General features: G+C 39.9%; 10 protein-coding genes across 15 annotated transcripts; 3 read left to right on the plus strand and 7 right to left on the minus strand.

The window, feature by feature from the left end:
* Nucleotides 1-5,872: 5,872 nt before the first annotated feature.
* LOC115781579 (troponin I, slow skeletal muscle-like) lies at nt 5,873-9,045 on the minus strand. 2 transcript variants are annotated; one of them, XM_030731316.1, is made up of 8 exons: nt 8,905-9,045; nt 8,238-8,279; nt 8,109-8,115; nt 7,836-7,880; nt 7,593-7,724; nt 6,961-7,050; nt 6,645-6,818; nt 5,873-6,363 (listed from the first exon to the last, which is right to left on the minus strand). In XM_030731316.1, exons 2-8 carry the CDS (start codon nt 8,246-8,248, stop codon nt 6,277-6,279), a joined length of 546 nt encoding a protein of 181 aa, XP_030587176.1. In that variant the 5' UTR covers nt 8,249-8,279; nt 8,905-9,045; the 3' UTR covers nt 5,873-6,276. The 2 variants fall into 2 exon arrangements, with proteins under 2 accessions (XP_030587176.1, XP_030587175.1); XM_030731315.1 differs by lacking the exons at nt 8,109-8,115; nt 8,238-8,279; nt 8,905-9,045 and having other exon boundaries at nt 7,836-7,910.
* Nucleotides 9,046-13,700: 4,655 nt separating this feature from the next.
* On the minus strand, nt 13,701-15,870 carry LOC115781580 (troponin I, slow skeletal muscle-like). The gene is made up of 8 exons (XM_030731317.1): nt 15,825-15,870; nt 15,218-15,241; nt 15,094-15,097; nt 14,949-14,990; nt 14,683-14,814; nt 14,336-14,425; nt 13,930-14,103; nt 13,701-13,820 (listed from the first exon to the last, which is right to left on the minus strand). The coding sequence occupies exons 2-8, from the start codon at nt 15,226-15,228 to the stop codon at nt 13,734-13,736; spliced, it is 540 nt and encodes a 179-aa protein (XP_030587177.1). The 5' UTR covers nt 15,229-15,241; nt 15,825-15,870; the 3' UTR covers nt 13,701-13,733.
* A 1,534-nt stretch (nt 15,871-17,404) lies between these two features.
* On the minus strand, nt 17,405-21,043 carry LOC115781581 (troponin I, slow skeletal muscle-like). Its single transcript, XM_030731318.1, has 8 exons — nt 20,907-21,043; nt 18,880-18,908; nt 18,719-18,722; nt 18,540-18,581; nt 18,311-18,442; nt 18,141-18,230; nt 17,777-17,947; nt 17,405-17,686 (listed from the first exon to the last, which is right to left on the minus strand). The coding sequence occupies exons 2-8, from the start codon at nt 18,888-18,890 to the stop codon at nt 17,600-17,602; spliced, it is 537 nt and encodes a 178-aa protein (XP_030587178.1). The 5' UTR covers nt 18,891-18,908; nt 20,907-21,043; the 3' UTR covers nt 17,405-17,599.
* Nucleotides 21,044-22,659: 1,616 nt separating this feature from the next.
* On the plus strand, nt 22,660-28,709 carry LOC115781407 (interleukin-17 receptor A). The gene is made up of 11 exons (XM_030731049.1): nt 22,660-22,752; nt 23,834-23,855; nt 24,188-24,325; nt 24,469-24,596; nt 24,703-24,823; nt 26,152-26,199; nt 26,313-26,470; nt 26,968-27,042; nt 27,141-27,210; nt 27,581-27,676; nt 27,799-28,709. The coding sequence occupies exons 1-11, from the start codon at nt 22,660-22,662 to the stop codon at nt 28,707-28,709; spliced, it is 1,860 nt and encodes a 619-aa protein (XP_030586909.1).
* A 574-nt stretch (nt 28,710-29,283) lies between these two features.
* LOC115781985 (pseudouridine-metabolizing bifunctional protein C1861.05) lies at nt 29,284-37,849 on the plus strand. 2 transcript variants are annotated; one of them, XM_030731950.1, is made up of 19 exons: nt 29,284-29,299; nt 30,881-30,974; nt 31,075-31,189; nt 31,264-31,438; nt 31,569-31,680; nt 32,031-32,137; nt 32,330-32,456; nt 32,627-32,747; nt 32,932-33,017; nt 33,223-33,362; nt 33,487-33,546; nt 33,626-33,689; nt 33,788-33,882; nt 33,973-34,101; nt 36,390-36,504; nt 36,598-36,735; nt 36,909-37,075; nt 37,166-37,248; nt 37,449-37,849. In XM_030731950.1, the coding sequence occupies exons 2-19, from the start codon at nt 30,896-30,898 to the stop codon at nt 37,642-37,644; spliced, it is 2,109 nt and encodes a 702-aa protein (XP_030587810.1). In that variant the 5' UTR covers nt 29,284-29,299; nt 30,881-30,895; the 3' UTR covers nt 37,645-37,849. The 2 variants fall into 2 exon arrangements, with proteins under 2 accessions (XP_030587810.1, XP_030587809.1); XM_030731949.1 differs by lacking the exon at nt 29,284-29,299 and adding an exon at nt 29,506-29,784.
* Nucleotides 37,850-38,578: 729 nt separating this feature from the next.
* On the plus strand, nt 38,579-47,599 carry cnot4a (CCR4-NOT transcription complex, subunit 4a). 4 transcript variants are annotated; one of them, XM_030731834.1, is made up of 13 exons: nt 38,579-38,834; nt 40,898-41,120; nt 41,367-41,564; nt 41,882-41,968; nt 42,175-42,276; nt 43,070-43,195; nt 43,278-43,402; nt 43,496-43,702; nt 43,816-43,873; nt 44,008-44,263; nt 44,543-45,046; nt 45,308-45,541; nt 47,127-47,599. In XM_030731834.1, exons 2-13 carry the CDS (start codon nt 40,947-40,949, stop codon nt 47,450-47,452), a joined length of 2,397 nt encoding a protein of 798 aa, XP_030587694.1. In that variant the 5' UTR covers nt 38,579-38,834; nt 40,898-40,946; the 3' UTR covers nt 47,453-47,599. The 4 variants fall into 4 exon arrangements, with proteins under 4 accessions (XP_030587694.1, XP_030587696.1, XP_030587695.1 ...); XM_030731836.1 differs by having other exon boundaries at nt 40,946-41,120; XM_030731835.1 differs by lacking the exon at nt 38,579-38,834 and adding an exon at nt 39,333-39,481.
* Nucleotides 47,600-67,761: 20,162 nt separating this feature from the next.
* On the minus strand, nt 67,762-70,179 carry LOC115781774 (potassium voltage-gated channel subfamily A member 1-like). The gene is made up of 2 exons (XM_030731626.1): nt 70,103-70,179; nt 67,762-69,485 (listed from the first exon to the last, which is right to left on the minus strand). The coding sequence occupies exon 2, from the start codon at nt 69,235-69,237 to the stop codon at nt 67,762-67,764; it is 1,476 nt and encodes a 491-aa protein (XP_030587486.1). The 5' UTR covers nt 69,238-69,485; nt 70,103-70,179.
* Nucleotides 70,180-72,161: 1,982 nt separating this feature from the next.
* On the minus strand, nt 72,162-75,049 carry LOC115781759 (shaker-related potassium channel tsha2-like). Its single transcript, XM_030731604.1, has 2 exons — nt 73,606-75,049; nt 72,162-72,403 (listed from the first exon to the last, which is right to left on the minus strand). The coding sequence occupies exon 1, from the start codon at nt 75,047-75,049 to the stop codon at nt 73,631-73,633; it is 1,419 nt and encodes a 472-aa protein (XP_030587464.1). The 3' UTR covers nt 72,162-72,403; nt 73,606-73,630.
* A 14,546-nt stretch (nt 75,050-89,595) lies between these two features.
* LOC115781210 (galanin receptor type 2) lies at nt 89,596-90,519 on the minus strand. Its single transcript, XM_030730732.1, has one exon. The coding sequence runs from the start codon at nt 90,517-90,519 to the stop codon at nt 89,596-89,598; it is 924 nt and encodes a 307-aa protein (XP_030586592.1).
* Nucleotides 90,520-96,602: 6,083 nt separating this feature from the next.
* Nucleotides 96,603-97,569, minus strand: LOC115781409 (parathyroid hormone-related protein-like). The gene is made up of 2 exons (XM_030731050.1): nt 97,451-97,569; nt 96,603-96,984 (listed from the first exon to the last, which is right to left on the minus strand). Exons 1-2 carry the CDS (start codon nt 97,567-97,569, stop codon nt 96,603-96,605), a joined length of 501 nt encoding a protein of 166 aa, XP_030586910.1.
* Between the last annotated feature and the right edge of the window lie 33,679 nt (nt 97,570-131,248).

Here is a 131,248-nt window from a genome sequence, read left to right on the forward strand (position 1 = left end):
TATAAAATCAACAAACAATATTAACCTTAATACTACTAATAATAATAACACTATATACAATGTACATGATGTGCCTGTGTGTTGAACCTTAACAGGCCGGACTATTTACAGTATATTATATATTATCCTACATTGTGTAGGCTATTGTGGTTTTTGTTGGGAGCAGTGATGGTTATAAAGTCTTACAGCTGCTGGGAGGAAGGATCTGCGGTAACGCTCCTTTGTGCATTTAGGATGCAGCAGTCTGTCAATAAACCTTCTGTTGCTTGGTTTAAGACATGACAAAATTTCTGTGGAAAAACAAACCACCACGAATAAGTTTAAAAACTTTACAAAAGCCAAAACGCAGTGGTGGTCTAGAGCTACCAAATTTTTATCAGTACTTCTTAGCCAGTAGGTTGCAATATGTTTCAAAATGGATCAAACCAAGTTCACTAGACAGCCCATGGTTGGACCTAGAACAAGCACTTTGTGGAAAAATAAAAATCTCTGATCTACCTTTCATTAGCTCCTGTATCAAGCAAGATAATTGCTTTAAAAGCCTTAACATAAACATCTCTCTGACAGCCTGGTGGGAATTTTTAAAAATAACTAAGTCTTCACTTATCCCAAGTAAACTGACACCCATTTGAAACAATCCAGATATGCCAGAAAAAGAAAGTAATGAATTTTCTGTCATGGCATGAAAGGGGTATAAATAACCTAGAGCATATTATTCAAAATGGAAACTTTATTCGATTTCAAGAACTTATATCAAAATATGAAATCAGCAGCAGTAGATTTCTGGAATATCAGCAACCGAGGTCCATCATACAGGCAAGATTTAATTTAAATGATCTGAACTTGGAAATGCCTGTATGGGTAACAGAATTTCTAAATCTCTGTACTCCTAAATTGCTATCAAAAATATACAAGCTATTGTTTAAAATTAATGATTCAGTTTCCCTCCCAACTAAAAAATGGGAGCGGGCTCTTTCCATCAACCCAGATGAAAACTTCTGGACACATATATGTTTAAACATCTTCAAAATGTCTAAAAGTCCAAATTTACAACTTATACAATACAAAACTCTGCATAGAATACACTATACAGGACAACGAATGTTCCAAATGGGCCTCAGACACTCAAATATATGCACCCACTGTTCAGGCGACCACGCTGAGTATTATATGCATGCTATATGGTCTTGCACGCCTGTTCAAAGATTCTGGCAGAAGATATGTGAAGACCTATCCACATGGTTTAATTGTGGTATCCCAGCCTCACCCAAACTGTGCATCTTAGGTGATGTAAGTGAATTAGATATAGAAGCAAATATGTCACATTTAGTTCTTACTGCCTTATGCATCGCTAAGAAAACTATCGTCATGAATTGGAAATCAAAAACTGATTTATGTATTACTCACCATAGGAATTTACTTTTTGATCACATTAGTATAGTGAGAATGTCTGACAACTCAAAAACCCAATTGGACAAATTTGATTATCTCTGGTCCCCACTGATCAATTCCATCATTTAGTGGGGGTGATTGACTGTAGTCTCGTCTTTTCGGGGGCCTGGTGGGTGGCTGGGGGCGGGCCGGGGGACCCGGGGGACCCGGGTGTCTGATGGCTCTTGGACTGGAGGACTGTGGCTACTGTTTTGTGGTGTCTGTGTGCGGGTCCTGGTTGGTGGGGAGGCTTGGATGGATGTTCTTATGGTCTTTGGGTTGGGGGCTGGGGTGCTTGTGGTGGTGAGGGCTGGCCCTGGGCCGGGTGGCCGGTCCCCCCTGTGCAGGGGTTGGGGTGTGGGTCTGGGGCCCTGGAGCCCGGGGTCACCCGTTTCCCGGCTGGGCCCCTTCCTGTGCTGGAGGGGTCTGCGCCCCCTTGGGCGTACCGCCATGTGGGGTGGGTTGGCCCACGTCGGGATGTCTGGCCGGCATTCCGGGATGCTAGGGTGCCCACATGTCCTCTGGGGGGTGGGGCGCTCAGTTGTGGGGGCAGCGGTTCTCACAGGGGACTGGTTGGTCCTGGACTCGGGACCACTGTGTTTGTGTATGTGTGTGGGTAGGATGTTTACTGTTGTCTTTTGGGTGTGGGTGTGATGTTTGTTATCGTCTTTGTGTGTGTGTGTGGGTGTGTTGGTGTGTGTGTGTGTGTGTGTGTATGTAGGTGTGTGTGTGTGGAGGTGTGCATGTTTGTGTCTGTTTGCGGTGTGGGTGGTGGGTGCTGGCCTTGGGCACGGTGGTGCCCTGGGAGTGTGGCCACTTCAAGCCCTGGACCTGCCTTCCCTGCCCTGTGGTTGGGTGTAGGAAACTCCCAACCACAGGGGCACCTGCGGCGAGTGGGGCCACTCCCCTGACTCTGCTCGCTGCGCTGCATGATGTCCCACCCCTCCTTTTTAATTACACAATACAGCTCACAACACGTCATAGTACACATAGGGCCTTGGGGGGCAGGTGTGTCACACAGTGGCTAGATGGGCACTGTTGTTCAGTGCGCATGTCACATCTGTCCCCCCCGATTTTAATAGCACTGTAGCTTTCATACAGTCATACACATTCCTCCCACTACATACACCCACACACACCTAAAACATCACCCCAACCATTTTGAGTGGGAGGAGGGGGTGGGCAGGTCTTCCCACACCTGGGTTTTTGTGCACCCTGCCAGGGGTGGGACTGGCTGGTAGTTCGGGGCTGGGTTGGCTGCTTCTCTGGGGTGCCGCTGGCTCGGTGCTGGTGCCCGCTTGCCCACACTTAATGTCCATGTATGGTCCGTGTATATGAACATGGGTGTGTGACTGGCATGTATGTGTGTGTATAAATATATGACGTGTGCGTGTGTGCGTGTGGACAGCTGGGCCTGGGTCTGTGGCTTGTTGAGCCTTGGCCCCTGTGGGACACGGTTGCGGAGGGTAGAAGTTACCCCTGCCTACCGCTCCTCGCTGCTCCCCACTGATTGTCACTGCCGCCCCTGGGATGTGGGTGCCTGGGGGTCCTGGGGTGTCTTGGCGTGGCTTCTGGCCCGCTCCTGTGGCGGCTGTGGCCTGGGGGTGGCTCGGGCCTCTTTGGCGTCGGGGGGGGGGGGTGTATATATATATATATATATACAATTTGCTATATGTATGTAGCAAATTGTATATATATGTGAATGTGTATGTATGTGTAGCTTTTATCTTCTATTTTTTTCCTGCCCCCCCCTCTTTCTCTTTTTTCTTTCTGCTCTCCATCTCTCTTCTTCTTTCCCTGCCTGTCAGATCTGGCAAGAATAAATAAAATAACTTCTTGTAAAAGCAAATATGTTTGGTACAATAATGCCTTCGGATTATCATTCCATTTGCAAAAACTGCCAGACATGACAGGTCAAAAAGAAAAAAAAAAAAGTTTCTGAAAATCAAAAGCTGTCATTTAACCACAAGTTGCTTTCTTGTTCTTTAAACTGTGTTTCTTTTGTGTATTTACCTATGTACTGCATCTTTTAGGTGTTTTCCATTAACTGGCATCCCTTTGGGATCATACATCTCTGTATACGTTTTTGTCACATTTTAATCATTTTGGAACTGTTTGTTGTGATTTTGTGACCCTGTGTCATTGGTTATTTTGTCTCTACTCATTTGTGTCATGGTTTTGTGGTAGTTTTATGATTATTTTGTTGTATATATTATCATTTTGTGTCATGTTTTCATGCCTTTGTCATAATTTGTGGTCCAGTGTTTCTTTATATCTTAACTTGTTTTGTGTTACTTTTTCTGTTATTTTGCATCTTTTTGTTGCTCTTTTGTCATGTAACATCTCATTCCTGTCTTTTCAGCATCTCATTTTGGTCATTTTATATCTGTTTCTTTGATTTGGGCATCGATTTGAGTTCTAGGGCTAGACCAGTGGCACAGGTTTCTTTGACTGGGCCGGTGGATGCGTTGGCGTTAGGGATGGGCTCCGGGGGCTCAGCCCGATCCAAAAAAGTCACAACAAGCTGAATTCTACTGACAAACCTTTAAAACTATAAGTAAAATTAAATCATATAGTTTGGTAATGAAAATGTGAAATACCCACATGGTATTCTAGTAACAACCAACCATATGTTAATTATTTGGTTAATAGTAGCTTAGAGCGTCTGCACCAAAGATAATGGCGTGACTGAGAAGGACACTGATTTTGGAGCACATGTGCATATGCAAGGAAGACCCTGGGAAGTCAGCTACTACTCATACGTGTCTCTTTGGAACTAAATGAGGTCTTCATCAGCTCGTGAGGCTCATGTGAAACTTGCAAAGCAAATTTGCTATGTACGTACTGTATGTTTATTGCTATTATGCATATAGGTTACTGATGTGGTTTCAGATAAGTTGTTTATTTCTGTTCTGTTCAATTAAATTTAACCAAACCCCAAGCTTAGCCAAAACTCAACTCTCAACCTCCAAAATGTAATGGTTTAGCTTATGAGAACAGCTTTCTGGGACCAAATGATTAATGTCTCTAAACAGATTCCCCCCATAAAAGGGGACAATATGCACAAAATCTTATCATACTGTACGTCAGCCAATTACATGGCAGCAACTCAGTGTATGTAGACATGTTCAAGATGACCTACTGAAGTTCAAACCGAGCATCATAAATGGGGAAGAAAGCTGATTTAAGTGACTTTGAGCATGGCATGCTCTGTAAACTACCACAGTGGATTCTCATATAAACAATAAAGATGCGATTAAAGTTCAAAGTCTTAGGTTGAGAGCAAGTAACTGACTTGGCCATCGAAGAATATCCCATTTCATTGGACCAGGAAAACTCTTGGGTTGTTTTTGCTGTATGCTTTGAGTCATTATCCATTTGCACGTGCCGTCCAGAGTTTAGCAACATTTGGCTGAACCTGAGCAGAGAGTTCAGTATAGCCCTGTACACTTCAGAATTCAGTCACATCATCAATAAACGCTAGTATGGGACATGGAGGACCAGGTGAAAATTTAACTATGTTGAACAAATGATGATGATTAGGAACTATGGAAGTAAATTAACATTTTTTTCCTTAAATTTGGAATGCTTACATCCTATATTTTTATATTGATGTCCAGGACATTCATTGTCTCTGATAAAAAAAAAAAAACTAAAAGAAAGTCTTTAGCCACCCGTCAGTTTTTTGCATTTTGATTCCAAGGAGTCAGACTGCCTTGCACTTTTTTAATGTGTTATTGAGCGATAGTTCTCCAGGCTTTCTGAAGGTCTTTCAAAGCTTTTCTTTGGACATTGGCTGCATTTTCACTCATTTTTATTCCAGTCCTTGTACCTGACCATTTTCAGAGGAATGTTTTTTGTTATTGTTGTTAAGACACTTAGTACTGATCTATGAATCATTCAAGCATAAAAAGGCACCTAACTCAAGTGATGAACCAGTGTTGTGTCTACACACAGCAAAGAACAAATTTTAAACTGTATCTTTAGCCACTTTGCTACTAACAGCCTGTATCAATCACATCATTTGTTCCTATGTCTTTAGCTGACCTGACACAGGAACTGAAAGATGCACCTGTATGGAGGAGGTGTGTGTCTACAGCCATCTGTAAAACACAGTGGAGACTCTGTCATGGTTTGGGGCTACATTTCAGCCAGTGGTGTTGGGGATCTTCCATAAAAGACACTGGAAAGTGTCTGATTGGCATGACAGTGATCCCAAACACAATTCCAATGCAGTAATACAGTAATACCTGGATAGAAACAATGGACAAACAAAGAACAATAGAACACTATCACCATTGAGCTGGAGAACAGGGACCGAAGCTTGATTTGCAATATTTGGTCTAATACACCTGAAATATGAAGGTATAGCAAATTTATGTTGATAAACTATCAGATAACATTCTTAAACAGTGCTGAAAGGAGAGCAATGACATTCTGATTTATGTTAAAGAGATTTTATTATTCGATTGATTATAACACTGCTTTGCTCATTAGTTTAATAGCACATTCATTAAGGACTTCACAACAGTTGACCCAACATTAGCTGCCCCTGGAATGTGTATTCACTGTCTTCAGTTCAGTGTAACAAAAGAGCATAAGCTTTTTAATGCAATATGGGCAAACAGGACACATGAAAGATTTGTTGTCACGTGCCCATCTGCTTTTTCTGTCAATATTGGTGATTTTTTTTTTTTGCATATATTATACAAGCACTGACAACATGAGGTATGCCAGAATTTGCAGTTAAACTGGTCTTCATTTAGACTCCCATAAAGTGAACAAGAGTCACTAATTGCACCTGTTTTGGTAATCAACATCTTCACCAAGATATTCACTTTAAATCTACTGTCCAGCATTAAACAGCTTCTTTCTGCCCTCCATACCAGACATGGCATCCACGTTCTTTCGCCAGTCAGTCACTTCCTCTTTCTGCAGGGTGATAGTACAGTTAGTGCAGTCTAATGCAGGGGAAGTTGGGGATACATGCTTTTTAAGATCAGATACTGCAGGCATAACAGTAAAGTCACTGCACTAAATATTAGTGCCTCACACACTCATTTTATAGCACTTCTCCAGTACAAGTTTCAAAGACAGAATCTGGAAGTACTTTAATAATTCTGCTGGCAGTCTATTTACTTTGTTGTACACATATTCAGGACTCCTAAGCAAATAGTGCAAATTAACACATAAATTGCACTTGCTCCACTTACCTTTTCCTCCTCGTTCTTCACAGTCTTGAGGTTGGCCTTGAAGTCCACAGATTCTTTGACCTTAGAGCCCAGCAGAGCTCCCAGCATGGCGTCAGCAGACACCCGCACCCTCCTCAGATTGGGTCTCTTCATCTTGCCCTTCAACTCAAAGATCTTTTGAGACAGGTCCTGTATCTTTTTCCAACACAGATCATAAACCCATCCTCAACATCACCTAATAGCACTTTTGATCCCCATTGACTACTGAATGTATGGATGCTTAATTTATTGTGAAATAGCGCGCAACTCAAAATAGCTATTTCCAAATTATACTTACCTCCTTGTCATTTTTTGTCACTTTAAGAGCAATATCATACCGCTCTTCATCAACAACATCAATTTTCTGGTGTAGCTTCTTGCAAAGATTCTGTGAAGAGAAGATTTTAGTGTCAGACCTAATGTGGGAATTTGTTTTAATCCTAGTGGGTTGGATAATTTCATGGGAAAAGTGGCAAAAAAACAATACAGAGACAGTGGAACATATGTATGTACAATGTTTTGATCATAATAATAATTTTTAAAAAAATACACATTACATGAATCTATAGAAATTTGTTTGATGCACAGATTAAAGCGTCTGTGTGGATAGTTTTTATTGCAAATATTTTCAGATGGTAAACTGTTGACACTGAGGTCTGTGGATTCTTCTGATAAAGTGAGACATTGTGTTTTTGTTTTTTTTTCCAATGCTTTCAGTACCACAAACTAAGTTATAATCACTCTAACTGAATTTGAGTAGCAGCAAAATTCTCAGTGATTGATATCTCTTGAACTTAGCAAATAAATTCAAATAAATTGTTTGTGACCAGATATCACACAAAGCAATCTGGTGCAACTGACTTTATTAGACAATTTCATGATTTTATGCTCATTTTCTTTATGGCACAATCACTTTAATAATAAATGTACCTGCAGCTCCTGCAAAGACAGACCAGACATTTGGAGGTCTGGCACTCTCTCAGCAAGGATCCTCTCTCGTTCATCTTTTTTAAATTGTTTTTCCTTCTCCAGCATAGTCATGGCCTTCTTTAGCAGTTTGGTCTGGTGCACATACAGGATGACACCTCAGTCAAACATACAGTATATGGTTTATTTTACAGCACTTGAAGAATATAAATTCCTACAATTAACACACAGTTACACACAAGATACCTTCAAGAACAACCTGCGAGATGCAGAAATTTTTGGCTTTGGTTTCTGAAAAAGACAACAGTTTGTTTTATTCATTCATGCTTGAATGCATTGAATCAGTTGTTCTGTTTTGTAGATTCTGTGGTTATTTGGATTAGAAAATTCACTCATTAATGTCAATGATCAAGAGAGGGTTAAAGTGTTGAAGACAGCTGCTGGGATGCCTAGTTTTAATCAAAGTGATTAATCTCACGCATCGACAATCAACACAACTGACAACTGAAACCAACTCACCGAAGGCCTGTACAGTTTGGAGCAAGGCGTCCATTATGCAAGAAGATGGAGAGAAGGTGCTTTTGTTAGATTGTTGGAATCTCACACAGTAAATGTTAAAGTGTAAATAAACTAAATGGTTATACATACGCTTCTGACATGGTTGCGGTCTTGAGTTTCTCCTTGTTTAATCTATAAATATAAGAAAAGAAAAGTGAGAAGAGTGTTTGTATTTTCTTTACAGAAGGATCTCAGCCCATTTGTTGTTTTCATTTAGGAGCCTCATATAGTGTAGCTACTGTGGGTTGTGTATACACAGAAGGGGACATAAACAGTGTATGACATTGTCTAAAGGTCAAACCTGTGACCAAAAAAAATCCTCACTCAAACAAATCCAAAAATGGTTATAATAACCTGGCAGGTTATTAGTAAAAAAATATATACACAAGGACTAAAGAGGAGAAGATCTGTAAAAGTAAAACACATAAATCAAATGGACATTGTTGTTGGTTAGTTATGACTTCAGCTTGGACATCTGTTAGACATCAGAGGAAGCCAGAGATCTTAGATTTAAAAAAAAAAATCTCCTTGACTCACATGTAAAGAGATGTTGCATTATTCATTAAAAATATGATACCTGGTTTTAGTAAATGATAACTGCCATGATATAAACACTGTTTTAGAGGAAATTTTTATCTATACTTTAAAAAAATTAATAAATTTGTGGCAACAAAATGTTGAGCATATTGTAAAACATTTTTTATTTGTTTGTTTCATCATCTCTTGACTCCCTTGTATTTCAAAATAAAATCCTTACCTTGTACTGTAGCTGAGAAATACTCACAGGCGTCTTTTTCTGAGACTAGAAGGAAAGAAAGAGGGCAGATATATAGATTCCAGTGCTCATGTGAGTGGCTCACTAAAATAGACCCTCGGTCCTCACCATTCTTGCACTGCGTCTGTCATGTACCATATGTAAGAGGTGTGAAAGTTCTTGCAGGGATTGTCCGTCTGTGATCTCCTTAGTGGCTACATAAGGAGGAGAGTGAAGTTTGAAGGAGCATTAGTCTACTAAAGTTGATCTAATTTGCAATCCAAGGTGAATATTCAGTTATACAGTGTAAAATAACAATGCCAGAATTGTTATCTTGTTGTGTAGCCAATAAACCAAATATGCAACTTTACACCCTCTGCAAAAAAAATTGAACAAACACAGCAATGATAATTTTGTAGTTTTGTTGTTGTTGTTGTCTTTTTTTTAAAAATCTTTACCTCCCAATGCAATTTGATCATCTAAGATATGGCATAACAACCGCTAACTCACTAGAATTTGGTCATCTCTGAGGGACAAACAACTCCAGAATCTGCAAGCTATACTGAAGCTCAGGGCATTGCTGTGATTTCAAAGAATTATGCTGCCATCACAAGGCTGCAGAGGAGAACTGCTGCAAATATTCACCTGCATCATTAATACAGTTTTTCTGAAATTAGTGAAAGATATTAAAATCAGCATTATGTTAGCATACACTACTACACTAAAGCAATAAGCCTGAACATCAAAACCACTGAGAGGTAAAGAGAATAACTCCCTTAGTGTTCTGCTGCAAACCTTGGGTCCTGGCATTCATATGGTTGTTCCTTTGACCTCTGCTATCCAGCTTAATGTGGTGTAGCATTCTTTTACTGCAGGACAATGCATCCCAACACATGGCAAAAATAAGTGTAGAAACACAAAGAATCCCAGGCACTGAGTATAGCCTCCACACGCTCCTAAACCAAATGAACATCTACAAGATCCACCAGAGCACACTTTATCATCAATGGCCCCATCCCACAACCCACAGGATCCAAAGGAGCCACTACAGATGTCCTGGCCCCAGACATCACATTACATTCTAGAGGTACTGTGTCCATGCCAGACAGGTCAGAGCTGTTTTGGTAGCATGAGAACGACCTACACATCATTAGCTAGGTGGCATTAATGTTGTAGCTGATTGATATTTAATACCATACATTATTCATATTTTTTTCCAATTGAAGAAAAATTTTAAGTTAAAAAGTCTCAAATCAGCAAGTGTTGCTTTCCCAAGAGTCAGTTAGTTTTAGAGGTCTTTGTCCTACTTGCAGTTCATAAAACAATACAATAAAAAAGTAGTGTAAAAATATAACTGTTTGCTAGTTGCCACTTGGAGGTTTATGTGTAATCTAAAGGGTAATCTAAGCTTCTCTTTCTTCTTCCTTTTTGATATTTCTGAGTTTAGCCTTGAAACTGAACCACAGCAAAATATTTAGCATGCCTACAACTGAGGTCTTCACCTTCTTGAACTTTAAATGTCCATCCATCTATCCATCCAGCCAGCTATAATTTAATGACAGGATTGCTCGGCAGATGGAGATGAGTCAGTTCATTTCTGTTCAAAGTTCTGGAAATTAGTGAGTGGATCTTGAGTTCAAGAGTTGAACCTGAAGTTTTTTGTTGAAGAGTCTTTTTTCCTAACTGTTATTTGTTTAGAGTTGTTTAAATTCTGTAGTGTTACAGGACAGTGTACTTTTCTCATGTTTCTAAACGCCCCTAAAGGCAGCACATGCTTTAATGACTACTGCTGCATAAATAAAATATGCAGAGAAAACTATTTTAATTGTTAGTTTAACAGATTAATTTGTGGTTAGGAAGTAATATCTCTTTTACTGGCAGTGAACCTCATGATTGCACAGCACCCCATTTTTTGGTATTTATCCAATTTGTTATTGCTCTAACTCTAATTTAGAGTCTATGTGTAAATGTCTGTTATTTTGTGTGTCATTATATCAGAATAATAGCTGTTTGGCTCCAAACTAATTAGCTATCCATAATTTACTGCTGTGTTGTATCTTGGTTTAAACCCGTCGAACAATCCAACCTTTGAGTCACATATATTCCCACGGGTCACAGAGGAACAGGCCGTGTTCTCACAGCCAAATCATTTCCAGTTCACGTCCAACTTTCTGTTGATGTTGTACAACACAAACTTGAACTGTATTGAAACCAAAATAATTGGAGACACCGTTATGGAGCTATTACAAAGTCAAAGAGTAAATGGTTTGAACAGCAATGATATTTTATGTCACACATGAAAACATGAAGGTTTTCTCAGGGTTATGAGTCTACAGAGTACTTAGCCACTCCCATCTTCACAGAATCATTTTGGTTCAGGCTCACCTTTTTCAAAGCACTCATGAGTAAGCCACACTGAAGACTTAAAACAGAGTTTAAGGAAAGTGAACATAGGGAATATCGCTTTATATTAACTCATGCTGGCACCTAAGAAGCCAGGAACAAGTTTAAAAAAGGGCTTTATGTTATTATAGCCATGCTGCCACTTGGAGGTGGTATTTATTAATGTTGCCGCCATAGTAAAGTCATTGGATAATAACATTTCCAAAAACATTTTTCTTGCTATTCGCTTTCTTGTTGTTTTTTTTCAGAAGTTTTGAGGTTAATGTTGTACTGCATCTCGTTAGTCTTCTGGTGCAAGTCTTTTCATAGGTCCTGCGGAATATATTAAAAGAGTTTTTATAAGAGGAACGGAAAGGAAGTAAAATACCTGCAGTTCCTGCGAAGACAGATTTAGAGGAGAGGAAAATTCTTTCTGTCAGAGCAGCTTTTCTCTCTTTCATCATTTGATCAGTTCCCCCCGACAAGAGTGTAATCAGAGGGGGTAAGATTCAGGAGAAAAAAAGTATTAAGATATTTTTCTTGTTTGAAATACTGAGTATAATGTTTTAATGTAATTCACAATATTAATTTCTCACACTATAGGATAATATACAAACCACATTATGGTGTACAGTATACTAACTACCTGACTGCGAATACAGTTATAGTTACAAGTTACACTTGTCATAAACGCCTCAGAAATCTTTACCTGCTTAAAGCCAGACAGCTCTCTTAGATGCACCTCAAAGCTGCAAATAAGTCAGCTTAAGAGAGGTGGGCACTAATGACTATTTGATAGACAATGGAAGAAAATCAATCAATTTTATAGTGTTGTTATTCTAGTGTCTAAAATCACATCCTAGCTGTACTGCTGCTACTGTTTGTCCTCTAAGAGTGGTGTTTACTTTTGTGAAATGCTTTGCCACAATTTTTGAATTGAAAAGAAGACATTAAAACTTTATTTATAGGCTTGGACATTAGTGGATGTGACAGGAAGCATTCAAAAGAGCAGTTGAACTGTTGTTGGGTCAGTCACATTCACATTATACCAGAGTCAACTTCTCAAAGTTTGGATCCACTTGATAAGGAGTCAAACAGATGGGAGACATCAAATAAGAGTGGCATTAATTACTTGATCTACACCTTTATTTATCAAACTGACATGTCCATCTATAGCTAAACACTCAGAGAGAGTCTTACATTCCTGTGGCTTGGTTTCTAGTGGCCACAGCTGTTAGTGTTCCACATCAACATTGCTTTGTTAAGGTTTTAAAATCTCATTGCAAAAAGTCATAAATAGTTTGTTTAGTGCACATCATCTGTGTATTGTTGGCTAATAACACATTACAGGAACAGCCTGGAGTTAGAACAAAGCCAAAGGTTAGTCCAGCTTTTTTTAGGGGAGCAGAGAAACAAGGACAGGTGCTCGTCGGGGCACGAAGGTAAACTGAGCCAGCGTACAGTTCAGTTTGCGTCAGTGTTGTAACAGGGAGTTGTGTTCAATCAAAAGGCAACCACTCACATCCTCACACAAGGACTGACAGACAGCAAACAATTCTTTTAGATTCTTTATATTTGCTTTGAAGTAGTACCACACTGATTTAGTGGTAGACTAAAGTGGAGCAATGGTTCAAACTGGCCTGTAGTACAGAAAAAGCTCCAAAATCCTGGATCCTGTCCTCCATATACTGTCATCAGTAGAATATTTTCCTTAAACTCTCTCTGCCTAGTCGACCAACATAAAACATAAAAGATTTACATCTACATTTGAATCTCCTTTACTTCCACTTTCTAATGATGTAAAAGTTGGGCTCAAGTGTAGGATGTCAGAGTTTTAAGCACTTGGACAGAGTTTGTGTCCTATCACCAAGAGACTGTTGGTCTTATAAAAAGTAACTACAATCATTCCCCTTTGCTTTATTTGCCATAATTACAATCTTTCCTTGTCCTCATCTTAGTTTCTAAAAGCAGTAATTATAGTGAGTGAGTGAGAATTAAATAACTCTTGATAATAATAATCCTCCCACTGCCTGGTTATCTGATCTTTATGCATCTTAAGAAGTTGTTTTTAATTCTGCTATCCCCTTTTGCAAATCTAAAATTTTACATAATTCTCAAGGTGCCAAAGCTAGAATCACATGTTGTTCTAATCATTACTGTAACTCTACTGTTGCTGCTATGTGGTAAAGATATGTGCTGGAACTATTTCTACCATGTGGCTGCTGTTTTTTTTATATATATTAATTCTAGTCGGTGTGAAGGAGCACCTCGGGTGTAAAAGGAAAAGTACAGTACAGTGGCAGTTTTCTGTATTAGAAGTTTTTATTGTTATGGTATTTTCCAGACATTTAAAGATAAAGAAACAAAACAAATTCGTCTTTATTCTCTCTGTGGTTAAAGTACAACCCAAATAAAAGGTCAACAAAGTCGTAGTTTACAGAAATAGGAATCTACTGTCCAGCATCAAACAGCTTCTTTCTGCCTTCCATACCAGACATGGCCTCCACATTCTTACGCCAGTCAGTCACCTCCTCTTTCTGTTCATAGGAAGAAAATAATTCTTAGTGAAAAATTTCAGATTTAACACTTTAAGTCAAGGGGTCAAGCTGCCTGACATGATCTTTAAAAGCTAAGTGCAGCACCTACCTTCTCCTCCTCTTTCTTCACCGTCTTCAGGTTTGCCTTAAAGTCCACAGACTCTTTGACCCTGGCTCCCAGCAGAGCTCCCAGCATGGCATCAGCTGAGATCTTTACCCTCTTAAGAGCAGGTCGCTTCATCTTACCCTTTAACTCAAAGATCTTTTGAGAAAGATTTTCAATCTGAAGGAAACAGTTAAATATGAGTACAAATTATGCAGCTGTGAACCACTTGTTTCAAAATAATAAAAAATAATATTTGAAAGATCATGTGAAACAGGCAATAAAGATCAGTAAAGATGTTGAGTACAAAATGAAAAAAAAGAAAGAAAAATGCCTTTTCTTCTGATGCTGCTGCTACTTTTTAATGTCATAAAGAATGAAATACTTTAGAAACCCAACAATAAATACACACCTCCTTGTTGTTTTTGGCCACTTTCACTTCGGTGTCATACCGTTCTTCGTCTACCACATCAAGCTTTTGGTGCAGTTCTCTGCATAGAGCCTACAGACGGAGAATAACACCACATCCATTTAACAAAAGAGCACGAGGAAAACAAAGGATCCAGTTCATTTCAGTGTCATAAATGACAAAAATAAGGAGAAAACAACACACTTCTCCTCTAACGCACCTACAGTACTACCCATGAAAATAATGTATATGCGCAGCATCTCTATAGTAGAAGTTATGCATTAGAGGTCTTGTGTGGAGCATGTCCACTCCGTTGTTTCATTGATGTTTATGCATTGGCCTGCACATACCTGAAGGTCCTGCAGAGACAAACCAGACAGCTGCAGTGGAGGGACTCTCTCCCTCAGAGTTGATTCTCTCATCAGCTTCTTTTGCTCCTTTTCCTCCTCAAACATCACAGTTGCCACTTTCAGCAACTTGGTCTGGTTAGTTACAGAATTTACAGAAAAAAAGTAAGAATGGTGCAGTTACTGATGCAAATCACTGATGATGTGGACTTCTGAATGAACAATTTTGCAGATTTTATCAGTTGTAGTGAAAACAAAGAAGAAAATACCTTAAGAGCCAGTCTGCGAGATGCAGAGATCTTTGATTTTCTCTACAAATAAAAAGTAGACAAAAAAAAAAAAAAATCTATTTTACAAAACAATAATACAAATGTATTATTTCTTTAAATAAGTTAAGAACTTAGAGGAACTTACTGGTCTGTGGCAGAAACAGCAGAGCGGAAAAGGAAAAGAACAAACATAAGAGTTTGTGTCGACATTTTAAAAAAATTTTAAACACTATGACTAGAAATTTATGTAGTTAAAAAAAATCCCTTACGCTTCAGCCATGGTTGACTTTTGTCTGTAAAATAATGCTGAAGTCAGAAAATGTATGCTTTGAAAACAGGTGGTAACAGTAACATTAACAGCATTTGAACTGTTTAACAGGCTTTGAGGCTGTTGTAATCTTTAAGCTCTTCACATGCTGTCCATTCTTTTTGACTGAGACAACTCAGAGTAATCCAGACCTTGGTATTCAAAATTAAGCTTTTAAATTAGCAGCACTGCATGCTTAAAAGTCACAGATGCTTTGAATGATATTCCTTTTTTTTTAATCCCAACTGGATTCAGTCCAGTTTGAAGGAGTTCAGATCAGAATCAAAATCAGTTTCATTTAAAAAAGATATATCTTCAAAGATTGATCTTTGTAGAACTATAATTTATATAGACTTATATTTATATAATTTAAAAGACACATTAACATCTAAATTACCTGAGTCAGTTTAAATACAGAAAAAAACATTTATATGACATAAGGGTATATATAAATGTGGCCATTATTCCTATAAATATCAAACTGTTATGAAATATTACATTTATTATACTTTTTTCCCTTATAGCTTTGTGTTTGTGATAATCTAATAAGACGCATAAGCTCAACATACCTTTTTTAATCTCTGCAGAACACCCAGTTGGTGTGATCAGTCTCTGTCTTTAAATGACTCAAAGAAAACTCAAGTCAAATTTAATGACTGCTATTGCCTTCTCTGAGTGGCCACCTAAAATAGCCTCCACTTTCCTGACAGCCAGTATATTGCATATCACTAGACTTCTATTCCCCAGTAGTATACTCAGAAATATGTTTAACATCATCATTGGTGAACATTAGTGAGCTTTTCTTTCGACATTGGCTGCTTTTTCATTCATTTTCAGCCCAATCCTTTAACATGACCATTTTTAGAGGAAGGCTTCATTTGTTTGTTAAGCTAGTTAGTACTAACCTATAAATCATTCAGGTATAACAAAGGCACTTAATGCAAGGGATGTACCTGTGTTGTATCGACATAGAACAGCCAATTAGCAAAGAAAACATTTAAAACTGTATCTTTAGGCACTTTGATACTAGAAGACCGTTGCAAAAAAATCCAAAACAAAACATAATTTGTATTCTTCAGTTTAATCTACAAAAATGCAAAAGATAACACAGTTTGACAGATATGAAATAGTATTTTTGCGCCAACAAGGTGATTCCCAAAGAGCTGTTAGCTGAAAACTCATTAAACCTCAGCATGATGTGCCAGTGGAGGACAAAAGGAGGAGTGTCAGGTCTAAAAAACTAGAGCAAATTAACAGTATCTGAAAGTGATGTCCTTAAGAAGTAGAAAAAATCCTGTCAGGTCCTGACACAGGATCTCTCAGGCTCTGTGTCTGATGCATCTGATGCATCTGGCCCTTGAGTTGATCCTCATCAGAAATGGTCTCGGTGGAAGGGTGGCTGTCAAGGAGCCATTCTTGAGGTATGCACAAGAACTGAACTGAAAATCAGTTTAAATCAGTGTAAAACATGGCAGAGGCTCTGTCGTGGTTTGGGGCTGGATTTCAGTCAGGGATGTTGGGGACTGTGGCAAAACTGATGGAATTGTGAACACAGAAAAGGACCATCAGATTTTGATCCACCATGCAATACTATCTGGAAAGCATCTGATGGGCAACAGCTTCAGTTTTCATTATGACAATGATCCCAAACACACTATCAATGCAGTAAAAGTTCAACACAACAGTACTGAAGCATTACTGTGTGAGAACAGAACAAAAGACAGCCAACATCCAGAGAGTTCAGGCACTGTGTTGAAGAATAAAAGTGCTCATATATTGACAGTAGAATGATGCAAAGCCTTTCAACATATGTCTGCACAGGTTTCAATAAGTCACTGCACCTATTTCCCGTTTTCCAGACAAAATATTATAAAATCAGGTTGGCTCCAGACTTTTGCACACCATCATGATCATCAGTGTTACAAGAAACAATATTAAATATTAAGTCTGACATTCTATTTAAAAAAGACAACAAATCACTTATATGGGCAAAATGTTTAATTAGCATCACACATATTACAGATAGTGAAACAGCAATAAACAGTTGCAAAACTGAATGGAAAAAATCATTAAGCTAATCTTGATTTTGCAAAGAGTATAGTTTATTATAGAACATATTACTGCATTCATAGCATGCAGGGGTGTGTTTTCTTAGAGGTCTACATTAAGTTGTGATGAAAAGTTTAAATTTGCTCAAAAACTGAAAACTTTCTTGAATTTGACAAAAATTCAGAAATATGGATAAAAGGGATTCAATAATTTAACAAAAACCTTCAACTCAACCATTGCAAACATTGTTTACTTTATAAGGATAATGTGTTGCTATTCTAGCTTCCCCCCCCCCTTATTGTCCAGCATTAAACATCTTCTTTCTGCCCTCCATGCCAGACATGGCTTCCACGTTCTTCCGCCAGTCCGTCACTTCTTCCCTCTGTTTAAAAAAGAAGGGGGGGAAAGATGCACAGATTGTAGATCGCTTTTTAATTGGTTTTTTATTTGTGGGCATTCTTAAAGTTTTTACCTTTTCATCTTCTTTCTTTACTGTCTTAAGGTTGGCCTTGAAATCAGCCTTCATTAGTCTGGAGTTGTCAGTGTACGCTCCCAGCATATCGTCTGTTGTTTTCTTGACCCTTTTCAAGTTGGGCCTCTTTATCCCCTTTAGCTCAATGATCTTCTGACTGAGTGACAGAATCTATGCAGCAAACATCATAGTATAAGGACAAATAGGACATGGATATAATGTTTCCATTTTGGCATTCAAAGTACTTTCTGCTCTGTAGAATTTAATTAAACCCTTCACCACCAAGCGCAGCATTTTAACCACCATTTTTATACACAGGAGTATAAAATAAATACCTTTAATCCCAGATTTAGAAAGTCTGTACCTCTTTCTCATTTTTGCCTACTTTAACCTCCATATCATAACGTGCTTCATCTGCAACATCAATTTTATTGTGTAATTCTTTGCAAAGTTCCTGTAAAGAAGAAAAAGAAAGCTGTCAAAATGATGTAAAAATAATTATATGCTAATAAGCAAAATTTGTTGTGTCAGTACCTGGAGATCCTGGACTGACAGACCTGACAGCTGCAGCGGAGGGTAGGACTCATTCACAACCCTTTCTTTCTCTCTTTTTTTCTCTTCGCCTTCTGCCACCAGCATAGCAGCTGCCTTTTTCAGCAGTTTGGACTGAAATATAGTAAGGCTTTTAATAAGGCTCTGATGAATACTAAAACAGTTTTCAAGCACACTTTTATAACTTTAGGTTTAGGTTTACGAGACCTACTTTCAAAAGCAGCCGGCGGGTAGCAGCAAATTTTCTCTTTCTCTGTGACAAAGAATAAGGGAGATACACAAAATGCAGCAATCGAAGTAACTAATAAATATGACATGAAATTTATCAAATTTGGAGTCTGTATACATGATAAGTTAATATTTGTGAATACTGAGAAGCTTTTCACTTACGGGTCTTCATCATCAACATGATGGCATGAAAAAAAAAAAACACCACAAAGAATTTTTTAAAAATATGGGACAAGGTGGAAAACAGTTTCTGAAACTGGTAAATGATGTTACACATTCAAAAAAAAAAACAAAAAAACAAAACGTAAACATATAATACTCACCCCTCTGACATTGCTGCAGCTTATTATGCCTTTAAAACAGAAATGATTTTTAGATGAATATTTTTTTGTATTTCAACACATTTAGTGTCACACACAGTTTTACAAACTGCACTTAGTATAAATGAATATTCAAGCAAGCAAAATCTAAATACTTTAAATGTGATGCTGTGATACTTTTCTTTGCTGTATCTTTGTGTAAAGTGAATAATCCAGATGATGTCACTGATTTGTGGACTCTTGTGTTAAAGCCTCTGTCCCACAATCTTGTTTTTTTTTAACTGCATACATACATAAAACACAGTAATCAGTGTAGTAATAGTGAAGGGTAGCTCTGACTCAAAAGCACAGCACATGCTCGTACAAATGTGACTATAATTTACACAATGAACAGAATTTTGTATTTAATAAAAAAAAAATATATTTAATAAGAATTCAAACTACTGAGTGACCACAAACTTCTTAGATAAGTATTTACTGAGGTTATGATTCAAGCGGGCAGTAGCATTATTTGGCCTAGACTACAAAACAGCTGGACTTCTTTTTGAAACCTCCTGTCAGAGTTGCCCCCTGCTGGCCATTAAAAAGAATGCATGTTTAATGTTTTGGGGACCTGTAGGCCATCTTTTGGATACAGTACTGGAGTTTGGACAAAAACAAATCTTCCAACTGAGAAGTGGTTTTTTTGGTTGTTTGTTTGTTTGTTTGTTTTTACTATTTGACAAAGCAATCAATGAAGTGAGAAAATAATACACAAACTAATAGATAATAAAAAAAAAACTGACAAAAAAACATTATTTGTATTCCGAGTAGTCTCTGTTGATAATACGATTAGGGAACTGCTAAACAGATTTATTTAGTCTAATGGCTCTCAGGGGATTTCAGACAGATTTCAGCTTTCTTCCCAGGACTTGCCTGTTGCACAGCTATATTTGGCCACATTGCACTGTGTCCCATCAGCTGCTGTGGCCTTGATAATGTGAGAGACAGCCAAGCTACAAAAAGGTTGGCAGCAGAGAAAGTGGAACAACACATACCGACAGATACTGTGAAAGTTAATTTAAAATTTCATCTAGATTCATATCGTTGCACATTTTCTATCTTACAAGGTTGTTGATTTAGTTTATCTGACACCCACACATAAATCATGCTGGCTAAGACTAAATTGAGTAGAGTTTGAATAAACTGTCTATATTATATATGTCTTTATATTACGCAGCCTTTTCTTCATCCATAATATTTTTTTATTGCCTGTGTAGCTTTACTTTTAAAACTACATTACTACACGTATGAAAATGAATTTAATCATGATAAACAGTTGAAAGTCTAAAAATAAAAGCATATCAGAGCACCTCACTTGACAAAATTATCCAGTTTAATATAAGCCAGTCTAAGAGAAGGTCAAGGTGAAGGTCAACAAGCAAACCCACAGACAGTTTAAGGAAGCCTTCAGCCGTAGCCAGAAGGTTGCTTGTTCATATGAGCAAACCATCATCATTTAACACATCAACTTTTAACTGCAGGGTCAAGCATGCTGTTACCAGAGCCAAAACGTAGTCTGGCAGTTTAAGCCTCAGATTACATTTCCTCACTCAGAGGATTAAGACGTCGTCAAGAAGCTTGAGGTGTTGTGGACGTAAAAGCTGGCGTGCCAAGTTAAAAAAGTTACTTTAAGACCTTGACAAAAGAGGCCACATAGCTGGGATCCCGTCACATAAATACTGGCCGCAGTATCGCTGTCAGGGGCATGCAGATTTGGAGTATTCCTCTATCACTGTGTTAAAGCAAGACTCAGCTCAATTCAGACAGCTATAGGGCTTTAAAGACAGGTGCTTTAATAATTAAGAAAATAGATCTTTATTGTTGTTGTTTAAAAAAACAATGAAAAACCATAATATTACTAACTGTACCTGAGCTATGGTCCACTGACTCATCTCTTAATGATCCAACTCTTAATATTGCAGTGCTCGGTTAAAAGTCGAATTTAATATCTGCATTATGTTTTTTCTCTACTATTTTATGAAACTTACCTTGGCGTTGAAGGGAAATCAGACAGGGCAGCGATGTGTCGAGAAAAGGAAAAGCACTTTATGGCTATTACTGAAAGATTTACGTGTTCAGAGTATCATGTGAATGGCTTGTTAAAATAGACCCCCCTGTCCACCTGACAATTGCTGCACCGCACTGCACAATCCATTTTTGATTTGCCCTCAACCCATGACCCATTTACTTTCATGTGATTGCATTGCACAAGGCACACCTCACACCTCTCTCACCTAGCTGACAGCTGAGCTATCCTCTGCAGACGCCAGGCACTAAAAGCATGCCTGCTTTTTAAAAAGAATGTGCCGGGGTGTGCCCTCATTGTTTACTGGCAGAGGGCTACATCAAAGAGCAATTATTTCAAAGGTGCATTTTAATGTCAGCTTTTAAAAATTGAAGTCTGGTAAAAGTTTTCAGCCGAACCTATTTTAATATGTATTTAGAGGCACTATAAATACAAATTAAAACATGGTTTCTAGCCTTATAACAGACTGCAGAGACGTTTTAAGCAAGTGTTTGGTTGAAAACAGCACTTCATATCACAGTCTGTGGCTGCTGTACTGAATAAAAGAGTATTTTTATATTTGGATCAAGATGCCACCCTTATGAATCATTGCCATGACTGCACTCTCACACAGAGGTCAGATCAAACACAATATCTACAGTCTATTCTGGTCAGATTTCAGTGGCACAGGACTGTCTGTCTCTGTGTCTGTCTTAGTGTTATGTAAACTGATACAGCCAAGCTTAATATCCAGTAGGAGGCACAGTAACTCAGACAACGCAACAGGAATTGTCACATAGTCACGTAGTATGATATAGCTGGCGACCAAGCAGTGCACTGCTTCTGAGTTTGCTGCCCCAAAATTCTGGACAGTCTGCTGGCTTTATGTGTTGACCCTCTGAATTCACACTTTCTCTTATAAGTAACATGGTAATATTGCAAAGGGAGGTCACAGTGGATGTGAAAACATGATTTAAGAGGTGTTTTGGTTGCCCAGGAGAGGTGTAAGGTGCTGGTTTTGTAATCACATCATCCCACTTCAGGTCTTGATGGGAGACCTTCGCTGCACGTCTCTCTGTTTCAGCTTTCTATAGTTGGCTGAGATCTGATAAATTCAACAGTGTCCAAGAAAAAAAAAAAAGCAGTTTTAAAGATTTAAACAGAAAGCATTTTTGTTCCTGTGGTTGCCTGCATTATCCTTTTAATAACTGGATGAACTGTCTTTTTACTTTTAACTCTACAGTGGTTTCCAACCACCAAACTGCAACTCTTTAAAGGGGTTATTTCCTTAAACTTGGCCACTGCTGCCTCCTAGTGACTGTTTGATGTTTTGATCAATTTGTTTCTTTTTTAAGTCTACAGCATTGAAAATCCCTGCTGTTTTTGTGTTATACTCCCTGTGACCCCTAGACCTTGCAGATAAGGGGCTGTAACGCCTGCACTAAGTAGAAACCTATGAGAAAATTGCAGTGTGCATGCAGAAAATTGCCTTGCTTTCAGTGTTGTGCAATGTTGTACATTAGAATTGAAACTACCTCCTACCGCCTTCCTGTGTATTCAGATGGTAGTACCTGATAAAACCGAAGAAAATCACATTTGCTGAACACACACCAGAGATAGCCTTCTCTGTGCTTGTTATTTTTCCAAGTAGAGTTATTATTTTAGTTATTTATCTAACTTGTTTCCTCTATTATTTTTGAAGTTTTTCCACATTGAGCTACACGATATATACCAGCATGTTCCAGTTTCTGCTTTTCTGTTTCACTGCTGGACTCACAGACTTGTCTGCTCTTAAGATGCTGGACGGACCTCTGACCTGCAACCAGCCGGTGAGAATGAAGTACTGCATAAAACCTTATATGTTGAAGTGGGAATTGGAGGCTAATATTATAATAGCAGATGAAGATTGGGAAGAAACATTCAGCTCTGGACACAAATTAACTAATAGCCCGACGTGGAGGGAATTTGACTGGAAAGTTAAGATGCGTTACTTTAAACCTCCAATTACCACATCTAAATATGGTAAAACATCTCGGCTTTGTTGGAGAAATTGTGGAAAGGTGGGGGACCTTACTCACATATTTTGGGATTGTCCGAAGGTGGTCGAGTTTTGGAAAAATGTGCAAACAGATATAAAAAGTATGTTAGGTATTTATTTAGATCTGGATACATCTGTATATATATTAGGAATAATACCCTCGGACATGATCGACAAAGACAATAAATACTTGATCAGAGTGCTGCTTTTGATTGCGAAGAAGTGTATAACATATGCTTGGTTAAGGCCACAACCTCCCAGTATTACACAGTGGAGAGAGAGGATTAAAAAAGTCTATATTATGGAAAAAACAACATCAAGACTACAACTTAAGATGGAGACTTTTGAAACAAAGTGGAGACCTATAACTAAATTCATACTGTAGCCTTGACACCTCTATCTATTTATTTAGTTATTTGTTTGTGTACCTTCCGAATTTATTTTGTACTATTATTATTCTGTAATTTTATTACCTTAATCTGTATTTCCACTATGTCTACTGTAGTCCCTGTCACTGAAATTATTGTGATGTATATATCCATGGATGTAGTTAATGAATATAGATCTCTCTTAATGGGACTAACATATATTTGAAGGAAATGTATCTCTGTTGGATCTGTCTCCTCCATCATTAATCCCTGGATAACTTTTGACAGAGCCGGAATTTAAATAGCCTGTTTGGTTGGTGTAGGTGAAATGTTCAAAACGGTCTGCGTAAATAAGATGTTAAGATGTGAAATGTGAGATGGGACAAAGGTGGACATGTATATGTTGATAAAATTGTTATTGAAAATAAAAAGTTCTAAAAAAAAAACCTTATATGATATACTTTTCATGAACTCACTCTGTATGTTTTTACCTTATCTTTGCAGGGCCTTGCCAACTGCAGAATTAGTAAGTATCATGTCTGTTAAATCAGTTAAATAAAGTTCACATGATACTGTTTATATGGGGAGGAGTTCAACCAGTATGCTGAACTTTTTTAAAACTTTTTTTAAAAATTCATAACATTATCAAAATGCGTTTTTATTGTAAGCAAGTTGAATGACTGGTGTATGAGAGCATAATTTGACATTTATATGATGCAAAAACAAATGTGGCCAAAGTGCTAAAAGCATTATATTACTGGTTTGTGATTATGGGATGCAGTAACATGCATGCCGCTATAATGCTGCAAAGGTGGCTAATTTTGCTGAACAGTGAAGAAACCATTCCCTATCTGTCAGATAACTGCTCAGATGAACATATTGTCGTACCCAAAATGAGTGCTCCTACTGGCCCAGATTCGTTGAACGTGGAATTCTGGATGGGAAAACGCAGGCTTGCTCCTGTTTTGAATGTGACATGGAAAATAAAGCCTGATTGTAAGTAAAGCTGAAATCTACCCTTCAGATTAAATTTTTGAAATTTATTAAGTAAAAACTGTTAACCAGCCAGTGCTTCTTCAAAGGTGAATAGAAAATAAGATCTTAGCAATGGCAATAAACCCTTTTTTTTTTTTCCACAGCATCCATGAAGGCACTTGATGGATCCCAAATTAAGATTATAGATCAGCATACAAATCAAAGTCTTTTTGTACACTTTAATTACAAACTTAAACACGACAACAGATTGCTGTACCGAGACGGCTCAAAGGTAAGATCGAAGCATTTGAAGATAGAACTTTTGCTATTGTGATGCTAACAAATTCCTTTTTTTTTTTGAAAAGATTAAACATCTATGAGTTTGTTCTTTTTATTAGTGGACATTTTCCTTGGATGAAGTTGAGGCAGAGTTTTTCCACACATACATGGTGACCGTTTTTAATTTGCCAGAACCTGAGATTGGAGATTATAGGAAGAGTAAACCAATTACCGTCCCAGGTACGTTACCTCCAGATCTAGATCAATAGGAGAAGAAGACATTTAATTGACTGTTTTACTTAAAGCCCCCCAAAATTGTAATTTGGCTCTATCATGGGAGATGCTGTAACCTCTAGATCCACAACACACAATGCCTGTCCACTCCAGTCACTTTTCCATAATGCTGGTATTTTCTAAGTTGTTTGATAATTGGAACAACTTAAAGGATGTTGCTGTGCTGTTTGTGGACAGGAAGTGCTTCTTCAGTTCACTGAGGTTTGCCTGCATTTGTGTATGCACAGCTCTCATGACATCCCACCACAGTATTTCAATCATGTTGAGGTCTAGCCTTCGACTGGGATATTGCAGCTCCTTGAGTATTTTCTTTTTCAGCCATACTGTTGTAGAGTTGCTGCTGTGCTTGGGATCACTGTCCTGTTTCCCGACCCACTTTGGGCCATTATTTGGCATACAGAAAAGTTCATGTTTAGCTGCAAGGTGCCCAGGTCCTGTGCCTGCAAAACAAACACTGTGCTTTACAGTTGGTATGAAGTGTTTGTGCTGATATGCTGTGCAAACATGACACTGTGCATTATGGCCAACACATCTCCACTTTGACCTCAACTGTCCAAAGGACATTGTTCCAAAAGTCTTGTGGGTTTTTTTTTCAAATGCAACTTTGCAAACCTAAGCTGTGTTGCCATTTATTTTTTGAGAGAAGAAGCTTTCACCCGGCAGCCCTTCCAAACAAGCCATACTAGTTCAGTCTTTTTTCTACATGTACCATCGTGAACATTTAACATGCTGAATGAGGCCTGTGGGGACTAAGATGTAACTCTTGAGGATTTTTTTTTTTTTTTTGTGGTTTCCCTGAGTGCTGCATGGTCTGCTTTGGGGTGAATTTGCTGGAGCATCAACTCCTGGGGAGATTGTGTCATCGTGTTAACGCACACCTGAATGATCAAAACTGGATACTTTTCACATGACCGTAGCTCATTTTATCCCTGATATAAGCCTAAAGTGAGCTACTGTGGAAGTTACAGCAACAAAACATTGTAATAATATAGTATAAAGATAAAATATTAGACATACAAAAAGACGAATAAAGAAAACATATGAAAAGGTAGAAAATATTAAAAACAAAGAAACAAAAGCAATCAGCCATTAAAAAAATGAATTAGATGTTTGAATCTATGCTATGAAATGGTAAGAAGAATTGGATTAGATGACAAAGTTATCATAATAATCAATAATAAGTAATTAACACGGTCGCTGCTGATTCATCTTCTGTAGATGGAATAATTTTTGCATCTGTAATTTTCATGTTTGACTTTAATTCTGTTCACAAGGCTGTGGTGACGAAAGACTCCAGCAGGTCCAGATGTGTCTGGAAAACGGTAAGTTTCACATTCTTTGCTTCTTCTGAATTTTAAATATTTTTGTACTCACTTAGATCCAGAACACTGAACTGGTGGACTTTTGTTTGTTTGTTTGTTCGTTGTCATTTCAGGTAGCCTGTGGGATCATCGCATGTCTACTAATGTGCTGACTAATAATAATATCAGAATGTTGTCCATAGTTGTGACGTTTGAGGCTCCGCAGTATTCAGAGAAATACAGAGTTTCCATCCTGAACAGCGGTATTCTTTATTCAAAGAATGTCTCAAAGGTAGTTGTGATACATTTTTTCACAATTTATTGTCATCACAACACTGAGCGGCCAACTTTCAACTTTCTGAAAAGGACAACTCGAGAACGATGTCACCTAGGATTTTCAAATTGATGCTAAAAATTTCAGATGAGAGCATAATGCCAATCACAGAAAGTGACAGCATTCTCATTGGTTTATATTTATTATTATTTTAGCATTTCTTATTCCTGGTTCTTACTCAGCCATTTGCGTTTGAATTGATATGGTGAATAATGTCACTGAGACTTATATGCATGCCATTATGATCTAAGATTAAGATCTGGTAATTATGTATACAAGAACTTGTGCTTCCAGGGCATTTGTACCACCTAAAGATTCTGCTGCCAGGAGGCTGACAGGGTAGCTCTGGCAGCCAGTAGGATTTTATGTCAGTGATGATGGGGGTGACTATGAGTTGACTGCTGATTTTTGAGTGCACACCTTAAATGTATTTTGTCTTTCCTGTAAATATAAAGGAAAATGCAACATCACTGAATGTGACATTTGAGTTTGAGCTGTGGCAGCTCAAGAAATGTGAAATATCAATAATGGTGAGTTAATTTAATGTACCAACCTTAACACTTAATGAAGTAATCTTCCATGTAGAGATGTAATGTCGAGAGCTCATTCTGCTCTGCTTGTCTCGAAGATCCAACCATTTTTTAGGCAATGCCAAAATAACTGTTGGGGCCCCACTAAAACAATTGATTACTGCTCATGTAAGTCCAATTTCTGTACATTTTCACTGATCATATTCTTTGCTGTTTGCCGTCTCTCTATGCTGTTCTCCCAGAGATTTCTTGCTGTTGATGGGAAGCACTTGCTTAAAGGAAACCCTGGCTTTCTCTCTAAAATCTATTGAATGCTTTGGGATGAAGCATTGCGATGAATGTTGTGAGCTGACGCAATATAAATCAAAACTGAATTCGACTGAATTAACTGTTGTTGAAAAAAACAAGTTAGTGATACAAAGTCTTGCTCATTTGTGTAAATGTAGGTGTCAGAAGTAATACTTCAGTTCATTTTGTGTATATGTAGTATATGTAGTTAATTATGTATGTTTTTTACTTTCTGGCATTTCCTTTTTAGATTATCCAACACGGACTTGTCTTATAAAGGTCACTGTTGGGCTGCTTCTAATTGGTGGCTGTGTTGCTTGTTTACTGTGGAGAGCATCTCATAAAGGTTTGTCTCTTATATATATATATATATATATATATATATATATATATATATATATATATATGCACTGCATTCAACAGAAGCATGATTAGATATACTAACTAGTGACTTCCTTTACTTCTCAGATCCCTTGAACACATCTTTAGCTACTGCTAGAGAACAACCACAAGTATTTCAAGTCAGAGAGAAAAAGCGTGTCCTCATCATTTACTCCCTTGACCACCCTTTATACAAAAATATTGTTCTCAAGCTTTGTGCTTTCCTGATGAACAAATGTGGTACAGAGGTAGTCCTGGATCTGCTGGATTCTAGTAGACTGGGAGTGCTGGGAAAGATCCAGTGGTTGGACTGTCACAAAGAGCAAATTGAGAAATCCTCTGCTAAGATATTAATCCTGTGCTCACGAGGAGTACAAGCCAAGTGGAGAGCCATGTGTGGTGATAGACAGGTTTTTCTGAGAGAAGACGCCCGTTCAACTGCAGGTGACATGCTCACACCATCCCTCAGCCTCTTGCTTCCCCATTTCATCCAGTCCACATCGTTCAAAAAGTACATTGTGGCTTATTTTGATGGTGTTTCTTCTGAAGAAGACATTCCTTCACCTTTTAACATTACAGTACGATACAAGCTAATGAAACACTTTGAGGACGTCTTTTTCAGAATCCTGGACGTAGAAAAACATGAACCAGGCAGAGTGAAGAAAGTAGAAGGGCTTTCAGAAGACACATACTATCTGTGCCCCTCAGGCAGAGCCCTGCATGATGCTATTGAGGCTTTCCGTGCATACCAGCTGGAGCATCCAAGGTGGTTTGAAGAGGAATTACTGGAAAGCTTAGAACTGGAGTTTGAGGAGACTTCATATAAAATCTCTAAATACCCTGCAACATTCACAAACCAAATAACACACTGTGTTCTTGACCCTAATCAAATTATCAGTCATCACGTGCAGACAAATGAAAGCGATTTCACCACAGATGAAACAAAGCTTTATCTGTCGGAAAGTCTTCAAACATTCCCCTCAATGGAGAACATGTGACCGTCCTTCTGGGGCTGGAGACTATCCCAGCAGACACTGGGGGAAAGACAGGGCCACACACGCATCAGCACCTGTGGCCTAAGTTAGCATCACCAGTTAACCTGACAAGAACGCATTTGAACTGTGGGACAAAGCCAGAGCACCCAGAAGACACAGCGAGAACAGTGCAAGCTCCACACAAAAGGGCCAACCTGCTGAATCTTCTTGCTGTGAGCTGACAGTGCTAACTACTGTACCACCATGCTGTCCATTTAACAAGCTACATAATGGCATTAGGACCTACAGATGATTGTGATGATCATGTCTTTTTATGTACAGTACCAGAAACTATCATCTCACTGTAAACCACAAAAACAGTATGTTTACGCCTTTATTTGATTATATGCTTATATACTGTATATTGTACCATACTGTACATTGTAAGCTTGCTCTTTGTTCTGTGTGTTTTTGCATTAATATGTTTTGCCAGGAGACACTAACAGAGAGGTTTAAACCAGAAATGTGTGATTGTTGCTTGTGGGCTGTGTAAACAGTGGTCAAAGTTTAACCTTCTGAGCAAAGTTTGTAGCATTTTTGTTGCAGTGGGGAAGGTAAGCACCAAACTCTTTGTGAAAGTAGGCAATTCTTTATGACTGTTTTTGGTCAAGATCGTTCTATAGATTTTTCAGTTTTAAGTGTTATAATGTGTGTGTGTGTGTGTGTGTGTGTGTGTGTGTGGGGGGGGGGGGGGGGGGGGGGGTACGCATATACTGATTTTGTACTTGTTTGTACTTTTAGACTGAAGGCAGTGTTACATTGGTTCCAACATTACGATACTGGAAGTAACGAATTTATTGGTTTAACTAATGTGTGGCTTTTTGGCGACTTGTTTTGGCAAATGCTTTACTCACACTGTGAAAGAGTCAGTGTGGCCCCAAAAAGGGGGGCAGAGTGCTGGGAATTTGTCCCAGCTTTCTGGAGCAAAGAAAATCTTCACAATGGCTGTGAGTCCTTGTGCACCGCCTTGGGCAGAAAACACCCTGCAGGTTAGGATAAAATTTGGGAGGCTTAACAATTTTTCCTTCAAAGACACGAGGTAAAGTTTATTATTTTCATTCTGATAGATGCAGAAGATTAGAGTTGGATGTTTTCTGTAGTCTCTTTTTAGCATTAATGTTTGCATATTTTTTGAAGAACCATGAAACTTAAGCTAAGTGAATGCTGTGTGTAACCATTGATTAAACAGCAAGAAAGAATCTGTCTCAACTTTGAATCAGCTTTCTCTTGTAACCTCTTTCTTGTTTTGATGAGTCAGCATTTAATATTTCCAGTACAAAAGTACAAAAGTCTTTCTGCTTTTTTGTTCCATTTGTCACGATCCTGGGGTTTCACCCATCTTTTGGGGTTTGGTATTAGCCTTCTTCAGCTTGTTTCTTAGGTTGTTCATAGTTTTGTCTCTCACCGGCTACAAATGTATATAATATTTTGATATCTTTATATAGTGTTTTGACGTGTGTGTATATGTGTGTATATGTAAATGTGGGTATTGACACTGATATATATATTTATGTATATAGTGCTTATGTATATGTGTATAGTTTTTTGCTATTTTATTTTATTCTATTGAATTTTAGTTTTTAGTTTAGTTATTTGTTCTTACTCATCCTTTTCATTTTTTCTCTGTATTGAGCTGCTGTAATGCACAAATTTCCCCGTCGTGGGATTATTAAAGTTTTATCTTATCTTATCTTTGTATTTGTTAAGTTCTTGCTTGTGGTACGTTTAGTCTTTTTCTTGTTTAATTTTGGCAATCCCATGTTCTGTGTTTATTCTGTGCTTCACCACCCTGCCACTGAGGCCATTTCTCATGAGGCTTTTGCAAACAGTAGATGGATTAAATGAAGGGCCAGATACATCTCAGGACCTGTATCAGGTCTTTGTCTTTATTCAGGCTTGCCACTTCTTCTTTTGTCCTTCACTAAGTCCAGTTTCATTAAATATTTTAAGGACACAGATCATTGCCAAGATATGACAAGTTTTTGGTAACAATTCTTTCAAAATCACCTTCTTAAGACATAAGACCTAACATGAGACGCTTGAATGATTAATAAGTCAGTGTTCACAGTGTTCACAAAGCCTGGAAAACTACTGCTATGTGCTTTTTTTGTCACTAAAATTATTCATGCTATCAGGTTCACATAAACAAAATGAGGATACTGAAGAGAGCCTCTGCCCTTATTCTGAGAAGAGAAATAACAACCTACCAGAGGATAATGTGCAAAATGGGTAAATCATCAACTCACCATATCGCTAACATTAAAAACTGAAATGTTCACACAATTTACAACCAATTCATGTTAATAATGATGATCACCTCTTCTCTCAGATAGCCTTTTCAGAGTTCATCCATCTGTGTCGCAGGCAATGGCAGAAAACAAACCAGTGGTTGCACTTGAGAGCACAATTATCACGCATGGCATGCCCTACCCATATAACCTGAGGTAAGAAAAATGACCTTCAAATGGCAACAAACTGGTGCTAGAAGTTAATATTTGTTTTAAATTTTATTGTACAGCACAGCAAAGGAGGTGGAGGCCATTGTGCGAGCTGAAGGAGCCACTCCAGCCACGGTTGGTGTCATCGGAGGGGAGGTCCATGTTGGACTGTCATCAGAGGAGCTTGACCACCTCGCCCAGTCCAAGAGCCCTCTGAAGGTGTCCCGACGTGATCTGCCCTATGTCATTAGTAAAGTGAGCCTTCAACATTGTGATCACACTGTGCATAAACACTGTCAGGGTGTCATCCAGTTTATTTTACCTGAGCCTGTTATTTAATGTGGGGGTTCGCGTGCTGTCCTGCATTTGTATATTGCTTTCTCAGGGACTCTCTGGAGGAACGACAGTGTCGGCCACTATGATAGCAGCACACAGAGCTGGGATCCCGGTTTTTGTCACTGGGGGTATTGGAGGAGTTCACAGAGATGGAGAGAACAGTGAGCTGAGTCCTACATTGTTGGAAAATACCTTTTACACATGTTTTCACAAAGAGCCCTGCTGGGAGTAAACAAATGTATTATCAGGTGGGCAAACTTTATATTTTGGCACAAGAGAAGAAAGCAATGAACAAAGATGGTGCCATGCACACAGTTGGTAAAGAAACAATCCACCTGTGACAGTTGTTTGAGGTCTCGATGTGGAAGGATGCTAAAAATGTCAGGGCAGTAAGGTTTACTCGTGGTATGTAAATGTGAATAAGTTAATTAATTCCTCAAGTCTCTTTATGTGGAAACTGTAGTTAAGTGAAGGCTTAAAGTTTGTTTCCACTGAATTATTAACCTTCCAGGTCTGGACATCAGTGCAGATCTCACAGAGCTTGGTAGGACTCCCATTGCTGTCATCTCTGCTGGGGTCAAGTCCATTCTGGACATCGGTCGCACCCTCGAGTTCCTTGTAAGAAAATTTACATGATTTTTTTTTTCATAACCCCCCTCCAAAAAAAAATACTGTGGCAGATTTGATAAGGTGCTGCATATTGCAGTCTGAACAGTTGAATATGTATTAATAATTTGTGTATCATAATCATTATGATGTATTAATTAAGCTAAAATTCATGTACAATCTATTTATTATGTCTATAAACAGGAGACACAGGGTGTCTGTGTAGCCACTTATGGAGCGTCAAAGAACTTTCCAGCCTTCTTCTCTCCTCAAAGTGGATTCACGTCTGCATACCATGTCTGCAACCCTGAGGAGGCTGCAAAGCTTATTGGTATATCAGCATTTTTATGTCATAAACATTGACAGATTCCTCAAGCAACTCAAAAGTCAAAATTCAGTGCTAATCACCATTTCATCTTACCAAGCTCAAATTGTAGCAAATAAAAAGTTTTACTTGTTATTTTTTTGGTATGATTTTCATTTTTCTCTATTTTTGGTCAGCAAGCTCTTTGTCCCTGGGTCTTCAAAGTGGTGTCCTGTTAGCAGTGCCCATCCCCGAGGAGCACGCAGCATCAGGCCAGCAGATTGAAGATGCCATACAAGTTGCAGTGGCAGAGGCAAGGTACAGAAAATCTCAGTGTTATTGTTTTGTTGTTTTGTTTTGTTTTGTCTTTTTAAATGCTGTTTTCTCAGTAGCCACGTTTGGATTTCAGATACTCAGCGCTCCACTGAGTAAACTCCACTGACATCACTAATTGATATCAGTGAAACATCGTCACTTTCCGTTCTCGTTTTGAACTTCTCAGTGCTAAAGGTGTTACAGGAAGAGATGTGACCCCATTCGTTCTTCAGAAAGTCAGTTTCCTGACTGAAGGAAAGTCCCTTCAGGCCAGTATCCTTTAAAATGTCTGAATCATTGAAATGTTGCACAGCGAACGTGATCGTATCAAACACTTTGGTGAAAAAAATGAGAGAGCACGAAGATGATTGATTGGCATGACAATGATACAGTGTGCTGCACTCCCGGGTCCACTATTGGCGGCTTTTGACCTTCAATATGTTTCAACTAATGTGTCCTTAACGTGTCCTCTTTCAAGACATTGCTCTCATTCACAATAATGCTAAAGTTGGCAGTCAAATAGCCTGTGCTCTGACAAAACAGATGAAAGACAGAGCATTGAAAACCCAAACTCTTGCAAAACCTGCAAATTTCCCACTGAACTCAGAATCCAATATTGTGAGTATAAATGCATATTTTGGGTTTTCTTTTTCTAATTCTAAAGTAGTCCAAGTCAAATATTCATACAAAACTGTGCATGTAATAAAATTTAACAATAAAATGTGTTGAAATTCTGTTGCAGGTCATCATAGGAGGAATAAATGTTGATTTTATTGCCAAGGGAAAAACAAAAACACTTAAGGTAAGTTTCATATTCATCCACAGTACTGCAGAGGAGATGAACCAGACTGACTTCTGATAACATCTGTTGTCTCTTTCAGTTTGGACAGACGAACCTGGGAAGTGTTTCTCAATCATTTGGTGGTGTAGGACGAAACATCGCTGGTTGGTTTGTTTTATCTGATTAGGTTTTCGGTGACACATGTTTTCATGAATGCTTTAAACCTGTCTCTGAGTGATTTTCTTTGAATCTTTCCCCAAAGACTCCCTAAGTAGATTAGGCCATAGACCCCTCTTCATTTCAGCTACTGGAGCTGATTCAAACAGTGATGCAGTGTTCAAGTACTGTAAACATATGGTATGTGAACACCGATATTTAGTTATTGCCATGCCCAGCTAAAATCTTAACTAAAGATTAAAAACCTTTTTTTTTTAATCTTTTTGTAAGAACACAAGTGGTGTGGCCAGACTAGAAGAGCACAGCACTGCAACCTACTGCGCTGTTATCACTGAGAGTGGAGAGCTGAGTCTTGGTTTGGGAGATATGGATATTCATCAGCAAATCACAGAGCGCTATGTAAGTGCAACTCAGAGACTATTCGTGCTAAATCGGACTAGCAAAGTCCTTTTACAACCTATAGATATAAATGGACTGGCATTTTTATAGTGCTTTTCTGGCCTTACCAACTAGTCAGAGCGAGCACTTTGCTATATAAGCCATAGCCACTCATATACTATATTCTATGCACTTTATCTGCCTCACATCTATGGACTACTTTGAATCCCCAGTTAAAGTAATATGCATGTGTTTGGATTGTGGGAGGAAGCTGGAGAATCCAGAGAAAACCTACACAGGGTCAGGGAGCACATGCAAACTCCATACAGCAAGGCATAGCCAGTCAGGAGATTCACACCCAAAACCTTCCTGCTGTAAGGTGTCACACCAGGACACTCTTTGCAAAAGATTTTTAATCTCAAAATTCATATTAAAATGTTAATAAATAAAAGTTAAATCAATTTAAGAAAATAACAACAACAAATTGAAACAGCCTTGAGCCTCAACTGTGTACATGTCTAAGTCCAACAGCACAGCTGTCTCATGTGTTTCCATGCTTGGCTGTTGACTGGAGGCAGCAGTGAAACAATCGCTGCCTTTGCTGTTACATAATCCCTCTATAAAATACTCTATAGAGGATCCTTTGAGTGCCATAGTACTGTATTTGTTTCTAATACCATATTAAGAAGTACAATCAAACCCAAATTTTGACACTAGTTACATAATCAAATTATATAACTTTACACAAGACCGAAAAAGCCGACTGATATTTAACAAAAGCAAAAAGCACATCTTTTTTGTTGGTGCTCATGTGACTTCAGTAGCACAGTCTGTTCTTCTATGACTGATGGCATTTTGAGTTTTACTATAGGACTAGCTTTAAATATATCATTTCCACAATTGCTATTAAATTCCTCCAACCCTTCCTGCATTATATTGCATCCATATTTATTTAAAAAATAATTTTATGTTCTTTCAGTTCTGCAAAATATTTCAGTTTATTTGATGTCAAAATTTTCACCTAGACTACCAACAACACTACCACTGTGTTGATCATTTTAGAGTTAAAACTATTAGTGACCTTATATAAATTATTCATCAATTTAAGTATGTAGACATGGTTGAGCTGACCTTTTGAAGTTCAAACCAAGTATGAAAATGGGGAAGAAAGGACTTTAAGTGACTTTGAATGTTGCTAATTTGAGTATTTCAGAAACTGGTGACCCACTGGGATTTTCCTGCACGACTATCTCTGGGATTTACAGAAATAAGTCCAAAAACGAGAAAACATCCAGTGAGTGGCATTGATGCCAGAGGTCAGAGGAGAATGGCCAGACTGCTTTGATTCGATAGGAAATCAGTAACACAAACAATCAGTCATTACAGCCAAGGTATGCAGAAGAGCATCTCTGAATGCAGAAATGGGCTACAGCAGCAGAAGACCAGTTCTGTCAGCTAAGAACAGGAACGTGAGGCTACGATTCACACACGCTCACCAAAATTGGACAATAGAAAATTGGAAAAACGTTGTCTGGTCTGATGAGACTTGATTTATGCTGCAACATTCAAATGGTAGGGTCAGAATTTGGCAGTTCAGTTCAGGATGGTGGTGTAATGATGTGGGAGATATTTTCTTGGCACACTCTGGGCCCCTTTGTACCAACTGAGCATTGTTTAAATGCTACAGCCTACCTGATTATAGCTGCTGATGATGTCCATTCTTTATGACATCCACTGATGGCTGCTTCCAGCAGGATAACATCACAAAGTTCAAATCATCTCAAACTGGTTTCTTGAACATGACAGTGAGTTGACTGTACTCAAATGGCCTCCACAGCCACCAGATCTCAGTGCAGTAGAGCACTTTTGGGATGTGGTGAAATGGGAGATTCAAATCTTCAGCAAATCTTCATCAACTGTGTGATGCTCTCATGTCAATATGGATCAAAATCTCTGAGGAATGTCAATTAAGAAAGTTCTGAAGGTGAATGGGGTCCAGCCCAGTAGCAAGGGTTACCTAATAAAGTGGCTGGTTTGTGTATTTGAGTATTGGACTTTTGGGGCTGTTTTCACTTTTGTTTGTTTGTATCTTTTTTTTTTTTTTTTTTTTTTTTACTGTTTTCTGACTGATTCATCAATAATGAAAATAATTTTGTTTTGTTTTATCATTATTTGACTGCTTTATGAAATTCGTGTTGTACATTTTAGTATTGTATTTTCTGAGCACCTGTGAAGAACATCTGGTTTTATAAGATGCTAAATAAACTTTGCTTACCATTTCAATTCTGTCCCTGAATTACATTTGGTAGGTGTCACAGTTTGAGAAGCAGCTTTCGCTGGCCACACTCGTGTGTCTTGATGGAAACATTCCCACCTCCACCATCAATTATGTTTGTTCTTTTGCTAAAAAGCACGACATAAATGGTAAGCATCAAGACATGGTGAAATGATAATGAAAAGTTTAAAAAAAATATGCTTTCATTGATTTTAACACTATGATGTCCACATGTGTCACAGTTTGGTATGAACCAACTGACTCAGAAAAGGCTTGTAAGCCTTTTCTTTCAGACGCCTGGAAGTCTCTGTCCTATTCATCACCAAACCTGGCCGAGCTGTGCACCATGAATAAAACACTGGGTGTCAAAACACCTGAAGGTGAACTATGTTACTTCACAAGTATTTCATGTTTTAAACAATAGGCTTATTTCTCTTTCATCAGCAAAAGACATCAACAACCAATTCACAGCCACTGCTGTTATTGTCAAAGTTCTTATGAAAAATGCAAATAGTGTGATGGGAGCTGAGGATGTGGTTTTTTCTTGCGGCAGTGCTGCCATGCACACTCGATGAGACACTCAGCGTTGCTGTGGCTCTCTCACGCCCCCTTCTGGAGCATCTTCACTGTCTGGTGGTGACTCTAGGGGCTAATGGTGTGTTGCTGTGTGGAGAGCATGATGCAGGCACAGTCAACCTGCAGCCAAGAAAACAGAAGAGGGTAAGGACTGTCTTTATAAGAGCTCACAACAATTTGATTTGATAGTGGTGGTGAAAATGTTTTGGGTTTTTTTGCGGCTTCTGTTTGCAGAAGAGGCAGCTGTGTGCTCTGCACTACCCAGCACTTGCTGTGACCTCAGAGGGGATAATGAATGTGTCGGGAGCAGGAGATAGGTGCTAAAAATTTACTTGGCCTACTTCATTGATCTTATTTTTATTTGACTTTCAGGTCCTATGTTTCTTCTGCTACAGTTTTATCCAGATTTCATTTTCCATGACCTCTTTCTCTCCCTCTCCTTGCCATTCTTTCACTGAGTCACAAAAGGATGTTGAAACATTCAAATAAAAGATGCTCTTCTCCCCTTTGTTTGCAGTCTTGCAGGTGCCTTAATGGCAGGGATTCTACAGGGGGAAGACACAGATAGCTGTGTTCGGATGGGGCTCCTGGCTGCAAGGACATCTCTGGCATCACCGCACCCCATCTCTCCATTGCTCACTTTAGATACTGTAGATCCCAACAATGTCTACACTGAGACTTGGCCCAAACCATCCCTTGTGTGGACTGATTAAAACACATAAATACTAGGATGTTTTCAGTATTCTTAGGGAAACTATGTGTGTTGTGATTGAGTAAATTATTAAGAAGATGACATGTTTCAAAAAACACTGAATCCTGATTTTCCTTGATTTTTAATCCTCTGTAATAATGGTATCTTGCCAAATTATGTCAAATAACATTGTTAAACTTTATAGACCACATTGTACCAAATCTCAATAAATGCATTATAATGATTATGAATTCAAGGGCATTTTGTTGCTTTGATTTCTAAAGAATGAGACACTCAATGGGTTGCAATGGAATAATTACTAAGATCATTTTGTGAACGGTACTAAATATAAATAAATATATGAACCTTGAATTCAAAATTGAATTAGGGTCCTACAGAAAGCAAGCCATTGTTTTTATATAAATATTTTTCCTATTTATGTTTTAATTATTTTGATGCAATAACATGTAGAAGCCACATTTCTATATTGTTGGATAGATAAGAGATTCCTTTGTGGTTTCTGTGTCACAGTAACCATAAATTAAACACAACTTCCAACAAAATAACTTAAATAAGTAGAATAAATATAAAGCTTAAAAAATTAAAATACAAAATGGCAAAATATCCCGAGGCAAAAATGACAGTAGTAATTTCCCTTTGGGATCAATAAAGTATTCTGACTGACTGACTGTCTGACCAAAAATAATGTAGAAAATAAAATAATGCTGATAAGAAACTATCATCATTGTAATGCAGTGGAATGCTATGTAAAAGTTGTATATAATACCTAATTCAGTAACAAGAGCTGGATTAAAATATATACATTTTGAATCTACAAAATAATGACGAACTAAATTTTTAAATAAATATGTTGCAGTATAAAATAGAGCGGAAACTGTAAAAACTACATCTCCCAGAAAGCATCCGTTAATCTGCGCAGACTCAGTGACATTGAATACTTGCTCCACTCCCTCCTCCCAACTATAATGCTAGCTAAGATGGTGGTTTGAGCGTAAATTGTCTCCACAATACCAAGAAAAGAAAGGGGCAAAACATCTTTATAGCCTTTTAATTACAACAGAACAACACAACTACTGGAATCTTACGTGACCGTCTATAGATATTTTGACATTTCAGATACATTGGCTCGCAGTCCCCGCCCAATTTGGTGTGACTCCCTTGGAGAGGAATCCTAAGCTAAATACGGACAGGGTAAGTAACGCTAACGTTAGCCAAGCTGTTAGCTGGGCTAGCCAGCTTCCATTCTGCCTCAATAAATGAAGGACAGTTGTGGCTGTAGCAATTTTATTGAGTGACTGTAAAGTTTTTTCATGCTTCTTGAATTTCTGCCCAGCTAATTTTAATGCCGTTTGAGCAGTGACAGTTGTTTATAGTGCTAACAACTTGCTCCCAGTTCAGTGTTAGCTTATGTAAGGCCTCATCGTCTGCTCGGCTCCGAACCCCGTACACTCTGATGAGAAGGTAGCTTGCTAGCTATGGTTTAGCTTTAAGTAAGCTGTCACTTTTTATGTAGGGAGAACCATAACGTTATGTCAAACGTTTTTTTTGTTTTTTTAACTGCGAACGTCATTATTGGGTAAATTTCCATATCCACATGCTTTATATCTGTGATTAATATTGCAGTTGTCACTGAATACTTGGTCTCAATCGGACCGGCGTCTTTTGCCAGTTCGCAGCTAATGTTAGCTTAGCCCGTCGTTAGTCAAATAACATCTGTCATAACGTACGATCCAGGAGACAGAGCAGCTAAAGTTACCAGCTTGGCCAACGCGGTTCGTACACGACTTTAGTGGTGATGTCTGCGAGTGAAGCAGCAAAACGGCGATAGCCGTATACATGTAAGTTTATTTGCGAAAATGTTGCCCGGCACTAGATATCTTTAGTCTTTTAGGTTTTTATCGAGCTCTCCGCTGGGCTCGCCTGCTGGCAGCGGTGTTGTCACGTAGAAAACAGGCTGGTGTTTAAATGCCAACAACAGGCGATTCATTAGTAAATAAACACGTTTTATTGTATTTGTCTTTAACGGTCATCATGACGTGTCAGCCCAAGAAAGATACCACAACATCCGCATTATCACTTTGCGATCATTAGTTCTGTTTTTTAAGGCTTGGTTTGATACGTACATCAATTTGGCTTATTTTAGACACAGCTAGCAAAACCAGTGCCGCCCTATGCAAAGCCCTCAACAAAATGCAACACATCTTTCATCTCTGTGGAGGCCAAAATGACCCATTATTATTCAAGCCTTTTGTGGTCATCTTTAGAGGTGCTACTTATGACAGTTTCTCTTTGCTCGATGTGATACAGTCAGATATATCTAACAGTTATGGATGACTAAAGAAAATGACCACATACATTCATTTATTACTGACTGAAATGGTGTTCAGACACAAATGTCCTGCCATGGTTGTTGACACCCCTTTAATCTTTGAGGTATCACTTAAATTGACAAAATATAAAACAGCTCTGTGTGCAGCACAATGATTTTCACAACTGTATCACTAGGGAAGCACAGAAATTCTTGGCTGACACACTGTTTAAGATAAAAGTTTGGCCCATAGTGGATGCTGATGCTTTTGTGTTATTTATTTATTATTTTTTGGTCATTCCCCTTTTATGCCAGGGATGCAGAACGTCTTGACTAACTGTTTTAAACCTTTCAGGTAGTCAACAAGACTGATACCAATGTTTGGGCACTATATTGGTGCTCCTCTACAGTATGCTAATATTAGATTAAGATACTTAATCATTTTCCATTTGGTAGCAAGGATGGGTAGTTTGTTTGGATTTCAGCTGACTTGTATCACTGTGTATCCTGGGGTATTCAGTCAACATTATTATCAGCATAATTAGCGAGAGAAGCACACCATAAATATGTTGGGTGATGGTAAAATATTTTACAGTCATCAGACTTCCTCATTTTCAGTGTCACAGAAGTGACCAAAAACAGCTGGCACAGTTATGGCACAGCCAATTATGACATTTCTGGGGAGAGGCAGGGACACAGGCTTAAAATGCTAAGTGGTCCTAAATAACTGATACTTGAGTGTAGGGTCCCAAAGTAGCAATCAAGGAAAAATTTGTAATTAAAGTATTCTGGTGGGCTCACTGTTATATTGTCAGCCCTCAAACCCAAAGGACTATACCTTTCTGTTGTCTTGCTGACAATGGGTTCATTTAGTCCAAATATGTTGTTTGTTATATTCAGTCAGGTCTGGGTGAAGCTCTTATACTCTTTATTTATATTTTGGTAGCCCTGTGCTCTGTGATCAGCTTCAGTACTCACCCTTGCTGCGCCATAGGATGTCCCACAGCCCTGAAATGAAGGACGACCCCATGGAGTGCCCTCTGTGCATGGAGCCGCGGGAGATTGATGACGTCAACTTTTTCCCCTGCACCTGTGGCTACCAGATCTGTCGCTTCTGTTGGCACCGCATCCGCACAGATGAGAACGGCCTCTGCCCCGCATGCAGAAAGGTGACATGGATGTAGATACCGTTAAACTCATCTGGACAGGAGGATGATTTGTCTGTGGTTGGCTCAGCAGTCTTGCTGATGTTTTAAAATGCTAATATATGAGGAGATTCATTAGAATTACACAGGTGTAACTGTGTGCAACCACACCTTAAAGGTTTCAGTTCTAAATCAGTTTAAACTAATGAAATTGTTAAAGTGGGGGATATTTCAGTTCAAGTTGTAACTTAGTTTTTTGTTTTTGTGTAGCCTTACCCAGAGGACCCTGCTGTGTACAAGCCTCTGTCACAGGAGGAGATTCAAAGGATAAAGAATGAAAAGAAGCAGAAACAGAACGAGAAGAAGCAGAAGGTGACAGAAAACCGCAAGCATCTGGCCAGTGTCAGAGTGGTCCAGAGAAATCTGGTGTTTGTGGTGGGGCTCTCGCAGCGACTCGCCGACCCGGAGGTGAGTGTAGTGTCAGCACTAACAAGCTCAATGGCTTCAGCTACCTGTGACACTGGAGTGTTGGAACTCATGGTATTCAGTTTGATGTGAATAAGGCAGTGGCTGTGCTAAACTAAAGGCAGTTGCTGTGGATTTGTCCTTGACAAATGCAGTGAAGATTGAATGTACTTTGTTAGAGAATGATATATTTAAATATTTAGCACATTTAAATGTTTCTCCCTGCAGCCTTGTGCTTCCTGATTCTGTTGAATATTGTTTTTGAAAGAACTCCGTATACCCAGAACTTTGTGACGTGTATTGCTCTATTTTACCCACAGGTCTTAAAACGGCCAGAGTATTTTGGGAGGTTTGGGAAAATCCATAAAGTGGTCATCAACAATAGCACATCTTATGCAGGTTCACAGGTGAGAAGGGTGGATTAGGTTAAAAATAAATGTTGTATTTTATGGGTGTGTGTGTGTGGTTTGTTAGTTTTGTTTGTTTTTTAAAATTAGCTTGTTACAGAACATGTATTTAGTAATAATGAAATCATCCCTCGTAGCTATAAAAAGCTCACAAAAGTAATTAAACAACATCATTAGAGTGTTTACGTATGTGTTCTGTGTTTTAGGGGCCTAGTGCCAGCGCTTATGTCACTTACATCCGCTCTGAAGATGCTCTAAGAGCAATACAGTGTGTGAACAATGTGGTTGTTGATGGGAGAACGCTCAAGGTGAGAAGTTGACCGCAAAGTTTTTTGTTCATTTTTACTCATTTAAAGTACTGACCCTTTTTAGGGTACATAAACCTTGTAGTGAATTTATTGTCCACTTTCTTTCAGCTTCTGACTGTTTAACACAAACATTATATGCCTCTTTTCCACTGGTACCTACTCAGCTTGACTGCACTTGGTTTTTAGGGTTTTACATTTCCATTAGGACCTGGTACCAGGTACTTCTTTTAGTACCTACTCACCCGGGGTTCCAAGTGAGCTGAGTTGAGCCAAAAATGTGATGTCAACAGAATTCATGCCACTGATTAGCCAGGGAGTGATGTAACTAGATGAGTCATGAGAGCGACTCCTTCACAAGAGTCAGACCCGCTGTTTTTGAAACCTGGCAACGAGGGAAATGGCTACACACTAACAGATGTTGCAAACATTTTTGTGCTTGGTGGCTGATGACAGAATCCAGAGGTAGCTAGATGGAGCGACTGTGTGTGTTTGTGTCGCACACAAATGATGTCACAGGACTTTCGGGCTGCCTTGCTATAACGACCCCACGTTACTCAGTTGTAATTGAAAACAACCAAAACCGAGTAGAGTCGAGCTGAGCTGAGTAGGTGGTAGTGGAAAAGAGGCTATAATAAACAATCAAACAATCTACACAGACATATAATAAACAACGTAGATTGTGTAGCTGTGTGGATACACTTAGGAGGTCAAAAATTCTTTGTAAAGAATTTGTATGAATTTTTGTACAATTTCTTCTTAGTCATTTTCTCAGAGCTATTTCTTTCTTTTACAGGCTTCTTTAGGCACAACAAAGTACTGCAGTTACTTCCTCAAAAGTATGCAGTGTCCTAAACCTGATTGTATGTACCTGCATGAGTTGGGGGATGAAGCGGCTAGCTTTACTAAAGAGGAGATGCAGGTAAAAGTCTCTTTCTCTTCCTAAAATGAGAACCAATTGTGGTTAAAGGTTCTTGTTGACTCATGTTATGTTGTTTCTTTAGGCGGGGAAACATCAAGAGTATGAGCAGAAACTCCTCCAAGACCTCTATAAAATTAACCCTAGCTTTCTACAACCTCCAGCTTGTGGCACAGAGAAGTCAAAGAGTAAATCCAACTCCACACAGAGGTTGGTTTTTATTTATATTTTTATCTGTTGTATTTTTACAGCTTAATCACAGTGCAGTGCTTGATGGTCAATTTCTCTCCTGCTTTGTAACAGAACCAACAATAGCAATGGTAAAGATGGGTGGCCAACACTGTCAGGGCATAACAAACTGTCCAACGGGCTTTCAGAAGACCGCAAGTCCCCTCCACTGCTAGACTATCTAGACCAAGAAGTTATTACTTCAGATGGGTTAGAAACAGAGCTGGGTCCTGGCCAGCGTACTGCCTTGTCCCCCTTCTCCTCTAACTGTGACAGTAACAGGTAAACAGGCCTTTCTTCAGGAAAAGAGCTTAAGTATTGTTGAAGAAAACACTTGTGTATGTCTTTTGCAATCACTTTTTTTTCTCATCTATATGTAAATTTTCTGCCTGTAGTCCCAGTGACAAACCTCCAGAGTCTATCGGTATGGTAAATGGCGAGACTTTACAACAGGTAAAACAGCATTAACCAACCTCTGTGGTTCTTTTGTTTAAATATAAATCAGACTGAATCAGCAGTAGAAGGACAACTTCACAAACATTTGCTCCTTTCTTGTTTTCTTTTTTCTTCCTTGTTTTTTTTTTTAGATACCCACCAGTGACTCCCCCTCCCCTCCCCCGGGTTTAACTAAGCCCAGTCTGGTAGTGCCCATCAGCATGTCAGATATCACAGCCCGTTCGCCCTTTGAGGGTGCAGCAGCTGAGTCCCAGTCGCTCTTTTCAGACAACAGTAACTTCAGACATCCAAACCCTCTCCCTGCTGGCCTGCCCCCCTTCCCCAGCTCTCCTCGCGGCAGTTCTGACTGGCCTATGACTCCTGAACCACAGAGCCTCTTCGCATCAGGTACCGTAACACCAGGTTAAATCTAGCGGTCAAACATTTCGATTACCGGCACCTGCTGTAATACTGGGCCCTAATAACTAATGCAGTTGATGTAAATGTAACCAGCAAAATGCATAGTCAATAAGTTGCATTTACATTTTAATCTCTAATTAAGCACCAGCTAATAAGAATAAGGAAAAAAGAAATTGAAAAATATTGCAGGTGTAATCTTTATCATCTTAATGCACCAAGTGGTCCAAATCTTGTAGCTCCAATGACTTCTTTTTTCTCTCCTCACAGACACAATACCAGTGTCTTCCTCCACAGACTGGCAGGCGGCCTTTGGCTTTGGCTCTTCCAGCAAACAGCAGGATGATGACCTGGGCTTTGATCCTTTTGACGTAACCCGCAAGGCTTTGGCTGACTTGATAGAGAAGGAGTTGTCAGTACAGGATCAGAGCCCTTCGTCCCCTGGGCCCATCACCCAGGGGAGCAACCATGGTCTCACCTTGCCACCCTCCAACCCTAACCCCAGCGCTTCCCACCACTTCCCCAGTGGCCTGCCACGTGTCCAGCAGTTCCACCACCACAGAACCATCTACAGCTCCTTCAGTTTCCCCAGCACTCACAACAGCCAGGCCAGTCAGCAGCAGCCAGCTACCAGACACCCCTGGTTAGGCGTGCCCACACGGAATAACCTCACACACTTGAACCACTCAGCCAGTGCTGCCTCACACAGTAATTTCCTGGACCTGAATCTGCCCCCTCAGCACAACACAGGGCTGGGAGGGATCCCCATCTCAGGTACCAGACCCGTGGGTCACTTTGGCACCTTTCTATGTGACATAGAATCAGTACGTGTTAAAACAAAGATTAGATCTGCTATTTAATTTCACAGCACATGTATGCTGCCACATAGCATTATGATACTTGTTTCGATTGGCTTGTATTGATTTTTTTTATTTATTTATTTATTTTTTGATGGCAGATGCAGTTCTGTAGTTAACCACTAGTCTGTGATCAAAATACATGAGGAGCTGACATATCTGTTTTCCTCTCCTGCAGAAAACAGCAGCTCTATAGAGGGCTTAAATGTGAAAGAGTGGCAGGACGGTCTCAGAGCTCTCCTGCCTAACATCAATATCAACTTTGGGGGCCTCCCAAACTCCTCGTCCTCCTCCTCCTCTTCATCCTCCAACAGTGTTAACCACATTGGTGGGCCAGGTGGACCAGCAGGCATGTCGCACAGCCTGAGCTGGGATGGCACAGGCAGTTGGATGGACCCTGCTATCATTACAGGTTGGAAATTAGTTCAGAGTCCTTTATCAAGCAAAAGTCCAAAATACTTAGTTTCAGCTTCTGTTTGTTTTGTCTGCTTATTGATTAGCCTTAAAAGGCTGGTCTGTTAAAAATATCAGTAAACAGTAAAGAATCCATAAAAATCTGTACGTTTTCTTCAACGTGCGTTTATGTACAAGATACTATGAAATACTCAGATATTCAGTAAGGATTTTGAGACCCCCAAATGAAAATCACTAGCACTGTTAATGAAATTTATTTAACACAGTAATCACTGACACATTTAAGCTAGTTCAAAGATGTGTGCATAAAAATCATGGATGTTTTATTTTTCTTCACATGACATTAACTCATGGCTAGAGCCTTTAGATTCTCCACAGGTTAACTGTGCAGTTCATTTTACAGAAATCATGAGCACCAAAGTACACATTATTCAGATTTACTGGCACAATGCACTAAATACACAAGTAAACAGTGGTAACTCCCTAGCTCTGAAGTGGTCACGAAGTCTAATTATGTGTCTGTTCCCCAGTCTGTTTTTAACTATTTAGCCTTTTAAATCCAATAAACAAATCCAGTAAAGTTGTTTTTTTTCCCTTAAATATTCCAAATTGTAAATATAACCCATTGTTTGCTGTCTGACTGCATTGTTAGGAAAAACTAATATAATACATTTTCCCACTTACTGGGCACTGTTGAGTACATTTGTTTTAGTTTGTTGGCTACAAAATGAAAGTGTCCCTACTGGTATTCACCCAGTGACAGCCTGTGTAGTACCACAAGTCTTCCCAGTTAGCTTGTTTTGTGTCTGTCGAGGCCATGGAACTCAAGTTGTTGGCTTCTAACAAATCAGTTAATCATAACTGTAGGCAGTCACTTTCCATTTGGTAGCGAGGACGTTTAGTTTGTTTGGATTTCAGCTGATTTGTATCACTGTGTATCCTGGGATATTTGATCATCATTATTAGCAGCATAATTAGCAAGAAAAACACACTGTAAATATTTTTGGATTATGGTAAAATATTTTACAGTCATCAGAGTGCTTCCTTATTTTCAGTGTCACAGAAGTGACCAAAATGAAGAAAGTATGTAGAGATTTCATTGCTTTAGCATAAAGCACATTTACTAGTTATATCTCAGGTATGAATGATGACAGACAAGGACTTGATCAGATTAAAAAAAAAAAAACAAAACATTTTTTGATTGATATATATAAACTGATTTAGTTTGTGTCTGAACCACATGCTCAGGAAAAGCTAAAAGATATACCTTTCAAATAAGTTGCATTTATGCATTTACCCTTTTCCATTTGGGCATGTCATGCAAGTGAAAAATAGAAATGGATGAATTGTATGTAACAGGCTAGACCTTCATTGTTAATTGGGATCTTGTGTACTAATAATAGTAATATATACTTTTTGCTTTATAAAATGTTAAAAAATGACAAAAAATATTCAGCAGTGATACCACTAATCAAAGCAGCTCTTAAAAAGGCTAATATCTTTGTCTTCATGGTAGTTTTGTGTTGTATTTTTGGCATCACTCATCTCTCATTGTCCTCTCTGTCCTGCCCACCTGCCTGCAGGGATCCCAGCTTCAGCAGGCAGCAGTTTAGACTGCCTCCAGGACGATAACCCACCACACTGGCTCAAGTCCCTGCAGGCCCTCACAGAGATGGATGGCCCTGCCAGCTCAGCGGTGCCCACTCCCCAGCCCCTCCACAGCGGCCTCCTCGATGCCCACATCCCGCTTCATCACAGAGCCGGTGGCTGGGCTCCCTACCTCCCCCCTCCCACAGCCAACCCCGCCAGTCAGTTCCACTCCCCTCCCCCAGGCTTCCAGACCGCCTTCAGACCCCCGGGACAGCCCTCCACAGAGCTGCTACAGAGTGCCGCTGTGGACCGCCACTGAACACAGACTACAGCAGACACCCATCCATTGCCCCACTACCACTTTATACCCACTCATCCTGTACCCTCCCCCCTCCCCTCCAAATGTAATACACACCAATCTGCAGAGTATGAAAAATTAACAAAGTAACAAACATGCTTTCTTCTTTTTCTCTTTGTCCTTCCTTTTTGTCCACTCTGAAGGCATTTTTTTTGTTTTTGTTTGTGGCACACAAGTTATCAGTACCTTCTGTCTGCTGCCATCACCACTCCTTAGACCTAGTTCTGGGCGTAACATGGGATTCATTATGTAGCTTACTGTTAACGGAGAGCACAAGAATCAATATAGGATTGAGCACCCAGTGGTGACACGAGAGTTAACTCCACAAACTGGCAAATAAACAAATTAGCTGATGTGAGGTCTTTTTCTTTTAAAAGTAACTAATGATTAAGCATGAACAGCATTTGTGTTTTTGAAAGTCGAAGTCATGATTAGTTTTCGAGGAATGAAGCAAGCTGTGAATCTGCTCTTTGAAGCTTTGCCCCAAAGACCCTCATCCTCCCCAGTATAACAGGAGACTGTGAAACGGTTAACGCTTACAGCTATGTGGAGAATAAGGAGAGATGAGAGAGGGAAGCCCTATTCAGACATGGGATATGTGACATCACTGCTTTCATCAGTCTGTTAAAGTGAGTTGTCTTTTAGACTTAGGCCGCTTTTATATTTGTTAGTTCAGACATACCCATGAGAAGGGAGACAGATAAACGAAGAAGACTTCCTGTATTTGTGGCAATATTATTGTCAGCATCTCTCTTGAGAGGCTGACAATAATAGTGATGGATAAACACTGCTGTCACTAAGAGCTGTGTACCCTGCTTCTTGCACACTGGCATCGTGGCAGAGCTCTCTTTGGGAATAGGCAAATTGTATCAAAGAGGAATGTAGTAATTTTAAATGAGAAAAGGAGTGGATTAGATTAAATAATATGATGTACATGTAATTGCTGTTTAGAGCAGCATCTAGTGAGTCATCATCTTGTGCGTGCCCTTCTGCTAACATGCTTGTATGCATTTAAACTTCAAATTGATTTGTAAATGCTGCCAAGTCCGACCAAATAAGACGGTGATTGAAATATGGAAAAAGTGGCCAAGTAGACATTAAGCTGACACGTGAGCTTAACAACAGAAAGAAGCACATGTCTGAAGGGGGCTGGAGAGAAGAGGGGTTAGGCACTTAGCTTTTTTTTTTTTTTTTTTGAGAGTGGGTTTAAAAAAAAAAAAAACCTTAAAAACAAAAGGAAGCTGATATTTGGATAGTAAAGGTCAAGATGCAGATGACAGGGGAGTTGAGGGCACAGGCTATGCATGGGCTCCCTGTTAGGTAAGGACACAAATGGCCTGCTTAAGAGGCCACTTGGCTCACATTCTCTTTAGTTGGGGAGGGGTTCCCATAGGCCCCATCCTACTGGAGGGAAAATTTTGCTAAACCTCTGTATCAGAGGATAGAGCACCGCCTAACCGCAGGGAGCCAGGGCTTTGGGAGATCGTGGCACACATCCTGAGCACTAGGGTTAGACTCACAGTGCCACTGTGTGGTACCTACAATAGCTAGCCCTAACATGGACAGCCACCACATAGAAAGGACAACGAGTAGATGGATGAGGATATGTTAAATACTAATGAGGGTAATAAAAGGGGTTAACAGGTCCCTTTGTTCGAACCACGAGGGCTTAAACGAGGCCTTAAAATGGACATGAGAGAAAGGAGCTTGAGCAATAGGAAGGGGAGCATCAGTACTGCTGAAAAATATGCAATATTGTACGTGACTTTGACAACTGTATCTGATCATGTGTCACAAAGGAAGGTGCCGCAAGAAAATACCAAGTACTGTAGTAGTTATTTAAGGAGCCTTTAGTATTTGAAATCAATCTCTCCGACCACCGCCTTTTTTCTTTAAGTCTTAATTCTGATCTGTGTTCGCGCGCTCTCTCTCTCTCTCTCTCTTATCCCCATCCTCCCCCTGCTGTTCTCTATTTAACAGTATTCACAAAATGAACAAAGTCATCCAGGAGAAACCAACACAAAGTCATACAATGGGTTTTAACATGATGTTGCAAGGAAAAAAAAAAACAACAAATTTGAGGCGCTTAAAGGAAGTGAACTGTCCTCTGCAGGTCTGGAAAAAATGAACCTTAAATAAAACTAAAAACTTTGAGCTGGTGTTTGTCTGCTGTTGTCTTCTCATCTCCGTCTTTCTGTGTAAAAAAACAAACCTCAGGAAGCCTCACTTTAAATCGCTCCTCTCTTATTCCAATGTCTTCCACTGGGGGGCAGATCACTTTTTGTCAGTGAGGAAGCTCTGCAGTCAAACTTCAGTTGAGCACACAAGGTGACACAGAATGACACTGACCTCAGTTTTTGAGATGCACCACATTTTTCCTATACAGCATTTTCAGTGACTGAATGTAGGCTTGATCAGATTTTTTTGAGTGCCACATATTTTCAGTGTCCTAGCGCTGCCAGGAGCCGAGCATGTGTGCATATTGCCGTGCTTTAGTTTGCAGCTCTGCGCTCTCCCCGGCCAATGCAGCAGTAGATACCTGCTGCAGCGAGTTTTCATTTTTGTCTTGCAGGACTTCTGACGGACACTGGGAGGAGCACAGTTATTACTCCTACAGTGTCTATACTATTTCTGCAGTTAGCTGAATCAGATACCTCCCATATGCTTTGAATATTGTTTCTGTAGGAGACTAAGATCAAATGCATAATTTGAAATGTTTTAGTTTTTTTTTAAGATCTCAATTATGTCTAGAACATTTTTTTTATTAACAATAAATGTAACTTTTTAAAGTTTAACATGATAATCACAATTTGACAATTTAAGTCAGTTTAAGGTGTTACCATTACCTTCAACAGTCATATTTTAAAGTCTTCCAAGCTCTTTGATTTTTCTGTAGCCTGTACAAAAATGTTCAATTAACTGAAATTGAAAGAGCTTATAAAGGGTATATAAATGTGGCAAATGTATCATTTTATATAAGCTTTGCAAATAAGTTGAACTCTGGAGCAGAAATCCTGAAAAAAAAAAAGTCAACTTTTATAAAAGTTTGTTTTCACATTGTAAAATGTCACATAATGAGATTTGTATCAAGATTCAAATGCAATACACACAATTTTATTAGTAGGGGTTAAAAAAAAAACTATAGTGTTGCAAAACAAGCATGCAAAACTTTGTCAATGTAATGCATTTCCATCAAGGCGGAGTCACAATGTGCTGCACAGAGCCTAAGCTAACACAGAAGTTTTACACCTTTATTGAAAATTAAAACTAAGTCAATAGATGTGTGAACTAATAAAGTAATGAAAGACCACAGTCAGAAAAACAAAAAAAAACAACAGAATTGTAAAACTAATTTTATAAAAAAGTAAAATCCTTAATATTCAGGAATCAACATCATAAATAAAGAAAACCAACAACAGACCAGTAAAATTGAAGCAGCAGGAAATCACCGTTCAGATAGTTGATGTTTTTGTTTCTTTTATTCTACTATTCGATGAGTCGACTGGTTCCCTCAGCAGTAGTCCTGGTGGTGGTGGACATGTGGCTAAAAAATGAACAGCTGCGGGGGGGGCTGCTTGGGGCTCGGAGCCCCACTAGTTTCAGGCTGCAGGTGCTGAGGAGGCACCAATAGAGGAAGGTGAGTGTGTAAATAATGCAGGCAGGCAGCAGATTCAGGGGTTGTGACAATGAGTCAGCAGCAACACAGATGGAGGGGGTGGGCTTTGCTGTGAGTGTTCCCGGACCAACAAACACTCATGCAGACTTCACTGCACTGGTGAAGCATAATGGAGGGATCATAGTGATGATGCATGACTGATGTCTTTAGAAATCTGTTTTCTACAGCTATGGAAAATAACTTTGGCATTTGGTGCTGTTTCTGCTCCGGTGGGAAAAGACTGGCCCAGAAAAGGCGTGACGGGCTTACTGATTAGTTTATTGATTTGCTTGCTTTGATGAAACTGCATATTTATGTTGATTATCATAAGGCAAAGGAGGAAGATTTAGGGGTGAGGACGAATGATTAAGCAGTAAAGAGTTAATTTATAGAGATCCATCACTTTGGTAGCACATTGCAAACACCTGGGTCAAAGCAGATGTTATTTAATTTTAAAGGAATTTTGGGGACATTTATGGTATTGAGACAATGCTGTGACTTTAAATTCCAGGTTTCTTATGTCTGATTTCACTATAAAGCCAACTCAGTTTGCACTAAAGTAAATCAGCAAACCACATTACACTCTGGTCAGGTGTTATCTCTGGACAAAGCAGAAAAAGCCCTGATTTTTCACTCTTCCACAGAGCTGTCCTCTGCAGGGGTTCAGTCTGCTAAACTGCTGAAGCCTCTCTTTCCTTGAGGACTGCAGCTACAGTATATGGGGATATGTGCAGAGGGCACAGTAACTGCAGTCACTGTGAAGTATGGCATTGACAAATTATGGATCCAGACCCCTAAACTGAAAGGAACACAGATATACTAAAATATAAAATACAAAATATTATAAGAAACTCTCAAGGAAAACATGATAGATCAGTTGTACTTTCAGAAAGAGCTTGTAGAGAAATCATGGGCTGAAGTGAGGAAAGAAAAAGGTTAGTTTTAACATTTTCCATGGACTCTCCCCTTCACAGAGGTGCAGGAAAATGCCCAGCATTCAATTTGGTTTATTTGATAGGGACTGACATTGGAGGTGAGGGTTAGTAATACACTGACCTTGCCACATCTGTACAGCTATTCTCCTCCATCTTACCTAAAGTGACCGAAGTCTTGAGCATACAAGTCTGTGCCAGACAGGACGACAATCTAAACATACTTTTAGGTTATGCAGTTTTTCATATGACAGCGTTATGATGGTCAGTTATGTACATGTGTAATTTCTTGGCCCTGGGCTGGGAAACCTGCAGGGACTGCTCTCAGCAGAAAGCACTCTCTCCATTTGTCAGCCTCTGACAGGCCCTCTCAGCAGTGGAGCTGCATGCACTGCAAAAAATGACCACTTTCACAATCTGTTTACTCTCAGATTAGATTATTAAAACCAGAGCAGACATCTGAAATTGTGATTTGATGAGCAGAAAACTAGTCCACAATCCTTGTAACAAAGAAGTGATTTGCATGAAAAAAATAAAACAAAGCAAAACTGAAATCGGTGATTAATCAAATAATTTTCCACCTTTAGGGCTTTGGACAAGGCATTTAAAGACCATCTGAATGAGCCTTTGCAGCGGTGACAGCACAATAAGCATGACTGGGCCAGATACAGTGAAGAAAAATATTTTGTTTTACCTTATTTGACAGAAAGTTGTGCATTTTCAATATATTTATGATAAACCCCTAAAAGCCTCTTATGCTTGGCTATATTAAAACCTAAAATAACAAAACTGGTGTTAAACTAGAATAATTTTCCTATAATGCTGCCCATTTTATTTTGGGTTTGGCTCAAACACCTTTAGGGATGAGACACCTGAAGTTCCTCTATAAAAAAAAAACAACAGCAACAACAAAAACATTGCAACAGCATAACGAATATATTTAATTGGTTAATTAAAAACACACAAAGCAATTAATGAATAATAAAAATGATTCATAGTTTCATTTTTTATTAAAAAAATGAAACAACAAGCAAATACTGGGGTGGATTTATGTGACTGAACTAAAATCTCTCATTTTCATAACTGAGTCAGTGAATGTATTTTATTCCAGCCCACTCAAGGGTTGGTAGCTTATTTACATTTTCTAAACACAAGTGGTAATATAATGAAATAGGATAAAAGGCTGACAGTTTAAGACACGTAGTGCACACATTAGAAAACATTTAAAAAACATTTTATTTATCTGAACAGTTTAATAAAGGAAATACTTTTTGCAGTGCGCGCAACTCTAGACTGACCCACACGAGCCTTTACTGTAAATTCCACCAGCAGTCCGGTTAATGTGGCCTGGCCAGGAAAGCTGACATGATCCTCTATCATCACAGTATGTGATGGCTCCTCCATATGGGGGCTGTGTGCAGTGCAACATGCACGGCAGCTTAGATCCAACAGCATCTCTGCATTCTCTCCTTTGAGCTCAGACTGAGGGCACACATGCCCAATTACTTTGAGCCTCCGAAATTCAGGGGCGCTGTATAAAAATGACTGTAATGCCTAAAATAGTTAATACAATACTTTTGGAGCTTTTCTTAAGACATTTGCTGCTTTTTTCACTCATTTTCAGTACAGTCCTTGTACCTGACCATTTATAAATTTATTTGTTTGTTAAGCCACTTAACACTGATCAATAAAAAAGGCACCTAACTCAAGGCATGAACCAGTGTTGTACATTATGTGTTGTGTACACACATGGCATATAAATCTTTAGGCACTTACGAGCAGCAAACTCACATAATTTGTTACCATTTCTTCCACTGAACATACAAAAAAAGGCCATGGTAGGCATGAAATAGTATTTTTGCACCAACAACGTGGTTCCCAAAGAGCTATTAGCTGAAGACTTGGCATATCTATGCATGTGTGTCCTTAAGAAATGTCAAAATGGCCAAGTGGAGCACAAAAGAAGAAGAGGCAGGCCTGAATGGAAACGAACTAATGAGCAGATGAACAGTAGGTGAAAGTCATGTCCTTAAGACATAAAAAAAAAAAAAAATCCAACAATGACCTGATAAAGGAACTGAGAGATGCATCTGGACCTTCAGTTGATACTGTTCACTGAAGCCTTATCAGAAATGGTCTCAGTGGAAAGGTGGCTGTGAAGAAGTCATTCTTAAGGAAGGGAAAAAGGGACAAAGGCTGTGATATGTCACATTACACAAGAACTGAACTGAAAATCACTGGCAGCAGTTCTTATGGAGTGATGAATCCAAATTTGAAATTTTTGGTTCAAATCGTCAACATGTTTGGCTGAGGTCAGGAGAGAGGTACAACAATGAGTGTCTACAGCCATTAGTAAAACACGGTGGAGGCTTCATCATGGTTTGGGGCTGCATTTCAGCCAGTGGTGTTGGAAATCTTGTGAAAAATGTTTTAATTATGAACGCAGAAAAGTACTGTCAGATCTTGATCCACCATGCAATACCATCTGGAAAATGTCTGAATGGCGTAGACTTTGTTTTTCAGCATGACGATTCCAAACACACTGGAAAGAAATGAAATGAGGGGTGGCTCAAGACATTTGCACAGTACTGTGACTAAAATTGAATTGAACTGAACTGACAGTGTTTTCCCAGAGGGAGAGGTGAAGTACTGTAGATGTCATGAGTTCGGCTCTTTTGGGAAAACCATAAGAAAGTCGAACCAAGTGTATCGAGCCAACAAATAATCCAGCACTTGTGTCTGTGTGATTTACCAAACACTATTTCCAGCATTACAGTGACCTTTGTGGGTGGCTCAGACCCAAGTCAGCAAACCCCAAGTGTTGTCAGGTTGTCTGTATCTCAGCAGTGCTTCATGGTGATATCCTTTTGTGGTTTTGTATTTGCCAGCCTCCTTGAGCGCAGTGTGGTGATGTAATTGAAGCAGGAAGGTCACAGCGACAGTTTCGTTGATGTTAAGTTTTGAATTTTCTCCCTCAGACAAGCACGCTGACGCTGCACACCGGGCAGGAGAAGCATGTGAAATGAGATCCATATCACTCAATACCACAAGGACATATTCACACTGGGAGTACTGATAACAGCTTCTACCAGAGTCTGAGAGGATGAAAAGAAAATTTTAATCTGCATGCTGGTCCACCACTTTAGTCCAAACTGAGATGTTACTACAGGTACTGGATTATTGGTCTGTGGTTCCCAGACACTGAATGACTTTGGTGATGCCCTGAATTTTCATTTAGCAGCACAGCAACATTTACTTTTATGGTTTTGAGTGAAATCTCTTAATATGTTGGTTACTGACAGACATGTTCCCGTGAGGGAAATTTGAGGACCTGCAAAACTAATTAAGCCTCAGCTCTAATTTTTGTTTATCTCTAATATTCAAATACTAAGGTGCTGAAAGCATTAAATATTCACTTTTGTTTAAAAATTGAGCATTTTCTGGGCAGAGAGGTGAATTGTGAACAGCAGATGTGCTTTTTTGTCCATGGCATGTTTATGATGTTCATTTTTTTTTTTATCTTATGTTTTTTAGTGTTTGAGTTGTTGTTCCTATTTAACTGACCTGATTCCTCGTGTTTCTGAGGGTTCACCTTTTACCTGTATCTTCATGTTTCCTCGTCTTCATCTACCTCTCCACACCTTGTCAAAACTCGAATCATTTCCTGTTTTATTTCAGTAATTGCTTTTTCTGCTCATGCTTATTATGCCTTTCTGAAGGTCTTTCAGAGCAGAGTTTTCTTTATCTTTGACAGATATTCTAAAATTCTCCTAATTGTGGTTTTCAATCATTTCTATGCAGAATGGAGTTTTGGCATCACAGCTCCACCAGATCTTGATGCCATACTTGGCTGGTTTAGGAGGGATCTACGGCCTGAAAGTGCACCTGTTCGAAAAGCTACCAACTGTTCATCCACACAGAGATCATTACCAGGGAGATAGTTTATGTCTAAATGGAATGCAAACACTGTCTGGCTATCCCTGAAAGCAGCAACTTTATTCACAGTCTGCCTGTCAAGCTGAAGGACGTCTCTAAATCTTGTTCTGGGTCTGTTAGCCATGGTTCACTGCAAAACTTTACAATGTAGTGATTATGAGTTGGTGGGAAATTGCAATAAAATCAAAGCTTATATTACAAGCATGCATATGTTTAACAACTTTGCATTATCCCTGCGCCACCAGTGGGCCAATGTCTGTAAAATACTGTGAACATTTGTTGGAGAAGTAGATTGAATTATTCATAATAGGAAACATTTTTTTGATTAAAATATCACAACACTACATTTAAATATAAATATATCACTGGGGACATAAATTACCCACTTTGGTCATTTGAAGATTGATGGAGAGAAAATTTTGAGTTATGGGTACTCACTGAAATACCTGGAAATTAAAATTTGGAGGATATTGCGAGACTTTTTCTTTTTGCTTTTTTAGTTTTGTGAATTTATTTTTTAAAAAAAACTTTAATTTTTACAATGCAAATCATTTACCACACACACACACACACACACACACACACACACACACACACACACACACACACACACACACACACACACACACACACACACACACACACATATAGATATAGATATGAGCTGTGTGTCCTGTTACCTCCCTGATTGTTTGAGACCTGTGTCTTGTGCCCCAGTCACCCCTGACTGTGTGCATATATAATTCTGTACCTAGCTCTCTTTGTCATGTTGCCTCTTGATTTTCTGGGCTGTTCAGCTCCTGTTCCTGTTTGCGCTCTTGTTGCTTCTTTGTTTCTTTGTTTTATGTTTGTTTGTTTTTGTTTTCTCCCCTGCTGGATTATCCTGCCATCTTCTTGTCTCTACTTTTCATTATATTGTTCTGTAAGTTATTACAAATCATCAGAGCAATTGTGGTTCTTGGCTGGCCACCTCAGTGTCCCACCAGAAGAGCCACCACATTATATGATAATATGATGAGTAACTAATGGAAACTGGGTAAAGTCATAAGATCAGAGGCTGATTTGGGGACTTTCTTTAGGAACTTTCTTCTATACCTGCCACCTGGATCTTCTGTGTCACTACAGAAATGTGGGGCTGTCAGTGGCCTGAAGTGAAGAGATACATTTAACTGCACTGAGTTTTGCAGAGACCATTTGTGGACTTCCACAAGGACGAGGAAATTATGGGCATGCCCTTAATTATTAAAGAAGTGTGTCAGCAGCTTGGCCTGATGGAGGTAATGCAAAGAGGAAGTGGGCCAGAGAGAAGGCCTGGGTGACTGGGGGTGGTGGTGGTAAGAGAGGGTGATGGGCTTGGACTTGGGGGTGGGGTGGTTTTAGGCCCAAGGGCTTTGCCTCAAGCATGGGAGATCCAATAGTGCTGCCACAGCTATTTTACACATTGTTAACATTCAAGAACCTATATGATGCTGTTAGAAGTGAGCTGCTGTGCACAAGTTTCTCACTGATATGGAGCCATAAATTCAACACCAGAGGACACTTGAGATTTGATACAGAGAAATTATATGATACTGTGCATGCACAGCCGATTGGGCCACAGTGAAAAGGCCCTTGAAATACATTTTGGATGACATCGACAGGAATGGCATCGCATTTTTGTCTTCACAGAAATCGATCAGGGAATATCAAGAAGCCTGACTCAGGTAAATGGGCCATCCACTCTGTGTGTGTGTGTGTGTGTGTGTGTGTGTGTGTGTGTGTGTGTGTGTGTGTGTGTGTGTGTGTGTGTGTGTGTGTGTGTGTGTGTGTGTGTGTGTGTGTGTGTGTGTGTGCGCAAGAGAAACAGTGAATAACAGAGGCAGGGAGGTAATGAGGACGTGCAGCCACAGTACAGCTGCGTGCAGGCCCAGCTGTGCGAACTTATTTTTTTTGACAACACATTTGCCCAACAGTTAACTGGTAACTTTTCACTCACTGATATGTGCTCAGGTGGGCGTGGGATACTAGAGCTTCCAGGGAGAAGGAGCTCAGCTGAGGCCTACAGCACCACTGACCGACAACACCTCAATTGGTCCAGCACACTGATCACACTGATTTTTGTGTTGTTTTAAATTCTTATACAAAATTTAGTGGATTGTAGGTGGACTGTATGTACCAATCACGGTGTGCGGTCACACCAGTCATGGTGTGCGGTCTTAGCTCTGGATGTAACAGAAGAATGGAGACCAGGTTATTTTTTTCCTAATTCAGTCACTTTGGTCTTTAAAGTTGAAGTCAGTTTCTTTAAGTTTACATGATCTGTTGGCATGTTGAGCCATTGATTTATTGATAATTTTGTTCTTTCTTTCCAGTTAAGCAAGCTTGTTTATTTTTGGCAATGGCTAAAGCTATTGAGATAAAGGTTGGGAGGTGTTTGGCTCACTGAGGATAAGATGTAAAACAAGGGGGATGGTGGGATGCTGAAGCTGGGGACCCCTGGACAGCTCCCCCAGGACCCTTGACCAGAATGCATGGAAATAATTATCAAAATCTATTGTGCAGATTTAATGAGCAGTGATGTTTATTCTGTGCAAGACTTTGAACTGACTTTGTTGAATTTTTGTGTTTCAGGACATGGAAAAAATAAATAAATGCATATAGATTTACTGTTGATGTCTAATTGCCAACTATTGAGGTCTGATGTTCTTTATCATTTTAATAGATGGTGAATTTTATTTCTGTTGATATTATTATTATTAGTAGTAGTAGTAGTAGTAGTAGTAGTAGTACTTATCTTGTTTATTTCCTTTTTTACTTGTTTTTTTTTAATGTCTTGTGTTAGTTTTACTTCCTGTCTGCATGATTGTCTTGATTATTTTCACCTGTATTGATTATGTGCACTTCTGTTTATCCCTAATCAGAATAGATCAGCATACAGTCCCATCTTCCCAGCATGTGTTTTTGTTTGTTTGTTTGTTTGTTTTTTTGCCAAAATCTCTGTTCTGCTCTCTTTAGTTTTTGCTGGCTCCCATGTTCCTTGGATTATTGCTTTCACTGGACTTGTTGTATTTGGTTTGAGGCTTTTTATCAGGGTTGTTTTTTGTTTAATATTCAGTCCTCTCCACTTCAAACTTCACACCAGTTCTTTTTTTTTTAAGTTATTAAATTTTTGACAGGTATGATAGATAGAATAGAAGAACTAAACAGCTAAAGCTTTCTATATAGTATGACATGAACTGTGGATAATTCATCTTTACTTATTACCAATGACCTGGTTGTAAAGGATATGATTGACAATATTTTTTCTTATTGCACACAAATAACCTGACACACACAAACCACCCCTGAACTCATTCTGTGTTAGCCAGTGCTTGTTATATTCTCACATGTCTGTGCCACAGAGTTGTGGTGTTGTCCAAAGCAAATCACATTTACTGCTATAAATACAGTTGCCTCTCTATACACCTTCCTCCTTCTTTAAATATTCACTAAATCTTAGCTAAAAATAGATCTAGACAAATGCACAATTTATGCTGTTTGTTTTTTGGAGATAAATTATTTATTGGTTTCTTACTCCCTCACCACCCCCCCCCCCCCCCCCCCTTCACAATCCCACCATCCCAACCAAAAATTAACAAAAGCATCAATAATAACTTGAAATGTTTCCCAAAACCTATTGCCAAAGTATATGAAAGTACCAGTGCCTGGACAAAAATTGCAATCTAGACTGACAATTTCATTTCATTTCATGACCTGTGTATCATTTGGTGGCATGGACTTCTAGATGACAGGGATCTGTTTGACCATATATTGTTTTGAGTTGTTGTAACTTAACACTATATAAATAAAACTGAGTTGAATTGAATTGGACTGAAGTATAAGATTTAAAGGGGAAAAAAACTAAGCATGAGAGGTTAAAGGGCCTACACTCACAGCAGCTCAGTGCATTTAGGTATGTGGACATGGTCAAGACGACCTGCTAAAGTTCAACCTGACCATCAGAATGGGGAAGAAAGGTGATCAAAGTGACTTTGAATGTGGCATGGTTGTTGGTGCCAGCCTGGCTGGTCTGAGTTTTTCAGAAACTGCTGATCAACTGGGATTTTCCCACACAACCATCTCTATGAGAGATGGTCCAAATATCAGAAAATATCCAATGAGAGGCAGTTTGCTAGGGGAAAATACCTTGTTGATGCCAGAAGTCAGAGGAGAATAGACAGATTGCTTCGAGCTGATAGGGAGGCAACAATAACTCAAATAACCACTTGTTATGACCAAGGTATGCAGAAGAGCAACTCTGAACACACAGCTACACTGGGTGTCACTCCTGTCAGCTAAGAACAGAAAACTGAGACTGCAGTTCACACAGGCTCCACAAAATTGGACAATAGAAGATTGAAAAAACATATCCTGGTCTGATGAGTCTCGATTTCTGGTGCGACATTTTGATGGTAGGCTCAGAATTTGGTGTTAGCAACATAAAAACATGGATCCATTCTGACTTCTTTCAAAGGTTCCAGCTGCTGTTGGTGGTGTAATGGTGTGGGGAATATTTTCTTAGCACATTCTGGATCCCTTAGTACCAAGTGAGCATCATTAAATGCCACAGCTTACCTGAGTATTGTTGCTGATCATGTCCAACCCTTAACGGCCACAGTGTATCCATCTTCTGATGGCTTCTTCCAGTAGGACAACACGCTATGTCGCTTCTTGAATATGACAGTGAGTTAGTTCACTGGACTCTGATGGCCTCCACAGTCACCAGATCTAAATCCACTGGAGCATTTTTGGGATGTTGTGGAAAATCCCATCATGGATGTGCAGCCGACAAATCTTCATCAACTGTGTGAGGCTATCATGTCAATGTGGACCAAAATCTCAGGAATGTTTTTGGCACCTTGTTGAATCCGTGCTATGAATAATTAAGGCACTTCTGAAGGCAAAAGAGGGTTCAACCCTGTTCTAGTAAGGTGTAACTAATAAAGTGTTTTGTGACCTTTTTTACTGTAACATCTTGAACAGCACACACAGTTTTGTGCCTCTGGTGTGGAAATTTACTCATCTGTTTCTACTTTTTATTGTAAAAACAGAAAAGTTAGGAACATGTTCACCATTTGCTTGGCTAAACTACTTACTGATGACTCATTTTTTAAAAAAGTTTTCTGACTTTAGTAATGGCCAGTGGGCTTGGCACCACAGATAAGCTAAGGAAGTGATAAGTATGAAGAGTCTATTGTAGCAATGCAACAGTCCTTTGAGTTGCATTGCTACTCCTGAAGTAAGAACATATCTAACTAACTAAAAACTTTGAACTGATCATTTCTGTGGTATCCATAGTCATTTTTAATAGCTTTATTAATGCTGAACCCGTGTGCTGTTCCTTAGGATCAGTCTAGGAAGAAACAGAACAATGCCAAAGGAGTATTTATGATTCATGGCCAAAAAGTAAATTACCAAAGTCTTAAAATAAAAATTAAAACCAGATGCTAAATATTTAAAAATGAAACTACATTGTATTACACTACAGTGTAGTTTCATTTTTAAATGAAACTACATTGTATTACATTACAGTGGGCCTCAGCATGACAGCAAAAGATTCTCATTGTGTTACAGTGGAATCCTGGGACCTCTGTGTTTGTTTAAATGCATGTAACAGAGAGAAGAAAACTAACAAAAGTGGTGTGAAATCCTCTGCTGTTGCTGAGCCCCCCTTTTGTATGATGCCTTCTGTTATTCCAGTCCAGTGGGGCTTACCAGCACAGAGAGCGAGAGAGAGGGAGGGAGAAAGCAAGTGAGAGACAAGGAGAGAGTGAGTCTGTGAGCGGGACCGGTGCCAACTCACTCCACCCTTACTGCTGCTGCCTGCAGAGTGAAGAGTGCTGCATTTCCTGAGGGCAATGCAGAGGAAGGGAGAAGAGGCTCACTTCTGCTCAGGTCACCGCATGGCAAACGAAAGCAGAGAAAACGAGAGGGACCGAGTCAGATGGACAGCAGTAGATGAGCTGCAGCATTCAGCAGGATGCCTCTGCTGTGGGTGTTAAACTTCACACCATCAGAGGACAGAAGTGGGAATGAATCATGTTTTTTTACACCCGGAAAAACTGCACCCACTCCTTTCACTTTCTTCGACTGTTCTATGATTGGATGCTTTTTAGGGTGACTGCCCTCAACAGCTGTGCACATTTGTGTTAAAAGGCCCCTTCATTATGAGCTTCTATCCGACAGGCTGACGAAATCACATGCTCAGAAGCAAGATGTTTTGGAGTATGCTGAAAACATTGTAATTTATGGAGAGCAATGCTTAAGGCTACACTCTAGAATCGTGCAAACATTTTTAATAGTAACTTTAGATTTTCAATCACATTTTCAAGTGAAAAATAAAGCAGGAGCTTCAGGAAATTCTGCTGTTTCATAGAGTGAGAAAATTCATAGATAATGAAAAGGAGGCTCAGGTGCTTTTAAGCCTGTGTGAATATGGCACAGGGCAAAGTGAGGAGTGGAGCTCTTCGGGCGTCTGACATGTGTAACAACTTGGAGGGGATGACAGAGAAGCCTCCTCCTGGGACAGGAGGATTAATGTTGAACCATTAGGTTGCCCCGATGAATCACTGTTAATAGCTTCAGTGAGAGGATACAGTATTTAGAGCTATTTAGATGGAGACCTCAACTTCTGCTCTTCGAGTCACACGGTGAGGCAGATTCATTTATGTGTGCATTTGTTCACAGTGCATAAGTACACCCCATTCCCAAGCTGAAATGAGCATACGCCAGCTGATCCTTAAAAATTTATTGAAGTTAATGTAAGATGAAATCAGAAGTGATATAAGAAAAGAAATAAATAAACCTTGCATAGATCACAGACCATGCCTTTGTCATCATCTGACAAACTGAACACATTGTAGCATAACCCTTGGTAAACACAACATGACAATGACGGCTGGATCGGATAACGCAATCGGAGTTTGGGCTCGCTTGTGGACGAAAAGAAGAGGAGAAGAGTTCAACAGTCCTTTAGGCGTTTTGCTCCAAAAAGGTCCAGCTTCCCTACCAGCGGTTAAATATACATTCTTGACAGAAAAGACAAACTCGTAGCCATTCTCACACAAACAAGAACTTCTCCCGATATTGTCACATTTGGCAAGTGAGGTACACAACATCGCAGTATTCAGTCGTGTTCAGTGCCTCCTTAAGCAGGCAAACAAACAAACAAACAAAAGCAGTCCAATATCAAGACTTTCAATAAACAAGAATTCCTTAAAACCAGTGAAGTACAGAGGAGAGTGTGTGGCACAGGCCCTGTTTAGACACGCTGGACATGTTTCCCACAACACTGCATCATTACAGTTTAGACTGAGATCAGAGGGGGCGAAATGTCTTCTGAGAGAGCATTTCAGTCCTACAATAGAGATGAAGTCTAAGAAACTAGCCCTTGACGTCCTTGCTCGCATTCAGAGCCTAGCAAGCCCCAATTTGAACATCACACACAGATGGTGAGAAATGCCATCTCAGTGATGAGGTCAGCGCTAAAGTGCTTTTAAGAAATCCAGCAAAGGACACAACAAGTTCTGAACAGGGCCTTACAGGAAGCCTTGGTGCAGATGAAAGCAAGGTTTTTTTTTGTTTTGTTTTGTTTTTATTTTAATGATGCAACTGTATTATAGTGGATCCACAGTTTGAAAGGCAAAGCTCATGCAGTCTTCTGTCAATCATGCAGTTTTTTGCAATTAGTAGGTTTCTGTAGAGATACATTTTAGCAGTAGAGATTTTTAAAAAATGAGAATGTGGTGTTTGAATGAATCCTGTTTTTTTTTTCTTCTTCCTCTTGAAACCAAGAAGACAAACCTTATTTTATATATAAGGTTTGTATATATATATATATATATATATATATATATATATATATATATATATATATATATATATATATATATATATATATATATATATATCATAGTACATTTCTTGTCCACATCATCTAGTGTAAAGCAAGTGGTCATAATACAGTAGTTTCATAATCATGGCTTACTTGGAGGAACATTTTGTTTTGATATTCCAGTATAAGGCATGTTCTTCCTAAATCATTCATGTTACAGTGCCACGACAAACAAAACAAAAAAAAGAAGAACACACTTTAAAATTGTTTTTCATATATAATTGTAGTATATAGTGGTTACTTTGTCTTACTGTAGCTAAATTGCATTTGTTTTCATGATATTTCATGATTTTTTTTTCTTAATTAGATTTTCTAAAGATCTTCTTACTCATGTTTGTTTGCAGAAGCATAGCATCTGACAGTAAGCTAAACAAATGAACACATGTAAAATAATTTAGGCACCTTCTCTGTAATTCTTTCTAACAGCTGATCGGTCCAGTGCACTGATTCTCTGTCAGTGCATCCTGGGCTCTTCCTTTGGGACTCTGCTATAAGTTTGACAGCGAAACTTCAGTCCGACTAGGTAGCTCAGCGGGAACTGCCACTATTACAAAGTCTATATTTGGATTTCTCTCAGGCTTCTCTCAATAAAATGTCAGCCTCTACGGCTGACCTCTCTAACCTTTACAAAATCTCAGAACAAAAGATAAGAGGTTGGTACATAAGCAGCCCTGTTGTAAGTATCTGTCAAGTGTTTTTCCGACATTCAAAATTGTGTTCCTGTTTTTACAAAAAGCATTTAAGGAACAGGTTAACTCTTATTCTATTGCTGTTAAGAATGCATGTTTCTGTTGGGTATCTGAATGTGTAGCACCATCCACACATGCCCTCAAAGCAAGAGTAGCAACAGTAATGTAAATGTGAGGGTCACCATTTGTATTTTCATCTCCCTCGTGTTGGTCGGTTTCATGCAATCCTTCGAGAATCAGTATTACATGAAACATGTAACCAATGCAAACAATTTCTGGGTAGCTGCATTATGATGGTGATGATATATATATATATATATATATATATACATAGGTATGTATGTGTAGTATACATATGAGAAATCCTACACAAAATGAATGCTATTTTTTTTTTTTTTTTTTTGCTTTTACTGACATTTACCTTGCCTGAGGTGGACACACTTCAGCAGTACAGTACAAAGATCAGTTCCAAATGAAATGACAAATAGTACCGTAAACTAATCGACCAGCCACCAATAACATGACAGAGAGTAAGATAAAGTATTGACAAGAACATCATTTTTTCCAAAATTATTCATGAAGGCTTGCTTCAGCTTCAGGAAACGTGTTAAGGTAACAAAGCAAGAATGGTAGTCATGTACTAGCACCACAAAGACTAGCCAAACAACTCTGACATTCAAGCAGCACTGCAGTGTTTCTTTTTCCAGGATACTGTCAGGAGAGTGCTAAATATAAAAAAAAAAAAAAAAAGAAAAAAAAACATTAGCATAGGTAAAATATAAAATCTATCATTTGGGGAAATTATTCTCAATATTGAGTATAGATTGCTGTACAGTAGCTGGAGAATTTCAAGTGCATTTTGTTCCACTCTATCTACAGTCTGGCTGTACAGAGCAATATGCTGAAAAATGATGCATGACAAATGTGCAAGCACAGAGAAAAAGGAAGAAAAATCTCACGAGTAAAAAAAAAAAACAGATTCAAGCAGCTGAATAAAACAACTGTGCAAAAAAGAAAAAAAGGGCTGCAGTTTGCTGTGCATCATAATGCCCAAAAATTGCGGTATGACAGCTGTTAAAACTCGATTAATTAAACTCCTCTGCTGTATTCCACACAGGTGTGTTTAAACACATTCAGTTATTTCCCTGTGACAGAACGGGAACTTGACATGGCACTGTTTCAAAGCAACTGACACATTAAAAAGTCAACCTCATCCCATTAGGAGAGTCAGGCAATCTCTACAAACTCTCTACAAATGCGTTCTGATTGTGCGTAGCTTTAAGTGAAAAATGAGCAGGATTGTGGTACACTATTTATCCTAAGTGCTTGTGTAAAGGCTATGCTTTGGGACTCTCACATTCAATATTGCATGACTGCAGTTTACGCTTAAGGTTCCATTTTGCATTATAGTAAATGAAACCCTGCATTGAAGCTTGCAGCTCTGCAGTATGTTTGCAATGACCTCACTGAGGTAGAGACCTTGAAAGGATGCATGGTGCACAAAGAAAAGCAAAAGGCATACATAAAACCAATGGACATTCCCTTTTGAAGTGGAATGGTAAACATGCAGAGTACAATACATTGCTGCTCAAGGGTATAAATAAGTGCATGAGAGCATAGAAACTGGTTTGTGCATGACAGCATGGAGCTTTTCTTTTTTTTTTCCTAAATCACCTGCTCACCTTGTTCACCTGGCATAATTAGCATCATAGCAAACACTGTTTCAACACTAAAACAGAAGGTAGACCAGCTCTGCTCAACCACACAAACACCGCTGAACACAGAGGCACTTTCACTGGTCCTGTTGATGAAGGGGGTAAAGGCACTAGCAACTAATGTCAGTATAATTTTCTGATAAATATCCTTCTCACGGGATTCAAAACCAACGTGACCAAAGATTGGAAAATGGAGACAGAAGCATGACTAAAATCTGTTCTGTTGTTAAAAGAAGGTCCATGCACTGCACTACTACTTGGTGCTTATTATGATTATATGCATTTTTGATAATATTTATTCAGTTTCTTTGTCTACTTTAAAATTATTAACTCTGCATCCTCAAGGTAGGTTTGGATATATTTGATCACAATTCAGAAACATCCAGAATTTGATTTCCTTAGTTTTCCTGACAATAGGACACCACAGAGTGCCAGAATTGCAACAAGCTGTATACTCACGTCATGCATTAAATATACCAGGATACAAAAGTACCTTGGTCGATAGACCATAATGCAGGTTACTTTTTTTTCATGCTATGATCTCATTTATGTACTGTTCTCTTAAGGTTTAACATTCAATTTCTATACTTCTAAATGATTAGCATTTCGAATCAAAAACTCATCCAGTGTACTCGGTGTGAAAACAGAATGGAAGGGGGAAATGGAGGCAGATATCCAAAAGAACATCCTTTCGGTGTGTGAGATATGTCTCATGCATGCCAGTATCAAAATGGAAAGTCTCTAATCATGCTCGTGTGAAGCTCACGTTATCATTGTGCTGTGTTGCGTCTAAAGGGCATGGCATCGAATCACTTGGTGATGACACAATTACAGCAACTGCTGGAAAACAGCAGCATTGCAGATGTCTGTGAAGCAAGTAGATCACTGTCTGTTTATATCCAAACAAGAGAGATCAGTCTTCCTCCTATAAGGTGCTTTGCTGAGTAGAAGATCCTTTGCAGAGGGAAAGGGGAATGGAGGGACGGTGGACGGCTGGGGGGGTCTCCTAACATTTTTGGCGCTTACCATTTGGCTGCAGATGCTTGCATGTCTGCAGTCATTTCTGGTGCATTGTGCAACTTGCTGAAATGTTATCTGTACCCCATGCATATAAGATTTTAATTATCACACTGTGGTCTGATAAGACTTTGTGTGCTCTGCATCCTCAAGGGAGCCATGTACATGTGTAATGATCAATGTTTTCTTTTTGATGTAACTATATATTTGTAGTATCAGAATAATTATTCTATCTACCTGTCATAGACTCTAACAGCTTTGTTTTTTTTTTCTGTTTCCTTTCTGTATAGCTGAGCATAATTGTAGGCCTAATGCCACAGAGCGTTTTGGGGAGTTAAATGAAGCATTCCTAACTTATGGTCTACTCCACCTATAACAGTCCCACAGAGAGAGACTAAAATTCCTACCTACTGTCTAAACATCTGTAAGCAGCTTGCTTTTATTTACACAGTTTTGGTTGGCTATAGTGCAATTGCCAGTTCTGAGGTTTGCCTCCCTAAAATTATCGATGCTATTGTTTATGTCTCCATCAATCTCCATGTACTCTGATTTGCTGACGGTAGATGAACTACGGCGGCTGGAATTGGTTTCAGATGGGATGTTGGGAGTGCTGACATTGAGCAGCTGGGCTTGCTCTTCTCCCTCAGTTTCCCTGTGGTAGAAGTAGTTGAAGTTGGATACAATGACAGGCACTGGGAGTGCAATTGTCAACACTCCAGCGATGGCACACAGAGATCCTACAATCTTGCCTCCTATAGTGACCGGGACCATGTCCCCATAGCCCACAGTTGTCATAGACACAACAGCCCACCAAAATGCATCCGGGATGCTTCCAAAGTACGATCCTTGCTCGTCTGCCTCAGCAAAGTAGACCGCACTGGAGAACAAGATGACTCCAATGAACAGAAAGAAGATCAGGAGTCCCAGCTCTCGCATGCTGGCCTTGAGGGTCTGCCCCAAAATCTGGAGTCCTTTAGAGTGTCGTGACAGCTTGAAGATCCTAAACACCCTGACCAGACGGATCACCCTGAGTATGGCCAGAGATGTTGCCTGCTCTCCCACCCCCTCATTATCTGGGTCTTCAGCCAGCTCAGTGCCAAGTGTAATGAAGTAAGGGATGATGGCCACTATGTCAATCGTGTTCATCATGTTCTTGAAGAAGGCCGGTTTGCTTGGGCATGCTAGAAAGCGTACTATCAACTCAAAGGAGAACCAGATTATACAGAGAGTCTCAATGACAAAGAAGGGATCAGTGAGAATATCTGGCTTGTAATAAATTGTTGTGTTCCCCACTCTCTCTTTTCGACCTGCTGGGTCCCCTTTTAGTTGTGGTAAAGTCTCTAAACAAAATATAACTATTGAAATCAGGATCACCATCACGGACACTATAGCAATTCCCCTGGCAGGGCCTGAGCTTTCTGGGTGCTCGAAGAGGAGCCAAATCTGACGCTGGAACTCCTTCTCAGGTAATGGACGCTCTTCCTCCCTGATGAAACCCTCATCCTCACGAAACTTCTCCATTGCCTCTACTCCCAGCTCATAAAATTTTATTTCTTCTGAAAACATATCCAAAGGGACATTCACCGGTCTTCTCAGCCTCCCCCCAGACTGATAGTAATAAAGGATGGCATCGAAGCTGGGGCGGTTTCTGTCGAAGAAGTACTCGTTTCTCAGAGGATCAAAGTACCGCATCCTCTTTTTTGGGTTGCCCAACAATGTTTCTGGAAACTGGGAGAGCGTTTTCAACTGCGTCTCAAATCGAAGACCCGCTATGTTGATAACCACCCTCTCGCAGCACTCATGGTCAATGTGGTCAGGGGGGTAGGTGTCCTGAGGATGGCCAGGGACAGCCGAGGTCTCATCCATATTATCTCCCGCTACTACGGTCATTTTGGGACGAGGAGATGATTAAAGAGGGGAAGGAATTGTGCTGGGACGTTGGTTAGTCTGGCTGAGAAGGCATTCAGGATTGGGAAGTAATTTTCCACTCCTCAGCTTCCCACACCCCTTAAACCATTGGAGGTGTCCCCAGATACTAGGGGGCTGGCTGCTTTGCCTCAGTGCGGCTCCACTGTGGTTCTTGCTGGCTTGACCATTGCTCCTCTCCGGTGCATCTGCAGCTATTGTTGCTGCTGCATCTGTCACCCAGAGAGAGAGGAAGAAAGGGGGAGATAGAGATAGAAAAAGAGAGAGGGAGGGAGGGAGGAAATAATGGGATCAAACAGCACAAGATATTTGCTGTATCAGCATTTTCTGCAGTTCATTTATTTATTTATTTACTTCTCTCAGCCTGCGATTAGTGCAGTTATTTCATATTAAAAGTAAAAATAATGCATAGAGTAAAGAAATTATGTAATATGTCTGTATTTTAAAGCTCTCTTTACAACTTAGTAGTGAGTTTATAGTCATGTTATGATACAACAGTTATTTTCTATACTGGTTTAAAATTCCTATAAATAATTCTTCTGGCATTTTCGCATAGTTGTAAAACATTTCTGTACAAATTTTGACAAAGAAACGCTGAAGCTCTGTGTCTTAAAGGAGAACGACAGTGATTTATCCTATGGTACTCTCAACAGCCTGAATTATGACGCATAACAGCTATTATTATTTCTACATGTATGTAGTCTGCAGCCCAAGTGCTGGCAAAACGTGAAAGTGCATATAATAAAAACACTTCAGTACATTTTAGCCAAAAGAATCTGTCGATGAATAATAGTCTAACCAAAACTGTTATATAAGTTTCGAGGCTTACCGTGGTTTGATCTTGAAACGTCTTGAATGCGTCTTATCCTCGAGTAAAATCATCCAAGAGTAGCGCATCAGTGGGTGTCATGTGGCAACTTTGCATTGTACCAATTTAAAAAAAATAAATAAATAAATAAAAAATCCTAGAGCCTCACTGTGCTCGTCGCCATCCAAAGTGTGTGTCAGTAAGTAGGATGCAAAATGAGATAAAAAACTGAAATCAGATAGTGAGGAAAGCCTGAGATGGAAAAGGAGCGAAAAGAGAAGATCGCAAAGCCGCGGCGTTGGTGGGTGCTCGCGCGGCGGCACAGTGGTGTGAACAGCTCGCAGTATACCGCAGGAGAAAATCTTGCACTGCAATTCGGGGGGGAGATACATTAAGGGGCAATAAGCGAGCCCTTGACATTTCCAGACATCACTGCATCAGCACAAATCTGCTGCTTTTTGCCACTAGACAAGATGACGGGCAGAATGACTTTCAACGCAGCACCAAGAGGCCAGTAGGAAAAAAAAAAACTGGTAGCTGAGAGAGACTCGAGTGTAGCAACGATGTCCAAATGTTTTCTCAACAATGTCAAACATGTTTTGCTGTGCATTTTACATGCAAGTGCAGGGGATGCGATGGAGAAGAGAGGATGGGGAGGGGAGTGGAGTGGAATGGAGTAGAGTGGAGCGGAGCGGAGATGAGAGGAGAGGAGAGGAGAGGTGAGGAGAGGAGAGGGAGGGCAGCTGAAGGAGGAGGAGTTGGAGGGTTTCGACGCAATGCAGACCGGCTCTACTAAAGCACGCCGCCAGAAGTTCTCCATACACCACAAAAACAAGAACGTTTGTGTGCCAGCGCTGGTGCAATCACACTGCAAAGAAAGACAGTTCCTCTGAACACACTCCACGTAACATCTGAGATAATCTAAATCTTAGAAAATGAGGCTATCATCAATTGGTGAGATTAAAACATCAGTTTTTCTTTCATCAGGTTTACTTAATGATTTACGGATTAAACCGGCGTTAGTCGGTGGTGTCAAGGACTGCGCAAGTCTGCATCTGAGCCAGTGTGATATCAGATTCAGTGTAGTGAGTTTGAACATTTTACTAATGAGGAATGAGACAGATTTGCTCACCAACAATCGGTTGGAAGCCCTTAAAGCTTCGAAACATTGCATCCTTTGATGCATCCAGGCTGTGTAGATCTCACGTCTGATCCTTTATAACATACTTAGTGTGAAGTCGCTGTTACACTTGGCCTCAGAAGACAGGCAGGTATACGAATAAGGCGGGGAATTTTCCACTGATGACTTTCAGCACCACGGAGAGCGCAGATGATTGACCGTCGTCTGAAAACTTCGAATTCCCTTCAAAACAATAACACGCACTCGCGTTATGTCAGCAAAATAAGCAAATAATCTGCTGTGTTAATCGCTGACCTGTATGCAGACGCCTGGGGTTAACAGTGACGGGCTGAGCTCACCTTACTGAAAACAAATATGTCCTAACTTTCTAAAACACAGAATAAACACAAAATCGTGTAATCGGATTTCTGTCTCATTTGTTAAAATGTGCTTTGAGCCAACCCCCTCCATTTAACACTATGACATTTTATTAAGTTAATTGGTTTCGTGGCAAGACAATCCAATGTCTGATTCTGTGCCTATTTTCCATGATTCAGCACCAAAAGTGATAAAATGTATTAAACTAATTAGTGGGTATAGATTTTACTTTTTATTTTATTTATTTATTTGAGCAAAGAGCTTGATGTTTTTCGTGTCTGGTCTCCATGGTGAAATAATAAAAAATGACCAGTGCTATGTTTTCTTCTTCATAATTCATTTATAAAATGGATTAAGTTAAGTTCACATACGTGTTTAAATTAGAAAAATAAATATTTTATTACATTTTAAATCCACAATGAATTCAGTGCATGCAGACGTTGCATTGTAATGCTCTGGGCTATGATGTTTACAGTCTGAATGTTTGTATACAGAATAAAGTTACATTTTACAACGTTGCATTATAAGCCTCAAGAGAACATTAAGAATTAGAAAAAAAACCCAATATATATATACACAGTTCCTTTATACAAAGAAAGCATGGTCATTCATAAAGCGTACACAAAAGAATGTTTTGTGCACATAAATATAGAATCCATTACGCAAGACTGAACCTTTCCCATGCGTTTCCACTGTAATGTCTCTGTAGGTTACAACACTGGCTATGCATAGTCCATCCAGTATTTTGGAGAATAAGAGAGTGTCACGCTTGTGTCTTGTTGTGACTCTGAGGGAACAACAAGCTTCACTTACTCGTCTGCTTCCTGCAAGTAAGGAGAAAACAAAACCCACCGTGTTAACATTAGGAGGTGAGAGAAAGCAGTCAAGCATGTGCTGGGCTTAGTTAACCAGCACAAGCATCCGGATACGTACAGTCAGTAAGCAGGATCTCAAGGGCTTATGCCTAAATCAGTCAAGGCCAACTGCAACTGTGCAAAGATACTCGAGCTAAAGTGTTAATATTGCGCACTGTGGAGCCTGAGGCAGGAGTGCTGTCTGTAGGAACATTTATCATCCACACAGCGGCGCTCAGAGCTCATTTGTGCTTACAGATCAGCGTCCCACAGACTCGCAAGTTCCAAAGAAAAATAAAGCCCGTGACAATTTCTCCTGTCTCTCTAATGAAAACTTTGAGTTTCCCAGATTTTGTGAATTTATATTCTTAGAATACGATCTCAAAACTGTGAAACCTGTCATTGGGTTATGAGATGTTTTACTTATAAATATCTGTTACATGTCATGTGATGAAAGAGGGTTGGAGCTAACACACATTCAAAAGGTCATTATATGTCTTTGCACTGGGGCTAATGTAAAATACTAAAGTTACCAAAAATATTTTGTCAAGCAGGTTAAAAGTAATTAAAGTTGGGGACGAGGAAGTCTTTACCACACATCCCGAGAATGATAGAGCACCAAGTAAGCATGTGACTACAGCCAGCTCCCCACAGAGCAGCGCACGAGCTCACCCCAAAAACAGAAATGCACGTAAACGAGCTCTAGCTTTACACAGCTTTGTTATGGGCGCCAAATTTCTTTCACTCAATTAATCAAAGCACCAGAATTAAAAAAAAAAAAAAAAGACAGTTTTCAGCAACAAAAAAGATAATTTGTGATTTGTTGTGATCTGTCTTTGGGCGTAAACAAAGAAAAGACACCCCAGTGTCACAGAGGTTTCGTTTCTTTATTGCAATTTTCCGTTTCAGAGAAAAGATTCTGTTATCATAAACTGTTAACTGATGGTATGAACTTCACAGCTCTGAGCTCGTTGATTTAAAAAGAAATTATACATCACTGACCTATGTATGCAAAATATGTAAATTTAGATCAGTTGGAGGAATGACTGCCTTTTTCATTAAATTCAATTAAATCAAATCGAGCTTCATTTTGATGTAGATTACAGACAAAGGCTCAACACAGCTGCAGCATGCAGAAGCCTAAACTGGATGTTAACTGGAACAAAACTCACCAGAAATGAACACAAAAGGTCTTCTTTATACGTCCGTCAGCTTCCCTGTGTATGTCTCCACTGGAGTCACATGTGTCAGAGTTTCTAAGTCGTCGCTTTCCTGATAGGACTCGGTTTTGGAGAGCGACTGGTTACTTTTGATGGAATCACTTTCGCCAAATGAGGGCTGATGTCCGCAAGTCACGTGCACATACTGGACGTTTTCTTCCTGTTCGTTCTCTCTGTGGTAGAAATAATTGAAATTGGACACGATTACAGGAACAGGTAGTGCTATGGTTAGCACTCCGGCGATTGCGCACAAGGATCCGACGAATTTACCCCCAATAGTGGAGGGATACATATCTCCATAACCAACTGTGGTCATTGTCACCACGGCCCACCAAAACGCATCAGGTATACTTGAAAATCGAGATTCGGAGTCATCTGCTTCAGCAAAATAAACCGAACTGGAGAATAAAATAACTCCAATAAGTAGGAAAAATATAAGCAGTCCCAGCTCTCTGAGGCTCGCATGAAGCGTTTGTCCGAGAATCTGCAGACCCTTTGAGTGTCTGGAAAGTTTAAAAATCCTGAAAACACGGACCAGACGGATGACCCTCAGTATGGCCAGAGACGCGGCCTGCTGACTGCTTCCCTGATGCTCTGCGAGATCAAGGCCCAGGGTGATGAAATATGGAGCTATAGCTATAACATCGATCAGGTTCATTATGTTTTTGAAAAAAGCTGGTTTACTGGGACACGACAGAAACCTCATGGTGAATTCAAAAGAGAACCACACAATGCAAAGTGTTTCCACCACGAAAAACGGGTCTGTGAATGGACTGGGTGCATTGCCGTGCGCAGTTCCATTGGCCTGGATGTCGTTCACTGGGGTGACCTCTCTAAACTCGGGTAAAGTCTCTAAGCAGAATATAACAATAGATATCAAAATAACCATAACAGATACAATGGCAATCATCCGTGCAGGTCCTGAACTCTCTGGATACTCAAACAGGAGCCACAACTGGCGCTGAAACTCGTTGGTAGGCAGTGGTCGATCCTCCTCCCTAGCCAAGCCCTCGTCCTCTTTGAAAAGCTCTACGGTCTCTTGCTCAAGTTCATAAAACTTCATTTCTTCCAGGAAAATATCCACAGGTACACTCACGGGCCTCCGAAGCCTTCCTCCAGACTGGTAATAATAAAGGATAGCATCGAAGCTCGGCCTGTTCCTGTCAAAGAAGTATTCATTTCTCAGCGGATCAAAGAAACGCATCCTTTTCCGTGGATCTCCCAAAAGCGTGGTCGGAAAGCGAGAGAGGGTTTTTAATTGCGTCTCAAAACGCAGACCTGAGATGTTTATGACCACCCTCTCGCTGCACTCCTGGTCTGCTGATTCCAAGTCTGCAGCATCTTGTAACAAAGGAGTAATGGCCACAGTCTCTTCGTGGTTCTCCACCACAGTCATCTTTTTTACCCCTCTGAGGGTAAACCCGTCACTCACCTCCTTGGAGGCTTCCTCTTGCCGTTTTGCTTGTACTCCCTCCCGTCTCTCTTTCTCATCCAGCCCTCAAGTCCCTCCTTTGTCTTTTCTTTTTTCTTTTTTTTTTTTTTTTTTATCTAAACCTATATTATTTGTTGGTATCCAAAATTGTTTGGCTGTTGTTGATTTACACCAGCCTTTTGTCAGGTTAGTGCCTCTGAACTGTCAACTTCCAATGGTGCACAGAGATCTCCACTTGCATAAGCTATACCAAGAGAAGGCTATCATATTCACACCATTTAAAACTCCAAAGCCCTCCCCAAGTTGGAACACCAGATGACACTTGCTGCTGCTGTCCCTCTCATGCTCAGTCACTGCACTGTGGCAGTGCAGTGATTTTCCAAGTAAACATGTAGCCTTGGAATATGTATTTTTGATTTTAATTGGAATGTTTTATGCTATATGCCCCCACTTTAAAGTGCTTAATATTGTTCCTTTCAGAGTTTGGTCTAATACTTTTTTTCAGATCCAGAGTCTATTCAGAAATGGAGTGAGTCACTTTGCAGGTCCTTCATTCATGAAATCATGGGGTTATTCTTGTTCCGGGGGAACCTCCATGACCCTGGCTGTGTCTAATTTGGTATTTTTGAAACCAGATGTACAGATGAACGTGACAAATACATATAGCTTAGTAAATTACGGTGAGGTTCTTTTTCTGCAACTAGAAGTTAGAAGGTGTCTTGAAATGATTAGAAGTGTCTTGAAATGAATTTGATGAAATAACCTGAATGCTTTGAAGCTCTGAGCCTCATTTAACCAGGGGCCCTCGTGGACATAGCCAGTGGAAACTGCTGGCTTGACTGATACTTGAGTAGCCAGAAAGGATGGTGCCTTCAGTAAGCAGCAGCCAAAATAACATTCATGGTTTCTTGTATTTAAAGGGCTCAATTATACAACTTGGAGCAAGGGGAGCCCCAGAAGACAACTGACCTATAGCCTCACAGTTACTGATATTCAGGGGCGTCTAACAACTCACTTGCAATCCTTCAGATCTTGTTAGTTCCCTGTCAGACCCTGCAAAACCCACACAAACAGGATAAAAGTTTGTTTTTCTTTCTTTAACAGCTTTATTTTTCTACTACTAATGAAGGCTAGATAATAATAAAAGATACAGGTTCAATGTGTAGCCTACACATTGAACCTGTATGTGCACTGCAGCATTGTGATCTAATTATAGCTTTTTTCCACTTTCATTGCTTTCATAAAGCTGTGTCAGTTATGTCATACACTGCAGACACAGAAGAACAACAAAAATAACACCGGGGTGCTAATAAGTGTTACTAAAATCAAGCCAGAGGCTTTGCATTATTATGTGGATGCAGGCAGCATTTTGTGGTCAGTATATTCCATTAAGATTTTTCACGTCAAAGGGAGCTCTTTGTTTTTTGTTTTTTTTAGTTTACTGTGATGTTAACAAACAGACGTTTTCAAGAGAACATGATTTTTCACCTGCTGAACAAAGTGCTGGATTTCAGAGTCAAATGACTGCTGCTGGTCAAATGTCAGTTTTAGGACATTGTGCCACCTGCTGCTAAAGTGTTAGTGTATAGCATTCACCAAATGACTGTCTGGGTCAAGCCAAGGTGTCAGGCCTTGACAGTATCCAAGGAAACAATAACAAACAAGCTAAGGAACTTACATATGGCTCACATGTGTCTGTCAGAGTAAAAGAAAAGGCTCAAAGAATTTGACTTTGATTGTTCAGTGAGGATCTAGAGTGGCTTCCTTCATGGCATTCATATAGTCTCATTTGATTCCTTGCTAACAGTATGAAACTGTACTGTGTGCTCTGTTTTGTGTGTGTGTGTGCTTGCAACTGTGCCACCCACAGCAAAACAAAAAAACAAAAAAGTATCCATTTAGATCTGTGGATGGATACACATGTGCGTGCTAATAGGGAGTGCATGCACACATGCCATGCAGCCGGCAGGGTGCATGAATGCTGACAGTAAGGAACCTCCCATCATTATTAATGGCTCAACCTATGAATGTTAGAGAGGACCCCCTTGGCAACAAGTTACTGTGAGTTCACTCTGAGCAAGAGAAAGTCTGTTTTCACCTCATACATTTAAAAAACTTTTTTCTTTTGAGAAAATCAGTTTTCACAAACATTTTTATCATTATTATTTAATAATTGTAAGAGCAAATATACATTATATTGATTTTCAAAATAGAATAATACAAATTACTTAGGAGCTGAGTGTATAACATATAGTCATGTCATAAAATGAACATAATTCTTCTAATAATGAAGCACTCCTGAGATATTAAGTATATTACTTGAAAAGGCGTCGATGTTTATTAGCCTTTTGATTAATCGCACCTGATCCTCTGAAGCTTGTCTTTGTCTAAATATACACAGGATGACTTTCCCTCCTAACCCATTACAGACGTGAGGTAATCACAGTAGCAACTTGTGTCAGTGACTCCCCTTGGCTTTCAGACCCTCCCCAAACCCAGGCCAAGAATTTGCCAAGTGTACGTGTGTATTTCTGTAAGTGTGTATCCGGCATTGGTGCAACTGGTGAATGAACGCATGTGCATATCATGTTTGTGTGTGTGTGTGTGTGTGTGTGTGTGTGTGTGTGTGTGTGTGTGTGTGTGTGTGTGTGTGTGTGTGTGTGTGTGTGTGTGTGTGTGTGTGTGAGGCCGTGTAAATAAATTGAAAGAGGAGTTTTTAGAAGGTCAGCAATGCAAGTCAGCAAGTCATTCGGATCACATCGTTCTAGCGCCAGTGACTCTGCTCAAAATGAAACAGATGGCATTTGAACCAGTCTGACGTATGCTCTGCAGCGCTGGTGATGACAGCTTCTCATACTGGAATGAGTCTATAGAGGTAGAGCTATATCGAGGGAGCTTCAGACTCAGAAAGCCCTACGCTAACTCTAAATACTCATAACAAACCTAAGTACAGACTGAGAATAAACAGGCTGTCAAGAGAATCCAGTTAGGTTGAATTTGTGCTTTTTACCTTATGCCAATTTTTACAGGTCTGATGAACATTAATTAAATTTTTGACAGCACAGTCTTTTTCTACTCAAACATTTTTTTTTAGTCATTTATCGTAAGTGATTTGACCTTAACCGTAGAGAAAGATGCAGTAGCTACAGTAGAAGGCTGCTTTCATTTTCCTCCATTCAAAGTGGAAAGTTTCTGTGAGCTCTCTGAGTTTAAGGCCTGTCACTGAGACCTGGATTTATGACATCACATGTACCAGCATCAGTGGGTGACTGACACAAGTGTAATGTGGCTATATTCCTATTCAGTTAGGGAGGTGGAGCAGATGTCATTTTAATTTAAGTTTTTCTAACAATATACAGCATATTTCACCCATTCTCTTCTGCTTATCCTTTTTATGGTTGCGGGGGTGGCTGGAGCCTAACCCAGCTGTCATAGAGACAGACAACCATTCATACCTATGGGAAATTTACAATCAACAATTAACCTAATCCCACTAACTGCATGTCTTTAGACTGTGGGAGGAAACCGGAGTACCAAGAGAAAACCCACGCAGACACCGGGAGAACATGCAAACTCTACACAGAAAGGCCCGCGCCAAGGTGAATTCAAACCCAGGCCTTTTTGTTGTGAGGCAACAACACTAACCACCCTGCCACCATGCTGCCCAACTATATTGCCAAACATATTCACTCATCTGCCTTCACATGCATATAACTTGATTGACATCCCATTCTTAATTTCTAGGGTTTAATATGATGCTTAACCACCCTTTGCTGCTATAACAGCTTCAACTCTTCTGGGAAGGCTTTCCACAAGGTTTAGGAGTTTATGGGAATTTTTGACCATTCTCCCAGAAGCACACTTGTGAGGTCAGACACTGATCCTGGATGAGAAGGCCTGGCTCACAGTCTCCGCTCTAATTCATTCCAAAGGTGTTCTGTCAGGTTGCGGTCAGGACTCTGTGCAGGCCAGGTCTTTATGGTCCTTGCTTTGTGTACTGGTGCACAGTCATGTTGGAACAGGAAAGGTCCATCCCCAAACTGTTCCCACAAAGCTGGGAGAATGAAATTGTCCAAAATGTCTTGGTATCCTGAAGCATTAAGAGTTCCTATCAATGGAACTAAGGAGCCGAGCCCAACTCCTGAAAAACAACCCCACACCATAATCCCCCCTCCACCAAACTTTACACCTGGCACAATGCAGTCAGACAAGCACCGTTCTCCTGGCAACCACCAAACCCAGACTCATCCATCGGATTGCCAAATGGAGAAGCGTCTCCTCTGCTCTACAGTCCAGTGGCGGTGTGCTTTACACCACTGCATCTGACACTGCATTGCACTCGCTGATGTAAGGCTTGGATGCAGCTGCTCAGCCATGGAAACCCATTCCATGAAGCTCTCTATGCACTGTTCTTGAGCTAATCTGTAGGCCACATGAAGTTTGGAGGTCTATAGCAATAATTGTGCAGAAAGTTTGTGACCTGAGGAGCATAATTTCATCCACTGATCCCATTGTGATTTTATGTGGCCTTCCACTTCATGGCTGTGTTGCTGTGATTCCCAACCACTTCCACTTTGTTATAATACCACTAACAGTTGACTGTTGAATATTTAGCAGTGAAGCACTGGATCTTGTGGACTTCAGCTGAGAAGCATGGAACACATTATGGATTTGCATGCTGCAAGGAAGCTTGAGACAAACAGAAATAATGTTAACTTTATTCTCAACTTCGAACAGACCAACAAAGGTAGGGGAGAGTTTCTTAGATTCTGATCTTAGAGGTATATATATTTTGTGGAGAGCCAAACCTACTGACCAGGCCCGTAATCTGGAGCTGGAGTGCAATGTCAATCAGAAAGTTGTTTGTTCCACTCTTTGGTCCCGAGGAAGGCTGCCTGGGTCGCCCTTCAAAGTTGCCAGCAGCGATGCAGATGATGCTGAATGGATGGAACAGCCAACTCACCTTCTACTGAAGGAAACAAAGGTGATTGGTAGCCCAGGAATGACTCAAAGGGTGACAGGCTGGTTTCTGATGAGGTGAGAGAGTTATGGGTGTACTCTACCCACTAGAGTTGTGAGCTTCGGGTGGTGGGATTGGTAGACACAACGCACCAGAGGGTGGCTTCTCACCATCTGACCATTTGTCTGGGGATGAAAACCAGATAACAGACTAACCTGGCTCCTGAGGCCGTGCAGAACTCCTTCCAGACTCACAAAGTGAATTGTGGTCCTCTGTCAGATACCACATCCAGAGGAATCCCATGCAAACAGAACACGTGGTCCTTCAACAACTGAGCTGTTTCCAGGACTGACGAGGGCTTGGGTAGGGCCACAAAGTGAGCTACTTTTGAGAAATGGTTGACAATGGTTAATATGACTGTGTTACCTGATGAGGGTGGTTGTCCAGTGATGAAGTCCAAGGCAATGTGGGACCAAGGACATCCGGGTGAGGTCTGAGGAGTCCAGCTGGAGGTAAACTGAGTGATTTATTTTGGGGACAAACTGGACAAAAAGACACATAATCATATATCTCCTTGTCCAAGGTTGGCCAAGGTTGGAATGAGTGTGATAGTCCAATAAACTCCAGGGTGACAGGTGATTTTGGCAGAATAAGCCCAGTGGATTACTTTAGAGTGGACACTAGAAGGCACGATGAGATGATCCGGTGGGCCACCGCCAGGATCAGGCTCACTCCTCTGAGCATTTTAAATGGCTGATTCAATCTCCCAGGTGAGGGAGCCAACGACACAGGTAGGGGGCAGAATAGTGGAGGTCTTTGAGGTGGATTCTGATGAGGAGAATTGTCTGAAGAGAACATCTGGTTTGAGATGATGGGAGCTGGGCATGTATGTAGTGACAAAGTTGAAATGAAAGAAGAACAATGCCCACCTGGCTTGGCGTGCATTGAGCCGCTTGGCCTTTCTGAGATATGCAAGGTTTTTATGGTCTGGATGCTTGGCCCCCTCCAGCCAGTGTCTCTATTCCTTTAAGGCCAATTTGACGGCCAAGAGCTCACAATTGCAGATGTCATAGTTCCTCTTTCAGATAGGCGACAAGAAAAGTAGGCACGTGGGTGCATCTTACCCTCTTTTTTTGGGACAAGATGTCACCAACACTGAAGTCTGCCTGGCTTGATTCCCCAGACTCTCTGAGTTTCTCGGGAGACCCTGCTTGGTGCAGAGGCTTCTGGTAGTTGTAGTTTTCAGGCTGCCAGTCCTCTATTCTAATGCACATGGAAATGAGAAAATCAAGAGAGTCAGAGAGATCTTTTGCTGCGAACTCACATTTCATATTGTCACAGAAGCCATGCAGAAAGGCGCCCCTGAGGGCCTTTTCAGTTCACTGAGGGCAGTTCCAATTCATTGTGACTTATAGTTATTTGTTGTAGTTTTTAACCCAGTGAAAAAGAGAAAAAGAGTACAAAATAGAAAAGATTAATGACCTTGTTGGTCAAAATGATAGTAAGTCTTACTAATCATCCTATATTGCAGTTTTAATTTATAGTGTGGAACAGTATGTGTTTGGGTTTTTTTTATGTGTGGATCTCATCCTACAGTATATAAAACCATATGTGTGTGTGTGTGTGTGTGTGTGTGTGTGTGTGTGTGTGTGTGTGTGTGTGTGTGTGTGTGTGTGTGTGTGTGTGTGTGTGTGTGTTAGTATTCAATAGTACTTCATGAAAAATTATTATCGTAAAATTATAAAACGTTTTAACCCAGACAACTACATGTCTCAGGAGTTGAAAATGTCCATGAAATTATTTTGTCTCCATTAGGAGAAAATAATCTTGGATTAGGCAACTACTGCATCAACAGGCACACTTTAGTAAACACACAAGAGGCCTGTTCCATGTCACCTGAAGAGCAGAGTCATTGCTACAGACCCCTACTGAAATTCTGATCAAGTGATAATGGCTATTCTTAGTCAAAAAGTGATACAGTAGGGGTGAGCTACATATGGCTTGCAGCATACATTTTAGTCTTCACTCATCAGCCAGTGTGTATGGCAAAGATGTGAGGAGCGTGTGCAGCTGCATCTAATTAATAGTGTGAAAGTTTTTGCCTAATAGCACCTAAGCTGTGTTTATACCATTCCCATTACACGCTCTGCAAGCGAGGAGAGTACACAGTCCCCTCACTTTGAGGTATCTGTACCCAGGGCTTCCACTTTAGAAAGAGGATACCCCACTCAAGCTGTTTGCCAGTTCCTGCGTTTTGATAGCCACCAATTTTAGCCTGCTGTCATCTGAAGTTGATGTTCCTGTTTTTGCTGATAGGTAATGAAGCATGCAGCAAGACATGAAACTGGACACCTCAGATCCGGAGGGCAGGGTTCTTTGGAATTACCTCTGCATGTCCCATCCCACGCCTACCTCGGATTATCATTTCACTTCTTGATCAAGCCTTTCCCTTTTTTAGTAGATGTTGTCGTCCAAAATCCAGGCTGGGGGGCAACTGCAGGGGGATCAGTTCACAGGAGAACCACACGTGGGGTATTAATCAAAGGTGGCTTCAAAGGTCTCAAAGTAAACTTTTTATTGATAACTTCATGTTTATATCATTCTCCACTCAGACTCTTCTTTCCTGGCATTTGGATGCTCAGCAGCCACCAGACATACTGAGCTCCTGTTAGCCTCTATTAGTATATGTTTGTTTGTACATTCTCATCGTGTTGAGCCCAGTCAGTATATTTGCACACATTGCACAGGTTTTGAATCATCTGCAGCATCTAAAACCAACTGATTATAAACTAATTAGGCGAGTTGCATCCTCATCTAGAAGTCAGTCAACTCATTTTAGAAGTAAATATGTCAAATGGCCTCTGGGTTTACCTTCTCATGTGTTTTATAATAACTATAAATTACATTGTGGGTTTTGGACTGGGTGGAGCAACAGTCTTCACAATTTTCTTATGTTTCATGCTGCTTTACACTTAAAATACATAAAAAATACTTCATGCACCTGCTTCATGAGACAGGCACTCAAGAGGGAAAAAGTGCCAGCACTGCAAACTGACTTACCCACAGTGCCTAGCTTGCAAAAGTGTGTGCAACTTTTTCCTTCTAGACCTTCATCAGGAAAATGGTTCATGACAAAGAGAAGACCTCTTATATAGGAAGCTACATTCATACAGACAATCACATTCTGAGTAAGACTGAACATCTTAATACGGTTAGACTGTGTGCAATAGACTGTTTGCAAGATTACTATAAATTTAGTGAACTAACTAATAGAGCAACATAAAACTAGCTTGCTACTATTCCCTAGGTCACCTTCACGTTTTGAAAACAAGTCTGACTCATCAGGTCATGGGCATGGGACCTTTTGGTGTGTACTTTGGTGTGTGGCACTGGGACATTGGCAGTAGATCATTTGGAGTTTGTAGGCTTAGGGCACTGTATCTCTTGTATCTCTGAATTGGGCTTGTTCCGATGGATCCCACAGAAGCTCGATTAGATTTGGATCTGAATTCTTTGTGGTGTTTCTTGAGCTGTTTCCACAGTGTGGCTGTTCTGCTGGGGGAGGCCAATGTTATTAGAGAGTACTGCAGCCATTGGGAGGTAGACTTGATCTGCAAAGATGTTTAGATTGGTGGTATCTGTCAAACTGGCATATCCCAAAACAACACTGCATTAAGATGAGATGGTCAATATTATTTGCATCACTGGTGGTTTTAATGTTTTGGCTGATTGTGTAACTGAATCAAGCAAATAAAAATCATTAGCTGCTAATATCCATTCTCTCATGCTGCCTTGGTCACAGCTTGATTTCCTATCAAAACCAAAGCATGCATGTGTGATGGGACTTTCATGCATGGACCAGCAAAGATGAGTTAATAAGCACCAGTTTCTACTGACACATCTATGCTGTAGTGTGTTATGATTGCAGTAAATCATGTTCGGTCAGCCGGGGCCTGTGCTGACCATCTGGACACAAGTTGTTGCTACTCTGTCAGTCCACAGCATTAAAATCTTCCAACTTGTGCTGGCTCTATAGTAAATGTAGTTTTACCTCCTTATCTTTATAAACAGGGTTCATTCAGAGCAGAGGGGCTGATTTCCTCTTTTTCAACATTAGTCAGCATACTAAGAAAATAAACAAGCACACTAAGTGAATGTTCAACCTGTTGTCTTGAAACATTTAACATTTCATTTGCAGCCTCCCTTTTGGGGAGACTGCCACCATTGCATGCTTTAACTATTGTAAACACAGCACAATAAACTCTGTAGAGTCATATAAAGAATTCACACTCATGTTTGTGTCTGTATAGATGCTGGATTTTCATCTTTCACCAGAGCTGTAATTGAATCCCGCTCACAGAGCAACCCTCCACAGTGAACCTTAGAGACTCCTATAAATAAACCGGCAACTCTCCTTCAACACTTGCCTATGTGGCATATGGAATGATTAGCTCATGGCAGGAGCCCTCTGATCTTACAGTGTGTAGTCACAACTATTTTCTGTCAGCTATGTGCGTTGCTTAACTTGTGGATTGCATCAAGAATGTGGTCTCTGAGGAATTCACAAAATGTAGCTATCTTGTAGTGTGTGTTGGCCTTGTATTAATTTGTTGATTAATACCAGTGCACAGTATGATATTGCATCAATGGGGTAATTTGTTACAAGAAGCGTGCGTAAAGGGAATTATAAAAATAGGTCAGTATGAATATTTGAAATGTCATTTTGATCATTAATGCTGTTTCTTAAATAGCACCATAAAATCTGCATTGATGGTAGTGGTAAACAAAACAATGGATTTAATCTACTTTGATTTTTGCGCTGTACCATAAAGGCTTTGCTAAAACATGCCATAACACATTTTTAACCCTAATCTTGCAACCTCCACACTAATTAATTCACAGGTAAAGGGTCTTGGAAGAGTTTGTTGGGCAAATGGCATTTTTTTCTCATGTGTTATAGGAAAGGCTCAACCTGTTACTCAAGCAGAGAGCCTTCCTCCAACATATGTCTATTTTCTTCATAACATTTAGTGTTTTGTGTTGTTTTGATGAGGTGAAAACAGCACCTCCCTCAGTTAATGTGCAAACTAGCCAAGTCTACAACCTGAGGTGGCAGACGAGGACGCAGTGATACATTGGCCAACCAAACATATCGTGGCTTTAAATGAATGAAGCCAATGACCTCAACCAGAGGTGTTTTGATCAAACTAGAGAACAGCGTGACACAGTGTGGTCATCTTGAGCCAGCAGCAATAATTTAAAAAATATTAAAGCCGTTGATGGAGAAAAGATTGTCCCAGCTGACCTGCCTCCAGTAGCTTGTGAAAACTTTGTTGTCACAGTGAGTGAGACAGTGGTCACCTTCAGTGATGTAGGTGACATCACTCCCACTCTACTCCATGTTTCCTCTCCAGGTTTCAGGTCTGCATGAAAATAATGTGCAACTTCTGATGCAGTCATGTCAGTTGTGATAGGTAAATGCTCATTCACTGTTGTGGCCCAAAGCTATTATAATTAACCAAATCTAATGTAGGCCTAATAAAGGTCAAAGAGATGCAATGTATGAGCTTCAACTGAAACCACAACTCCCCATTTATTAAGTTAAACTGTATCAAAGGGATGAAAGAACAATAAGACAGCTGGAAGCCAACCACCCACTGCTGGGGCACTTATTCTGTCAGTAAGCAAACTGCACTGCATTACAAAGCAAAACACCACACTGATAAAACATGCACACAAATTATATCACCAGCAAAAGTGAGCAAACTCATGTGACTGGTGGGAAACCACCTATCAGGGTATGGTGTAGAGAATCCAAATACAGGAGGGGAAATAAAAACAGAAAAGCAAGCTTTAGTAGTCGATGAAAAGTTCAAAGGTAACTAAAATGGAAGTCTGAAAACATGGGGAGCCAAAGAAAACAGGAGTACACACTGAGTAAATCTTACAAGGTGGCAGGAACATACACAGACACTTTGCCAAAGGGAAGACAGGACTATATATAAACTGAGGACTAACTGGGGACTGACAAACAGGAGGGGAATGAGATGTAGCTGGAAGAAAGCATGCAAAGGTGAGATAATTGACAAGCAGGAAGTAAAAGATAGAAAATTATCCTTCCACCACCTCTGAATGACTCAAAACCAATCAAATGTGTTGAAGTAAATGGAAAGATAGATAATTGGATAGATAGATAGATAGATAGATAGATAGATAGATAGATAGATAGATAGATAGATAGATAGATAGATAGATAGATAGATAGATAGATAGCTCGCTATCGCTAGATCGATCGCTCATCAGATCGAATCCTCGATCGCCTAGATCGATAGTCAGCTAGCTAGATCGTCGCTCTCTCTCCGATCATCGCCTTCGCTCGCTAGCTCGCTCTCGCTACCTGCTCTCATCGCTCGCTCAGCTCGCTCGCTCGATATCGCTCATATATCTGCGAAGATGAAACGGACCAGAATTGCCGATCTCAGCAGGGTGCAGCGATTTATTTCCATGTTCAAAACAAGTCAAAAAGAATAGTTATGACGATATGATGAATAGTTATGAAGTCATCTTTAAACGTTCTTTAGAGATAGTCACGTAGTTTAAAAAAAATAATAATAAAATTGGCGGGCAATTGGATGAATCATCTATCCACTGCATAGACTGGGTATAAAATATGGATATAGCCACTGTGGTGACAAGCATTAATAAGTGTTCTTATTATGAAGCCATAAGATTAGCAGTTAAAACTTACAGCTAAGAACATAAACTCATCAGGAAAAATGTTTCCTGAGGCTGTTACAACTGGACCCCTGCAACCAGGAGGTGACTCCTCTGTGATTTTAAAGAAGCTTATTAACAAATTTTCACACCTGGAATCAGTAAATTTGCTTATTGAACTCATTTCCTACTGAAATACTCTGTATATGTTCTTTATTGTCCCACAACATCTAACATAGGGATTGGCTACTGCCCTGACTGGTCAGTACAAGTCAGGCCAGCTGCCCATGCTCTACGGTAAAGAGAAGGCCAAAAGTCAGGGGGCGAGCTGACAGAGGGAGGGGCTCGTTGTCTCCTATTACTTGCCACCAGAACCCAGCCAGCCTCATTATAACTTCTCCCTCTGCTTTCTGTTTAACCACAACACCTGATACTCAGCCATCTTCTTACTCCCACTATAAACTTTAAGCCTGCCTGGTCAAAGAGTGTGAACATAAATGTGCGCTTTTATCTGAGGTCTGTGCTCTTCCAGCGAGAAAGAAATGGTATGCTGAAGCTGGAGGTGTTGCTGTGTGGACGATCAACAGCTCCTGAGGGGACTGAGCTCATTTTTAAATGAACTATGCATTACAAATGACAGAACTTGTGTGGCCCCATAGTTCCAGTTTGCATCTATGAATCTTCTTTCTTAGAAATGTGTCTCTGCTGGAGATGTCACTTTTGATGGCTCTATTGAATTGTGTGAAGGTGAAAGGGTGTAGCTTACCCCTGAGGTTTTTTTATTACATGTAATGTAGAGTAATACTACTAGATCATATAGCTCATATTTAATGGCCATTAGATGCCAAGGTAGCAAAAGTTACTGACTGACTCATGGCTGTTTGGAAGAAAAGCTGCTCTGTGAATGGAAACCAGCTAAAGGGTTTAAATACTATTTGTGGCGGGGGAGGGGGATGTGTACACACACATGTACTGTGTGACAGGAAGTGCACCCACTGTCTTAAGTCAATTATTAAATAATTGCATTTAAAGTTTTGCTCCTACAAATATTCTATTTGCTATGATAACAAATGAGTAATAAACTCATTTGCTTTCTAGTGAGTCTCCCACCCTGTCGATCAACTCTGTGTCCACCATCTTGGACTGCAGCCCTTGATGGTATTCTTGCAGCCTTGGTGAGCTAAGCGCACATGAACTAGTCCTACACCTGCTGCAGGTTCTGGTTAGAGTGGCCCTCCACCTCAAATCAGGTCTTCAGAGCAGAACAAGGACCATCAGTGCCAGCTGCTGTCCAAATACTGTAGGTGAGGCTGGAGTAGGAGCTCCTATCTGGTAAAGCAGCAGGATGATGTGGAGGATTTTTTTTTTTTTACTGGAATTAATTCACATAAAAGCTCAAATAAACAAATTTGAACTGAAGTAAACCTGCTGCAGCATGGTGGGTAGTAAATTTTGACTTCTTATGGAGAATAAAGAAAAGAGATGTGTCGAAAAGCAAAATGAAAGAATTTGTGCACCAGAATGCAACAGTGGGGCAGGGGTGCATTGCTTAGCACTGTCACCTCACCTGAAATATTAGAATCCTGGATTTGAAGCCACCAGATGGCTGCGTGGAAGTTGCATGTTCTTCCTGTGCCATTATGGGTTCTTTCTGGGTACTCTGGCTTCCTCCAATCCAGAGACATGTATTAGGTTAACTGGTGATTCTAAATTGCCCATAGGTATGAATGCGAGCATGAATGATTATCTGTCTCTGTGTGTTAGCCTGCAACAGATTGGCGACCTATCAAGGATGTACTGCCTCTCACCCTGTGACAGATGATTTAAGAAGTGATTTAAAAGACAGGAAAGTTGCCACTCTAATTGATATGGGCAGACTCCACAGTTTGGGAGCTCTGACGACAAAGGCCTGCTGACCGTTGTTTACTAGTTAAGACCTTTGAATAAATAAGAAATATGTTTGTAATCATGATGCAGAAATAGAAGAAATCCTGTCACTGAAGCAGTATGCAGGGACCAAATACTACAAAGTGCTCTATGGGGCTTGTTATTATTTTCCTAGAAACAGAAGGGATCATCTGTCGCAGCAAAAAGAGTGCAAATTTTGCAATGTTCTGACCTTTTATTTACTTTTAAAAAAAAAGAAAACTGCACAATTATTGAGGTGATCATCATGTTATTTTATTCTGAATTTTTAGGTTGTTAGTAGTGAAGATAATTACAAAAGTTTGTGTACAAAGTTTCTATAAAAACATCCAAACAGGGATACAAAAAACATTCAAGCTCTGTGTTGTATTACTGCAGATATCTTAAGCATAAAAAATTCTGGCTGTTACTTTTCACATCTGTGTATTTTCACATTTATACCACAAATAATAATGGTTTCTCTCACGATCGTGACTGCGATCTTATGAATCTTGCACAAATCCATCTACTACGTGTTTCTGTTAAAACTTAAATGCTGTCTGATACATTGATATCAGATTTCTTAAAATCCTCAAACATCATATTTCATCATAATGTGGAAAGGCAATTTCAAAATTGCATAATAAGTGACATGTGATCTGATGGGGTATGGGAAATCAAGCAATTTTTTTTAAAAAGTTGTATATTGCTTTTAAAAAAAAGTCATTAAGCTAGTGATACAGAAGCTGATTCCTCCTGCTTTTTAAAGTGAGTAGCAGATCTGTTGTGCCTGAATAGACTTTTCATTGTATGTAAACTGCACATCTTGAATGGCAAACTGAAGTAATGACAAATATATATTTTGTACAAACAGTAACTAGTAAAATGTGTCATCAGCTCATTGCCTGATGCATAAACAAATCACCTGAATTTAAAGGCTGGCTGTGGTAACACTGGTGACCTGTGGCTGCACTCTGTTCCTGGTACAGCTGAAGAGCCAGGCTGCCCTCCTGTGGCGGTAGCGCTTAGACAGCAGCACATAGACCACTGGGTTGATGCAGGGGTGCAGGTACTGGAGCACAGTACAGATGAAGTAGAATATATCCCAAGCCTGTCCGTGGCGATACAGGCCCAGGTACACACACAGCTCCAGCACATAACCAGGCAGCCAGCACACAGAGAAGGTAGCTGCAGCCAAGAACACCATGGCAGAAGCTCTGCGGGTGTTTTTGGCACTGGACACTGACATTACAGGACTCTTGTGGAGAAATAGAGCCAGGCGGACATAGTTGAATGCAATGACTAGCATTGGAACAAAGTAGTAAAGTACAAACTGGCTTAGGACTACTTGGTAGTGGTGCTCATGAATCGTTGGAAGGCAGAAGGAGAAGTTGGTCAGGTTTGGGCCTACACTCGTTTTGGTAGCAAACATTCGCAGAGGCAGGCTAATAAAGAAGCTGAGGGCCCAGACTAGGACAAACATAAGAATAACCAGATCTATGGTGGGAGGCTGATATGGGTTGGTGATGATCATGGCTCGAGTCATGGACACAGCACACAGCGAATAGGTGCTTGCTGCAAGACTGAAGGCTAGCAGGAACTGGTAAATCTTGCAAGAGATGTCACCTAGAGGCCAGGATTGACTTACAGCAGAGTGCAGTGTGAAGGGGATGAGCAGGAGGGTTAGGAAGTCAGCCAGAGCCATGCTGAGCAGAAGGATATCGAGGCGGTTCTTACGCAGTGTGTTGTGTTTGGCAAACAAAGAGAAGACCAGCAGGTTGGCACACAGCCCAGTGCTCAGGATCACACCACAGGTACAGGCAAAGATTAGCCCATAGGTATTGGGAATAGCCATGTTATCATTGGGCTGACATCACCTGTCAGAAAAAATGACATTTGGATCTTGAGATCTGAAAAAAAAGGAATAATAGATTAATTCATTAATAGATTAATATATATGACTCTGCTCAACATTAAAAAACATGCCATGAGTATCAAATGGCAGCTGTAAGGCTTTTGTAGACCTACAAGTGACAGAAAACTATGTTGTCATATTCTTCACCAAAACATATATGATGTAAGGCAGAGAATAAATAAACACAGAGAACTACACTGTTGTTTACTGAGAAGCCAAATCTATTTAGCTCTTTAAAACAAAGCTGGGAGCCACTAAATAGCTACATGTTTACTACATATAATGTTTATATGTTTTAACTCAGAAGTGATAGAACTGTAAACTGGCTTCAGATTGATCTTTTTTATATACTCACCATTGTCCCTCCATTATCTTCCAGCTCATGTCCATGAGTTAACTATCCTCATTATGTAAAATGAAAAGATTTGCTGGTTTGTATCCTTTTAAAAAAGACTGAAGAGAGATGTGAGAGCCTCTCAGGACACATTACAAAGTGTGATTGCTGAATATGAAGGCAAGAAAGGCAAACATTACTTGGGCCAGATTGATTCTGGTTGACTAGGTTTAAAGAGAAATGGACTCTGGTCACTCATGTAGAGAACAGTGATATGATGTACTGCACATTTTGTTATTTCTGTTAAAGGGCATTTGTGTTTCTTTTGTTTTAAGATGTTTGAAACCCTGTAGTCTAGTTGTACACACACAGGTAAAATGGTCCTATTTGGGAACATAAAAGTTCCTGTGTAAGAGGTCAGGCCTGGAGACTAGTCAGCAAAGCTAACGAGATACCTCTGTAAACCTGAGTAGATGATAAACACACTGATAAATATGATTGCCTTATAACACGTGTGGCAACAGCAACAATGATCACTGCAAAAGTAAACAGTAACATTCAGCTTTGTTTTTTTTGTTTTTTTTTACTTCTACCCAAACAAAATAAAAACTAGCTTTACTTCAAGAAACATTTTTTTGTATTTAAAACAGGAAAAAGACAGAGAAAAACGAATAAATTAGACTCACAAGCTGTGATAAAACAAGACCGAACAGGTTGAACAGGACATGGGGAGCCTAATTCCTTCATGGGCACTGCAGTAGGACTTCACAACAACCAATTCAGAGTATTTATATGAAATGTGAAATGTCTGCGGGTCTGTGCACTCTGTGAGCCAAATGCTTACTGTCAGAAGTCAATTTATATCTACAAACGTCTGCCCCTGAACATAAACAGCTGAGTACAAGCGTTACTAAGTTTTGTCAGTTCAAGTCGACAGTGTGCCAGTTTCACTGTGTTTTATGTTTGTGGTTGTCCATCCATCCTTCTTGTGAATGTGTCATATTAGACCTGAAGTTTTTTGGGTTTTTTTCTTATTTGGCAAAAGGATGAACTGATTTAAAAGGTAATTGTTACCTCACAAAACACATTTTAAAAATTCATATGCTAATTCTGATTAAAAAAAAAATTTACACCATTGTCAAATGATTTTCCATTATTACATCCAAAAGGTCAAAGGTCAACTTCACTACCCCCATATTGTTGTGCACTGTGTACACCATAACTAAGAACAGAAGCAAAGATGGAATGGTGCTATCTCCTTTTCATAATTTGGTGCAGCAATAATCTTTCTTTGATAGCAACAAACTAAGATTAGCATTAGCTTAACTACTGCAGTTATTGCTAAAACGGTAAAGCAAACACATTTTGCTTACAATAGGTTGTGCAATTTAATGCACTGAACAGCTGAGATGCATATGTGAAGCTTTGTATGCGGGAGGAGAGATGAGGGAGACAGAGAGAGACACTGTTCAGCTCATATTTACACTTGTTTACATACAGTAATGAATAGATTAACCTACTTTGATCAGTGAACAAATGGATGCACATACTATAAATCCACAGAAAACACAAATCGGTACTTATCTGCTGCATGCACTTATGGATATGTGTGGACAAAAGAGAGGGAAAAAATCTCAAAACTCCCCATCACATGTAACCTGATTGGTGCATATTAGCCATTTTTGCCTATATATATATATACTACATTTACAGAAAGCTTTTTGAAAGAAAAAACTATGAGATGTAAATTTGAAATTATAAATGTTCTTGAATCTCTTAATCACAAACGTATTAACATTTATACAGAAAAATTGTTAAACGTATGTTGAATTTTCTTGCTATTTCTGTGCACATTTGGTCTGTAATTTTTTTTTTACCAAAAATTTTGCAGAAATCAATTATAAATCTTTTTTCTATTTGCAAATGATTCAGTACTTATTTTGAAACTAATTCTCACCATATTATGCCCTTTCCATATATAAACAACCACAACAATAGCGTACTGTGTAACAAAAGTTGATTAATTTTTATACACCAGTTTTAAAGAGGAGCTGCAAACGCAGTTCCTCCTGCAGAGAAATGCCTGTATTTAAATGTGCTTACATCTCTTTACAGCTAGTCTTTGGTGTATTGTAAACAGTTGCTTGCTCTTAGTATATATTTTTTTGGTAGCATAATAATGCTAACTAAAAAGGTCAATTTTAGTGTTGCACATCTTCTGACTTCTCCTGACTTGTTACAGCTGTTACTGCTGTATGGGGATATCATTCATACTGTATAAATTATATTTTAAAAACAAAAACCCTAATTCTGTAAGTTGGAAAAAAAAAAGCCTGGCTCATTGCGTTTGTTCTCTGTTCTTTCCCTTCTTTAGCAATATTAATGTTTCTCTACATTGTTTGATTTCTTCAGCGTGAGCTGCAGGCTTTATCAGGCTTTCTGCAGCTTTTATGACTCATTTTAGCTAATGGCCTATGGTGTACACTGCTGCTCTTTGTTCAGGATATAGCTGACGTAGATGCATCTGCTAACCCCTCCGTTATCAGTGTCTGTGTCTTTCATTTAGTGGCTGGTAAAGTGTCACGTGTTCTCAAGTGGGACATTAACAGCTTCATTGTGTTCTGTTCATGCCGAAAGTCAACAACACTTTTTTTTTTTCACACTGCTGCCTTCAACTGACATTTTAAAAGTCCCTGTTATGACCCAAATGTTATTACTTATTACCCTTTTTTATCTTAATATCAATACAGCATTTAAAAAAAATTTTTTTCAAAGACTTTGAAGGAAAACTTAGTATGAAACAATTTTGCATATTAATCATTTTACAATCAATTAGTGGATAAACAAAAACATTTTCAAAAATTTTGTAATCTTATAAGATAGTTAATGGAATAGGTTTGCATTTTGAAGTACTGGTTACATTTTAAAAAAGCAGCTTTAAGAGGTCACAGTGGGCTCCTAAAAATTGCATTTTCCAATGCAGACCGGTTATTGATGTGTCAAGAAATTAGCAGATTAATGGATTATGAAAATGACGCTCACTGTCAGCTTTAATAAGTACAGTTCGTACACTGCTTGTACTGGGGGTCCGACCCAGTACAAGCAGTGTACTGCTTGTACTGGGTCGGACCCCCTTTTGCTTTCAGAACTGCCTTAATTTTTCAAGTTAAAGATTCAACAAGATGCTTCTTAGGAATTTTGGTCCGTATTGACATGATAATGTCACGCAGTTGCTGCACATCAGTGATGTGAATATCCTGTTCCACCACATTCAAAAGGTGCTCTATTGGACTGAGATCTGATTAAGGTGATTTGAGTTTTAGTACATGGTCCATCATCCTGCTGGAAGCAGCCATCAGAAGATGGGACACTGTGGTCATGAAGGGATGGACATGATCAGCAACAACACTCAGGTAGGCTGTGGCATGATACTAAGGGGCTCAAAGAAAAGAAAAAGAAAATATTCCCCACAACATTAAACTATCACCAGTCTGAACCATTGATATAAGGCAGGAAGGATCCATTACCATCCAAATGCTGCAGCAGAAATTGAGACTCATCAGACCAGGCAACATTTTTCATATATTCTATTGTCCAATTTTGGTGAACCTGTGCAAACTGTAGCCTCAGTTTCCTGTTCTTACTTGACAGGAGTGGCTGGTGTGGTCTTCTACTTCTGTAGGTCATCTGCTTCAAGGTTTGATGTGTCATGTTGTTTATTCATCCATCCATTTTCTTCTGCTTATGCAATTCAGGGTCAGAGGCTATCCCAGCCACCATAGGGTGAGAGGCACAAAAAGATAGACAATCATTCACCCTCACATTCATACCTATGGGCAATTTAGAAACACCAGTTTCCAGTGGTCATTTGTGTTACTGTTGTCTTCATCAGCTTGAAGCAGTCTGGCTATTCTGTGATCTCTGGCATCAACAAATCATCTTCACCCAGAGAACTGCCACTCACTGGATAGTTTCTCATTTCTGGACCATTCTCTGTTTGTGTGGCGAAATCCCAGCAGACCAGCAGTTTCTGAAATACTCAGATCAGCCCATCTGGCACCAACAACCGTGCCACATTCAAAGTCACTTAAATTAGCTTTCTTCCCCATTCTGATGCTCAGTTTGAACTTCAGCAGGTGATCTTGACCATGTCTGCATTTCTACATGAACTGAGTTGCTGCTGCTGTATGTGTACCAAACAAGGTGGTGTAATCTATGAGTGTAATCTCTAGGATTTATAGGTGATACAGACCTACACAGTTCACAGTTCCATTGTGCCATACTGTGATACCCATGTGGAGCTGGCAATGCCTGCTTAAAATGTGCTATTCTGGTGTAAACTGAACTGGAAATATTTTTTTTTCATGATCCAGTCATAATCAAGTGATCAGGCCTGCGGTTAAAATTTTTTTGTTTGTTTGTTTTGTTTTGTTTTAGGGTTTGTTTGGTTTTTTTTTTACATTCATCCCTTTTAAAGAATAAACAAGGTATGAGTGGTTTTGGAGAATTGTTAGTCTCCTGGTAATTTGCCATTCTACACCATTATTGCCATGGATAATTATCTATTAATGTGTCAATTATTTTCTACATTTTTATAATCTGCATTAGAAAATCACAATATACTTAATGCCTTCATAAGCGGCTTTTTTCTCACAGTCAAAAATACAAATATTCTAAATATTAAAAGCATTTTTGCCCAAAATTTTCCTGAAGGAGTAACCATGAATCAAAATATTGGATTGGTTTTCTGTTAACTACTTGACTACATGACACAAATACTCAGCAAATAATCTGGCTCTTTGTTAAAGCCAGATGTTCCATTTGAGCTGCATATATCCTGTGAATAAAGACACCAAAAATCAAAAATCTCTCTAAAGACTATATATTTAATGTTTGAATAACTGGAAAATTATACAGTATGCCCTCAGTGCAAGTGCAGAACATTGTGAGTCTGATAGCCCCTGATTCTGGCTTATTGTAAAAGAAAAATAAACTCTAATGTTAAATGATGGAAGTGGGTTTAATGAAGCATCTGATAAGTTATCAAAGGTGTGAAAGGAAAGCAGGACCATCATTAAAAAAAAAAAATCACTAAATCAAATCTCAACCACAAAAGAACATATGCAGGATATAACTAAAGTGCATTATGGAATTTAGTCAGCAGCACTGAAATACATTCACAAAATAAATATACATTTTAAAGTAAAATAAATTATGAACTGATGTATTCATTGAACAGTTTTGTCACGTGTACGTCTGTAACAGTCAGCACATGTGGAGCCAAACAAAAGCAGATTGCTCAGCGTCTCGTTATTTGGTGAAGTTATTACATATAGGAGATAAATACTTCCTCCCGCGTTTTACTTGTGTACATCTGAAACTACTAAATATTTCACTGCTTTGAAGTAAATCAGGGCTGCAAAGTTGTAAAGATTTTCCAAATAAATATGGACTAAGCAGGTGTTATCATGAAAGTCCAGGAAGTGCGGGATTGTTTTACAGCAAAAAATACAAACAACAATGCAAAATATTATTATACAAGCACAAACCCAGGGTCATAATATGAAGTGATTGAGTCTGGCATAGTTTGAGTCTGTCAGGCCTCGGTCAGCCTGTGTCAGTGTCCTAGTGCAGTACCATTTAAAGGGTACTGGGTTATTTTTATTTTTATTTTTTAGGTAGCCTTCCTTCACAGGCCCTTTGTTATGACAGACCGTGCTCGCCTCCTCTTCTTGTCATTTTCTCTACGCCGGCCCAACCTCACCTTTTTTTTCCTCTTGGTGGCAACTTTTAGAGGCTCCTTATAGGCCAGAGCTTTGTTAGTCTCCTGTGGGAGGTTAGGGCCCAATCTGTCCTCCCTCAACCTGTCAGAGAGGTCTTTGGTGGCCCCTGAGGGCTTCTGATGATTTCCACTGAAGGTTTGGCTCAAGGTTCTGCTTTGCGCAGGTGGTGCACGCTCATCAGCAGTATGCACCTCCTCCAATAGCTCGTGCAGCCACATGCGGCGCGTGTACTCGTGTATGGTGCGGCCCTTGTCGTGCATCAGCTGGGCGTGGCCTACTGACCTCTTCCTTACAGCAAAAAAGTGACAGAGTTAGATTACACTGTATTCAAAACAAAGGTGCTGAAAAAGCCACACGATTGACTATTATAAATCTGTTTTAATTTCTGAGATATCTCCCTTGATTCAATAACTATTTTGTTCTAACTTGGAATTTTATTTGACACCTCAGTGTTGAGTTAATGTGCTGCTTGAGAAGGGGTTGGCTGGTAAAATTTAAGGTCAGGCTTCATGAAACCTCAATACAGTAGGTGGCAGCATAAACAAGTCTGAGAGTTGTCACTAATCTGAGTTTAAGACAGAGAAAAACCTGCTGTGCCTTAGTTTATATGTATATGTCCATATAAGCTGTATGAATTCTCAGATATTTGTAAGTTGCCTGTTTTTAAACTTCAATATGGCATTTAATATTATTTTATTTGTTTATTCATTTATTTATTTATTAGGTTTTTGAAGTTATTATAAAGGTAACTCACGTTCTATTACTAAGTGCATCAGCTGGTCTCCCATCAAGAGTCACCGGGGAGCACAGCAAGAACACAGCCAGACTCCACTGATGAAGCACGACTATAGAGCACATCCTTGAGCCAGACATGTAAAGAACACAATGAATATTATCAGTCTCTTTAAGGAGTTATGCCACACTTTTTTTTATGAATTAATCCTAAACTGTGTGCCTGTTTTTCATCTGAAAATTGACACACATATTAAGGAATTGAGACCTTCCAGCCATTAAGCAATCATCTGAAAATATAGAAATTTAAACTTACTTTTTTCCAGTGAAAATCCAACAAGAAAATAAGCTCTTAAGAGATGGCGTTGTTGCAAAAATTATTTTACAAAAAAAATGAATGAAAATTAATCTGCCAAACACAATCTGACCCATTCAGAACTTGTGACCAGATCCATTGGTATAAATGCAGCCTGGGGAAATCCCCTGCGAGTCGGCTCCATTCATTTGCCTCCCAACAGTGTGTGTTAAGCTATTTATTTCTTCCCAGTGTCCAAATAAAAGAGGGATAAAGATAGAAAGAACAGAAGCCCATCGGCTGCAGAGACACAACTCTGCTCAGTCCCGCAGTAATCTCATGTAGAGTAGCACTGAAGCATTATCTGTGGTGGTCAGAGCTGCAGAGCAGAGCTGAAGGCTCTGTGAGTGAGCCTGTGTGAGTCCGTCTGAGAACAGGCACTGAAAGAAAGTCAAACTCCTCTTTGGGTGAAGATGCATGCAGTACCTCAGCCCCTACCCATTAAGTCCAGTGCTGACACCCTGCCCAACCTCCCAACTCTCACCTCTCTCTGGCCCCCCCCCAACCTTTCACTCACACCTGCTGTGACATGAAGGTGGCACCGATGCAACGTCCAGTCATGCAACAAACAGAACCCTGAAAAAACTAATGATCAATTTCTTTTGGATTTAGCTATGCTTTCAACGTATAGACTACTAATAATTCCTTCATTACGAGCTCAGAAATGACAGGTGTGCACCAGTGTAGGTAATCATAAGTTACCAAGCAGAGAGTGAATGGTATAAGGGGTGGGGCAGGGTTACTCCAAAGTAAATAGCCAGGCCTAACCACTTTCCCAGGGGAGAATGACCATAACCTCAGAAAAAACCCAACCCACAGCCTCTCACTGCAGACCATTCAGTTCACCTCCACTCTGCTTCAGCAAACCAGCTCACCACCGAATGGTTACAGTGGGTTCTGAGGTATCTCTCATATTCACCTAATAATGAGACTACAGAGGTTTGCATTATGTGGCTGTATACAATGCCAGGTTCACAGGTGTTTAACCCAGTCTTAAGTGCCCAGTGATTTAATAAGTGCACATGTTAAAGCTTAGCACTCTCATGTAAGAGTTGCCTCTGTGACTAAAAGTGCATGTATTTTTAGTCTCACATTGACTGACAGTGCACCATGGCCCGAGTGTGGAAACGTATGCAGCAGCAGGAGGAGTGTGTCTTTTTAATATAATGTGTTCTTTTACATTTGAACATGCTTAATTTCAATTATTATAAATATTGAAATAGCTACAATTTATTATAGTTCTTACAACTCCTGTCATTGTTTGTAAAGTTGAAAGAAAGAGGTGAAAATGACAACAATTGATCATTTCTTAGACTTAAGATCAGTGCATGCACAAAGGAGTTTTTGGACTAGTTTCTTAATCTGTTTCTCAATCTTGCACACCTCACAAAACAGATATGCTTACATTTTATCAGACATATCAAGCCACACCGACTCCATGCCAAAGTGGTATATACACCTCAGCTATGGTTGTCAATAATGTTTCTTTTTTTTTTTTCAGCTAAATAAAGCTCTGGTCTTTTCTCAGACTTTTTTTTTTTTTATCTTTAATCCTGCAGGTAGCAAGAAGGGGTGCACTGATCCATTTGACTATTGGTAGTGATTCAGAAAGTGGCAACATTTTGTTGTCACCTCCATTAAAATTATATCACCTGTGTCACCCATGTCTCCTTTGTCTTGTGCTTAGTTTTATTTCCTCCCCTCTCTCATTGTCTTGTCTACAACTGGCTAGTTTGCCCCAGCTGTCTCCACTTCCCTCATCACCTCATGTGTATAAATAGTCCTGTCTTCCCCTTCTCCTTACAATATTTTTAAAATTTTTGTTGATTTGCTTTTTGGGCTTTGTGTTTTAGATTCTTGCTTTCTGTTTTATCACTCTGTCTCCTGTGTTTTGCATCCTTTGAAATACTTTACTATCCAAACAATGCACTGACTATAACATCAACTGTCTGACTGATTGCCATGCAGTTTGTACCTGACTCCAGATTTGGTCTTGTTTTTCTTAAATACCTTTTAGGTTGTTGAGACTGATGAGTTGCTTTATTGCTGAATGTTGTCACTCCTTATATAACTTTATTTTACTGGATTTTCTAAAACCCAGCAGTATGCCTGCAGCTTATTGCATTCAATATTAATCAGTGCTTATTCACACCTTTTAAATTTTTTACTATACAAAAAAAAAAAAATGCAGTGTAATGTACACCATGAACAGACTCTGCAAATGTTAGTCTATTAATATTTACATGTTATTTCTAAGACAGTGAACACAGTTTACTCAAAATCCTAAGTCATTTATGTGGTTACTGTACCATACTGTTTTACTGGATGCAATAACTGGCCTTTCTCCTCATGAATAAGAACCATAAATAATTTCTGTGCAGTGATGATTACTCGAATCACTTCAGGCCAGTCTGGAGACCAGTTGGTGGTAAATTACTTAATAGAAGGTTCTGTATTTTACAAGCAGTCATGATTTAGTTCAGCAAGGTGTCCAGAAAGGGTTTGGGGCTAGGACAAATATATGGCAGACCCCCCTGCTGTCTCCCAAATTCAGCTTTCTTCTCTTTCCAGTGAGTCTGCCCCAAATGTCCAACACTTAAACATTTGGTAGGGAAAAAAATACCTCATCTGATTCCATTCTGCAAAGACTTTACCTACAAAAAATATGAAAAAAATCCCATTTCCTGGCAGACTGTAGCCAGGAAAGCTGCTTTTGATTCATGCACTCTCAACACAGAACACTATTCCTGTTGGTTTTTCATCCTTTTTATGCTGCCCCTCGTTCACATTCACACATAAGGAACATATACACACCCACCCACCCCATTATCAAAGAATGCGGACCCAACCAGGGTATACATGCTCTGCATTCAGAGAAACACCATAATTTCATGCTTAAATTCAGAGTTCAGCGTCTATTTTTAGGTGCGTTGTACCCATTCCCTGCATTGACCCACCCTATTATGTCATAAATCCTGGCTCAAGATGGAGCCAGGATTCCTGCTTTTGTTGTGGAGTTGCGTTCAAAGGAATTAAACCATTTTAGTAGGGGAAAAAAAAGCAGTACAATTTCTTTTAAACATCTGGAGTTTTGTATAAGTTTGTTGACAAACCTAGGCAAAATTTCAGAACAAAAATCTGAAGTTTTAATGTGTATTTGATAATGGCTCCTTTATTATGCAGTCGGGGCTTTGATCGGTTGGCCATTTGTTCACATGAGAACTTCAGGTTTGTTATGCTGGAAAACCTCACTTGAAGAATGACTTTTGCAGAGTTACTTTTCCCTCTTAATGGTTTTTTAACGGCAAGTTTCTGCATGGGCCATTTCAGTTAGTTCATTCGAGGCATGCTTCATAGTGTTGTATTGTGGGAAGTTGGAAGAATTTTCTGCAAATCATTCACACCTACTAATCATACCTGTCATCCAAGGAATGGTCTTTATACCTTTTTACCTTCAGCTATTTTCATTAGCTCCTGAGACAAAATTTAAAACTGATCCACTCTGTTTCCTTTGGTGGTTTATTGATGCTTAAATTAAACCTGAAGACAGTCAGAGTTGATCCAAAAAACCTAAAACAAAAACAGACACAACCAACACTGACAACAGCAATAGGTGAGGTATAACAGTTCAAAACAATTATTAAGTTTAAGCTTAAGTTCACCCGTAAGTTGTTGTCAGCTTCAACGATCATTATTTGTATTTTACCTAGACCCTCAGATATACCATAGGAACCATGGCATGAGATGTCCGTGTCGCTGGGAACCAAGTGAACCTGTATAGACTTCAAATGGGTGGCATTGAGTGAATATTAATGTTGCATTTGGAACTGTATAAACATGCCTGAGTGGTGGAGATTTAAAGCCTTGTCATCTCATTAAAGAATTGAAATGACAGCACTGCTGGTCATGGCAAATATTGAATTAATACTGTTTAAAGCAAGGATGTCAAATACAAACCCAATTAAAAAAAAGGTTTGGGTGCTCTGTAAAATGTAACTAAAAACAGAATGCACAATAGAACATAGAAAACATGCCAAATGTTTAAACTGAGAAAAAACAAACAAGGTGTGGAAGTTAACCTTGCGTGGAAAAACGAACGGGAAACTTCTCACTTTAAGACTCCGTGAGTCGTGTTTATTAACACCGGAAAAAAGCTAGCCAAAAAACACCAACAGCAAAAAAACATCATCGGGACTCTTAAAGAGACCGCGACCATTACATGAATCACAACATTAAAGACGGTGAACAAACAACCTAACCATAACCGGACATGTATACAAAAGTGAATTATGCCATCAGTGTTGAGAGCACTACAAAGGTCAGATTGAATTTGATGGCAACGTGTGTCAGAAATGTTGGGATGGGGGCAACAAGAGGATGGAAAGGGAAGTTGTACTAAAAAGAAAGAGCTGAAGGAACATTTTACAACTAATTAGAATAACTTGCAACAGGTTAGTAGCATGACTGGGTATGAAAAGAACATCTTAGTTTCTCAGAAGTGAGGATGAGCAGAGGTTCACCAATCTGCAAAAAAAAAAAGAAAAATCTACAAATATTCGTCAACATAAAATTGTGAAGTCTTTGAATATCTGATCATCTACAGTACATAATATCAACAAAAGATTCTGAGAATCTGGAGAAATCTCTATGCACAAAGGACAAGGTGGAAAATCATTCTTAGATTCTCCCTCAGCAGGCACTGCATTAAAAACAGGCATGATTCTGTCATGGAAATCCCTGCATGGCCTCAGGAACACTTCCAGAAATGCCTTGCATATTTCAGCAAGGTAATACTAAATCACACACTGCATCTATTACACCAGCATAGCTTCATAGTAGAAGAGTCTGGGTGCTGAACTGGCCTGCCTGCAGTCCAGACATTACACTGACTGAGTATCACAAAACAAAAAATAGAACAAAGAGGAGCCAGGACTGGTGAGCAGCTAGAATCCTATATCGGACAAGAATTCCTTATTAGGAATTGAGGTTCAATTAGGTCCTTGCACCATAACTGGCCTGACAAAGGGTCAAATTTGTCCAGTAATGGCTTTGCCAGATTTAAAACTGAAGAGAACAGGGGCTGTAATTTGGGGTTCATCACTATGTTTTGAACAAGGAATCAAAAACGATTTGGATGATTTTGCAGCATCCTGACAAAAACATTACATAAGGCATGCCATAGTATTTCTTAGAGTAAACTGAAAGTAAAAAGAAAAGAAAAAGGCTGTTTGTTGCTTTCCTAATGAGTGATTCATTAAATGTGGACATTTTAATAATACACTTGTGTTTGTATGAAGTTGTTGGGCTTTATGTGACCCGTGCACTAAAAGTGGTTAGAAGACCAATACCACTGCTTTCCAATCAAAACATTAAGGCACACAAGAAGCTACAAGCTCATTTTGATTCAAACGAGTCACTCTCAGATCTAGAATAACAGCACTGGTCTCTAAGTGCAGCACCAAAAAAAAGATAAATAGATATTTCTATACTCACATACTGTACAGTATTGTTTCACTAAAATCACTTTACACATCAGGGGTACCCTGTTGATTGTTGATCATACTACCATGCTACATAAATGTGTGCTCCTGAATAATTTGGAGCATTTTTTAATTAGTAAAAATTATGAAATAACTCCCTGGTAATGCAATGAACATTTAATATTATTTATTCATAAGCCACTTTTGTCAAATCATTTTTTTTTACAAGATTTCAATGTAGAATAATGAACTTTACAAAATCTGGGGGAAAATGAATGATAATAAATGTAAATGTATCTGAAAGTGCAGTAACCAAATTTAAGGAAGTAATTCAATTAATATGGCAGGGCACCTACATTTGGTTACACTGTACAATATTATTTTGAGTTTTTTCAGTGTTGCACTTTTCAGATGGTCCTTGCACACTTATTTCACAGCCAGCCACACATGGAGATTTGAGCCCAAATGATAACGAATTTCCAAGATCGATACTGATATCTGCTGATATAAAAATCATCCAATATTTTTTTTCTTTCAGACACACAAAACATGAACAGATTTCCCTAACATTTGTTATCTGTAGTTATTTATGAATCATTACTAAGATAATATGACAATGTTTAAAAATAATTGTTTTATCATTGTATTTAAAGTCACCTAACACCCACCCAATATGTTTGTGGCGTTCACAGGGAGTGCCCTCTCATGGACAAACTATGGCACATCAACACTCACAACATCTCTCCTTAATTTTTTAAACTTTCATTTGCTAGCCATTATAAATGCCAATACTTACATATAGCAAAGAGCCAATATCGAGGTCTTAAGGTTGTGCTCTTCTCTTGTTTTATTGAAAACAAGCTTGTAGTTTGCTGTCTGCCTTAATGATATGATTTTAAAGTTGTGTTGTTGGTCTTTGAATAACAATTCTTAAGGGTTCTTGATTCCAGGAGTTCAAATATGAGAATTTTTTTCCAACTTATCTTTGAAAATTGAAGCAATATCGCAATGTGACTTTAAAAAAAAAAAATAAGCTGGGGAGTTTTTTCTTCATAAATTGGAGGAAAATTTTGACCCATACCCTCACCCAGCCCCTGATAGGTGTTTGTTGTTGTTATTGTTGTTTTGGTTGTTTGTTTTGTGGCCCTAATGTACCATTGTAGAAATCTTTTTTTTTTAATGTCTTTTCATAGCCACATTATAGCATAAAGTTTCACAACAAAATGACTTAATTTATGACTCATTCTAATGTGCCACCATGATCAACGTCTCTATTTATTTCACGTTACAGAAAAGTACACTACCTCTATCTTCACTATGATATCTAGTTGTTATACCTGTCGTGACATACTGTAGTTGATCTTGTCATGACTCTCGATTCTGCACCTGTGTCAGTGCAACAACATAATTTGCTTGTTGAGTTCCCAGCTTGGCTGTAATACAAGAGTTCTCTTTGGAGGGAAGGAAAGACTCCTTATGGAAGAGTCACCAAGGGACCTATTTACCCTGCCCGGGATAGGGTTACCGGGGCTCCATCCTGGAGCCAGGCCTGGGGGGAGCTTGAGGGAGAGCGTCTGGTGGCCAAGCATTAGCCCATCGTGCCCAGCCAGGCGCAGCCCAAAGAAAAGGCATGGGCCCACCCTCCTGTAGACCCACCACCCACAGAGGTCCACTCATAGAGGTCGGGTGCAATGTGTGTTGAGCAGTGGCTAAGGACAGTGGCCCTGGTGGAGGCCCTGGTGGACTGATCCCCAACTATCGTCCAGCGTGTTATCGGGACATGGCATGTCACCTCTCTGGTGGGGAAGGAGCCTGAGCTAGTGCGTGAGGTTGAGAGATACCAGCTAGATATATTCCAGGCTCACTTCAGTGCATGGCCTGAGCTCTGGAACCAGTCTCCTGGAGAGGGGCTGGACTCTGTTCCAGTCTGGAGTTGCCCTCAGTGAGAGGCAGCGAGCTGGTGTGAGTATTCTTGTATCCCCTCGCCTTGCTGCCTGTACATTGGAGTTTTCACTGGTAGATGAAAGGGTTGCTTCCCTGCGCCTTCAGGCTGGGGAACAGGTCCTGACTGTTGTTTGAGCATAAGCGTAAACAACAGTCAGGACAGTTAAAAGTACCCACCATTCTTGGAGTTGCTGGGCAGGTGCTCAATGATGCTCCATCATACTGCTGGGCGACTTTGACACGTGGACAATGACAGTGAGACCTGGAGGGACATGATTGGAAGGAACGCCCTGCCTGATCTGAACACAAATGGTGTTTTGTTATTGGAGTTCTGTGCAAACCACAGTTTGCCCATCTAGTCTACATGTGTTTTGTGGACTTGGAGAAGCCATTCGACCGCGTCCCTCAGGGTAACCTGTGGGAGCGCTGTGGGAGTATGGGCTGTCTGCCCGGTTGTTGCAGGCCATTCAATCCCTGTACAAGTGCAGCGAGAGCTTGGTACGTATTGCCGGCAATAAGTCGGATTTGTTTCCTGTGGGTGTTGGACTGTGCCAGGGCTGCCCTTTGTCACCGATTCTGTACAGAATTTCTAGGTGTAACCAAGTGGTAGAAGGCTTCTGCCTTGGTGGCCTCAGAATCTCATCTCTACTCTTTGCGGATGATGTGGTCCTGTTGGCTTCATCAGGTGGTGGCCTCCAGCTCACAGTGGAATGGTTCGTATCCGAGTGTGAAGCAGCTGGCATGAGAATTAGCACCTCTAAGTCTGAGGCCATGGTCCTCAGCCAGAAAAGTGTGGAGTGCCCACTCCAGCTCAGGGACGAGTTGCTGCCCCAGGCAGAGGAGTTTAACTATCTCGGGGTCTTGTTCACAAGTGACGGGAGAAGGGAGCAGGAGATTGACAAATGGATTGGGACTGTGTCTGCAGCAGGGTTATAATAGTTTTGGATTTTACATTATAGTTTAGTTTTAGTTAGTTTTTACTTTTTTTTCTCTAATTCAGTTAGTTTTAATTAGTTTTCAGAGTGGTTTTGCTCGTTTTTATTAGTTTTTATTTTTGGTTTCATGCTTAGTTTTAGTTAGTTTCAGTTAGTTTCAGTATTAGTTTTAGTATTTTCATACCTAATCAGGTGCAAGATTCAAGGCGCAAAAGTGACTATTGTGTAATGAAAACTTGACAAAAGATACAGTTTAAAGAAATATAGTCAACAACCAACTGTTCACAAGACATGCTAAATTTGTGTAATATTAAGGACACACATGAGCATAACCAGGGAGAAACAAAGAAAAACATGAACTCCCAAACTCAATAAATTCTACAATAAACTCCACAATAAACTTCAGCATCAGTGCAGCAGATTAATAACGCCTACATGTGGTGTTAAACAAAAACAAACTCTTTGAAGGAGTCAAAGCTCAAATCCATCTGCATCCTGATGTTCTCACCACCTGATGCTGCTTCTGTTTTGGAGCTAGCTTGGTTAGATGCTGCTAAATAAACCTGGAGGGTCTTTGCGTCCTCTGTACACAACCTACAGAAGTTGCCGACCTCATGTCCGCATTTATGCTTGTGTAGCTGGACTGTGTATGTTAATTACCTTGTGGTCGTGTGCAGGTGTTTGTACTCAAAGAACCTCCATACGGGACTCGGCAGACCGCAGACATTACTTTGCGGACCAGCGCGGTGAGCGCACACACATGCGCACTCACTCACACAGTTGTCCTGTGGCGCTCCCAGCTTAAACTCGGAGAGCGGGAAAAATGATTTCATATCAATCCACAAGGCTTAAAAAAAACCCCCAAAAAAACAAGTAAATGAAAGTCAGTTTATCGATAATTTCAGTTAGTTTTAGTTAGTTTTGTAAACTCACAATTCAGTTTTAATTAGTTATCGTTTTTTCCTTTTAATTATAGTTTTTATTTATTTCAGTTAACGACAATGTTTTTTCAATTTCAGTTTTCGTTATTTCGTTCGTTTTCGTTAACTATAATAACCCTGGTCTGCAGTGATGCAGACGCTGCACTGGTCTGTCATGGTAAAGAGGGAGCTGAGCATGAAAGCCAAGCTGTTGATTTACCAGTCAATGTACGTCCCTACCCTCATCTATGGTCATGAGCTTTGGGTCATGACCGAAAGAATGAGATCGGCTGACCTGGGAACATCTTGGGCTCCCCCCAAATGAGCTGGTGGAGGTGACTGGGGAGAGGAAGGTCTGGGCGTCTCTGCTTAGGCTGCTGCCCCTGCGAATCGGTCCCGAACTATCTCGGGGTCTTGGATGGATGGATGGATGGATGGATGGATGGATGGATGGATGGATGGATGGATGGATGGATGGATGGATGGATGGGAAAGAATGTGGGATAAACATTATTATCTTTCTGTGCAACAAAAAAGTGCTGGAAAGATTCCTCAGAGATGGTCCATGTTGACATGATAGTGAAAGCTCCCATTCCACCAGATCCCAAAGGTGATCTACTGGATTAAGATCTGGTGACTGAGGAGGTCATTTGAGTACTGTGAACTCACTGTGATCAATAAGGAAAATAAATGTTGCTGCAGTCCTATCTAAGATACAGTGGGGTGCATAATTATTTGATCCCCTGCTGAATTTTTAAGCTTGCTCACTTATAAACAAGAAGGAAGCAAACTTTAATTTTTATGGTAGTTTTATTTTAATGGAGAGAAACAGAATATGAACCAAAAATCCAGAAAAACATCCATCCATTCGCTTCCGCTCATCCTATTCAGGGTAGTGGGGGGGCTGGAGTCTATCCCAGCTGTCATAGGGCGAGAGGCAAGGTGCACCCTGTACAGTTCACCAGCCTGTCGCAGGGCCAACACAGAGAGACAGATGACCATTCATAATCACATTCACACCTATGGGCAATTTAGAGTGACCAATTAACCTAACCCCAGTAACTGCATGTCTTTGGACTGTGGGAGGAAACTGGAGTACCCGAAGGAAACCCACGCAGACACGGGGAGAACATGCAAACTCCACACAGCGAGAGGCCCGGGCCAAGGTGGAATCAAACCCAGGCCTTCTAGATGTTATTCCAGCTGTGAGGCAGCAGTGCTAACCATCACGCCACCGTGCTGCCCCTGTATCTTAACATCTTTTCAGAAATTTGCATGATGCTGAAAAAGTTTGCATATTTTCCCCATGACTGCGTGGGTTCTTTCCAGGTACTCCAGCTTCCTCTCTCAGTCCAAAGACATGCAGGAGGTTAGATTAATTGCTGATTCCAGATTGAAAACCTGTCCAGGTTGTAAACCGCCTTTCATCCTATGACAGGTTCCATTTATTTGTGGTCAGTCACTGAAGCAAATGGATCCCAACAATGCTGTGAATGGAGCTCGAAGTGTTTAACACAATATTTCACGCCTTCATCACCATTGTATAACATATATCAATTCACAGCTTTTAGGTTTGTTTCCAGCTGCAAATACAGACTTTCACCTACAATGCACAATGGCCTGTTCAGTCAGAATGTCACAGAAGGGTCACTGCTCCACACTTTAAGAGGCGTACATCCTGAACATTACCTAATTCCTGCTTAGGGTTACCCAAACATGGCCTCCCCCAACATGCATTTATTTGATCTGCAAGTAGCTGCAAGATTTGCCTGTTTCTGTTTCTGCTGTTTGATATATGATAATCCTTCTCAGGTAATGCTTTGGGGCCAATTTCTTATTTACAACTACTTTTTTTTTTAATGTTAACCATAAATGTCAAGCTCCTGGAGACAGTTAGTCGGGGAGGTCCTGCCAGGACAAAAGCATGTTGTCCAGACTCGGTCTAGAGCATAGGTGCATTAAATCATTATTTTTCAGACAGGAAATATCTGCCATTGGACATTTTGCCTGTAAAATGTATTTTTAAGATGAAATGATTCCTGCTTGGCACAGCTAAAGTGTTCTTACACTCATCTATTCGATATTAGAGCTTGTAACTTAAAAACTTGTTTATCTTATGATTAATCCATGCCTGATCAAGGCTTACTTAGACTGTGATTCAGAGTGATTCAAAAAGGAAAAAAACAAGTTCAGAAAGTCTTTGACCTGGCCTTCTGCAGAGCCCACCACATTAGCATTTTTCTCCTGGCAGATGTTAATGGTGAGGTGCCTGACTCTCTGCAGTAGTCCTGTGCTTGAGGCTCTAGGGAAGAGGGGTGGGCTTCTTACTCCTTACTCACCCCCACCCCCCCCAAAACCCAAACCACAATCTGCTCAATGTCTGATGCCCCCCCTCTCATCTGACCTCAGAGGCAGCTCCCAGGCCAGTTGGACATGGCTAGAAACCCCACAGGGCCACCACCAGTGACCACCACCACCCTCCTGTCCCTGACCTATCACCCAAAACACTACCATAAACTGCTGCCCAGCTGCCAAGCAACACACACAGCCGTGCTCAGAGTTATACTCTGCATTGCATGTCCATGTAAAGATAGCTCTGTCTGAGGGCAGAAAGTGGAGCTGGTGGATCGCTCTCGGTCATAATGGTATTTTACACGCGACGTAAAACCTACTGTGGTGTTTTACGTTTTGTGGCTTGGGGCATTGCCCGTGGAACGCACTCCTGCCCACTGCATCAACTACTGTGCAATATTTGAGGCTGATGAAAAATGTGCCTGCCAGTGTGTGAACCATTTTATAACATGCCACAAGCCAGCGTGCTCCACGTCCTTTACTCACTTGACAAATCATGCTGTTTTGCATTGCCTCAGCCCCTGCAAAAATTGAAGAATCAATAGAGGTCTGATGAAGAAGACCACACACACATGGTGTTACGGTAATGACGGGCTGAGTCTGTTTGTTTGCACAAGCGAAGAGCAGGCTCAAATCATTAATGAGTGCTTTGCGTCCAGCGTGTAACCACAGCTAAGCCAGTGGGTCAACAAGGTAGGCCAGACTAACCACTTTGTGTGTGTGCGTGTGCGTGTGTGTGAGTGAGAGAGAGAGAGCAAGAGAGAGAGAGAGAGAGAGACCTCTGTACATGTTTTTGTACATGTCCCTGAAAAGTTAAAAAAGGAAAAACAGCAAATTGAAATAACCTATTATTAAAATGTGTCACACTCTTATTTTTTTCTTAATGTGTTAATTGCTCATCTATAAGAACTCACTATAACATTTCTATATTTAACATCATGTTATATTTACTTGTGTTGTGACACACAAATACTGTTTTGTTTTCCCTGTGAAAAATATATCTGAGATATTTCAGTGTGAATATTTAAACGCTAAAAAAAAAAAAATGCTTCACTTGAAATTTCCAAATCATTATAATGCACAGTGTTAGCCAAGTGCACTTCACCAACTCAAAGCTGATCCATTTACTGTAAATGAGCTTGTCTCTGCTGGTTTCCTGGCCAATTACTGTACAGTGAACTTAGGTCCTGTATTTATTTATCCATAGGTTATTTTAAATGGACTGCACTCAATGCAGAGGCCTTGTTGAATGGTCTTGTCCTCCCAGCTTGCCCTGGGACATGCTAGCAGTGCTTGGCAGACATACACGGATGCTGAAGGCAGCCTCTGGACAGCTTTATCCTGAGTCGAGCGAGGCCACCCGCTTCGTTCTCACCAGGGCACAGTGACTGGCACGGCACTCCCAGGCTTCAGTTTTCACCTCTCAATTTTCTGCTTCTCCAAGAGAACTATAGAACACTGAACACTGTTTCCCAGAGACCATGAGAGGACATCAAAGTTAACAAGAGAACAGGAAAGTTAAAACTTTGTATAATACATTATTTAGCAAATAATGCTTTGAAAACATTCCAGTAAGATGATTATTAAGTGTATTAATTACATAGCGGTGATCCTGATGGCCAAGTTACAGTTCCTAAGGAGTGTTCTCCCAACATGTCAGAAATCAAGTGAGTTTATGCTGGTTCTAAATGGCTACATGGGAAGGCAGAGTGATATATAGAGCTGGAGGAGAAAGGTGTTCTTTCAGATTATCTTTCTGTGCAACAAAAAAGTGCTGGAAAGATTCCTCAGAGATGGTCCATGTTGACATGATAGTGAAAGCTCCCATTCCACCAGATCCCAAAGGTGATCTACTGGATTAAGATCTGGTGACTGAGGAGGTCATTTGAGTACTGTGAACTCACTGTGATCAACAAGGAAAATAAATGTTGCTGCAGTCCTGTCTAAGATACAGTGGGGTGCATAATTATTTGATCCCCTGCTGAATTTGTAAGCTTGCTCACTTATAAACAAGAAGGAAGCGATCTCTAATTTTTATGGTAGTTTTATTTTAATGGAGAGAAACAGAATATGAACCAAAAATCCAGAGAAACATCCTATCTCAGCTGTCATAGGGCGAGAGGCAGGGTACACCCTGAACAGGTCGCCAACGCAGAGAGACAAACAACCTTTCACACTCACACCTATGGGCAATTTAGTGAATTAACCTAACCCCAGTAAGTGCATGTATTTGGAATGTGGGAGGAAACCGGAGTACCCAGAGGAAACCCACGCAAGCACGGGGAGAACATGCAAACTCCACACAGAGAGAGGGAAAGGCCTGGGCCAAGGTGGAATCGAACCCAGGCCTTCCAGATGATATTCTAACTGTGAGGCAGCAGTGCTAACCACTGCACCACCGTGCTGCCCTCCAGAAAAATACATTAAATAAAAATTATAGTGATTTGCATGTCATTGAGTGAAACAAGTATTTGATCTCCAAGCAAAACATGACTTAGTACTTGGAGAAACCCTTGTTGGCAAATTCAGCACTAAGATGTTTTTTGTAGTTGGTCATCAGGTTTGCACACATTTCAGGAGGGATTTTGGCCCACTGATCTTTACAGAAGCTCCAAATCCTTTAGGTTTCTTGGATGCCACTTGGAAAGTTAAGCTTCAACTGCCTCCACAGATTTTCTATAGGACTGAGGTCTGGAGACCACTCCATGACCTTAATGTGCTTCTTCTTTAGACACTCCTTTGTTGCCTTGGCCATATGTTTTGGGTCATTGTCATGCTGGAAGACCCATCCATGACCCATCTTCAGTGTTCTGGCTGAGGGAAGGAAGTTCCTGTCCATGCCCCCATCCATGGCCCCTGTCCATTGTCCCCTCAATGCAGTGAAGTCATCCTGTACCCTTAGCAGAAAAATAAGATTAAGATTAAGATTAAGATAGTGTTTATTTGTCACATGCACAGTTATACACAGTACAATGCACAGTGAAATGTATTTTGTACCTGCAACCATATATACACACACATATAAATAAGAAGAATAAAAAAAAAAAAGTAATTCACACTATACACTATACTCTATATACTATACACTATACACACTTTTATAAATTATAATATTTACATTGTGCAATAATGGTCCAGTTAGGGCTCAGAGTTGAGCAGACGGATGGCTTGTGGGTAAAAACTCTTCTTCAACCTTTCAGTCTTAGCCCTCAGGCAGCGGTAACGCCGGCCTGATGGGAGCAGGGAGAAGAGAGAGTGTCCGGGGTGGCTGGGCTGTTTTAGGATCTTCATGGCCCTCAGCCTGCACTGCTTGGTGTAAATGTCCTGCAGGTTGGGGAGGGTGGTTCTGATGGTCCGTTCAGCTGAACGAACCACCCTTTTTAGGGCCATGAAGTCCTGCTTGGTGCAGTTTCCCATCCAGGTGATGATGCTCCCACGCATGATGCTCTCGATGGTGCAGGTGTAAAAGTTCCTGAGCACCTTGAGTGGGAGCTTGAAGTCTCTCAGCCGCCTGAGGAGGTAGAGACGCTGTCTGGCCTTCTTCACAGTGATGTTTATGTGATGAGTCCAGGACAGGTCCTGTGAGATGGTCACTCCCAGGTATTTGAAAGTGTCCACTCTTTCCACCTCAGCACCACTGATGACAAGTGGATGGTAGTCCCTCTGCTGCTTCCTGCTGAAGTCCACGATCAGTTCCTTTGTTTTGCTGACGTTGAGCAGGAGGTGGTTCTCCTGGCACCAGTTCTCCAGGCGGGAGACCCATAGCCCCAAAGGGTAATGTTCCCATCTCTGTGCCTGACTGTGGGGATGGTGTTCTGTAGGTCATACTCAGCATTTCTCTTCCTCCAAACACGGTGGGTTGAGTTGATGCCAAAGAGCTCAATTTTGGTTTAATCTGACCACAGCACTTTCTCAAGCCTTCTCTGAAGCATTTAGATGTTTACTGGCAAACTCAAGATGGACCTGAACATGTACCTTCCTGAGCAGGGGGATCTTGCTGGCACTGAAAGATTTCAGTCCATTACAGTGCATTGTGTTAGAATGTTTTTTTTAGGTGACAGTGATCCCAACTGCCTTCAGATCAGCAACAGGCTCCTCCCATGTGGTTTTGGACTGATCTACCACATTTCTTATGATTATCCTCACCCCATGAGGCAAACTCTTGCATGGAGCTCCAGACCGAGGGGTACTGATGGTCATTTCCGAATAATCACACCAACAGTTGTCACCTTCTCACTAAGCTTCTTGCTGGCGGTTTTGTGGCCCAACAGCTCTTTGGTCTTGATGAATGGAAGAAATTGATTTTGTGGACAGTTCTGCTTTATAAACATAATGAGTTTAGATCAGGAGTATCTGTAATTGACTAATTGTAATCTGGGTGCTGCATGGGAGCCAAATTCTGGCTGGGTAATTTTTATGTCATGTGTTTTTTTCTGCATTTTTGGTTGATATTCTGTCTCTCTCTATTAAATGAAATTACCATAACAATTAGAGACTATTCATTTCTTGGTAGGTGAGCAAACTTACAAATTCAGCAGAGGTTTGAATAATTATTTCCCGCACTGTAAATTAAAAAAAACAAACATTTGTTGTTACACCTTACAAGGCAACTGAAACAAAAGGCAATTTTAAAAAAATATTAAAATAAAGGAATACCATAGCTGTTGGAAAACAAATTTCAGAAGAACCCACTTCATTGTCAGGCTCACTATTGCTAAATTGAAAATGGATGTAAGTTATTTATAAGTAGGTTTCAATATTAGATTTTCAGGAGACCTATCTATAAACGTATCTATTAATTCTGCTATTATGGGATGTGATGTTTTATTGAAAATATTTTCAAGTTTCTTTAGTAATCTAAAGTAGTCAAATGTGGCAAACAGTGACATCATGTCCTTTTACTGACAACCACATCTTTTGTTACTGGGGTTTTTAACTAACACAGACAGACAAACATTTAAAATTACATGAGCTTAGTCATCTAAGTATTGAGACACAATAAATGACGGCAACAGTAATAAATGACTAAATGAGAGAGGACGCTGTTCATGGATACAGTATTTATGTCCCTGTGGAGTAGCACAGATGACTTTGTAGCCCGACAAAATTAAATGGAGACCAAAGTCAAGCAGGCAAAATAAAACTGCAGTTATTTAATGTTACATAAAACAGTTGTTAGAGTTTATATGGCATTAAATTACAACTTTGTATACATGTATAAAATCATAAACATTCTGTCCATTTATGTTAAACATGTGATTGTATTGAGAGCAGTTTGGCGTGATAGTATGTCAACATAAGCAACAATATCGCATTTATAAACTGGTCCTTTAAAGAAGCTAGTTATAGTCTCTTTAAATCTTTACGAGGCATGTGTTTAGAAGTGTTGTGGTCTGTCTTTGGCCTTCAGTTGATGAACCATGTTCTGTAATTCAGTATTTTTCAGTACGATTCATACAGAGAAAAATATCTCCACCCTCTTAGCAGAAATTCAAAAATAACTTTTCCTTTCATAAATCGAAAACATGTGTTTGGCCTTGATGATGTAAATGTTCAGAAGTGTTAATTTACTAATGAGCAGTGAGTCCATTAGACATTCGATTACATACTCTGGGCAGGAGGTAAATCAACACTGCGTCTAATTCAAACATGGGCTCTGGCCAGGCAGCTTGTTTTCTGTCCGACTGTGGTTTTCCAACAGTCAAAATCCATGAAGCGGATTTGCTCACAACAGCCAACATATTTCTCCAATCTGCATCCCCTTGTAAAGCAAAGGAAGGAAGGCAGCGCTCACAACTGTTTGTTTTGTGCTGCCCACGGTCTCACAACCCGGTAATATAAGGCCAGGCTTTCATTGCCTCTCTGCTGCATGAGCAAAAAGGAATTAGCTTTTAAAAGTTTGTGTTGTAAGAATTTTAAATAAAGAAACACTGATTTAGACCCAGATCCCATTTCTCTCAGATGGGGTATGGCTTGTGTGGGTGGCTTTGGAAATACTGAGGCAAGCTGAACATGTTTATGTTACGCTGTCCCCAAGGAGAGTTGAGCTTCGTGGTGCAGATGGATTACAGGGGGAAAAAGAGCTGTTGTAGATGCTTAAAGTTCAGTGTTAATGGTGGGAGTGAAGTGGCTGTGTAGGTGTGATGTGTTCATTTCACAGGTTGCTGGCATTTCTGTATACGTCAGTGCAGGGAAAGGGGGGGATTCCCACGCTTGCCCAAAAGAGAGTTTTGCAGAGTTTAAAAGCACAGATTTTAAAGCTGCACTAAACTATATTTCATGGTCACAGTGGGTCCCATCCTATGTGAAAAGGAACGCCTATAATGAGCCCACAGGGAACTATAACCTGAGTAGTTTTCCACTTTCTAGCTTATTGTTTTGGTTTTACCTCCGAATTCAGTTTCGCCACTCTCCAAGGTTGAAAACCTATTTTACCTCACCAAACAGAACATAAGGTTAGCACTAGTGAGCTAGCAAATGACTATAACAGAATATTTGTCAGCTATCAAACTGAATATCTCCCAGTTTCCGGTGCTAAGATGAGATAACGATTTACGAAACAGTGATTTTATTTCATTCTTGGCATATGAATAAATTAGCACTTTAGATTGCTAAATACTACTGTATTGCTAATATCACAATATCTTCATGTTGTTGCTTTAAAATGTCTAACTTCAACTACATTTACACCTAGCCTTTTTTTTTGATTATGGATGTAGCTCTCAGTACCCCTCCAATCCAGACTTATACTTATGTGTTACTTTCAGTCTCAGTTACATCTCATCATCAGTCTAAGTAAATTCTTCTCATGTCCTCATTTTACATTTGCTGGTTTTCCCTGAATTTTCTAGAAGATATCACAGACAGTATACAAGATGGACAATAGCCACAGTGACGTCAACCACCGGTGGGTGAAATCCCATCATGAATCTTTGAGCTGAGCGTTATCATCATTGCAGTTTTGGTGTTCTGAAATTAAACATGATCAGTGAGGGGTGGAACTGACTGTGAAACCAAGGACACCTCAAACTCATTAGTTAATGATGTGGCTGACAAGCCATTAGCCAATCACCATTCAGCGTATAAATCCACCCTTCTGACTCTAGTCATGACTGTACCAAGAGAACTTCATGTTTTATTCAGCGATTGGGCCAATGAAGTCATCAGGAAAGTGCTTACTGAGGCCACAGAGCGAGAGAGCCAGAAGACTTTTTAAAACCACATGAGTTGCCCTGCTGGCCATTAAATAAAATGCATGTTTAAGGAACTTCTCGTTTAGACATCAGGAGGCTGTGTCTGTCTTCTATGTTGTCTTTCTATTGGTTGAAACTGTGCTAAGATGCTCATCTTGATGGAAAGTGAAAATATTATGTCTGGATGTAGCCTCAGTGTTTGCTCAATGTCTATATAGGCAAGTTCATGACTTGCTGTGCTGGCATCCTGTGGCCAAATAATATTTAAATACAGGCTTAAAGACGGGAAGAAAATGGCACAATGGGGGGAAAATACAGTAAAAGATGTCAATGGATTTATTTTAACACCTCCACAGCTGTAGATATCTGTTCCCAATCAGAACTTTTCTTGTAAGCGCACACCAGCTCTCCTGTACAGTAATGAACCACAGTGAGAGCTGGCCTACGCTGTGTGTGTGTGTGTGTGTGTGTGTGTGTGTGTGTGTGTGTGTGTGTGTGTGTGTGTGTGTGTGTGTGTGTGTGTGTGTGTGTGTGTGTGGGCAGGCATGCCTGAGGTTGCTGAGCCTCAGCCTTCCCCTCAACATTAATAAGGACTTCCTTCCTACCAGACAGTCAAACACCTGATCATTTACCAAGGAAGACATGCCCACGCATCCCTCAGAGCTGGCAGCCTTCAGCCTCTAATAAGGATCAGCCTGTGTTCTTTAGCTGCCCATCAATCAAACTGTTCGCATGCTGGGCATCCATACACAAATTATGTTTTCTCTCTGTACTCCACCCCTGATGTGTTAGAGTGTGTTTGTGTGTAAAGCTTTGACTTAGATATCATGGGTGGCGACTATATCCAGGGAGACAGAGCAAGAAATAATCCCAGTCGTACACAGACCACTTCAAAACTCCAGTTGGCTTCTTGTAAAAATGCTGAGCCAAAATACACGAGGTGAAATGTGCATTTTTATGATGTGCATAACCTCTTATTTCTCCTCCTTAAATATCAAGTTTTAAAATGTTTTTTCCATAATTGAATTAGAGTGGCTTGTCACAACTGACTCAAGACTCAGATGCAGTCAAAAACCACTGGGCTGGACAGTTTGCTGAAAAGAAAATTGTTCTATTTGCAGAGTTAATGCTTTTAGCTGTAATCAGAATTACTCTAAAAGTCAGAAGTGAATTATATTAATCAAATTTTCTCTTGATATTAGTTGTGATGTCTGATATCTCACTATGTTGCTGGCTATAATGTATCTGGTTGTGTAATGGTTACAGTTTCAGGGTTCATAGTCTGTCAGGATACCTCCAACAATGTTTCAGCTGTGAGTTTGTGCTCAGCAAGCAAAGAGGGGAACAAAGCATCCATCAACTTAAATGGAAACCTATAGTTCATAACTTCTTCAGCCAGAGAGTTTATTATAATGCAATTCAGCATAATTTAGTTATTTAAATATGATTGTTACAGATCAAACAAAAATCATCTGGTCTTTATGTTCTGTACCCAGCAGAATGAACAGATGCTGAACTCAATGATTACTTTGTTCGTGTATTGCAAAACAGGCCATGTGTCATCAAATCATTGCCCATAAGCTTTTTGTTTTCTAATGTCCTGCTGTTACATAACAAAACCTCTTGGATTTTTCCTGAGAACTGTAACCAACTATAGCAGCTGTATTAGTATCTCATGAGATACTAAAACAAAAGGACATAAATGGCACCATAGCAACAGAAAGCTTTCTACGTGGGAAAAAAGCTTTAGGAGATGACATCAGTCATACTGAGCACAAGAGGTGCTGTTTGGGGCCAGTTTACCCCCTGAAGCAGTTAATCGTTTAAACATCAGACAGAAATGTGTAAATTGGCTTTACTAAGTTCATTGTGATAATTGTGACCTATAAATTCAAATATTTGCTCAGTTCTTTGGGCAAAAATGCCTTGTTGATGCCAGAGGGGACAGAGTAAAGTGGCCTGACTGTTTTAAGTTGCTATGAAGGCAACAGTAAATAACCTCTGGTTACAACCAGTGAGCAGAAGCTCATCTCTGCATGCACAACACATTGAACCTTGAAGAAGATGGGTCACAACAGCAGAAGACCACACCAGGCGCCCCTCCTGTCAGCTAATGTCAGAAAACTGAGGGTACAAATTTGCATGGGCTCACCAAAAATTGAACAGTGGAAGATTTTAAAAATGTGGCCTAGTCTGATGAATCTCTATTTTTTGCTGCCACATTCAGATGGTAGGGTCAGAATTTGGCATAAACAACATGAAAGCATGGATCCTTCCTGCCTTGTCTCAATGGTTCAGGCTGGTGGTGTTGGTCATCATGCCAATTCGAACCAAAATCTCTGAAACATGTTTCCAACACCTTGTTGAATCTTTGGTACAAAGCACTAGCAAGGTGTACCTAATAAAGTGTCCAATGAGTGCCATTCAGACTAAAAATATTGAGATATGATGCTTTTTGTTTTTCTCCAACCCTACCCTGGACCTGCAGTTGCAGTTAAATATTTCTCTTAACCTCAGGTTTGGTAGTTGCTCCTGAAACCACAAAACTCAGTGGCCCTATCAAAGACAAACAGCACAAATCTTTATTAACCCCAATTTCCATAATGTAGTTTCTTTTTGAATATCCCTCTGTGTGGGTTTTCCACAAATTTAAGCCCTGCTATTCTGCAGCGCAAAGGTTCTTAGCTCTGTTTGATTAGGGCAACACACAGGAGGTCCACTGCCACGGTATTTTCTTTACCTGGGCCCATAACTCTTAAAAACACACAAACACTTGGGTTGTAAATGACCTGTTCATCACACAGTGACAGGAGAGGTGATTCTGGACTCTTGGTGGGCCAGGTGTGCAGATCAGGACAGCTGTGGCATGCCAAGACCTGTTGGCATGGCGACGTGGGACAGTGGAAAGTTCTGGAATCTGTCGCTGCTGGCAGAGCTGAGCTTCTGAGCAGGACTGGTGTTGGCTTTGCCTCCAGCTGTTTCTTTACAGACATGCTGAACGCCAGCTAGAGCCAGGGGCCAAGATCAGCCCAGCGAGTCTGGCCACACACAGGCCACTTATACACACGCATACAGGCACCCACAGTTATACTACAAGCTCACACAAACAAACACACACGCATTTGCTGCAAGCTGCCAATCTTTGCCAGGACAACAAAATGCAGCAAATCTGTTAAAGCTCCCAGGTTTGTCATTAATATTTTTTTTTTTAATTTAAAATCTAGCTTGTTCTTTTATGGTATTTGACCTCTTTTTTTGGTTTCTTTCCATCTGACCATCCATTTTCTTTTATGCTGCTTTCCCAACTTAGGATATTCCCAGTCACTGATTGATGCTTCTTTGCTTTGTAATTATCCTGACTTTCTCAAATTTAAGTTTTGGTGGACCTTTTATGTTTTGTTGCTTTTTTCCTGTCATATACTGTTTCACTGGTAGATGCCCTTATTAAACCTGGCCATAGTTTCAAATAATGAGGTCAGCACATTTACAGATAACTGTAAGCCAAAAAAGACTTCAGACTGCTCTAAAGACTCCACTACATAGAGTTTTTTCTTCTCTTAGAGCTGTATGATGTCAGTGAGCATTGCATTCCTAATATAGTCACCTTGGGAGCAGCCAATCAGAAAGCTAACTTTAAAGTAGGGTACCGTTGAAGGCAAGTTGGAGCCAAAGCAAATTGTTTCAGGGAATAAATACCCAAAACAGCCATACTGATCATTTTATTGGAGGTTTAAATCATTTGGATGACTTTGAACTCTTAGTGGCAACTCAGTATTTGTTTGCTTTGGGGAACTAAAGGAGCATACAGGCCCAGACGTAGCTAATGATGCCATTCAGCCTAAAAATGTCAAGATATCATTTTTATGTTCTTAAAGGGAGAGGTGTGAATACAGCTAATTTCAGACAGTGAATGAATTGAGTTGCACAAAAGCCCATTATAAGATAAATAAGGATTATTTTTGAATTGTTTTGAATTGTTACCAAGGTAATATATGACTTGTGAGATTAAAAATCTCAGTTGCAGCAGTGCGCCAAGCCAAGATAGACAGCATTTCAATTAGCAGTGGTTGCACTGACTAAAAATACTCTAAATAAGTATACGCATGTACACTGCAAAGCTAAGGAAAGTGAAAATGTCAGAAAAAGTAATTGTCACAATCATCTCAAGCAAAACGGGGGCAAGTAATGTTTATGCTAAAGTAGCTGTCTCCAGGTAATTTAAAATGACTTTAAATTGACTGTGAATCATGCAAAGCTACTCTAGTAGAGTCCAAGAATAAAAATATGGTGCCAGAAATGAACATAATAGGTCCCTTTTATAAATATTTATTCAAATTGTTATATTGAAATTTTTTTTTAGCCGTAAACTACTGTGACTTTCTGTTGAGCTAATCTTATACTTGATGGTACAACGTACTTCAGTCAGCCTCTGTTTTAAACGTGCTATATGAATAAATTGATTTGGGTAACTTTAAAAAAAAACAGCAACACATTAATGACTTGAAATCATACATTTAAACATATTTCTAGTCAGATTTGCAACATTAAAATCTTTTAAATAAAGATCTTACTTTTATTCTATAGCCAGATAAACACAGCTCTACCTTCCGATATCTAACAAATCATAATGTGACAGTGTACTACACAGTGCTGTAATGTTTCCACTGTTGCTACCCACTGTCAGTGGTGCTTGAAACCTTTGATTGAAGTACCTTTGAAAGTGGTGTCAGTGAATAATTGCTATGTTGAAATGGCCCCACCACAGAAAAATAAACTTGCCATCTTTTGTTTTCCTTGTGTGGTCAATGGTAATTCATTGAGTAAAGAGGAATGTGAGGGAATTCTTTTGAGGCTCTTGTTTGCTAATTCATTACCTTCTCAAGACTGGGGAAAGTGGCTGCGGAAATTAAAATTTATTGAAAACTATTTCAGTGGTAAAGTTGGCTGTGTTTCTTGGAGAAAGTTTTGGTCAATGAGGGGCTGACCTGTTTTTGTGGCTGTGCTCAGATGAGGAATGTGTAGGTTTTGTGGCCGATGGAAACCTACAGTAAGAGGAACTGGTAGCATTGGCAACATATAGACTGATCAGCAGTCTTTCATGTTTAAAAAGAAAACACTGGGATTGTTGCTCCTGTAGGTAAGTGGCCAGCAGAGTATTACATGAAGTGCCAAATTGACTAAGTGAATTTGTCATAAGTATCAGTGATGCATTATTTACTTTCACTCTCTGACCTTCATAGTCAAAGACTTCAGCCTAGACTCTTAGTCAGCCTTGAGATATGCTTTGCTGAACAACAAAAGAAAACCCTCCTCTGTTTCTTTAGTACATTACAGGTATAATAAAGATAATATGGGCAAAATTATTGGGCCACCAACATATTACAGCTACAGGAGCTGCTCAGCCAGGAAACCCACGCGATGAAGCTCCCAAACAGTTTTTGTGCTGATGGTAATGCCAGAGAAGCTTTGGAACTCTACAGTGTATATTTTATTTTGGAGTAAATTCTGTTACTGGGGTTGCTGTGACTCAAGAGGTAGAGCAGGTCTTCTACTAATTGTAATTTTGCTGGTTTGAGCCCTGGCTGCTCCAGTCTGCATGCCAAAGTATCCATGGGCAAGATGCAGAACCCAGAGCTGCTCCTGATGCATTCATTGGAGTGTGATTGTGTGCATGAATGTTAGATAGAGAGCACTTAGACGTAGAAAGTGCTTGCATGAATGTGTGTGTGAATGCTTATTGAGACATGCTGTATAAAGTGCTTTGAGTGCTCATGTAGAGTAGAAAAGCACTATATAAGAACCAGTCTATTCACCATTTATTCTCTCTGAATTTATTCTCGCTTTTCCATTGACATTCCTACAATTGAAAGCAATATCAAAAATAGTTAATATAAAACACTCTGGAAAATGTTGGAATTTACTGAAGAGTAAAATTCAGAAATAAAAAGGAAGTTTTATGTTATTTCAAAGCACCAGAAGCTTGCAAACCTAGTAAGACTAATTCTTAATCCTTTTCATAGGATGTTTTTTCTTAGGATCTAGAAAATGATGCCGCAATTCTCTGCCCCACCTATAAAATTTTGTTTGGCTCTGTTTTTTCCACTGATGGAACTGTTACAAGTTCCGATCCAGGTCTGATCCAGGTGACTTTTTTGGACATTAGATCACATTAATAAGGAGCTAGTGTAAGCTTTTGCTGCATACAGTGGAGAGACACTGAAGATTTCTGGCAGAACCCAGAATATTGAGGTTGATTTTACTGTCTAAAACCCCCACTTCCAAGAATATCCATTCCCAACATATTAACAAAGTAAGAGTCAGTTTTACAGCAGTGAGCTCATTTTTTCATTCACAATTCTCTTTTACTGCTTCTCTCATTTGCAATTAAGTTGAGTAAAGCATCACTTAAAGTCCTGTCATTCACTCATTTGATAGTCTGCTGGGAACCAGTATAACCAGACAGACTGAAAGACTTCCCGTTTTCTGTCCCCTCTTACCAGGCGCAGAGTTGGTGGATATGGTTAGAAGCAGTCATAACAAGCATTTTTCAAAATGAGCTTCATCTGATGACAAGCTCAGACAAACTGAATGCCTGACAGTTTTTTCCAGCCCAAGTCTCTGATGATGCTGTTCAACAAGGACCTTCTCTCCAACACTATTGAGGGAGGAAATAGAAAAACATTTTCTTGTAAGTGGAGCAGACATCATCTAAGAAGGTAATGTTTTTAGCATCTTACACCCAGCTGGACATGCAGTTTCCTCAAGCTGCTGCAGGGATTTTTATTGAATTTGCCCCAAATCATTATGTTGTCACTTCAATTTCAGTCTCACATATGGCATTAAACTTAAAGTACATCTTAATGCGTGTGGTTAATACATTTATTACTTAGCCAGAGCGCGTCCATCAACTCACAAAGTTCACCAATAAACCAATTTCCATTTATTGTCTGCTGCTGAAGTACATCTTTTCTGCCCATATCCATAGTGACTGCCGGCACTCAGCCAACCCACCCATCTGGTCTCATTTTGACACCCAGGGTTGCCATCTTGGAAGTCTGAAAAAAAGTAAGAGCTATAGAAAAGGTGACAACAGTTTTCCTTCCTAGTTTACCTCCCTGCACCACACTGAGTCTGACAAGCTGCTGAAAAATAGGACCAGGTCACATTTCACCCTCAAAAGAATGTGCAAGGGCTGTGAGTAACCCTGTGGTCTGGCTTGGCATGTTTGGTCTGGCTCCTCATAATATCATGTAGTGTGCCACTGAGGACTGAGGGCATGAACACCAAAGAGAAGTGTTGAGGGCGTTCCTACTTTGGACCAAAAATTGATGCCAGATCCTAATAGTAGCACTGTAATCAGTCCCCCCCACCCCCCCACCCCCCCTAATATTAGCACCATAGCGTTTTTCTCCAGGGTGGCGGTTGGTGTGTTTGGCTCAGTGTGTCCTCTTTGACCTTAAATTCAGTCCTGCGGCTGTGTAAAGCACCTCTTGGCATCATGAGCAGGCAGCACATTAATAAAGGACTGTATTAGGCTTGATTTTACCCAAATGTAACACAGAAGATAATGATACCAGTGATTTCAAAAACATCCTCAGTTTTGACATTAATCCTTCTTAGCAGAACAGATTACAGAGCCGATCCATAATGCTACTCTGCATGTCAGGTATATTAACTTTTTGAGCTATTGCAGCCATATGTTTTTATCATTGAACGCTGTTCAGGAAATCTCACGGAGCTGATTTCTCTTTTATCAGAACCAGAAGTGCCTTATGATGGTGGGCTAATGCGCAGACTGAAAAATGGTCCAGTTACACAAGGAAATAAATTGTGTGCCCCAAAAGGACTGGATATTAACTTAAAGATAACTTGGTCAATTTACTTTCAATCATAGTTGATATTCAATATCACCCCTGCTGGTGACTCTTACACTGCGGTGCTGCTTTCTACTAATGCACCTGTGCTGAATTTGCAGGAAAACTCATATCCTTGTGTGAAAGAGAAGAGCATGTCACTTCAACTAGAAGCTGATCTCTGTTCAATCAAGCCACCCAGTATGCGCTCTCACTCTAAATTAAAATTAAAATTGATATCCCCAGCAAGGCCAATATTTTTTGTTCTGCCACTAAATGTCGGCGATTTATCATTCAAACATCCTAGGGTTTTGTGTAGGTACTTTTGGACCTCAGGTACAGTGGGTTTGATGCTCAGCCAGAGACAATATCAAATCCATGCCAAGAGTCCAAGCTGTGAACGCTTGTCTGAGAGTTACCGTAAATCCTTCTGCTCGCACCACTAAGAAGCTCAGAAAGCCACAACCCTGCTATTTGCCACCCCTGTGGTCCTTACAGGTAGCCACTGAGACTCCCTAAATTATGATCTCCATGTATAGGAGAGCAATGCAAGAACAGAGCTCAATGGATAAAGGCTTACCTGTTGCCCCTTATTTTCCTCAGTGGATAAGGACCAGGGCTGTCAGTTTTCCTCTGTGTTGATTAATCTGGCACTTTATTGGATATGATTCTGATGATTAATGGCATATTATCCTGCCCCGCTGATAAAAAGCATTCAGCTTTAAGATATTTCCTGATTGAACCTGATGTTCCTGGCTGTTATTCTTTAAAATATGAAACTTCTGAATGTGAAAAATGTAAACTGTAATCAGCTCACTACCCTTACTGTAGAATGACATTATTTTAGGACTGTATTAAGTCTTCACTGTGACTGTATTCAAACTTTTCTGTGTAAACTTAGGAAGCATTTGAACTTGAACATTTTGGACTCTGAAGAAACAAAGATAGATTCATGCATGATTTCTCTTTGATAAATTAAATATAAAAATTTGATTGATAATGGCCACATGGTTCATTAACTTGGATCATTATTCATTAATTTTTACTGTCCCTAAATAAATAAATGAGGCAATGTAAGACATGATAATATTCTTAATTTAGATTTTTTTTTTTTTTTTCAGATGTAAAAAGTGTTTGATCAAAGGTGTCCAGAAAGGTGAAGCCCAACACTGCCCCCACCAGGAGTTCCCAGCAGGCTCCTGGAGTCACACATCAAGGTCTGTCGCTGGCCCTCGACCCCTGATCTGTGACAGGGAGAGGCCAGGACTGAGTGAGCCAGAGGAGACAACACACCATAGCTATGTGCAACTACACAGTGAGTCCTTTCGCTCGTTGCCATGCTGTAGCTGACCGCAGGATTGCAGTGTTTACTTAAGAGCCGGTGCATAAGAGAAAGGCGGACCACCGGCAGTTGCCACCCGCCGGGCCCTGGGCAGGACCTGGGGCTCATCTTTGTTGAAAATGGCTGTAGAACCTGCCACCTCCCACCGGGCTAGCCTATATTTAGCAACAAACTGAAACACCTCTTCATTCTTAAAAAGTTGTTTAGGTTTCCATTGAGAGGGAGGTTCAGAGGAGGACGGGTGGTGATGCTGCACTCCTGCGGTCTGAGAGATGCTTCTCATTGCCATGGATTAATTTGTGCAAGATATTTAAGTTACAGTCAACCTATGACGGACATAATCTAACTTCAAAGCACAGCCTAATATAATGGGGTAAAGTAAAAAGATGGAAAATTCGCAGAAAGAAGACGATAGGAACAGACTGTGGAAAATACTTCAAACGCGTGTGAACACTTTTACCAGAGCAATTATTTTCTTTACTTGGATGTAAATTGAAACAATTTTTGTATCATTTCACTCCCTCATTAACATGAAATGTGACTACCAAGTCTGTAAGCTGTGCGCTGCTAATGTGCTGACCAACATACTGTAGAGTTGTAATTACATGTGAACCATTCCACTCATTCCAGACCTACATAGAGATTGCACCAGATTGCACCTGATCATTGAGGACAAAATTGCTAATTCACAGAAAAAAAAATCTTCCCTTTACAAACTTCCACTAACAGTTGCTATGAATGTTTGTCATAAATGTTATAAATGTACATTATTTGTGTGTTTACGCCTAAATCACTTGGTCTGCTTTCCATTCTACACCATTTATCCTCAAAAATGTTTTTAGATCAAAATTTTTTTGAATAAGAATTGGGAGTTTTTGGTTCATTTACTAAAAAATGTTTTTGAAAAGACTGCATGTTTTCTGTCCTAATGAAGATGTTTTATTAATGACGATTTGCTGACTCTTAACTTTTTCTGTTTGCACGCTGCTCTCACTTCTCAACGTCTCACTGAACTCAAGAGGAAAGCAAATCCAAGACAGGACATGCGTATTACATGTTTTCATTTGCCCTCATATATGCCCGAATGGTGAAACAATCCCTCTTTTCATGCTCATGGTTTCATTCAGTGGGTGGCGGGAGCACCTCTATGATTGGGGATGAGGGAGCTGGGTGATTTTTTCCAAGGTGAGCACCTCATGGGAGATGACTGTTTGCTGCCATTAGTTTAAGTGCAGGAGTGTCAGTTAACCCGACACTGGCACCAGGAATACTTAATACCAGATGGAGGGAGCTGTCCTTGAAGTCTTAACAAGCAGGCGCACAGAAACAAGCCTTTATTCAGTGTGAGAGAACATAGAAAAAACTGATAACTTAGCAAGGTTACCACAAAGTGTATGTTAAATCCCACATAGGAAAAGGAGGGATAAAGGAGATTGAAGGGGGTGGGGAGGGGCAGAAGTCCAAAGTGGGTAAAAACACAGTTTAGATGTTGCTGACTGTAATTTTTTATTGCGTTCAAAATACGCAGGAATATAAAACAAAGCAGTGGTTGTCACGCTAAAGGGTCCAGCTGGTTAAGAGGTGTCAAATTATTGTACCTCAGCTGGATACATCGGTGTTGGACGTCAGGGGGTGAGAAAAGAGCCAAACCCAGCAGACTTTGGCACATTTGTCCTTTACCGCTGGCACGGATGAGCCACGCTGTGAGGCTTCGGAGCATCGATAGGCCCCCGGTGTTTTACTACCCAAAACTATGAGCTGCTACATAATCTGAACCATCAAGGCTACCTCCTGGAAGAACAGCAAACATGAAGACAAGTGCTTTTTCCACATGATTCACCCCCTGGTCTATTGACCAAATAGTTCTTGTGCAGGGTGGGCTTAAGAGCAGCTCATTCAGGCAGTGAGGCCTGAGCGTTTCCATTTCCAAGATTGAATAAGATAAGAAGATATCAGCAAGTACCAGATTTGTCTTGGCTGCAGCAGCCTGAGAGTCATTACTTAAAATAACGTGACACCAGAAACCCCCAACACTGACAAGGAAATTGCAAGAAGTCATTTCACTATATGACCTCACACAAAGGTCCCCAAAGAGGTCTCTTGTTGTCAGCTTTGATAAAATCCACTCCCTTTTCTTTTTTTCTTTGGTACTTAATTGAAAATTGAGCTTTAGTCCTGCCAATGATTACAATAAAATGCTGAATGCACTGCGCTGTTGGCGTGTTCCCTGATCTAGCACTTGGCAACTGTGAGTCCTGCTGAGTCTCTGTTGATTGTCTACTTCTCATTCATTAGGGCCGCTTAATGGGGCCTTCTAGATTGAGTGAGGAGGTCTGTGAGCTCAGAGCCCCGGCTTCTGCGAAAGAGAGGAAACAGTCGTGGGGCATAACGGTGTCACTACCAACACATCACAGGAGTCTTTCAAGAAGTCTTTGGCTCTTTTCATGCTGGTTTGGTACCAGTGTACAGCCATGTAGACAGAAAAGCTAAGCAGAGGCAGGTCTGTGTAGAACTTCAGCCAAGTTAAGCACGGAAATATTTCTTTCCTGTTAACTTGAGGCTCTGGCAGTCACTTGCGTGAGGTTGCCCTTTCTTTTTATTCAAAAGCCACTAGCCACTAGGTTCAGCCATGTTAGGCATGTATAAAGGGTCACCTGGCAATGAGCCACAAAGTCAAGTATGTGAAATCTCAGTGCTTTGGTGCCATTTAGCTGCTTAACATTCACCATGTCACCACCAGGGAGAGGGTTGGTTTGGGGTCAGTTACCATTCACCCTTTTTTGTAGAAATTTCACCTATTTGGAATACCCACATGGAATAAGACTTGAAGATTTGAAAGGGAACATCCTCCAGTTTCTAAAAATTCACCTATTTAGCATGTGGCCAAAACAAAATCCAACCCTAAAATTAGATGAGTTGCCAGTGACCTGGTGGATGATAAGAGGTTAACAAGCACCGCTGTCTCAAACATGGCTTTTTTGGCTGACAAAAACTTTGATGATATTTGGCATCAAATGGCAGTGGGTTTTTTGCTGAGTAGCTCAGTAGTGCTTGCTCTCCTTTAACTTGCATTAGCAATATTTTTGTCCACCTGGGGGTAGCAGAGGCAAGCTATGAAAACTTTCTTCTTTTCTTTTTTTTTTTTTTTGTCTTTATTACATAACAGCAGTTAGATGACAGGAAGGTGGGGAGGTGATATGCAGAAAGGGTGAATCAACTGGCTGCAGAGCTATAAGGTTCCCTGTGCCTCAGCTGTAAGCTGTGTGTAATTAAAAACAATGAGCTGAAAGACACTAAAACGATCAGTATTTGGCATTACAACAGAAGTTCTGACCTTTAACCAAGGGTAACAACACTAACTAACTGATACCCTTCACCTGGAGAGAATCCAAAATAACTTTAGTGATGGACTACATGATTTGAGCAGATTGCACCGTGATAGGAGGGGTAGGGTGTTAGAATTTTTTTCTCTTGGTATTTGCTTGTATTTTATCTTTATATATATATATATATATATATATATATATATATATATATATATATATATATATATATATATATATATATATATATATATATATTATATATATATATATATATATATATACTAGAATTGAGGCATTATGTACCCAATAATTTTGTATCACCTCTATTCTATTCACCCACTTCAATCAAAAAAAAAAAAAATTTGAACAAAAGGGAAACTGTGGAGTTTCAATAACTCTGTGGATTTCTCAGTATGTATTACAATATTTATAATACTTTATGTAAAAATATAAATTTTTTAACCTTTATATCTGAATTGTGAAATGAATTAAAGATCTAAAGCAATGTAGTGCATCTGAATGTGTCATGCAGAAAAAGCACTTGCAATGGCTCTGACATATGCTTATCAAGGACATGAATGGCCTTTAGTAAATTTTCCATCAGATGATCCAGCACAATTCCCCTTGAGTGCCTCGGTGTGGACTTAATAGAAATTCTTCACTGACTAAATGGAAGTTCACACACAGTTATGTTTGTCTTAAGTTCAGCGAGGACATGAGCAAGTTTGTCTCGGCACTCAATGGCCAAATAAAACGGGAAAAGTCTAAATCATAATAGGAATGCAAATACATGGAGGAGTACGTCTGATATAAACAGGCAGGCTGCCAAATGGGCATCAGCGAGGGCCAGAAGGGCAGTCTCATTTTTCCTTCTGACAGAAATGTCTACAACTAAGTGTGTGTCCTTTAAGTAGAGTTTAGATTGTCAACAGATGAAAATATACTGTGTGAGCATTACTAGGTGGCTGTTCCTAGGCCAGGACACACAAAACTCTGGTGAAATACACTGCTCCAGCTGCCCGCATCCTACCCTCCTTTTTGCACAGGAAACTGCCCAGGATTTGATCTTAATTAGTTTGGCAGCAAGTAATAACATCCTTGGAGGATTAGAGATTGTTGTTATAGATTAGTGTAGCAAAACCAGCCTTTTTCAGCTTTTCATGGTACTACAAAATGCTTCAGATTATGTAAAAATGTGTGAACTTTTATTAGACATAAAAAAAATACACTGCTGACTGTTACGTAAATCTAGACCATGCAGCACATCTGTGCCCACATTAGGTGACAGGCCTGTTATCATGCAGTATGCTGAAGTTTTGTAACACTGATTAATTTCACAGGTATGTGTTTTGTTGTGTCAGTGGAATTGAATCAGACATTCGCTGGGTGGTAAAGGTTGACTTTTCCTAAGGTACTTCTGTGGTTGGCTCAATTTGGATTTAGAGATGCTTAAAATCCAAGATAAACTCCAGTGAGGAGTCTGCGTTCAACATTTTTCTAAATGATCAGAAATCCTCTTTTAGAACATGGTTGCTGGCGTTCATGTTCATTCGAGAGGCGCTGTCTTTTCCAAACACAACATTACATTTAATATTTCAATTGCCAATTCAACTCTCTTGGAATAGCTGCCCACTGACTTTTATTTTCACCTAAATTGTTTGGTTTTTTTGGGGGGTTTTTTGTCTTCCTTCAGCCAGCTCTTACATTTGTTCTCTTGGTTTATTTAACAATCATCTGTCAAGAAATGCCATCAAATAAATTGACTGGTCGACATCAGGTGGAGCAGTTCCATTTCAAATGAACTCATTCTGAAAATGTGAATGTTGACGATTAAAGAGTAGTCTTTGATCATTTTTCAGAGGCCATGACTGTTATGCTTAAAGAGGCAGTCTCTGTGATTTTTGGCCTGAGTCTTATTTTCTGTATAAATTACATACAACGAAAGCTTAAGAGGTGTTTCTCAAGGGCTCAACATTTTTTACGCTTACACTCCATTGGCAAATCCACTATGGAAAAGCTGAACTATACTTGAAGAGCTGTGTTTTAATGTGGTTTGGAGCTGATGCAGGGATCAATTGCTTAGCTTCTGCAGCAGCATCCCAGAAAAGCCCCAGAGGGGC

Source organism: Archocentrus centrarchus, chromosome 6 (genome assembly GCF_007364275.1).
Source record: "Archocentrus centrarchus isolate MPI-CPG fArcCen1 chromosome 6, fArcCen1, whole genome shotgun sequence".
Classification (NCBI taxonomy): Eukaryota; Metazoa; Chordata; class Actinopteri; order Cichliformes; family Cichlidae; genus Archocentrus; species Archocentrus centrarchus.

Excerpts from the sequence above, each read along its gene's own strand:
- LOC115781580 (XM_030731317.1), bottom strand. Across the intron at positions 14,815-14,948 it reads CTCGCAGACTGGCTCTTAAG|ACCAAGTTGCTGAAAGTGGC; the intron begins GTATTTTCTTCT and ends GTAACTAACCAG. Across the intron at positions 14,426-14,682 it reads TGTCTCTGCAGGACCTTCAG|GCTCTATGCAGAGAACTGCA; the intron begins GTATGTGCAGGC and ends CTCCGTCTGTAG.
- LOC115781759 (XM_030731604.1), bottom strand. The coding sequence starts at position 75,049 with ATGACTGTGGTGGAGAACCACGAAGAGACTGTGGCCATTACTCCTTTG.
- LOC115781407 (XM_030731049.1), top strand. The coding sequence starts at position 22,660 with ATGTTCCAGTTTCTGCTTTTCTGTTTCACTGCTGGACTCACAGACTTG. Across the intron at positions 26,471-26,967 it reads ATTCAAAGAATGTCTCAAAG|GAAAATGCAACATCACTGAA; the intron begins GTAGTTGTGATA and ends GTAAATATAAAG. Across the intron at positions 27,211-27,580 it reads AACAATTGATTACTGCTCAT|ATTATCCAACACGGACTTGT; the intron begins GTAAGTCCAATT and ends TTTCCTTTTTAG.
- LOC115781409 (XM_030731050.1), bottom strand. The coding sequence starts at position 97,569 with ATGTCTGGCTCAAGGATGTGCTCTATAGTCGTGCTTCATCAGTGGAGT. Across the intron at positions 96,985-97,450 it reads GATGCACTTAGTAATAGAAC|GAAGAGGTCAGTAGGCCACG; the intron begins GTGAGTTACCTT and ends TTTTGCTGTAAG.
- LOC115781581 (XM_030731318.1), bottom strand. Across the intron at positions 18,231-18,310 it reads TGTCAGTCCAGGATCTCCAG|GAACTTTGCAAAGAATTACA; the intron begins GTACTGACACAA and ends TCTTCTTTACAG. Across the intron at positions 17,948-18,140 it reads TAGGCAAAAATGAGAAAGAG|ATTCTGTCACTCAGTCAGAA; the intron begins GTACAGACTTTC and ends TTTGCTGCATAG.
- LOC115781210 (XM_030730732.1), bottom strand. The coding sequence starts at position 90,519 with ATGGCTATTCCCAATACCTATGGGCTAATCTTTGCCTGTACCTGTGGT.
- cnot4a (XM_030731833.1), top strand. Across the intron at positions 41,565-41,881 it reads AGCGACTCGCCGACCCGGAG|GTCTTAAAACGGCCAGAGTA; the intron begins GTGAGTGTAGTG and ends TTTTACCCACAG. Across the intron at positions 45,047-45,307 it reads GGGAGGGATCCCCATCTCAG|AAAACAGCAGCTCTATAGAG; the intron begins GTACCAGACCCG and ends CCTCTCCTGCAG.
- LOC115781985 (XM_030731950.1), top strand. The coding sequence starts at position 30,896 with ATGAGGATACTGAAGAGAGCCTCTGCCCTTATTCTGAGAAGAGAAATA. Across the intron at positions 32,138-32,329 it reads GTCGCACCCTCGAGTTCCTT|GAGACACAGGGTGTCTGTGT; the intron begins GTAAGAAAATTT and ends GTCTATAAACAG. Across the intron at positions 37,076-37,165 it reads AGCCAAGAAAACAGAAGAGG|AAGAGGCAGCTGTGTGCTCT; the intron begins GTAAGGACTGTC and ends TTCTGTTTGCAG.
- LOC115781579 (XM_030731315.1), bottom strand. The coding sequence starts at position 7,910 with ATGAATAAAACAAACTGTTGTCTTTTTCAGAAACCAAAGCCAAAAATT. Across the intron at positions 6,819-6,960 it reads TGACAAAAAATGACAAGGAG|ATACAGGACCTGTCTCAAAA; the intron begins GTAAGTATAATT and ends TGTTGGAAAAAG. Across the intron at positions 6,364-6,644 it reads TGAAGAACGAGGAGGAAAAG|AAAGAGGAAGTGACTGACTG; the intron begins GTAAGTGGAGCA and ends ATCACCCTGCAG.
- LOC115781774 (XM_030731626.1), bottom strand. The coding sequence starts at position 69,237 with ATGACCGTAGTAGCGGGAGATAATATGGATGAGACCTCGGCTGTCCCT.